This window comes from Dendrobates tinctorius, unplaced genomic scaffold (assembly GCF_039654945.1).
Source record: "Dendrobates tinctorius isolate UK_male_01 unplaced genomic scaffold, ASM3965494v1 ptg000180l, whole genome shotgun sequence".
Lineage (NCBI taxonomy): Eukaryota > Metazoa > Chordata > Amphibia > Anura > Dendrobatidae > Dendrobates > Dendrobates tinctorius.
This window is the reverse complement of record NW_027361847.1, coordinates 1,403,959-1,548,137: the sequence shown is the minus strand read 5'-3', so window position 1 is coordinate 1,548,137 and position 144,179 is coordinate 1,403,959. Positions and strand designations below refer to the sequence as shown.

Genomic DNA, 144,179 nt, shown 5'->3' with positions numbered 1-144,179 from the left:
TTGCAACAGAAAACATATCTTGCAGACATGGTACATCACACCTCCCCCCTTAAGAGGGCGCTAAGGAGGCATTACCTCTCGGTAATCGGCCATGCGCACCTCAGCGGGTTCGCCCCGGCGGGACAACCCATCGGCATTGCTGTTTTCACTGCCCTTCCTGTGTTTTACAGTAAAATCGTACTGTTGAAGGGCAAGGCTCCAGCGGAGCAATCTTCCATTGGTTCCCGACACGGTGTGCAACCAGCTCAGTGGGTTGTGGTCGGTTACCACCGTGAAGGCGCGCCCATACAGGTAGGGCTGCAAACGCTGCAGTGCCCACACCATGGCCAGACACTCCTTCTCGATGGTCGAGTATGCCACTTCCCTCGGCAAAAGTTTCCGGCTCAGGTACAACACGGGGTGCTCTTGGTCCCCCGAGTCGACCTGGCTAAGCACAGCACCGAGGCCAAACTCGCTGGCGTCGGTCTGTACCAGAAACGGGCGACTGCTGTCGACTGCTCTCAACACTGGAGAGTTGCACAGGGCTGCTTTCAAAGCTTGGAAAGCCGCCTCACAGTCATCTGTCCAGTTGACTGTTTGGGGTAGCCTCTGCTTGGTGAGGTCAGTCAAGGGTTTGGCAAGGGCGCTACAGTCCTGTACGAACCGCCTATAGTACCCTGCAGTGCCCAAGAAGGACTTCACCTGTTTCTTGGTCCTGGGGGTGGGCCAGGACACGATTGCGTCCACTTTTCCTGGCTCCGGACTCATGGAACCCCCGCCTACCCGGTGCCCCAGGTAGTGGACCTCGCGCATGCCTATCTGGCACTTCCCCGGCTTGATGGTCAGGCCTGCCTGGTGAAGACGCTTGAGCACCTCCTGGAGGTGCTGAAGGTGTTCCTCCCAGGTGGAACTGAAGACGGCAATATCGTCTAAGTACGCCACTGCGTACTCCTCCAGTCCCCGAAGCAGGTGGTTGACCATCCGCTGGAAAGTGGCAGGGGCATTCTTCATGCCGAAGGGCATGACCGTGGACTCGTACAGTCCAAAGGGGGTGATAAAGGCGGATTTCTCCTGCGCCTCAGGGCTCAGGGGAATCTGCCAGTATCCCCGACTCAAATCCATGATGGATATGTAGTTGGCGTTTGTCAACCGCTCGAGCAGATCCTCGAAGCGCGGCATCGGGTGGGCATCAGAGGTTGTGATGGCGTTGAGCCCCCTGTAGTCCACGCAGAACCGGGTGGTTCGATCCTTTTTAGGCACGAGGACTACAGGTGAAGCCCACGCATCTTTTGACCGTCGAATCACTCCCAGCCTTAACATCTCATCGACCTCTTGGCGCATGACTTGTTGCACCGTTTCAGAGATCCGATAAGGTGTTCGCCGTAATGGGGCATGATTCCCGGTGTCCACCTCATGAACCGCTAACTCCGTCCTCCCAGGACGGTTGGTGAACACGGGCCGGAAGAGTTCCAGGGTGGCCATCAACTGCAACCGCTGGGACACGGTGAGCGAACCACTTATCTCCATGTCCTCAATGGACCCATTGGCCTTGGCCTGGGCCAGCATGTCCAGGAGGGAATCTTCCTCCCCATCCTCTGGCAGATTGCAGACCGGTAGGATGCAAGCTTCACGTTCGTAGTGCGCCTTCAGCATGTTGACGTGAAAGGCCTTGCGCCTACCCCGAGCATGGTCAAGCGTGACCACGTAGGTGACCGGGTTGAGCTGTTGGTGGACGACGTACGGGCCTTCCCAGGCTGCCTGAAGCTTATCCGTTGGTACCGGGACCAACACCCACACCTTTTGACCCACCTGGTAGGTCCGCTCCCGGGCGTTCTGGTCGTACCAGCGCTTCTGGTCAGCCTGAGCCTGCGTCATGTTGTCATGCACCAACTGCATCAAGGTCTGCATCTTGTCACGGAAGCGCATGACATAATCCACGATGGACACTTCTGTGGGGTTTGGCTCATCTTCCCAGGATTCTCTTATCAACCCAAGGGGTCCCCGGACTCGCCTGCCATACAGGAGCTCGAAGGGGGAGAACCCGGTCGAAGCCTGCGGAACTTCTCTGTAAGCGAACAGCAGGTGTGGGAGGTACCGCTCCCAGTCGCGCCCTTGGGTCTCAACCAGTATGCGGAGCATCTGTTTGAGGGTACCGTTGAAACGTTCACCCAAACCGTTAGTCTGTGGGTGATACGGACTCGATACCAGCTGCGTCACCTGCATTTTCTCACAGAGAGCCTCCATTAGGCGAGACATGAATTGGGGCCCTTGATCGGTAAGCATCTCCCTGGGAAATCCTACTCTCGAAAAGATGGTCACCAGTGCGTCAGCCACCTTATCTGCCCTGGTTGAAGACAGAGCTACTGCCTCTGGGTACCGGGTAGCGTAGTCTACCACGGTGAGAATGTATCGCTTTCCGGAGCTGCTGGGGACGGACAGCGGTCCTACAATGTCCACCGCGATTCTCTGGAAAGGCTCCTCTATCACCGGCAAAGGAATAAGGGGAGCCTTAAGAGCAGGCCCCGCCTTACCCACTTTTTGACAGGTGGCACAGGAGCGGCAGTAGTGTGTTACATCTGTCCCCATCTTGGGCCAATAGAAGTGTTGAGACAGCCGTGCCTTTGTTTTGCTGATCCCCAAGTGTCCAGCGAGTGGAATCTCATGGGCAATCCGCAACAACTCAGTTCTGAACTGATAGGGGACGACCAGCTGTCTTTCCCTCAACCACTCCTTTTTAGGATCTCCGGGTACTGTCTCCCGGTACAACCTTCCTCGTTCCCAGAACACCCTCTCCTTATCAGACTTGGAGGTGGGCGTCTCGGCGAGACCTCTCAATTTCTCCAGGCTGGCATCTGAGTGCAGAGCAGCCTGGAACTCCATGCTGGAGGCTGCCAGAAGTGACGTCAGGGTACCTCCTTTACTGGGACCCTCTGGAACCGGCTCTGGGTTCACCTCTGGTTCAGTCTCTCCTGTAGCAGCAGAGGGTCCAGAAGACAGTGCGTTACCTGCGATCTGGGCACTCTGACTGCGTGTGACAGCTGCTATGTATGCTGTCTCCCTGGGGATTTCTACAGACCCACCAGCCGGTGCTGCCCTGGGCTCTCCCTCCCCATCCACCCCCAACACTTTAGGAGCAGTGCTACTTATGGGCCAGTTACCTTCCTCGGTGGCACTGGTCAGCTGCATGGCATTACCTTCCTCATGGTCCCCATGCACCTCCCCATTCTCTTGAGCACCGTTGCTTGCTCCTGCCAGGGGTTCCTCAGCCGTCTCACTCCGCAGAGTGACGGGGCTGAGCACCTCGGTACCTGTGGACACATCTACCGTTTCAAAGAAAGGGTTAACGTGTTCAGTCGGCACAGATACATCAACATCATCATTCCTAGGAAAAGAATGGTTATCAGTTTGCTTTGGTACATTCACATCAGCATCAGCATCATACCTTGGGAAAGAATGGTTGTTAGTTGCATCATTACTCATCAAGGCATTAGCAGGTAACACATTCAGTTTCCCATCATCAACATCATCAGGGTTAACGTTACCCTTATTATCAGTTTGGGGAAGGGTGTCAGGGACATAGTATGCAACCATCCTCCCCAAGTCAGTCCCCAATAAAACATCAGTGGGCAAATTTTCAGACACTCCCACCTCCCTCAACCCGCTCCCGGCACCCCAGTCAAGAAAAACTCGTGCCACTGGCAAGGGACAACGGGTGCCTCCAATCCCGGTGACAGTCAGGGTTTTCCCCTCAACAAACTCTTCAGGGGCCGCCAGTCCAGGACGGATGAGGGTTCGTTCAGCCCCGGTGTCCTTGAGGCCTGTAGCAAGACGGGCCCCCACCTGAACAGGTTGAACGTTGTCGTCAGCCCTCCCAACCACACCTCCCACCAAAAGAACAGAGGCATTGGGCCCGGGGGCCTTGGCTGGGGGGTTCTTCGGCCTGTTCGGACAGGTGTAAAAGAAGTGACCAGGCCGCTGGCAGTGGTGACACAGGCGACTGTCAGTAGCCGGCCTGTTGTTGGCAACAGGGACAGGGCCTCCGGAGGGACGGCTAGCTGGGGCATTGGGGTTGGTTGCTGGCTTACCCCCTTTCCAGCTGGTGGCGACTGGCCTCCGCGTCTCGGGCTTCCGGTTGGCCTCGTGGTTGTCGGCGATCCGCTTTGTCCGCGTTCGTTGGTTCGCGGTCCAGGATGAACTGTCGGACCTCAGCTGGGCAGAGATGCAGGAACTGGTCTTTGATCATCAGGTCCCGTAGCTGCTCAAAGGTTTCAACGGACAGTCCATGGATCCACTGGTCAAAGTGGGTCCTGAGTCCTTGCACCACATCACTGTAGCTATCGTGTGGGCCACGTTGGAGGTGTCGGAACTTCTTTCGGTATACCTCAGGTGTCAGCCGGTATTTGGCGATCAGCGCCTGCTTTATGGCGTCATAGTCATCATCGGCTTCTGGCGGAAGAGAAGCAAATGCCTCCAGGGCTTTGCCTTTTAGCCCTGGGGTCAAGTACCTTGCCCATTGGTCTCTAGGCAGCTGGTACTGTCTGCAGGCTTTCTCAAAGGCTCGCAGAAATGTGTCCAAGTCCCCGTCCTTTTCCATCACGGGAAAATGCTCTGGCCGGGGTTTAGGAGTCTGGACGCTGCTGGGCTCACGGCTTCGGGCTGTGAGGGCATTCCCACCCCGCTGGAGTACCTCCAGTTCATGGGCCCTCTGCGCCTGGCGCTCGGCTCTCTCAGCCTCAGCTTGGCGCTCAGCTCTCTCCGCCTGGCGCTCGGCTCGCTGCTCTGCTCTCTCTCGAGCTTGCTGGATCAGCCTCACCCGCCCATCACTGTCTTCGGCGGGGAGTTCGTCCAAGGCCATTTGCAGATAGGGGTCCACCCCGTTCTGGTTGAATGTGGGGACAGCGCTCAGGAGTGGAGCCTCTGCTGCAGCCCCATTGCAACTTGGGCCAACTTCTGCGCTCGCTGGATTCTGGTCGTTGTCCAGCTGCACTAGAGCCGCGATCATTTGAGCTCTGTTTTTGTTCGTGGCGTCAAGGCCTTGGTACGTGCATAACGCAGCAAGAACTTCCTTTGTCTGCCGGTTGTACCAAGGTTCTCCTTTTGCCGCCATGGTTGCCAAATAAAAGATAGAAAAAGAAAAACGAAGAAACGGGAGGGGGATACTTGCAAGTACACACTAATGTCTCAGGACTAGTAACCACTGAGTCTGTTCTCCAAAACCTATGATGCAGGATTCCCGCAGGAACCGTGCAGGTTTTTAGTGAGAGGAATGATTGCTCAAACCAAATCACTAATGCTCTAGGATTATCCCACCGCGCTGCCACCAATATGTGACGAACAGCCCACCGCCGTTCGTCCACTTACGGGCGACACTAACGGGAGTCCCGCTGCCACCAAAACGCGACGGACAGCGGACCCTGTGTCACCACTATGTCACAGTCCCACCACTGACACGGGTGTATCAGCGGACGGAGGGGCGTGACACAATGCCGGCACACGGCTATCACAGGCGCAGTGGGGCTATTCTTAGTTATCCCAACACTGGCACCATGTGACCAAAAATATCCAGCAAGCTAATCTCGCTCTACAATTTGCCGCAGGGGGAGTTTAATTTGGATGCCCCACCACTGCTATCAATCTTCCAAGTACTGCGGGGATTTATGTATATCCCACTTTCTCAGTTCCACTTTGGAACTCGCAGCTCTCCGGCGCCCCCCTTACCCTCAGGTCAGTCAGGGAACTGCACCTAGGATAATTAGTCGCCGGACGGGCTGCCTGTTGTGAACCGGCAATTAGGCTTCTGCAGTAAGGGAATTATCAATGCTGTGGCTGAAGCCCCTTACTCAGCAATATAAGACCCTTCTAGACTGCCAGCAAGCCGTAATAGCCGTACACAACGCGCTGCCACCAGTCACGGTTACTTAATTCACAGTGTTAAATTAAGAGGGTCCGTGGCAAACCCCTTGAATTAGTAGCGATTATCTATCAAAGGCGTATAGTTCGATTCTTAGAGCATGGAGACAGATCTAAATAATTTCATTTATTTTCCGAAAGAGGACAGTGATTACAGATAAAAGTTGCTATAAAATTGAGACATAAAATATGTACAGTACAGGTATAAAATAAAAGTGGAGAAAACAAAGAGATTACACTCACAGTTCCATATTGTTCCTTAGGCAGACCATGCGGCTAAGGTGGGTGCACTTCTCCGCTCATTGGGGTCCTTCTAGCACGACGACTTGAGCTGTTCTGAGCTGGTTTGCCCAGGAAATGCCTTATAGACTTTCCTATGTGACATCACAGAGAGGTGCATTCTGGGTTGATCCCACCTCTCTTATCCAAGTTATGTTTTGGCTACAAAACTTAGATTAGCTATAACTTTATGGGAGAAGCTGGTATGGACTCATCAGTGGTATCATGTTTCCCAGCGTAATGAGCCCATCAAGAAAACATCAAACATCTATGCGATATGACCGTCCATTTGGGCGCAAATCCTATCTCATGTTCTGGACAGGGTAGAACTTCGAAACATACGCGGTCTCGAAGCTGGGACCGCTCAGGTTACAAAAATATGATTTTCATATCTCTAGGGTATTTGGTTCTTATGGTATAGTCTCTCATAGTTTTATTCGTTTCAAACAAAGAAGTTTTTCCCGCTCTGAAGAGGAGAGAAGGCAAATGGTGTGAGGAAGATGGTCTAGCTAATTAACATTCCTGCTCTTCCAGAGGAAGTGGCAGGGTTGATAAAACCTGGGGGGAAGGAATTCCTACTACTGAGAGTTTACAATGTCCTAGGATGGAGGATTTGTTAGCACATTGCAACAGAAAACATATCTTGCAGACATGGTACATCACACCACTGTGCTCCTAGTTCTCAGCACACACTAGTGTCCGATGGTGTCACCCTCTGTGGGTTATTATCGTACCGTGGCAAGTAACAGCCACTGCCTGTGCAGCTCCATGCGCAACCTGTGTGCTTATCTGCCCGATCCGGGGCGAGTGGCGATGTCCATCTGAGCGGCTCTGTGCACACTTGCACGCTTGTTATAATATATCTGTTTTGCTGGCAACGAAGTTGCGGTGCCGCATGCTAGTGAGTCAAGAGGGACTCTATCCCTGAGTACTGGGGGCAGAGTCCTGAGACTCTACACTTGCGTTCCATTTGCCGAGTCCTGTGGAGTTAACAGGCTCCGGCTTTTCTTTCAGCGGCTCTGTGAACTAACAGAGTTCGCCCCTGTGCACACCAGGTCAGTGGTTAACCCGCCGGTGTTCACTTAGTACTCCGCCATTACTAAGCAGCAGTTTTCCATCTCTGCACGGTGGACCCCGGGTTGCGATCGCACTTCCTTATATTTTATATTTAGTGCGATCCGCAACCCTAACAGGGTCAGTACAGGAAAAGGAAGATGTGGCGTCTGATTGCCTGGGCCAATGCTTTTAGGGCAGAAGTTGGCTGGAATAAGGAAATGAAGGGAGTTGAAGCTTCGACGAGGTTGGTACAGACGGACCGGATGTTTCACCAGGGGCCACCAAACGTAGTGACTGATGAATTCGTGTCTGGGGTGAAACAGGCTGAAGGAAATGTCATTATAGCGAGGTCAGGCCAGGAAGGAACTGGGAAGCAGTCTAGGACGGTCCGGGCGTGTACTGCACAGAAGTGACAGCAAGCAAGGGAAAGATGAGGAAGCAAGCAAATGTTATAATGTACCAACTGTGGATGTAACATGCAAAATCCTAAGTAAAGAAAGTGTTAAAGTTGACTCCGACTGTGTCGCCATTGATGGGGGTCACCTAGAAGAGGGACTGTTATTGCCTGGGAAGTGCCCGGGTGAAGCTGAATCTGGAGATGCAGGTATGCCGAGGGGAAGAGTATTGTTTCATGTAGGGGAAGGTTTGGACACAGCTGCTACAGTTATACAGGTCATGACTACAGTCCTGGACCTCCCTTGCAAATGAACAATATACCGATACATTTTGAACAAGTTTTTTTGAGGGTTGCATACCAAGGAAATTTACTCCATATCATATAATAGTCTATGGGTGAGCCATATAATAATACAATTTTTAAACATTTTTGAGGCTTGTATACCAAGGAAATGTACCCAAGAATACATAATACTGTATGGCTGAGAAATGTAACCCAGCAAAATTTTTAAACATTTTTTTGAGTCGTATATATCACAAAAATGTAGCCCAGAACACAGAATAGTGTATGGGTAAGTGATGTGAAGAAACAAGCAAAAGTTTCAAACACTTTTTTCTACTGTTATATACCACCAAAATGTAAAATAAAGCACGTAATACTGTATGAATGAGTAATCTATTCCTGAACTATTTTTCTACACTTTTTGTATGTTTACATACCACCCTATTGCAGCAATAACTATGTTAAACTGAATGGATGAGTCATTGAATCCATAACATTTTGAATGAAAATATTTTGAAAATGTAATTGATGTACTTATACAGTCATAAAGACAGAAATTATGAAGGTCATCCATAGACTCCTGAAAAGCAACAACTGGCATGCCTCAATAAATTTTTATGAGAGTGAGCCTGCCTGCATTCTCTGTTGACAGGCAAAAGCGTTTGTTTGTTATGATCCATCCAGCGGCACTAATAACCCAGCCAGACAAGACGATGGTGGCAGAATTAGGGAGTATGCTGGTTTGGTTAGCCAGGTATTGCTTGACCATCTTTAAAAACTTTTCCCTCCTTGTCAAAAATACCCTGTCATCAGGCCCTGGGTGCTGGACTGGTGTCATGAAATTGGCCCACGCCTTTGACCCCTGGCCCTGCTATGTGTCTTCCTGGCCTCATCTCCTTGTTTGGGCAAGGAAGCTTGCCCCCTGTCACTAGTGTGGTCTGCTGGGAATTTTTTCAACATATTTTCCACAATTGCCTTCTGGTATAGCACCATTTTAGTAGACCTCTCCGCTTCAGGAAGAAGAGATGCAAAGTTCTCCTTGTAGCGAAGGTCTGGCAGGGTGAACAACCTGTACTCTTGTTTTGGCCAAGATAAATTTTAGCGCAAGGAGTAGCATCAATACCCCTCAAAGGAATAGGCGTCCGCAGAGGTATCATGGGAAAACCACAACGTTTAGCAAAATCCAAATCCATCAGATTCAAAGCCGCTCCTGAATCCACAAAAAATGGTGGAAAATGTGGACAAGGAGCAGATCAGAGTAACTGCCAAAAGAAACTTAGGTTGCACACCACCCACAGCAAATGTGTGTGCAAAACATTTCTCTCGTTTAGGGCAGACAGAAATAATATGAGAGGCATCTCCACAGAAAAAACACAGCTTATTACGCCTTCTATACTCCTGACGTTGCACCCTAGACAAAACTCTATCACATTGCATAGGTTCAGACATTTGTTCAAAAGGTGGCAACACCTCTCGTGTAGTTTTATGTTCACGTAAACGCTGATCAACTTGAATGGCTAATGACATAGAATCATCAAGACCAGAGGGAACAGGAAATCCCACCATAATATCTTTTACGGTTTCTGATAAACCTTTGCGAAAGAGAGCTGCCAAGGCATCATCATTCCAAGTAGTAAGGACTGCCCACTTTCGGAATTTTTGACAGTATAACTCTGCAGGATCCTGACCCTGGTTCAATGCCAATAGGGCTTTCTCAGCTAGATCAATAACATTAGGCTCATCATACAACAACCCCAAGGCTTGAAAAAATGCATCCACATTAGTCAGAATAGGATTTTCAGGTGTCAAAGAAAACGCCCAATCCTGGGGATCGCCGCGCAGCAAGGAGATGACAATTTTAACCTGCTGCGCAGAGCTCCCCGATGAGTTAGGCTTCAAGGCAAAAAATAATTTACAATTATTTTTGAAATTCAAAAATTCTGACCGATTCCCAGAAAACACATCAGGAGTAGGGATTTTTGGTTCAACAGCATGTGAATGAGCGAGATAGGTGGAAATTCCCCGCACTTCAGCAGCGAGCTGCTCCACACGATCAGACAATTGCTTAATCTCCATTAAGGAAAAAATCCTCCTACGGCCCCAGAGAAAGAGAGGAAAAAATACATATATAAAAAAAAAAATTCTGACACTTTTTTTTTTTTTTACAATTTTATTTCCTGCTTTTGAGTACCATAGTATCTGCGGTATGGCTGGTGATTCTATTATGAATGAGTCACCGAGGAGGAAAAGCAAAAACAAGCTAAGCCACAGAAAACCAGAGAGGTTGGTAACTAAGCAGATTGCAGACCCCTGATCCTATCCACACAACTAGCAGTTGCCATGGAGCGTACCTACGATGATCCTAGACGCCTCGTCACAGCCGGAGAACTCAATAAGCCTAAAGCAAGAAAAGGGGAAATCTAAACTGCCCCAGAGCAGACCCCAAAGCAATAGACAGCCCCCAAACATATACTGTCGGTGAGACAAGATGAAAACACAAACACAGATAGAAAACGATGGGGCCCACACTAACTAGAAAGGACAGGAAAGGAAAGATGCTGTCTGCAATCACGCACAAAAACCCTGCCAAAAAATGTCCAACACTTTCTGATAACAAAAACCCTGAAGTCGCTAGACTTCAATTCCCTATATCAGCACTCTGGTATATTCTGAAAACAGAGCAAAAAAGAGACCAATCTGATCAGGGACAAAAAGCAAACTGGCATAAACAGAGACATAAGAATGGAAATTCAGCACAGCCCCAGCGGGGGCTGGCTGACCACAAAAACCGAGTAAACCAGACCAAATCTCAAGTGAAAAATAGCAGAGCACACTTAGCTTGAGAAGGCAGGAACAGAACTGGAAACTAGAACCTCAGAGAAGGAAAATCACCAGCACAGAATTAGGGAGTCGGCTGTCTTAAATCCAGTCGGAGACTCCTGATGTCCAATCACAGTTCTCCTCCTCAGGTGGCAGGTCTCTGCCATTTAGATCGACTTCATTACCTACTGTCACCACCAGAGGGAGCCCAGATGGAGAACTCACAACTCCTCTGTCAACACAGCCAGCTCCACCACCCTCACTAGATGCCAGAGGTAAATGTTACCTATCACTAACCTATCACTAACAACTGGTGTTTTCCCCTCAAGCTTTAAACATGCCTCCATCACACCTATCCTCAAAAAGCCCTCTCTTGACCCATCCTCTGTATCTAGCTATCGCCCTATATCACTTCTCCCATACGCCTCCAAGCTACTGGAACAACACGTCTACCTTGAACTGTCCTCCCATCTCTCTTCTTGCTCCCTCTTCGACCGCTTACAATCTGGCTTCCGGTCACACCACTCCACTGAAACTGCCCTTACTAAGGTCACCAATGACCTCTTAACTGCCAAGAGCAAGCGACACTACTCTGTCCTCCTCCTCCTGGACCTGTCGGCTGCCTTTGACACAGTGGACCATTCCCTATTATTACAGACCCTCTCATCCCTCGGCATCACAGACTTGGCCCTCTCCTGGATCTCATCATACCTAACAGACCGGACATTCAGCGTCTCCCACTCACACACCACCTCCTCACCTCGCCCCCTATCTGTCGGAGTCCCACAAGGTTCAGTCCTTGGGCCCCTGCTGTTCTCTATTTACACCTTTGGCCTGGGACAGCTCATAGAATCTCATGGCTTTCAGTATCATCTTTATGCTGATGACACACAGATCTACATCTCTGGACCAGATATCACCTCCCTACTAACCAGAATCCCTCAATGTCTGTCCACTATTTCATCCTTCTTCTCCACTAGATATCTGAAACTCAACATGGACAAAACAGAATTCATCATTTTTCCCCCATCTCACGTGACCCCCCCTACGAACCTATCAATTACAGTAAATGACTGCCCACTCTCCCCAGTCCCACAAGCTCGCTGCCTCGGAGTAATCCTTGACGCTGATCTCTCCTTCAAACCACATATCCAAACCCTTTCCACTTCCTGCCGACTTCAACTCAAAAATATTTCACGCATCCGTTCATTCCTCACCCAAGAATCTGCAAAAACCCTAGTCCATGCCCTCATCATCTCTCGCCTTGACTACTGCAACCTCGTGCTCTGTGGCCTCCCCTCAAACACTCTCGCACCCCTCCAATCTATTCTAAACTCTGCTGCCCGACTAATCCACCTGTCCCCCCGCTATTCCCCAGCTTCTCCCCTCTGTCAATCCCTTCACTGGCTCCCAATTGCCCAGAGACTCCATTACAAAACCCTAACCATGACATACAAAGCCATCCACAACTTGTCTCCTCCATACATCTGTGACCTCGTCTCCCGGTACTTTCCTGCACGCAACCTCCGATCCTCACAAGATCTCCTTCTCTACTCCCGTCTTATCTCCTCTTCCCACAATCGCATACAAGATTTCTCTCGCGCATCACCCCTACTCTGGAACTCTCTACCACAACATATCAGACTCTCACCTACCATCGAAACCTTCAAAAAGAGCCTGAAGACCCACCTCTTCCGACAAGCCTATAACATGCAGTAACCACCGATCGACCAAACCGCTGCACGACCAGCTCTACCCTCGCCTACTGTATTATCACCCATCCCTTGAAGATTGTGAGCCCTCGCGGGCAGGGTCCTCTCTCCTCCTGTACCAGTTATGACTTGTATTGTTTAAGATTATTGTACTTGTTTTTATGTATACCGCTCCTCACATGTAAAGCGCCATGGAATAAATGGCGCTAGAACAATAAATAATAATAATAATAATAATGTTATGAATGAGTCACCGAGAAGGAAAAAACAAAAAGCAAGCTAAGCCCAGAAAAACCGGAGAGGTTGGTAACTAGCAGATTGCAGACACCTGATCCTATCCACAACAACTAGCAGCAGCTGTGGCGCGTGCCTACGGTGGTCCTAGACGCCTCGTCACGGCCGGAAAACTAAATAAGCCTACAGAAAGAAAGGGAAAATCTAAACTGCCCCAGAGCAGACCCCAAAGCAATAGACAGCCCCCAACATGTATTGTCGGTGAAACAAGATGAAAACACTGACACAGGTAGAAAGATAGGCTGAGCAAACGATGGGGCCCTCGCTAACTAGAAAGGACAGGAAAGAAAAACTGCTGTCTGCAATCACGCAAAAAACCCTGCCAAAAAGAATGTCCAACATGTCTGATAGAAAAAGGCCCTGAAGTCGCTAGACTTCAAATCACTATATCAGCACTCAGGTATATTCTGAAGACAGAGCAAAAGAGATCAACTGATCAGAGACAAAATGGGGATTCAGCCCAGTCCCAGCCAGGGCTGGCTGAACACAAAAACTAAGTAAACCAGACAAAAAGTCATATGAACAATAGCAGAGAAAACTTAGCTTTAGGAAGGCAGGAACCAAACTGGAAACCAGGAGCCACAGTCAGGAAAAATCACCAGCAAGAGCGTGCCTACGGTGGTCCTAGACGCCTCGTCACGGCCAGAAAACTAAATAAGCCTAAAGAAAGAAAGGGAAAATTTAAACTGCCCCAGAGCAGACCCCAAAGCAATAGACAGCCCCCAACATGTATTGTCGGTGAAAACAGATGAAAACACAAACACAGACAGAAAGACAGGCAGAGCAAACGATGGGGCCCAACTAACTAGATAGGAAAGGACAGAAAAGATGCTGGCTGTAATCCGCAAAAACCCTACCAAAAATGTCCCAACACGTCTGATAGGAAAAACGGCCCTGAAGTCACTAGACTTCAAAATCCCTATATCAGCACTCCGATATATTCTGAAGACAGAGCAAAAGAGATTTAACCGATCAGGGACAAAAATGGAAATTCAGCAGAGCCCCAGCCGGGGCTGGCAGAACACAAAACTATGCAAATCAGAAAAAATCTCATGGAACAATAACAGAGCAAAACTTAGCTTTAGAAGACAGGAACTGAACTGGAGGCCAGAGCTCAAAGCAGAGAAATCACCAGCAACCCTACAAGGCGTCGGCTGCCTTATATCCACTCAGAGATTCCGGATGTCCAATCGCAATCCACCTGTTTAGGTGACAGGTGTCTCCCATCCAAATCAGTTTCACCACCTCCTTTCACCAGCAGAGGGAGTTCATCGGACATCAAAGGTGAACAAGAAAATGAGCTCACAACAGTACCTCCCCCTTGAGGAGGGGTCACCAACCCTTATCCACGCCACCAGGAAGATCAGGATGGGCCTGATGAAAAGCACAAACCAATCTTTCGGCATGAATATCAGATGCAGAGACCCAAGAATTATCCTCCTGGCCATAACCCTTCCACTTAACCACACACTGGAGTCTCCGTCTAGCCAGACGAGAATCCAGTATCTTCTCAACCTCATATTCCACATTACCTTCAACCAATACAGAGTCAGGAGGTGCCACCACAGGAACTACTGGCTCAACAAACCTCTTTAACAGAGACTTATGAAACACGTTATAGATCTTAAATGTAACAGGAAGAGCCAATCGAAAAGAGACCGGATTAAGAATCTCCAAAATCTTGTAAGGTCCAATAAATCTAGGTTTAAACTTTGGAGAAGCCACCTTCATAGAGATATTCTTTGATGACAACCAAACCATATCACCCACCTTAAACCGGGGACCAATGGTCCTATGCCGGTTGGAAAACCACTGGGCCTTTTCCTGGGAGAGAGACAACTTATCCACCACTTGGTCCCAAATCTGGTGCATTCTCTCCACCACAGTGTCAACACCTGGGCAGGCAGAAGACTCCACCTGCCCTGAAGAGAATTGAGGATGAAATCCAAAGTTACAAAAAAAAGGTGACATCAAAGTGGCAGAACTAGCTCTATTATTTAAAGCAAATTCGGCCAAGGGCAAAAATGAGACCCAATCATCCTGATCAGCAGAGATAAAACATCTCAAATAAGACTCCAAAGTCAGGTTTGTTCTCTCCGTCTGCCCATTGGTCTGAGGGTGAAACGCAGAGGAGAAGGACAACTGAATTCCCAGCTTGGAACAAGTCCTCCAAAATCTAGAGACAAACTGAACTCCTCTGTCAGATACAATGCTCTCAGGAATCCCATGCAAGCGAACCACCTGTTGCAAAAACAAGGGCACCAACTCTGAGGAAGATGGCAACTTAGGGAGTGGTACAAGATGGACCATCTTAGAGAATCTATCACAAATCATCCAGATAACAGTCATTCTCTGAGAGACAGGCAGATCAGAAATAAAATCCATTGAAATATGGGTCCATGGCCTCCTGGGCAACGGCAAAGAGATCAACAACCCACTAGAGCAAGAACAAGGTTTAGACCGGGAGCAAGTCCCACAGGACTGCACAAAATTCCTGACATCACGAGATAAGGCGGGCCACCAAAAAGACCGACTCACCAAATCTCTAGTACCAAAAGTACCTGGATGGCTAGCCAATGCGGAGCAATGAACTTCAGACATTACTCTCTTCCTCCACTGGTCAGGAACATACAATTTTCCAATGGGACAAGATGGTAGCAGGCTTGGTCACAATAGGAGAATCAGCAAAGAAACTCCTAGAGAGGGCGTCTGCCTTGACATTCTTAGTGCCCGGAAGAAAAGAGACCACAAAATCAAATCAGGTGAAAAACAAGGCCCACCTAGCCTGTCTAGGATTCAAGCGTTTGGCCGACTCAAGGTAAATCAAATTCTTGTGGTCAGTGAGGACCACGACTTGATATCTAGCTCCCTCCAACCAATGTCTCCACTCCTCAAATGCCCATTTCATGGCTAACAGTTCCCGATTCCCCACATCATAGTTACGTTCAGATGGGGAGAACTTTCGGGAAAAGAAAGCACAGGGATTCGTTTTAGATGTTACCGGATCTTTTTGGGACAAAATAGCTCCTGCACCAATCTCAGAAGCGTCCACCTCTACCTGAAACAGGAGTGAGACATCAGATTGTCGCAAAACCAGAGCAGAAGTGAACCTCCGCTTCAGCTCCTGAAAGGAAGAAACAGCCTCTGGAGACCAATTCAGCACATCAGCACCCTTCTTAGTCAAATCAGTCAATGGTTTGGCAATACCAGAAAAATTAGCTATACATTTACAATAAAAATTAGCAAAACCCAAAAACTTCTAGTGGGCCTTCAAAGAAGTGGTCTGAACCCAATCATAAATGGCCTGTACCTTGGCCGGGTCCATTTCAATAGTTGATGGAGACAAAATAAATCCCAAAAATGAAATCCTCTGTACACCAAAAAGGCATTTCGACCCCTTAACATACAGGGAATTCTCCCTCAAAATCCGGAACACAGTCCGAACATGTTCCACATGAGAGTCCCAATCCCTGGAAAAGATCAAAATATCATCCAGATAGATGATAAAAAATTTATCCACAAAGTCCGGAAAATATCATTCATGAAGCACTGGAAGATAGAAGGGGCATTAGTGAGCCCAAAAGGCATCACCAGGTACTCAAAATGTCCCTCCGGAGTATTAAACGCCGTCTTCCATTCATCCCCATGCTTAATGCGAATAAGATTATATGCCCCCCTGAAGGCCAAGCTTGGTAAACCAGAAAGCACCTTTAACTCTGGAGAATAGATCAGAAATCAGGGGTAACGGATACTGATATTTAACAGTAATTTTGTTGAGGGAACGATAGTCAATACAAGGCCTTAATGAACCATCTTTCTTGGCCACGAAAGAAACCCAGCACCCAAGGGTGAAGAGGATGGTCTAATATGACCCTTCTCCAACGACTCCTTAATATAAGATCGCATAGCCTCGTGCTCGGGTATAGATAAATTGAAAAGTCGACCCTTGGGAAATTTACACCCAGGGCTCAGCTCAATTGCACAGTCATAACTCCTATGAGGAGGCAAAGACGCAGACTTACTCTCACTAAAAACATCATAAAAGTCAGCCAAATAGTCAGGAACATCATGCGACTGGGGATAGGTGGAGAAAACAGGAGTGTCACTAAGAGCACACTGACAACCCCAACTCACCACAGACACAGATTTCCAATCCAAAACTGGATTATGGATTTGCAACCAGGGAAACCCCAGAACAATGGTATCATGCAAATTATGCAACACCAAAAATCTGCAATTTTCTTGATGGTCTGGGGCGACCCGCATCACCACCTGGGTCCAAAACTGAGGTTTATTCTTCGCCAAAGGAGTAGCATCAATACCCCTCAAAGGGATAGGCGTCTGCAGAGGTGTCATAACTGCCAGAAGAAACTTAGGGTGTACACCACCCACAGCAAATGTTTGTGCAAAACGTTTCTCGTTTAAGGAAGACAGAAATATTATGAGACGCATCTCCACAGAAAAAACACAGCTTATTACGCCTTCTAAAACTGATGTTGCGCCCTAGAAAAAACTCTATCACATTGCATAGGTTCAGACATTTGTTCAACAGGTGGCAACATTTCTCGTGTAATTTTACGTTCACGTAAACGCCGATCAACCTGAACGGCTAATGACAGAGAATCGTCAAGACCAGAGGGAACAGGAAATCCCACCATAGTATCTTTTACGGTTCCTGACAAACCCTTCCGAAAGAGAGCTGCCAAGGCACCATCATTCCAGGTAGTAAAGACAGCCCACTTTTGGAATTTTTGACAGTACAACTCTGCAGAATCCTGACCCTGGCTCAATGACAACAGGGCTTTTTCAGCTTGATCAATAGCATTACGTTCATCATACGACAACCCCAAGGCTTGAAAAAAATGCGTCCACATTAGTTAGAATAGGATTCTCAGGTGTCAAAGAAAACGCCCATTCCTGGGGATCGCCGCGCAGCAAAGAGATGACAATTTTAACCTGCTGCGCAGAGCTCCCTGATGAGCTAGGCTTCAAGGCAAGAAGTAATTTACAATTATTCTTAAAATTCAAAAATTTAGACCGATCCCCAAAAAACACATCAGGAGTAGGGATCTTTGGTTCAGCAGCATGTGAATGAGCAAGATAGGCGGAATTCCCCGCACTTCAGCAGCGAGCTGCTCCACACGATCAGACAATTGCTTAATCTCCATTAAGAAAAAATTCCTCCTACGGCCCCAGAGAAAAAGAGGAAAAAATATACATTAAAAAAAAACAAAATTCTGACTTTTTTTTTTTTTTTTACAATTCCTACCTGCTATTGAGTGTACCCTAGAATCTGCGGTATGGCTGGTGATTCTGTTATGAATGAGTCACCGGAGGAGGAAAAAACAAAAATGCAAGCTAAGTCCAGAAAACCGGAGAGGTTGGTAGCTAGCGGATTGCAGACCCCTGATCCTATTCACAACAACTAACAGTAGCCACGAAGCGCTCCTACGGTGGTCCTAGACGCCGCTTCACAGCCGGAGAACTAAATACGCCTAAAGAAAGGGGAAATCTAAACTGCCCCAGAGCAGACCCCAAAGCAATAGACAGCCCCCAACATGTATTGTCGGTGAAAACAGATGAAAACACAAACACAGACAGAAAGACAGGCAGAGCAAACGATGGGGCCCAACTAACTAGATAGGAAAGGACAGAAAAGATGCTGGCTGCAATCCGCAAAAACCCTACCAAAAATGTCCCAACACGTCTGATAGGAAAAACGGCCCTGAAGTCACTAGACTTCAAAACCCCTATATCAGCACTCCGATATATTCTGAAGACAGAGCAAAAGAGATTTAACCGATCAGGGACAAAAATGGAAATTCAGCAGAGCCCAAGCCGGGGCTGTCAGAACACAAAACTAAGCAAATCAGACAACATCTCATGGAACAATAACAGAGCAAAACTTAGCTTTAGAAGACAGGAACTGAGCTGGAGGCCAGAGATCAGAGCAGAGAAATCACCAGCAACCCTACAGGGCGTCGGCTGCCTTATATCCACTCAGAGATTCCGGATGTCCAATCGCAATCCACCTGTTCAGGTGACAGGTTTCTCCCATCCAAATCAGTTTCACCACCTCCTTTCACCAGCAGAGGGAGTTCATCGGACATCAAAGGTGAACGAGAAAATGAGCTCACAACAGTATTGTCGGTGAAACAAGATGAAAACACAGGTAGAAAGATAGGCTGAGCAAACGATGGGGCCCTCGCTAACTAGAAAGGACAGGAAAGAAAAGCTGCTGTCTGCAATCACGCAAAAAACCCTGCCAAAAAGAATGTCCAACACGTCTGATAGAAAAAGGCCCTGAAGTCGCTAGACTTCAAATCACTATATCAGCACTCAGGTATATTCTGAAGACAGAGCAAAAGAGATCAACTGATCAGAGACAAAATGGAGATTCAGCCCAGTCCCAGCCAGGGCTGGCTGAACACAAAAACTAAGTAAACCAGACAAAAACTCATATGAACAATAGCAGAGAAAACTTAGCTTTAGGAAGGCAGGAACCAAACTGGAAACCAGGAGCCACAGACAGGAAAAATCACCAGCAAGAAACTAGGGAGTCGGCTGCCTTAAATCCAATCAGAAATTCCTGATGTCCAATCGCAGTCCTCTTCCTCAGGTGGCCGGTCTCTGCCATTTAGATCAGCTTCATTATCTCCCTTCACCAACAGAGGGAGTCCAGATAGAGAACTCACTACTCCTCTGTCAGCACAGCCAGCTCCATAACCCTCACCAGAAGCCAGAGGCAAACCCGCAAATGAGCTCACAACAGGTAAACCAGAAAATGAGTTCACAACACCCTGGCCTTGCGCTGACGTCAGAAAGGTGATGCGAGTTCATTGACTGTGAACTCGCAGGACCTTTCTGACGGCACTGTGAGAACTTTTTCACACTCGCGGTGCCATCATACAGATAATAGGTGTTCACAGGGAGACACGGAGCAGATGCTGCTCAATGTCTCTGCTGGATGGCAGGCTGTATGGTCACATCATGCAATCAAGCAGCCTGCCATATAGATGTAGCAGAGCTAGAGCCGTCATGGGACAAATGGATTATCATCTCTGCGGAAAGGTAAGGAATATTGTTCTTTTAACTCTTTTGCAGGAGACAATGGCATCTGTGGAATGAGTGTTGCAGTGAGTATGGTTTAATTAAGATTTAATGAAGGAGTCTGGTCATTCTTTCAATTAAAGGACATTATTCAGGATGTCTGTGTTTTTATACTATATGACTATGGGGTTAGTAATGGGGGTGTCTTATTGACGCCTCTCCATTAGTAACCTCTGGGCTTGATGTCACCTGACAATACAAAGGTGACATCAACCCACCAACTATCAACCCACTTGCCGCTACAAAGCAAGTGGGAAGAGCGAGGCTAAGTGCCAGAATTGGTGCATCTTATAGATGCGCCTTTTCTGGGGCAGCTGAGAGCTGCTGTTTTTAGCGTGGGGTGGGGGGCAGTATCGATGTCCCCTTCCTAGGCTATTAACATTAGCCCAAAGCTGTCTGCCTAGCCTTTGCTGGTTATTAATCACAGGGGGACCCATCTTCATTTTTTTTGTGGTGTCCTCCATTTTAATAGCCACTGTGAGCTGATGTTAATAGCCTGGGAAACTCCAAGGGTATTACCCACTTCGCTGGCTATAAACATCGTCCCCCAGCCGACTTTCCCTCTGCAGGTTAAGAAAACTGCGTCGTAGCTCAAGTCATTTTTTTTTCCAGAAAAGTAATCTTTTAATAATTAAATACATGTACAGTAAGCTGGACACGCACTGTACTAAGTGTATATGTCCCTGATTATCTATATATCTACCTATTCTATTTATATTTACTGTATGTAACCCATCTATTCTATGCTGTCTGCTCCTATTGTGATATTACGGTACATGGCTGCTGAATTGACGGCTATTCTTCTATCTATGTAATATATATACAGTTGTGTCCAAAAGTATTGACACCCCTGCAATTCTGTCAGATAATCCCCAGTTTCTTCCTGAAAATGATTGCAAACACAAATTCTTTGGTATTATTATCTTCATTGAATTTGTCTTAAATGAAAAAACACAAAAGAGAATGAAGCAAAAAGCAAAACATTGATCATTTCACACAAAACTCCAAAAATGGGCCAGACAAAAGTATTGGCACCCTCAGCCTAATACTTGGTTGCACAACCTTTAGCCAAAATAACTGCGACCAACCGCTTCCGGTAACCATCAATGAGTTTCTTACAAAGCTCTGCTGGAATTTTAGACAATTCTTCTTTGGTAAACTGCTCCAGGTCCCTGATATTTGAAGGGTGCCTTCTCCAAACTGCCATTTTTAGATCTCTCCACAGGTGCACTATGGGATTCAGGTCTGGACTCATTGCTGGCCACCTTAGAAGTCTCCAGTGCTTTCTCTCAAACCATTTTTTAGAGCTTTTTGAAGTGTGTTTTGGGTCATTGTCCTGCTGGAAGACCCATGACCTCTGAGGGAGACCCAGCTTTCTCACACTGGGCCCTACATTATGCTGCAAAATTTGTTGGTAGTCTTCAGACTTCATAATGCCATGCACACGGTCAATCAGTCCAGTGCCAGAGGCAGCAAAGCAACCCCAAAACATCAGGGAACCTCCGCCATGTTTGACTGTAGGGACCGTCTTCTTTTCTTTGAATGCCTCTTTTTTTTCTCCTGTAAACTCTATGTTGATGCCTTTGCCCAAAAAGCTCTACTTTTGTCTCATCTGACCAGAGAACATTCTTCCAAAACGTTTTAGGCTTTTTCAGGTAAGTTTTGGCAAACTCCAGCCTGGCTTTTTATGTCTCGGGGTAAGAAGTGGGGTCTTCCTGGGTCTCCTACCATACAGTCCCTTATCATTTAGACGCCGACGGATAGTACGGGTTGACACTGTTGTACCCTCGGACTGCAGGGTAGCTTGAACTTGTTTGGATGTTACTCGAGGTTCTTTATCCAACATCCGCACAATCTTGTGTTGAAATCTCTTGTCAATTTTTCTTTTCCGTCCACATCTAGGGAGGTTAGCCACAGTGCCATGGGCTTTACACTTATTGATGACACTGCGCACGGTAGACGCAGGAACATTCAGGTCTTTGGAGATGGACTTGTAGCCTTGAGATTGCTCATGCTTCCTCACAATTTGGTTTCTCAAGTCCTCAGACAGTTCTTTGGTCTTCTTTCTTTTCTCCATGCTCAATGTGGTACACACAAGGACACGGGGCAGAGGTGGAGTCAACTTTAGTCCATGTCAACTGGCTGCAAGTGTGATTTAGTTATTGCCAACACCTGTTAGGTGCCACAGGTAAGTTACAGGTGCTGTTAATTACACAAATTAGAGAAGCATCACATGATTTTTCGAACAGTGCCAATACTTTTGTCCACCCTCTTTTTTATGTTTGGTGTGGAATTATATCCAATTTTGCTTTAGGACAATGTTTTGGTTTTTTTTTGTGTTTTTTCATTTAAGACAAATTAAATGAAGATAATAATAACAAAGAATTTGTGTTTGCAATCATTTTCAGGAAGAAACTGAGTATTATCTGACAGAATTGCAGGGGTGTCAATACTTTTGACCACAACTGTACATATATGTGTGTTTGTCACTGACATCTATATTTCTATCTATTCTATGTGTATATATCTATTCTATTCTAACCTGTCACGCTGTGATTTTACTGTACAAAGTTGCTGAATTGCATGCTTTTCATTTACAGTATATCTAATATATATATCGTATATACTCGAGTATAAGCCGATCCGAGTATAAGCCGACCCCCCCTATTTTTGCCACAAAAAACTGGGAAAACTTATTGACTCGAGTATAAGCCGAGGGTGCACAGTGAGTGGCCTGTTATCTGCAGTGTGTGGCCCCAGTTATGATGCACAGTGAGTGGCCCCAGCTTTTCTGCACAGTGAGTGGCCCCAGTTATCTGCACAGTGAGTGGCCCCAGTTATCTGCACAGTGAGTGGCCCCAGTTATGCACAGTGAGTGGCCCCAGCTTTGCTGCACAGTGAGTGGCCCCAGCTTTTCTGCACAGTGAGTGGCCCCAGTTAGGATGCACAGTGAGTGGCCCCAGTTATCTGCACAGTGAGTGGCCCCAGTTATCTGCACAGTGAGTGGCCCCAGCTTTTCTGCACAGTGAGTGGCCCCAGCTTTTCTGCACAGTGAGTGGCCCCAGCTTTTCTGCACAGTGAGTGGCCCCATCATGTTGCTGCTGCCGCTGCCTCCCTTACAAAAAAAACCCCAAAAACCTGTATAGTCACCTCAGTCGCTGCCCCCTGTTCATCAGCGTTGCGCTCTGCAGTGACTGTGCAGGCAGAGAGCGATAGCGCCCTCTGACCTGATTGTCACTGCAGAAGACGCAAGACAGCAGAGCGCAGGGACAGGTGAATATGCCTCCCAACCCCCCGCGTTCATACTCACCGGGTCCTGGCGCTTGTCTCTGCAGCTCCCCTGCTTGTTGTTCCATGTTGCCGGCGCTGCTCTCTTCCTGGTTCAGCGGTCACGTGGTACCCGCTCATTAAATATGCGCATATTTAATGAGCGGGTACCATTTGACAGCTGAAGCAGGAAGAGAGCAGCGCTGACAACATAGAACAAGCAGGGGAGCTGCAGAGAAGGGTGAGTATGATCTGACACCCCCCGCTCCCCCGCCGATCCCCCCGGTATATGAATCGTGTATAAGCCGAGAGGGGGACACACGAGTATATACGGTATGTGTTTTGAAGAATAATTCCTTTGAAAACGATGTGTAAAAGACTTAGAAAATTTCTCTATTTAAAAGCTCATGTTAAAATCGCACTGCAATCGGATGTAAATCAGATGCTAGGTGGGAAAAATCGGATTGTACCCACATGACACTCATCTGTTTTTTTTGTCCTGATATTGGAACTTTTTTTCACACATATGGATATGAGCTCTAAGGCTGTGTATTTATCCTCAGGACTCCTCACTCTACAGCTGTTCAATCAACCTAGCACTGAACATGGCCGATTAACCACTTCTTGTTCTGGGGCATTTTCCTAGGTTGATATCACTGAAGCTAATACACACATGGCTCCTCTCCATCATATACCTCTGATATAGAAGGGTTAATGATTTGCCTTTAAATGCCCTAACTGCCTTTAATTCTCCATTTGCCTTTCATTTATTCTTATGACACTGCAGTTTTGCCTGTCTCCTCTTCAAGGGAAAAATGCTTCTTATAATATATGTTCTCAATAGTCAGCCACAACGTGTTCTGGATACATTGTAAACATGGTATGTCCCTGAAGGTGATGTTGGAGGCCACATGAGCTCCGTAGAATTTCATATTGTTGTAAATGGTATAAAAGATTGCCTTGTATTTCATTACGTCAGATAAAGTGATTTGACCACGGCCCGTGTGTGTTCAGTCTCTTTGTCTCCAAGCTCTTGTAAATTAAGGGCGAAAACTCCTAATCTGGACTCACTGGTGATCTGGCATATCTGACTCTGGGTCAGAATCAAAAGCAGCTACAACACCCCCACAAAGCTCCTGTTATATTACCCCCCACACACAGCTCCTCTTTGTTATATCCCCCACACAGCTCCTCTCCGTCATACTCCCCCCACAGCTCCTCCCAATACCCCACACACAGCTCCTCTGTTACACTTTCCCCACACTTGCAACTCCTCTGCATCATATTCCACCCACATACAGCTCCTCTCTGTCATATTCCGCCCAAACAGCTCCTCTTCATCATATTCTCCCACACAGCTTCTCTCTAGCATATTCTCCCCACACACAGTTCCTCTGTTATATTCCCCCCACACACAGCTCCTCTCTATTATATTGCCCCCCAACACACAAACAGCTCCTATCCATAATATTACCCACACACAGCTCCGCTCCATTATATTCCCCCCAACAAAATGTTCTATGAAACTTAGTGTTGGCAAAATGGTTCTGAAGTTCAGTGAGATATTAATTAAATCTTATCAAAGGGGGTGTACTCATTTATACTGAGCAATGTTTATTAAAATTTATAAAACACAGAACATAATTATAGTTTTTTCCCAGCATGTCTTCTCTCATGTTTTACAAGATTTGATTTATTTCTAAAATATTTCCCACATTCTGAACATGAATACGGCTTCTCTCCTGTGTGAATTCTCTGATGTGTAATAAGACTCCGTTTATCTAAGAAGGACTTTCCACATTCTGAACATGAATATGGCTTCTCTCCTGTGTGAATTCTCTGATGTATAGTAAGATTCCCTTTAATTGTGAAGGCCTTCCCACATTCCAAACATGAAAATGGCTTCTCTCCTGTATGAATTCTCTGATGTCTAATGAAATTCACTTTATCTGTGAAGGCCTTCCCACATTCCAAACATGAAACTGGCCTTTCTCCTGTGTGACTTCTCTGATGTCTAATAAGACTCCCTTTATCTGTGTAGGATTTCCCACATTCTGAACATGAATATGGAGTCTCACCTGTATGAATTCTCTGATGTTTATTAAGATTCCCTTTTTCTGTGAAAGACTTCCCACATTCCGAACATGAAAATGGCTTTTCTCCTGTATGAATTCTCTCATGTGTAACAAATTTGGTTTTAGTTGTAAAGCATTTCCCACATTCTGAACAGGAGTATGGCTTCTCTCCTTTGTGTTTTCCTTGTGTTAAAAAATCTGAACGTCTAGTAAGTTGCTTGTCACACTGAAATCTTGTATCCACGTTGTCACCTGGAATTGTGGTAACAATGTGAGATTGCTCAGGAGAGGGTTCCTCATGATTAGGAGGATTATAAGAAAGTGAAGGGATGTGAAGTCCAGGAGCTCCATGAAGGGTAATGAGGTTTTCTCCATTAGACTGCTTCCCGATATCTTCATTCTTACAGTTTATTGACAAACCGTTATTCTCACAAGGATTTCCTATAAGGAAGAAAGACAGACTGGATGTGAATTTTTTCTAACTACACTAAAGGGATTTCTAAATATATTTTATGGAGCGCACAATGAAGACCCTCGTCAGTGAAAGTATCAGTAATAAGGAAGACAACGACATGCCATAACAATAACAGGTAAAGTGAATAAACACTTAGAAACTGGTGACACTGGCACAAGCCAGGCACCATAATCATGTCCCCAGTATGCCCCAGGGCATCATAGGAAACCTTAGAAGACTGCAATAGCTCTGAAGGCACATTAACTCCTTAGGACCAAGCCACTTTGTAAGTTATGTACGTTAATGACCGAGCCTCCTTCTGACCCCTGTCACTTTATATGGTAATAACGCTGGAGACTCCACACATTCCACTGATTCTGAGATAGTGTTTTAGTGACATACTGTACTTCAAGTTTGTTGTAAATTTTGGTTGTCATTTTTTGAGTTAATTTTCTGTAAAATTTTTGATATTTTCAAAAATAACGAGCATTTTGGAGTTTACAAATTTTAAATTTTTAATCCCCTTAACCCATTTCCAATGTTGGGCATAATAATATGCCCATGTCCGAATCTTTCCAGCATATGTCAGCTCTTTTAAGCCGCTGACATGTGCCTCTAACAGCCGCAGGTGGAATCGTGATCCACCAGCGGCTGTTAACTAGTTAATCTCTGACATTGGCATTTAACTTGCGCTTTCCGGAAGTGCGCCAGAAATCCTGCCCATCAGTTACCCCGTCACATTATCGCGGGTCACCGATGGATTGGCAGGACAAGCAGAGGTCTCCAGCAGACCCCTATGGTTGCCATAACCGAACTGTGATCTGATCATCACCTGTATGTAGCAGAGTCAATCAAAGAAGTGCAGCTTGGAGACTACTAAAGCATGCAAAAGGTAAAAAAAAAATTTTTTTTAAAGTATTTAAAAAATATAAAAGTTCAAATCACCCCCTTTCACCCCATTCAAAATAAAACAATAAAAAAACAAATATACACATATTTGGTGTTGCTGAGTTCAAAATAGCCCAATCTATCAATATAAAAAAGAATTAACCCAATCGCTAAACGTCGTAACAGGAAAAAAAACTAAAAACATCAGAATTATGTTTTCTTGATCGCCGCTACATTGCAATAAAATGCAATAATGGGCGATCAAAAGTTCGTAGCTACACCAAAATGGTATCAATAAAAACTTCAGCTCAGCACACAAAAAATAAGCCCCCACCCAGCCCCAGATCACAAAAAATTGAGACGCTACAGGTCTCGGAAAATGGCGCTTTTTTTTTTTTTCTCAACAAAGTTTGGATTTTTTTTTTCACCACTTAAATAAAAAAGAACCTAGACATGTTTGGTGTCTATGATCTCGTAATGACCTGGAGAATCATAATGGCAGGGCAGTTTTAGCATTTAGTGAACATGGCTTAAAAAAATAAAACAACTGTGGAATTACACTTTTTTGCAATTTCACCGCACTCTGATTTTTTTTCCCGTTTTCCAGTATTTGATATGTTAAAACCAATGGTGGTGTTCAAAAGTACAACTCGTCCCACAAAAAGCAAGCCCTCACATGGCCATTTTGACTTAAAAATAAAAACATTATGGATCTGGGAAGAAGGGGAGCGAAAAACAGAAACGCAAATCAAACATACCTCTGGTCGTTAAAGGATTAAACAACATAGTTACCGTATAAGTCGACCAGAGTATAAGCCGAGGCACCTAATTTTGCCTCAAAAAAATGGGTAAACATATTGACTCGAGTGTAAGCCGGGTATGCATTTTCTCATTATCCCTGTCTTGGTATGCATGGCTCCCCCATCCCTGTCCTTGAATACATGGCTCATTATCCCCTATCCTTGAATACATGGTTCCTATTAGAAAGAAAACAAAAACACATCCTACTTACCTTCCTGCGCGTCCTCGCCGCATCTCGTTCTGGCGCCAGCAGCTCTTTCTGCCGAGCGATCACGTGGCCCACTCATTAAGGTAAAGAATATTCACTCCACGCCTATGGGAGTGGAGAGGCATGAATATTAATTACCTTAATGAGTGGAGCAACGTGATTGCTCGGCTGGAAGAGCAACTGGTGCCGGAACGAACGAGATGCAGCGAGGGCGCGCAGGAAGGTAAGTAGGATGTGTGCTAAAAGACGGCCGCTGTGACTGTAACTGTGCACGATATTAGAGAAATTATTATTTACTGCCAGCGAAGTGAATATTCACTTCTCCTTAGCAGCGGGCACAGGATTTGGCTGCCGTCTCCTGCCTCTGTGACCCGCTGCTCCGCCACTCCCCCTCCCCTGCTGTATTTCTGGAACAATGACTCATGTATAAGCCGAGGGGGGTGATTTCAGCCCTAAAAATGTGCTGAAAAGCTCAGCTTATACACGAGTATATAGGTAAATAACCAAAAATAGTTAATAAATAACATCTCCCACATGTCTACTATACATCAGAATCATTTTTGAAACATATTTTTTGGTTAGGAAATTTATCAGCAATTTCTCTTTTTTCCCCAACAAAAGTTACAAAACTTTATTTAGAGACCACTTCACGTTTGAAGTGACTTTGAGGGGCTTATGTGACAGAAAACACCAAAATTGACACCAGTCGAAAAACTGCACCCCTCAAGGTGCTCAAATCCACATTCAAGAAGTTTAATAACCCTTCCGCTGCTTCACAGGAATTAATGGAATGTGGAAGGAAAAAATACATTTTAATTCTACCACCACAAAAATGTTGCTTTAGCTCCAAATTTTTAATTTTCACAAAAGAAAAAGCATAAAATGCACCATACAATTTGTTGTGCAATTTCACCTGCGTACCCCATATGTTTGGGAATACTGCTGCATGGGTGCATGGCAGAGCTCGGAAGAGAAGGAGAACCATTTGAATTTTGGAGCAAAATCAGATGACATAGATAGAGGATGCCACGTCGCCTTTTGCAGAGCCTCTACTGTGTCTAAGCAGTGGAAACCCCCCACAACTGACCCTATTTTGGATACTAGACCCCTCAAGGAATATGTCTTGAGGTATGGTTTCACAAAATGCTATACCATTGAACTGTGAGGGAAAAAAAATTACATTTTTACCACTACAAAGTTGTCTTAGCCCCAGATTTCACTCTTTCACAAGGTGAAATGGGTAAAAATGACTTCATAATTTGTTACACAATTTCTGCTGGACGTGGAAATACGACATATGATGCTGTGCAGTACTGCGAATCCGCACGGCGAGACTTCGGAGCGCTATTTGACTCTTGGGGAACAAATTTTCGTAGAATAATTTGAGGACTCCATATACAGAACTCCTAAGTGTTAGAAAAGCAGAATCCCCCACAAGAAACCCTATTTTTGAAATTACACCCCTCTAGGAATTTATTCACAGGTTCACTGATGTATTTGACTCCATGGGTGTTCTCTACAAACAAGCAGTGTGGATATTGATAAGTGAAAATACAAATATGCCATTGTAGTGCCTGTACATTGTAGTGCCCAGTACATAGTAGTGCCCATAAATTATAGTGCCCAGTACATTGCAGTGCCCAGTACATTGCAGTGCCAGTCATTGTAGTGTCCGGTACATTGTAGTGCCCATTGTGGTAGATCGGCTCACATGGCTGCACACGCAGGTAGACACGGGTACACTGCGGCTTTAAGAACTTCCTTGGGTTTATTGTAGGCAGCATAAACTCAGGTGTGGTAAAGAAAATACAGCCCTCTGGGCAAAACAGGAAAACAAAACAAAATGGCGGCAGAACAAACACAGTCCTTCCGTGAGTGGCTAACAGAACAACCACGGTTCAGGTTCTGTAGTCCATGCAGCACTCTCGTGCAGTGCTCCTTCTCCAGGCAAACACACTGAACACTGAGAGTTTTTCACTTCAGCCATTATTTAATCCCAGACATGTGACGCCTCCACCACGCGACTGATCATATGACTGTGACCTCACCAAGGTCCTGTCAGCACACAGTGGTGCTAGCTCTGTAGGGGGAGATAGGCGGGGACATTCTCCCACCCACTCTATGAATGTTCCCCTAAAAACAAGCCAACAGCTTAACTCTGGCAACACTTACTGTGCTGGAGGAAATACAACTCTGGATTTTATATCACTGACGCCATTAGGTGTAGTGAAACATTTCTTTTTCGTCTCATTGGGGGACACAGTAACCGTGGGTGTGTGCTGCTGCCTCTAGGAGGCTGACACTATGCCATGAAAAAATGTTAACTCCGCCTCCGCAGTATACACCCTTCCGACCGGCTGTAGGACAATCAGTTTTGCTTAGTGTCAGATAGGAGATGGACAGGGGTCTCTCGCAGACCCATGCCTACCTCAATGTGCGTCGTTCCTTTTCAGGTAACCATGGAGGGATACAGAGTAATGTAGATCGGCTACATCTGTATTCCCACACCGGGATCATGAGTTTGGGGTGTACTGCCACCCCATATCCTCATAGATCCCATTGGCAGGACCCTAGCCCCTAACACGGACTCGTGTTCAGGTGATCGTACCTGGTCCTGACCTTCGTCTCCCATCACTCGCCCTCCAGAGCCTGATGATTGAGTGAGATGCCCTACAGAAAAGATTTGGGACAGCAATCTTTTCGTCAGGTAACTGCTCCCTGTCACGGGGGAGCTGGAGGTAAGAGGCTGCAGCATTTTTTTATTGAAAAAAAAAAAAAAGAGAGAGAAGCTCTTTTCCTTGCATACAGCCCATGGCTCTAACTTATGTCAAGAGCCTGTACCTGCTTCCAAGCACTGCAGGAATGCAGATTGCGGGGTGTCTCCAATCCTTCCTCCCGCGGCGGCGTTATGCTCCTGGGCTCCAGCGGCTCCCCACCGGCTTCAGAGTCCAGATCCCGGCTTCCAAGGTAGGTCCAGCCCTCCGGGGTCCTATTCCGGGACCAGCGCCATCTTGGTGCTCCAGGGAGTGCGGGGCTGGGACCTGGCCTCCGGCTCCGGGCGGGGGCGGCAGGGCTGTTCACCTCTCTCTCCTCTGCCTTCGGGCAGCAGCTGCGGTGGGGACACAGGACGTGGGATGTGAGTACTGCACTACAGTTGTTGCTCCCTCACTCCACTTTTTACCCCCGATGGTCAGCCAGTTAGAAGGGCCTATCAGTATACCCAAAGGAGAGCAGTCCCGCTTCCTCCTCATCCTCTCCAGCTACCATCGTTAAACATTTTGTACGTACCTCATGCAATAACAAGCTTCCTTCGGGTCAGTCCTCCCCACTCTGCTCAGAGCGCAGCAGACTCACTGTATTTCCTATGCTAGAGAGCAGGTGCAGCCCTCCCCCACCTTTCCTGCCAGAACTCCCGCATTACCCAGGAGCTGGATGAGGCCATCCTGCCTGCCGCCCAGGGGTCAGCCGTTGCCGCGGGAGACAGTGAGTGTCCGGGATGGGCCTCTTCCTTAGGTTAAATCAGTGGCTAACCTTACCAAGGTATCACAGAACCTGGTAACGGTGCCACTTCAGACTCCAGTGGACACAGGTGCATCGAAGGAGTCACTTTTTAGACCTTCTAGAGGCCGTAAAAGGTTGAGACAGGACCACCAACCCAGGTCCCCTTCTTACTCCATCTCACCGCCAGAGTTTCTCTGGCTGTCTGCCCAGAATCAGGAGGCAGTTTTAGAGACCCGCTCGGAGGAGGGTTCTGAGTACGGGTTGGAACAGTCCCAGGGCATCAAGGATATGGTCCAGGACCTCATTGCTGCAGTCAATAAGACCTTAACATTAAGGACGCCACATTGAAGCCTGATGATCAGGCTCTCTCATTTAAACGGCATAGGTCCCCCTCCAGGGTCTTCGCCTCCCACAGGGATTTTGAGGAGGTGTTGGCCAGGGAAAGGAAAAACCCAACCAGGCAGTTTCAGAGGGGAAGCCATTTTGGGATCTCATATCCAGATCTCACTGCCAACTGGACCGCCTCCCCTTCGGTGGATCCACCAGTGTCCAGACTCTCTACCAAAACAGTCCTTCCACTCGCCAGTGGGGCACCCCTGGAGTATCCCAATGATAGAAGGATAGAATCCCTGGCAAGATCCACCTTTAGAGGCAGCAGCTGCTATATTGTGTCCGGCCTCCGCCTCAGCTTGGGTAGATGAGTCTGTTTCAGAATGGGTCAAACAGCTTAGACAGGACATATTGGCCGGGGCCCCACCAGCAGAACTAACGGAGTTCGCAGACCAAATCTCTGATCAGGAAGTGTATGGTATCAGCAGCCTTAGACGCCGCATCCTGCGCAGCCCAAGCATCCAGCATCAGCCTGGCAGGCTGATTTGTCCTCAAAGAGATCCCTGACCAATCTGCCTTTTCAGGATTCGCGACTCCTTGGTCCAATGTTAGATCAAATCATTAAAGATGCAACTGGGGGCATAAGCTTCCTTCTCCCTCAGGCCAGGTCTCGTCAATAGGTTTTCAAACGAAAGACCCAATCCTTTTGTCCCTTTCGTCGGGCCCACAGCGGCAGACGCTTATGCTCAGGGCCCACAGAGGTCGCAGGCGCCCAAGGACAGGGAGAAGGTGTCCTTTCAGGCCTTCCCATCATGGCACCTTGCAGTTCCCACAACAGAGCTACCAGGTCAGGGCCAGGCAGATCCTCTTCAGCCTGAAGGGATTACAGCTCCCTTCCCAGTCCCTCTCCCAGACTAGGGGGCCGCCTTCACTTCTGCAGAGATGTCTGGCAGAGTTCAGTAGAGGATACCTGGGTAAGGGAGGTGGTATCTACAGGATGCAAGATAGACTTCAACGCGCTTCTGCGACACCGTTTTTTTCTATCCCAACCACCAAGAGACGCTGCCATGGCCTCAGGTTTTGGTGCGGCAATCGACTCTCTCCTCAGCACAGGAGTAATCATGCCTGCTCCCGAGCAGGAGCGTTCTACAAGCTTTTACTCAAACCTGTTTGCAATACCAAAAAAGGATGGCTCGGTTCGTCCCATACTAGACCTCAAGAGGTCAAATGGGTCCGCCTACGCCACTTCAGGATGGAGTCGATCCAGCCGGTGATTGCCTCTATGGAGGATCAGGAATTCCTATGCTCCATAGACATTCGGGACGCCTACCTGCACGGCCCCATTTTTCAGGGACAGCAAAGATTTTTGTGCTTCGCTGTCCAGCTGCAGCATTCCCAGTTTTCAGCCCTACCATTTGGGCTGGCAACAGCCCCCAAAATTTCTACGAAGATTATGGCAGTAATGGTAGCTACAGTATATTAAGGGTCAGAGGTATAGTATTAGTCCCATATCTCGACGATATTCTCATCAAAGCACCCTCCTTCGATCAGGCTCAGGAAAACCTATCTGCGGTTCTAATCATGCTGTCCCGGTTTGGTTGGCTCTTCCAACAGGGAAAAAATACCGCCTTATGCCAACACAACACCTAGAGTTCTTATGGATGCTAATCGACACCCGCCGCTCGAAGGTCTTTCTTCCCAAAAGGAAGTAGATTACTCTCCGGTAGGGAATCTCCTCTCTGCTAGAATCCCGACTCCTATCTTTTCACGCTGCCATGAGGGTCCTGGGGAGGATGGTGGCAGCTTCAGAGGCGATGTCCTTTGCCCTGTTCCATTCCAGGATACTTCAGAAGGACACCCTCCTTCAGTGGTACAGGGCCATCTCTTCACTGGATCTCCCCTTCCAGTCAGGCCAAGCAGTCCCTCAAGTGGTGACTGACCTCCCCCCTTGTTTATCTGGGAGGGTCCTTTCCCCCTGTCCACTGGCAGGTGATAACTACGGATGCCAGTCTCCTGGGCTGGGGTGCAGTATTCAGTCACCTAGCGGTCCAGGGGCGATGGTCGAGGCGAGAATCTTCCCTGTCGATCAACATTCTAGAACCAAGGGTGGTCTTTTCAGCACTTCTACATTGGGAAGGATGCCTCAAGGATCAGTCAGTCCGGATTCAGACGGTCAGTGCCACAGCGGTGGCATACATCAATCACCAGGGGGGAACCAGGAGTCCCCGGGCATCAGCCGAGGTATCCAGAATCATCGGCCGGGCGGAAGCCGCGTTTCCGGCAATATCAGCAGTTTACATCCCCGGCACAGACAACACGGGCACCGACTTCCTCAGTCGGGAGGGGCTCGCAGCAGGAGAATAGTCCTTACATCAGGACGTGTTCCATCAAATCTGCCGGGTATGGAGAACTCCGGATGTGGACCTTCTGGCATCTCGACAGAATAGAAAGGTCCAATAGTTTTTCTCCAGGTGCCGCGATCCTCTGGCAATAGGGGTCGACGTGCTGGTTATTCCCTGGTCACAGTTCAGACTCCCTTACCTGTTCCCTCCCCTTCCTCTCCTACCCAGGTTGCTAAAGAGGATCAGGCCAGTCATATTGATCGCCCCGTACTGGCCCAGGAGGGCCTGGTTTGCAGAAATTATCAATCTTCTTGCAAGATGGAGACCCCCCCGACAGACCAGCGCTCCTGGCACAGGGACTGTTTTACCACCCGAATTCTTGGTTGCTCAATTTGATGGCTTGGCCATTGAAACCATAATACTGAGAGCAGTGGGGGGTTTTTCGGACCGAGTCATTAATACAATGATCCAGGCTAAGAAGCCATTTTCTTCAGGGTCTATTATAAAGTCTGGAAGGCTTATTTTTGCTGGTGTGAGTCTAATCACATCTCACCTATAACCTGTTAACTACCATCTGTCCTAACCTTCCTCCAGGCAGGATTAGATGCCGGTCTTGCCCTAAGTTCCCTGAAAGGCCAAGTATCTGCTGTCTCTATTCTTTTCCAATGGAATTTGGCCTCTAGCCTGCAGGTTAAGACCTTTCTTCAAAGGGTGGCACATACAGCTCCTCCTTACAGATCCCTAGTCCCTAGCGGATCCATGGGATCTTAACCTGGTCTTGGAAGCCTTGACAGATTCACCCTTGGAGCCCCTCCGGGAAGCTCCCATATCGTTTGTGTCCTGGAAGGTGGTATTTCTCGTAGCCATCACCTTTATTAGGCGGATTTCAGAGTTGGCGGCCCTGTCCTGTCGCCTTCCATTTTTAATTATGCACCAAGACAAGGTTGTTTTGCGCCACCCCCCCCTTCCATCCTTCCCAAGGTGGTATCTGCCTTCCACCTGAGCGAGAATATAATCTTTCCGTCATTTTGCCCCCCCCCCCCACCAACTCATCCTCTGGAGCGTTCTTTCAATAAGCTGGACCTGGTCAGGGCAATAAGGGTCTACCTGGCTAGGACTGCTCCTTTCAGGGAAACAGACTCACTCTTTGTCATTCCCAATGGGGTGAGGCGACAATCGCCTGCTGGATCAGAATTGCAATTCTGGAAGCCTACCGGGTGAAGAACAGGGTGTCCCCTGATGGGGTCAAGGCTCACTCAAAGAGGGCGGTGGGCGCCTCCTGGGCGGCACACCATAGGGCAGCAGCCATGCAATTGTGCAAGGCAGCTATCTGGTCATCCGTTCATACCTTTTCAAGGTTCTATAAGGTCCATACCTATACTTCAGCAGACGCCAGCCTAGGCAGAAGAATTTTTCAGGCGGCAGTGGTGAGTTCTCTGACCTGAAGGAAGTTTCTGTCTTCTCCCTCCCCAGGGACTGCTTTTGGACATCCCACGGTTTCTGTGTCCCCCAATGAGATGAAAGAGAAAACAGGATTTTGGTTGCTTACCATAAAAACTGTTTCTCAGAGTCTTCATTGGGGGACACAGCGCCCTCCCATGATTATGTTACTTACAATGATTATATGATTGGCTTACATGACAATGTCTCCTACTGCTTTTTCACTAACTGATTGTCCTACAGCCTGTCGGAGGGGTGTATACTGTGGAGGTGGAGTTAACATTTTTTTCATGGCATAGTGTCAACCTCCTAAAGGCAGCAGCACACACCCACGGTTTCTGTGTCCCCCAATGAAGACTCTGAGAAACAGATTTTACGGTAAGCAACCAAAATCCTGTTATCTCCCCTCTATTACATTACCAGTGACTCTGTCACACCATATAATGTAATGCCCACACATTGTAGTGTCCGGAATATCGCAGTGCCTATATATTGTAGTGCCCAGTGCATTATGCCCAGTAGACTGCCCGTACATTATAGCACCCAGTACATTGTAGTGCCAATACCTTGTAGTGCCTGTACATTATAGTGCCCATACATTATAACCAGCTTGTGTTTCAGGAGATGCCCACCCTGTAAATTAAGGGGTCTCTACTTGCAAAAGAAATGCCAAACATATGGACGCTAACTGCAGTTTAGGCACACTGTGGGGCTCATGAGGAGGGGGTATTTGGATTCGAGAGTGCCGATTTTGCTGGATTTCTTTTGGTGGGAGCCATATAGCTTTTTCCAGATCCTTTGTGCTACCAGTAATGTGGAAGCCTCTATATTTCCATTAAAAGATGATGGACCTGATTGGGAACTTGCTTTTTTTGTGAATTGAGATGAAGCTTTCATTGGGAACATTTTACAGAACATTTTGATTCACATTTATCCTGCGCTCTACGCTGAGCACTTACATTGGGGTTTCCATCTAAATATACAAAATACGTGATCCAGATGAATCCTCAAGGAATTCAATCACTAATGGGGCAGCACAGTTACTGTCTAGCCTTTATTCAGCGTTGTCTGTCTTTTCAGAGATGCACAAAACTGTGGCCGACCGCACTTTCATGAACGCTTGAAAAGATGGACACTGACGGACCACCGGTTCTATGGCGTCCACAGTGTCTCCATCTGCCTCATTATAGGGAATCATCTGCCAGAGGTTCCATCTAAATCGCAAGCTCAGTCATTTATATGGCAACTTGGGATGAAAAATATGGACAGAAAGGATGGAAGGAATATTAACAAAGGTAAAGGAAAACTAAATTTGTGCTTTCTAAATCATTAAGAAGAGGTGTGACGGCGGCCCTGTTATGCATTGGTGCTCCGCCAGACTCTACAGGAGCAGCTGTGCCATCACCAGACACTTCTGCTGTCATGTGGACAGCAGATAAAACTTCACTGCTCCAGAGACTCCACACGATACCACACACCGGTCATCATCATCACACCCCAGACATCATCATCAAATGCTGCTCATCATCATCATCACGCTCTGCTCATCATCATCACGCTCTGGCCATTATCAAATACCTGTGAAAACATCTCCTGTAATCTCCTCCTTCCCGCCACTCACACACGGCTGATCCCCCCTCGTTATCACTTCTTCTGTCTCATCCTTCACTTTATTCTTAGTTGGATCTTCCTCCTGATATATCAGATATAACAATCAGCACAATACAAGAAACCACCAAAATCTGTGACACCTATGACCTCGATCAGAAATGTCCCTCCATATACAGATCCTCTACAGGGCTCTGCGCCGTCTACCTGATGATCCTCCGGGATGTTGTGATTCTCCTCTGGACAGTCCGGGGGACACAGAGGACGGGGACATCTATCTGGTGGATTTCTCCTCCTGGATCCATCTGTAGGAAACACACAGTGATGGAATAGATTGTGTCATGTGATGATGAGATCATGGAAGCAGTAGTAGGTGATCGCAGAACAGACATGACAGTCTCCCCTCCTCACCCTGCTGATCGGCCCATATTGCGATCGCCTCTTGTGCTCCATGTATAACCTCAACCTTAATATCAATCAGATCTTCACCCTAAAAAGAAAAATGTAAGATGAGCTCAGGTCCCATCACTTCATGGTCAGTGTCATGACTCAGGATGGGGTGTTTCTGTCTCCGTCCTGGTCAGGTTGTTAGAATCTGTTTAGTTTTTGACTATCCGCTATTTTCTTGTGGTGTTCTGGCTGCTGGTCTTTTTCCTCAGGTGCAGGGTTTGTCTTGGGTCAGGTGTTTGCATCACTCTTTATTAACCAGCACCTGCCTCCCAGTCCTTGCTGGACAACAGTGTTAATCCGCTTGAGTTCTGCCTTGGTGCTTTGCTTTGCCTACTGTGTGTGTAATTTGTGCAGTGCTGGGACCTCTGGTTCTGCTAGTCTTAGTTTCTGTTTTCAGTTGGTTTCTGCAGCCTTCTCTATGCTTTCTATTAGGTGACCCATTTTTGTACCCAGTCCTTAGATCTTTCAGGGACCCCCCTCCCCCTATCTATAGGTCTTCGCTTGAGATTAACCTAGAATCGTCGGTGGGTCAATTCGCAAGGAATGGGTCACCTACTCCATCGTAGGGTATCAGCCTAGTCATAGTGCAGGGTCAGTTTTCCATCTTCTACCCTAGTCCTGTGTTGCAGATCCATAACACAGGTCAGGGTTAATTTAGTTCACCTCTCTTTGGTTCTGGGGCTCCTATTTAATTCTGGTGTTTTCTGGGTCCAGTATCGGTGGTACTTCTGTTTACTCGGCTAGAGGAGCTGACCCAGGTTATCTGTAATCGTTGTGCCTCTGTTTGACTGAGCTCTGCTGTGTATGACGCGGTTTGTCCCCTGACTATTGCTTGTCTTACGCTTCTGTACTGTTCCGTCTTTCCTGGTTCCTTGACCCCTTGGCTCACCCCTGACTACTCTCCCGTCTAGCCCTTTGGTTCACACATGCTTTATGCATCCATTAGCCCTCTGTGTCTGTACTGTTACACACTTAACATTATGGCTGGTCCATACAATCAGAGCAACTGTTACCACCCACCTTTCGTGTCTCCCTCTTTCCTCATAGAGTGTAAGCTTGCGAGCAGGGCCCTCACTCCTCTTGGTATTTGTTATAATCTACTGTATGTGATTATTGTTATGCTGTAATGTCTATTGTCTGTACAAATCCCCTCTGAAATGTAAAGTGCTGCGGAATATGTCGGCGCTATAAAAATAAAATTTATTATTATTATTATTCACACCCTCCCGTCTGGCTTCCGACCCTCGGCTCACCTCTGACTACGCTATGGTCTCGTGCTTCGGATCCCGCACTCCCGTCGGTTTGTTAGCTCCGTCTCCCTCGGCTCTCCATGCTTCGCGCACATAGCCTTGAGCCCTCAGCTCACCCCTGACTACTCTCCTGTCTGGTTTCCACCCCTCGGCTCACCTCCGACTACGCTATCGTCTCGTGGTTCGGATCCCACGCTCCCGTCCTACCAGCAGGTGGTTAGCTCCGCCCCCCTTGGCTCTCCGTGCTTCACGCACCCAGCTTGTTTCAGGCTTCCGCTCTCCCCGCTGGTAGTGGTGTGAGTGCACTGCTGTCCACTCTGCATCCCTGTTAACCCTGCAGTGCCCCCTATGCATAATCCCCTGTGACACCAGCCCTGTGTCATTACAGTCAGATGTTGTGGGGGCTTCAGTGTCATCTACCTGATGATCCTCCGGGATGTTGTGATTCTCCTCTGGACAGTCCTGGGGATACAGAGGACGGGGACATCTCTCTGGTGGATTTCTCCTCCTGGATGCATCTGTGGAGACACACAGACTGAATACATGACCTGCCGTGTATCTGTCTATATATGAGACACGTCTCTCAGAACCAGTGATTCTAGGTTTATGTATCAGGGACTAAATTACATTGTTGTGGTCCTCACCACCGGTACCGAGGTCCCAGCACATTGTGGGCCCCAAGTATGAAGTGATAATCAGCGAGACCAAAGCCTAATACTCTCTGCTCTGCACTCGGAGGATGAGGACCCTGAGGAGAGGGACAGAGAAGATCCTCGTCAGTCAGATGGAGGAGCCGCACTAAGAAACACAACTTCTCCAAGTTTCCCTCCACCAGGGATGGAACCACAGAGAAGCTGGAGAAAGCTCCACATTTCTATCCAGAGGTTTCTTCTCTCCTAATTCACCGTTATAGAGACTGGGGGAAGGACGGTTACCATTTACCAGGGATTGTTTTTTGAGAGCTCATGATGTCACCATGAGGACACGGCCTCCCTCCTGGACAGGATCCTCTGGTATCACTCTAAGAGGAGAGAAACTGCTGTGCTCCTATTAAAAGACGAGTTACTGTGTTTTATTCTTTTTTAAAGAGAGATAAATCCCAACATCCGCGTTGATATAAACACAAAAATAGTCAGCAAGTTCACAGGATGACGGTGTTGTCGGGAGCACCCAGTACACAGCGGTTAGTGCCTATCAATGTGTAATATAGGAGGACACTAGAGAGCAGGCACCGGGGTCATGGGCGCTGACTGAGGGACACGGGGAGCCAAGGAGAGATTGTCTGGTCAGATTCCACAGAAAAGCCCCATAATACATATTCTACTGAACGAACAACCCTTTACTGGAGACTTACACTGATTATTACCATCATTGTGTGGCCCGATGTCCCTGCAGGGCCAACACCTGCGTCACCATCCCACTTACATTGTTCTGATCAGACCCCATGAAGAGGAAGAGCGGACCCCCTGACATTTTGTGGTCATTAAGCCTTTGAGGCTAGGACCCCAGTCCCGTGTCCCGTGCATTCTGACATCATGTGATAAGGCTCATTAACCCTTTCCTGATATCTAGTGTTCAATCATGGAGCATACCATGAGCAGATCTGTGGCTCAAACTCTGATTCCTACTGTTTAACCAGTTCATTGCCTCTGACAGCCTGAAAGTGCCATTTAAAGGGGACCTGTCATGTAAAACAATGCTTATAACCTGCAGACATTGGGTTAACCTGCAGATTAATAACATATTGAACCTGCCCGGTGTCAGCTCTGAGAGCCCCGCTGCCAGGAGGAAATGAACTTTAGTCACACTCGGCAGCTTTCGACTTCCGGTCATGGCGTTTCGGCCGGAGCAGCTGCAGTCACCAGTCAGTGTACAGAGAGCGGCGGCTGTTACCACGCCGCCGGCACTGACTGACAGCCAGCTCAGCATTAGAGCCGGCTATGACCGCCTGTGGCCTCCAGAACACCCCTGTCTCTGCCACCAAGGTTTTACTATAAAGCTCGGTATGAAAAGGATCTCAGGTGTAATCCTCATTAGTTTTGCTTTGTCTCCAAAAATGAGAACAAAAAAAAGTATAAATAAACATATTTGTCATTGTCACGTCAAGTTTAATCTCACACGGTAAACGCCATAAGGAAAAAAAAACATCAAAACATAAAGAACACAAAAATGTAATAAAAACACAACGTTCAAAAGATCACAAAAAAGGTACCAATAAAAGGTCAGCGCGCCATTCAAGAGGAGAAGCCGTCACACAGCGCCGATAACGGCAGATAAAGTGATCGGTCTCAGGGAAAGGGCTGATATTATAATCCAGAAATATATTATAAAAAAACCTCACAAAATTGGTTTCACCGTAACTGACCTGGAAAGTTGCAGCGACGTCATTCTTACCGCCCAAAAAATGTCAAGAAACAAAACCCAAAATATAAATCTGGAAATTATTTTTTTTTATTACTCGTTTCACCTCATCTGGAATTGTTTTTCCTGTTTTTCAGCACATTATACGGAAAAATAAAAATTCATGAAGCAAAAAAAACACAAGATCTCAAACGTCTGTGGATGGAAAATAAAATTGTTATGTCTTAAGGTAGAAGGGAAGAAAACAATGCAAAAATGGAAATTTGCCCCATCAGGAAGAGGTTGAAACATTGATATTGATTTCCAGAATTGCTGCGTCCTATAGGAGGCGCTAGAGACCCCGTCCTCTGTATCTGGGGAGAGGAAATTTACATATGTTATTTCACATGGGGCACACAAGTGTCAGCCAAGAGGGAGGAGCCGGACGCCGACCACGACTGATGACGACATTGACCCTGCACCGATTCTGAGGGCTGGACGAGCAACAGCGAATTAGGGGGAAAAATCACCAATAAATTAACCCCGACTCTGCTGAGTAACAATCCACAACAGACTTAGAGACTGAAAGAACTCACAGGAGAGAACGGACAGAAGGACGAGACATCTGCAGAGAAAATGTGACCGATGCTCTAAGGAAGGAGAAAGATTCTGAAACAAGCCGCCGAGAACGAAGACTCAAGACTGATGAAGACGAGACGACAGCAGAGAAACCGCGACTCACAGATCAGAAGAAAATAATCAGGAAATGAAAGCTGTTGTCAGACGGAGAAAATGTAGAGAAAACCAGAGGAAGTCTGGAGAAAACTCATCTGTTATAGGAGGACGCCGGAGAGACGTCATCACATCCACCGGAGCCAACAAGGAGCCTCGCTGCTCACCTCGTGGTGTAAGAGGCCGGCGCTCCTCCATCATCACGGCCTGGTACCGATCCTGGTGTCCTTCTAGATACTCCCACTCCTCCATGGAGAGATAGACAGCGACGTCCTGACACCTTATAGGAACCTGACAACAACGACACCGTCATCACCCAGAATCCTCCAGTGCTGTATAATGTCCCAGCAGTCACCTCTCCGCTCATCACCCAGAATCCTCCAGTGCCGTCCTGTATAATGTACCAGCAGTCACCTCTCCGCTCATCACCCAGAATCCTCCAGTGCCGTCCTGTATAATGTCCCAGCAGTCTCCTCTCCGCTCATCACCCAGAATCCTCCAGTGCCGTCCTGTATAATGTCCCAGCAGTCACCTCTCCGCTCATCACCCAGAATCCTCCAGTGCCGTCCTGTATAATGTCCCAGCAGTCACCTCTCCGCCCATCACCCAGAATCCTCCAGTGCCGTCCTGTATAATATACCAGCAGTCACCTCTCCACTCATCACCCAGAATCCTAGAGTGCCGTCCTGTATAATGTCCCAGCAGTCTCCTCTCCGCTCATCACCCAGAATCCTCCAGTGCCGTCCTGTATAATGTCCCAGCAGTCACCTCTCCGCTCATCACCCAGAATCCTCCAGTGCCGTCCTGTATAATGTCCCAGCAGTCACCTCTCCGCTCATCACCCAGAATCCTCCAGTGCCGTCCTGTATAATGTCCCAGCAGTCACCTCTCCGCTCATCACCCAGAATCCTCCAGTGCCGTCCTGTATAATGTCCCAGCAGTCACCTCTCCGCTCATCACCCAGAATCCTCCAGTGCCGTCCTGTATAATGTCCCAGCAGTCACCTCTCCACTCATCACCCAGAATCCTAGAGTGCCGTCCTGTATAATGTCCCAGCAGTCACCTCTCCTCTCATCACCCAGAATCCTCCAGTGCCGTCCTGTATAATGTCCCAGCAGCCACCTCTCCGCTCATCACCCAGAATCCTAGAGTGCCGTCCTGTATAATGTCCCAGCAGTCACCTCTCCGCTCATCACCCAGAATCCTCCAGTTCCGTCCTGTATAATATACCAGCAGTCACCTCTCCGGTCATCACCCAGAATCCTCCAGTGCCGTCCTGTATAATGTCCCAGCAGTCACCTCTCCGCTCATCACCCAGAATCCTAGAGTGCCGTCCTGTATAATGTCCCAGCAGTCACCTCTCCGCTCATCACCCAGAATCCTCCAGTTCCGTCCTGTATAATATACCAGCAGTCACCTCTCCTCTCATCACCCAGAATCCTCCAGTGCCGTCCTGTATAATGTCCCAGCAGTCACCTCTCCGCTCATCACCCAGAATCCTAGAGTGCCGTCCTGTATAATGTCCCAGCAGTCACCTCTCCGCTCATCACCCAGAATCCTCCAGTTCCGTCCTGTATAATATACCAGCAGTCACCTCTCCGGTCATCACCCAGAATCCTCCAGTGCCGTCCTGTATAATGTCCCAGCAGTCTCCTCTCCGCTCATCACCCAGAATCCTCCAGTGCCGTCCTGTATAATATACCAGCAGTCACCTCTCCGGTCATCACCCAGAATCCCCCAGTGCCGTCCTGTATAATGTCCCAGCAGTCACCTCTCCTCTCATCACCCAGAATCCTCCAGTGCCGTCCTGTATAATGTCCCAGCAGTCACCTCTCCGCTCATCACCCAGAATCCTAGAGTGCCGTCCTGTATAATGTCCCAGCAGTCACCTCTCCGCTCATCACCCAGAATCCTCCAGTTCCGTCCTGTATAATATACCAGCAGTCACCTCTCCGGTCATCACCCAGAATCCTCCAGTGCCGTCCTGTATAATGTCCCAGCAGTCTCCTCTCCGCTCATCACCCAGAATCCTCCAGTGCCGTCCTGCATAATGTCCCAGCAGTCTCCTCTCCGCTCATCACCCAGAATCCTAGAGTGCCGTCCTGTATAATGTCCAAGCAGTCACCTCTCCTCTCATCATCCAGAATCCTCCAGTGTCGTCCTGTATAATGTCCCAGCAGTCACCTCTCCGCTCATCACCCAGAATCCTCCAGTGCCGTCCTGTATAATGTCCCAGCAGTGACCTCTTCGCTCATCACCCAGAATCCTCCAGTGCTGTATAATGTCCCAGCAGTCTCCTCTCCGCTCATCACCCAGAATCCTCCAGTGCCGTCCTGTATAATGTCCCAGCAGTGACCTCTCCGCTCATCACCCAGAATCCTCCAGTGCTGTATAATGTCCCAGCAGTCACCTCTCCGCTCATCACCCAGAATCCTCCAGTGCCGTCCTGTATAATGTCCCAGCAGTTACCTCTCCGCTCATCACCCAGAATCCTCCAGTGTCGTCCTGCATAATGTCCCAGCAGTCACCTCTCCTCTCATCACCCAGAATCCTCCAGTGTCGGCCTGTATAATGTCCCAGCAGTCACCTCTCCTCTCATCACCCAGAATCCTCCAGTGTCGTCCTGTATAATGTCCCAGCAGTCACCTCTCCGCTCATCACCCAGAATCCTCCAGTGTCGTCCTGTATAATGTCCCAGCAGTCACCTCTCCTCTCATCACCCAGAATCCTCCAGTGCCGTCCTGTATAATGACCCAGCAGTCACCTCTCCGCTCATCACCCAGAATCCTCCAGTGTCGTCCTGCATAATGTCCCAGCAGTCACCTCTCCTCTCATCACCCAGAATCCTCCAGTGCCGTCCTGTATAATGACCCAGCAGTCACCTCTCCGCTCATCACCCAGAATCCTCCAGTGTTGTCCTGTATAATGTCCCAGCAGTCACCTCTCCTCTCATCACCCAGAATCCTCCAGTGTCGTCCTGTATAATGTCCCAGCAGTCACCTCTCCGCTCATCACCCAGAATCCTCCAGTGTCGTCCTGTATAATGTCCCAGCAGTCACCTCTCCTCTCAACACCCAGAATCCTCCAGTGTCGTCCAGTATAATGTCCCAGCAGTCACCTCTCCGCTCATCACCCAGAATCCTCCAGTGCCGTCCTGTATAATGTCCCAGCAGTCACCTCTCCGCTCATCACCCAGAATCCTCCAGTGCCATCCTGTATAATGTCCCAGCAGTCACCTCTCCGCTCATCACCCAGAATCCTCCAGTGTCGTCCTGTATAATGTCCCAGCAGTCACCTCTCCGCTCATCACCCAGAATCCTCCAGTGCCCTCCTGTATAATGTCCCAGCAGTCACCTCTCCGCTCATCACCTAGAATCCTCCAGTGTCGTCCTGTATAATGTCCCAGCAGTCACCTCTCCGCTCATCACCCAGAATCCTCCAGTGCCGTCCTGTATAATGTCCCAGCAGTCACCTCTCCGCTCATCACCCAGAATCCTCCAGTGCCCTCCTGTATAATGTCCCAGCAGTCACCTCTCCTCTCATCACCCAGAATCCTCCAGTGTCGTCCTGTATAATGTCCCAGCAGTCTCCTCTCCGCTCATCACCCAGAATCCTCCAGTGCCGTCCTGTATAATGTCCCAACAGTCACCTCTCCTCTCATCACCCAGAATCCTCCAGTGTCGTCCTGTATAATGTCCCAGCAGTCACCTCTCCGCTCATCACCCAGAATCCTCCAGTGCCCTCCTGTATAATGTCCCAGCAGTCACCTCTCCTCTCATCACCCAGAATCCTCCAGTGTCGTCCTGTATAATGTCCCAGCAGTCACCTCTCCGCACATCACCCAGAATCCTCCAGTGTCGTCCTGTATAATGTCCCAGCAGTCACCTCTCCGCTCATCACCCAGAATCCTCCAGTGCCCTCCTGTATAATGTCCCAGCAGTCACCTCTCCGCTCATCACCCAGAATCCTCCAGTGCTGTCCTGTATAATGTCCCAGCAGTCACCTCTCCGCTCATCACCCAGAATCCTGCAGTGCCGTCCTGTATAATGTCCCAGCAGTCACCTCTCCGCTCATCACCCAGAATCCTCCAGTGCCGTCCTGTATAATGTCCCAGCAGTCACCTCTCCGCTCATCACCCAGAATCCTGCAGTGCCGTCCTGTATAATGTCCCAGCAGTCACCTCTCCGCTCATCACCCAGAATCCTCCAGTGCCGTCCTGTATAATGTCCCAGCAGTCACCTCTCCGCTCATCACCCAGAATCCTCCAGTGTCGTCCTGCATAATGTCCCAGCAGTCACCTCTCCGCTCATCACCCAGAATCCTCCAGTGCTGTCCTGTATAATGTCCCAGCAGTCACCTCTCCACTCAGCACCCAGAATCCTCCAGTGCCATCCTGTATAATGTCCCAGCAGTCACCTCTCCGCTCATCACCCAGAATCCTCCAGTGCCGTCCTGTATAATGTCCCAGCAGTCACCTCTCTGCTATTCACCCAGAATCCTCCAGTGCCGTCCTGTATAATGTCTCAGCAGTCACCTCTCTGCTCTTCACCCAGAATCCTCCAGTGCCGTCCTGTATAATGTCCCAGCAGTCACCTCTCCGCTCATCACCCAGAATCCTCCAGTGTCGTCCTGTATAATATCCCAGCAGTCACCTCTCTGCTCTTCACCCAGAATCCTCCAGTGCCGTCCTGTATAATATCCCAGCAGTCATCTCTCCGCTCATCACCCAGAATCCTCCAGTGTCGTCCTGTATAATGTCCCAGCAGTCTCCTCTCCGCTCATCACCCAGAATCCTCCAGTGTCGTCCTGTATAATGTCCCAGCAGTCACCTCTCCTCTCATCACCCAGAATCCTCCAGTGTCGTCCTGTATAATGTCCCAGCAGTCACCTCTCCGCTCATCACCCAGAATCCTCCAGTGCCGTCCTGTATAATGTCCCAGCAGTCACCTCTCCTCTCATCACCCAGAATCCTCCAGTGTCGTCCTGTATAATGTCCCAGCAGTCACCTCTCCGCTCATCACCCAGAATCCTCCAGTGTCGTCCTGCATAATGTCCCAGCAGTCACCTCTCCGCTCATCACCCAGAATCCTCCAGTGTCGTCCTGTATAATGTCCCAGCAGTCACCTCTCCTCTCATCACCCAGAATCCTCCAGTGTCGTCCTGCATAATGTCCCAGCAGTCACCTCTCCGCTCATCACCCAGAATCCTCCAGTGTCGTCCTGTATAATGTCCCAGCAGTGACCTCTCCGCTCATCACCCAGAATCCTCCAGTGCTGTATAATGTCCCAGCAGTCTCCTCTCCGCTCATCACCCAGAATCCTCCAGTGCCGTCCTGTATAATGTCCCAGCAGTGACCTCTCCGCTCATCACCCAGAATCCTCCAGTGCTGTATAATGTCCCAGCAGTCACCTCTCCGCTCATCACCCAGAATCCTCCAGTGCCGTCCTGTATAATGTCCCAGCAGTTACCTCTCCGCTCATCACCCAGAATCCTCCAGTGTCGTCCTGCATAATGTCCCAGCAGTCACCTCTCCTCTCATAACCCAGAATCCTCCAGTGTCGGCCTGTATAATGTCCCAGCAGTCACCTCTCCTCTCATCACCCAGAATCCTCCAGTGTCGTCCTGTATAATGTCCCAGCAGTCACCTCTCCGCTCATCACCCAGAATCCTCCAGTGTCGTCCTGTATAATGTCCCAGCAGTCACCTCTCCTCTCATCACCCAGAATCCTCCAGTGCCGTCCTGTATAATGACCCAGCAGTCACCTCTCCGCTCATCACCCAGAATCCTCCAGTGTCGTCCTGCATAATGTCCCAGCAGTCACCTCTCCGCTCATCACCCAGAATCCTCCAGTGTTGTCCTGTATAATGTCCCAGCAGTCACCTCTCCTCTCATCACCCAGAATCCTCCAGTGTCGTCCTGTATAATGTCCCAGCAGTCACCTCTCCGCTCATCACCCAGAATCCTCCAGTGTCGTCCTGTATAATGTCCCAGCAGTCACCTCTCCTCTCAACACCCAGAATCCTCCAGTGTCGTCCAGTATAATGTCCCAGCAGTCACCTCTCCGCTCATCACCCAGAATCCTCCAGTGCCGTCCTGTATAATGTCCCAGCAGTCACCTCTCCGCTCATCACCCAGAATCCTCCAGTGCCGTCCTGTATAATGTCCCAGCAGTCACCTCTCCGCTCATCACCCAGAATCCTCCAGTGTCGTCCTGTATAATGTCCCAGCAGTCACCTCTCCGCTCATCACCCAGAATCCTCCAGTGCCCTCCTGTATAATGTCCCAGCAGTCACCTCTCCGCTCATCACCTAGAATCCTCCAGTGTCGTCCTGTATAATGTCCCAGCAGTCACCTCTCCGCTCATCACCCAGAATCCTCCAGTGCCGTCCTGTATAATGTCCCAGCAGTCACCTCTCCGCTCATCACCCAGAATCCTCCAGTGCCCTCCTGTATAATGTCCCAGCAGTCACCTCTCCTCTCATCACCCAGAATCCTCCAGTGTCGTCCTGTATAATGTCCCAGCAGTCACCTCTCCGCTCATCACCCAGAATCCTCCAGTGCCCTCCTGTATAATGTCCCAGCAGTCACCTCTCCTCTCATCACCCAGAATCCTCCAGTGTCGTCCTGTATAATGTCCCAGCAGTCACCTCTCCGCTCATCACCCAGAATCCTCCAGTACCGTCCTGTATAATGTCCCAGCAGTCACCTCTCCGCTCATCACCCAGAATCCTCCAGTACCGTCCTGTATAATGTCCCAGCAGTCACCTCTCCGCTCATCACCCAGAATCCTCCAGTGTCGTCCTGTATAATGTCCCAGCAGTCACCTCTCCGCTCATCACCCAGAATCCTCCAGTGCCGTCCTGTATAATGTCCCAGCAGTCACCTCTCCGCTCATCATCCAGAATCCTCCAGTGCTGTCCTGTATAATGTCCCAGCAGTCACCTCTCCGCTCATCACCCAGAATCCTGCAGTGCCGTCCTGTATAATGTCCCAGCAGTCACCTCTCCGCTCATCACCCAGAATCCTCCAGTGCCGTCCTGTATAATGTCCCAGCAGTCACCTCTCCGCTCATCACCCAGAATCCTCCAGTGCTGTCCTGTATAATGTCCCAGCAGTCACCTCTCCACTCAGCACCCAGAATCCTCCAGTGCCATCCTGTATAATGTCCCAGCAGTCACCTCTCCGCTCATCACCCAGAATCCTCCAGTGCCGTCCTGTATAATGTCCCAGCAGTCACCTCTCTGCTATTCACCCAGAATCCTCCAGTGCCGTCCTGTATAATGTCTCAGCAGTCACCTCTCTGCTCTTCACCCAGAATCCTCCAGTGCCGTCCTGTATAATGTCCCAGCAGTCACCTCTCCGCTCATCACCCAGAATCCTCCAGTGTCGTCCTGTATAATATCCCAGCAGTCACCTCTCTGCTCTTCACCCAGAATCCTCCAGTGCCGTCCTGTATAATGTCCCAGCAGTCACCTCTCCGCTCATCACCCAGAATCCTCCAGTGTCGTCCTGTATAATATCCCAGCAGTCACCTCTCTGCTCTTCACCCAGAATCCTCCAGTGCCGTCCTGTATAATATCCCAGCAGTCACCTCTCCGCTCATCACCCAGAATCCTCCAGTGTCGTCCTGTATAATGTCCCAGCAGTCTCCTCTCCGCTCATCACCCAGAATCCTCCAGTGTCGTCCTGTATAATGTCCCAGCAGTCACCTCTCCTCTCATCACCCAGAATCCTCCAGTGTCGTCCTGTATAATGTCCCAGCAGTCACCTCTCCGCTCATCACCCAGAATCCTCCAGTGCCGTCCTGTATAATGTCCCAGCAGTCACCTCTCCTCTCATCACCCAGAATCCTCCAGTGTTGTCCTGTATAATGTCCCAGCAGTCACCTCTCCGCTCATCACCCAGAATCCTCCAGTGTCGTCCTGCATAATGTCCCAGCAGTCACCTCTCCGCTCATCACCCAGAATCCTCCAGTGTCGTCCTGTATAATGTCCCAGCAGTCACCTCTCCTCTCATCACCCAGAATCCTCCAGTGTCGTCCTGCATAATGTCCCAGCAGTCACCTCTCCGCTCATCACCCAGAATCCTCCAGTGTCGTCCTGTATAATGTCCCAGCAGTCACCTCTCCGCTCATCACCCAGAATCCTCCAGTGTCGTCCTGCATAATGTCCCAGCAGTCACCTCTCCTCTCATCACCCAGAATCCTCCAGTGCCGTCCTGTATAATGTCCCAGCAGTCACCTCTCCGCTCATCACCCAGAATCCTCCAGTGCCGTCCTGCATAATGTCCCAGCAGTCACCTCTTCGCTCATCACCCAGAATCCTCCAGTGCCGTCCTGTATAATGTCCCAGCAGTCTCCTCTCCGCTTATCACCCAGAATCCTCCAGTGCCGTCCTGTATAATGTCCCAGCAGTCACCTCTCCGCTCATCACCCAGAATCCTCCAGTGCCGTCCTGTATAATGTCCCAGCAGTCACCTCTCCGCTCATCACCCAGAATCCTCCAGTGCCGTCCTGTATAATGTCCCAGCAGTCACCTCTCCGCTCATCACCCAGAATCCTCCAGTGTCGTCCTGTATAATGTCCCAGCAGTCACCTCTCCGCTCATCACCCAGAATCCTCCAGTGCCTTCCTGTATAATGTCCCAGCAGTCACCTCTCCGCTCATCACTCAGAATCCTCCAGTGCCGTCCTGTATAATGTCCCAGCAGTCACCTCTCCGCTCATCACCCAGAATCCTCCAGTGCCGTCCTGTATAATGTCCCAGCAGTCACCTCTCCGCTCAACACCCAGAATCCTTCAATGTCGTCCTGTATAATGTCCCAGCAGTCAGCTCTCCGCTCATCACCAAGAATCCTTCAGTGTCGTCCTGTATAATGTCCCAGCAGTCACCTCTCCGCTCATCACCCAGAATCCTCCAGTGTCGTCCTGTATAATGTCCCAGCAGTCACCTCTCCGCTCATCACCCAGAATCCTCCAGTGTCGTCCTGTATAATGTCCCAGCAGTCACCTCTCCGCTCATCACCCAGAATCCTCCAGTGTCGTCCTGTATAATGTCCCAGCAGTCACCTATCCGCTCATCACCCAGAATCCTCCAGTGCCGTCCTGTATAATGTCCCAGCAGTCACCTCTCCCCTCATCACCCAGAATCCTCCAGTGCCGTCCTGTATAATGTCCCAGCAGTCACCTCTCCGCTCATCACCCAGAATCCTCCAGTGCCGTCCTGTATAATGTCCCAGCAGTCACCTCTCCTCTCATCACCCAGAATCCTCCAGTGTCGTCCTGTATAATGTCCCAGCAGTCTCCTCTCCGCTCATCACCCAGAATCCTCCAGTGCCGTCCTGTATAGTGTCCCAGCAGTCACCTCTCCGCTCATCACCCAGAATCCTCCAGTGCCGTCCTGTATAATGTCCCAGCAGTCACCTCTCCTCTCATCACCCAGAATCCTCCAGTGTCGTCCTGTATAATGTCCCAGCAGTCTCCTCTCCGCTCATCACCCAGAATCCTCCAGTGTCGTCCTGTATAATGTCCCAGCAGTCACCTCTCCGCTCATCACCCAGAATCCTCCAGTGTCGTCCTGCATAATGTCCCAGCAGTCACCTCTCCGCTCATCACCCAGAATCCTCCAGAGCCGTCCTGTATAATGTCCCAACAGTCACCTCTCCTCTCATCACCCAGAATCCTCCAGAGCCGTCCTGTATAATGTCCCAACAGTCACCTCTCCGCTCATCACCCAGAATCCTCCAGTGCCGTCCTGTATAATGTCCCAGCAGTCACCTCTCCTCTCATCACCCAGAATCCTCCTGTGTCGTCCTGCATAATGTCCCAGCAGTCACCTCTCCGCTCATCACCCAGAATCCTCCAGTGCCGTCCTGTATAATGTCCCAGCAGTCACCTCTCCGCTCATCACCCAGAATCCTCCAGTGCCGTCCTGTATAATGTCCCAGCAGTCACCTCTCCTCTCATCACCCAGAATCCTCCAGTGCCGTCCTGTATAATGTCCCAGCAGTCACCTCTCTGCTCATCACCCAGAATCCTCCAGTGCCGTCCTGTATAATGTCCCAAGTCACCTCTCCTCTCATCACCCAGAATCCTCCAGTGCCATCCTGTATAAAGTCCCAGCAGTCACCTCTCCGCTCATCACTCAGAATCCTCCAGTGCCGTCCTGTATAATGTCCCAGCAGTCACCTCTCCTCTCATCACCCAGAATCCTCCAGAGCCGTCCTGTATAATGTCCCAACAGTCACCTCTCCGCTCATCACCCAGAATCCTCCAGTGCCGTCCTGTATAATGTCCCAGCAGTCACCTCTCCTCTCATCACCCAGAATCCTCCTGTGTCGTCCTGCATAATGTCCCAGCAGTCACCTCTCCGCTCATCACCCAGAATCCTCCAGTGCCGTCCTGTATAATGTCCCAGCAGTCACCTCTCCGCTCATCACCCAGAATCCTCCAGAGCCGTCCTGTATAATGTCCCAGCAGTCACCTCTCCTCTCATCACCCAGAATCCTCCAGTGCCGTCCTGTATAATGTTCCAGCAGTCATCTCTCTGCTCATCACCCAGAATCCTCCAGAGCCGTCCTGTATAATGTCCCAGCAGTCACCTCTCTGCTCATCACCCAGAATCCTCCAGTGCCGTCCTGTATAATGTCCCAGCAGTCACCTCTCCGCTCATCACCCAGAATCCTCCAGTGCCGTCCTGTATAATGTCCCAGCAGTCACCTCTCCCCTCATGACCCAGAATCCTCCAGAGCCGTCCTGTATAATGTCCCAGCAGTCACCTCTCCGCTCATCACCCAGAATCCTCCAGTGCCGTCCTGTATAATGTCCCAGCAGTCACCTCTCCGCTCATCACCCAGAATCCTCCAGTGCCGTCCTGTATAATGTCCCAGCAGTCACCTCTCCGCTCATCACCCAGAATCCTTCAGTGCCGTCCTGAATAATGTCCCAGCAGTCACCTCTCCGCTCATCACCCAGAATCCTCCAGTGCCGTCCTGTATAATGTCCCAGCAGTCACCTCTCCGCTCATCACCCAGAATCCTCCAGTGTCGTCCTGCATAATGTCCCAGCAGTCACCTCTCCGCTCATCACCCAGAATCCTCCAGAGCCGTCCTGTATAATGTCCCAGCAGTCACCTCTCCGCTCATCACCCAGAATCCTCCAGTGCTGTCCTGTATAATGTCCCAGCAGTCACCTCTCCGCTCATCACCCAGAATCCTCCAGTGCCGTCCTGTATAATGTCCCAGCAGTCACCTCTCCGCTCATCACCCAGAATCCTCCAGTGCCGTCCTGTATAATGTCCCAGCAATCACCTCTCCGCTCATCACCCAGAATCCTCCAGTGCCGTCCTGTATAATGTCCCAGCAGTCACCTCTCCGCTCATCACCCAGAATCCTCCAGTGCCGTCCTGTATAATGTCCCAGCAGTCACCTCTCCGCTCATCACCCAGAATCCTGCAGTGCCGTCCTGTATAATGTCCCAGCAGTCACCTCTCCGCTCATCACCCAGAATCCTCCAGTGCCGTCCTGTATAATGTCCCAGCAGTCACCTCTCCGCTCATCACCTAGAATCCTCCAGTGTCGTCCTGCATAATGTCCCAGCAGTCACCTCTCCGCTCATCACCCAGAATCCTCCAGAGCCGTCCTGTATAATGTCCCAGCAGTCACCTCTCCGCTCATCACCCAGAATCCTCCAGTGCTGTCCTGTATAATGTCCCAGCAGTCACCTCTCCACTCAGCACCCAGAATCCTCCAGTGCCGTCCTGTATAATGTCCCAGCAGTCACCTCTCCGCTCATCACCCAGAATCCTCCAGTGCCTTCCTGTATAATGTCCCAGCAGTCACCTCTCTGCTATTCACCCAGAATCCTCCAGTGCCGTCCTGTATAATGTCTCAGCAGTCACCTCTCTGCTCTTCACCCAGAATCCTCCAGTGCCGTCCTGTATAATGTCCCAGCAGTCACCTCTCCTCTCATCACCCAGAATCCTCCAGTGCCGTCCTGTATAATGTCCCAGCAGTCACCTCTCCGCTCATCACCCAGAATCCTCCAGTGTCGTCCTGTATAATATCCCAGCAGTCACCTCTCTGCTCTTCACCCAGAATCCTCCAGTGCCGTCCTGTATAATATCCCAGCAGTCATCTCTCCACTCATCACCCAGAATCCTCCAGTGTCGTCCTGTATAATGTCCCAGCAGTCTCCTCTCCGCTCATCACCCAGAATCCTCCAGTGTCGTCCTGTATAATGTCCCAGCAGTCACCTCTCCTCTCATCGCCCAGAATCCTCCAGTGTCGTCCTGTATAATGTCCCAGCAGTCACCTCTCCGCTCATCACCCAGAATCCTCCAGTGCCGTCCTGTATAATGTCCCAGCAGTCACCTCTCCTCTCATCACCCAGAATCCTCCAGTGTCGTCCTGTATAATGTCCCAGCAGTCACCTCTCCGCTCATCATCCAGAATCCTCCAGTGTCGTCCTGTATAATGTCCCAGCAGTCTCCTCTCCGCTCATCATCCAGAATCCTCCAGTTTCGTCCTGTATAATGTCCCAGCAGTCACCTCTCCGCTCATCACCCAGAATCCTCCAGTGTCGTCCTGTATAATGTCCCAGCAGTCACCTCTCCTCTCATCACCCAGAATCCTCCAGTGTCGTCCTGCATAATGTCCCAGCAGTCACCTCTCCGCTCATCACCCAGAATCCTCCAGTGTCGTCCTGTATAATGTCCCAGCAGTCACCTCTCCGCTCATCACCCAGAATCCTCCAGTGTCGTCCTGCATAATGTCCCAGCAGTCACCTCTCCTCTCATCACCCAGAATCCTCCAGTGCCGTCCTGTATAATGTCCCAGCAGTCACCTCTCCGCTCATCACCCAGAATCCTCCAGTGCCGTCCTGCATAATGTCCCAGCAGTCACCTCTTCGCTCATCACCCAGAATCCTCCAGTGCCGTCCTGTATAATGTCCCAGCAGTCTCCTCTCCGCTTATCACCCAGAATCCTCCAGTGTCGTCCTGTATAATGTCCCAGCAGTCACCTCTCCGCTCATCACCCAGAATCCTCCAGTGCCGTCCTGTATAATGTCCCAGCAGTCACCTCTCCGCTCATCACCCAGAATCCTCCAGTGCCGTCCTGTATAATGTCCCAGCAGTCACCTCTCCGCTCATCACCCAGAATCCTCCAGTGTCGTCCTGTATAATGTCCCAGCAGTCTTGTCTCCGCTCAACACCCAGAATCCTCCAGTGCCGTCCTGTATAATGTCCCAGCAGTCACCTCTCCGCTCATCACCCAGAATCCTTCAGTGTCGTCCTGTATAATGTCCCAGCAGTCACCTCTCCGCTCATCACCCAGAATCCTCCAGTGCCGTCCTGTATAATGTCCCAGCAGTCTCCTCTCCGCTCATCACCCAGAATCCTCCAGTGCCGTCCTGTATAATGTCCCAGCAGTCACCTCTCCGCTCATCACCCAGAATCCTTCAGTGTCGTCCTGTATAATGTCCCAGCAGTCACCTCTCCGCTCATCACCCAGAATCCTCCGGTGCCCTCCTGTATAATGTCCCAGCAGTCTCCTCTCCGCTCATCACCCAGAATCCTCCAGTGCCGTCCTGTATAATGTCCCAGCAGTCACCTCTCCGCTCATCAACCAGAATCCTCCAGTGCCATTCTGTATAATGTCCCAGCAGTCATCTCTCCGCTCATCACCCAGAATCCTCCAGTGCCGTCCTGTATAATGTCCCATCAGTCACCTCTCCGCTCATCACCCAGAATCCTCCAGTGTCGTCCTGTATAATGTCCCATCAGTCTCCTCTCCGCTCATCACCCAGAATCCTCCAGTGCCATCCTGTATAATGTCCCAGCAGTCATCTCTCCGCTCATCACCCAGAATCCTCCAGTGCCGTCCTGTATAATGTCCCATCAGTCACCTCTCCGCTCATCACCCAGAATCCTCCAGTGTCATCCTGTATAATGTCCCATCAGTATCCTCTCCGCTCATCACCCAGAATCCTCCAGTGCCATCCTGTATAATGTCCCAGCAGTCATCTCTCCGCTCATCACCCAGAATCCTCCAGTGACGTCCTGTATAATGTCCCAGCAGTCACCTCTCCGCTCATCACCCAGAATCCTCCAGTGTCGTCCTGTATAATGTCCCAGCAGTCACCTCTCCACTCATCACCCAGAATCCTCCAGTGTCGTTCTGTATGTCCCAGCAGTCACCTCTCCGCTCATCACCCAGAATCCTTCAGAGTCGTCCTGTATAACGTCCCAGCAGTCACCTCTCCGCTCATCACCCAGAATCCTTCAGTGTCGTCCTGTATAATGTCCCAGCAGTCACCTCTCCGCTCATCACCCAGAATCCTCCAGTCCTGTATAATGTCCCAGCAGTCACCTCTCCACTCATCACCCAGAATCCTCCAGTCCTGTATAATGTCCCAGCAGTCACCTCTCCGCTCATCACCCAGAATCCTTCAGTGCCATCCTGTATAATGTCCCAGCAGTCACCTCTCCGCTCATCACCCAGAATCCTCCAGTGTCGTTCTGTATAATGTCCCAGCAGTCACCTCTCCGCTCACCACCCAGAATCCTTCAGAGTCGTCCTGTATAATGTCCCAGCAGTCACCTCTCCGCTCATCACCCAGAATCCTTCAGTGTCGTCCTGTATAATGTCCCAGCAGTCACCTCTCCGCTCATCACCCAGAATCCTCCAGTCCTGTATAATGTCCCAGCAGTCACCTCTCCGCTCATCACCCAGAATCCTCCAGTGCTCTCCTGTATAATGTCCCAGCAGTCACCTCTCCGCTCATCACCCAGAATCCTCCAGTGCTCTCCTGTATAATGTCCCAGCAGTCACCTCTCCGCTCATCACCCAGAATCCTCCAGTGCCGTCCTGTATAATGTCCCAGCAGTCACCTCTCCGCTCATCTCCCAGAATCCTCCAGTCCTGTATAATGTCCCAGCAGTCACCTCTCCGCTCATCACCCAGAATCCTCCAGTACCGTCCTGTATAATGTCCCAGCAGTCACCTCTCCGCTCATCACCCAGAATCCTCCAGAGCCGTCCTGTATAATGTCCCAGCAGTCACCTCTCCGCTCATCACCCAGAATCCTCCAGTCCTGTATAATGTCCCAGCAGTCACCTCTCCGCTCATCACCCAGAATCCTCCAGTACCGTCCTGTATAATGTCCCAGCAGTCACCTCTCTGCTCATCACCCAGAATCCTCCAGTGCCGTCCTGTATAATGTCCCAGCAGTCACCTCTCCGCTCATCACCCAGAATCCTCCAGTCCTGTATAATGTCCCAGCAGTCACCTCTCCGCTCATCACCCAGAATCCTCCAGTACCGTCCTGTATAATGTCCCAGCAGTCACCTCTCTGCTCATCACCCAGAATCCTCCAGTACCGTCCTGTATAATGTCCCAGCAGTCACCTCTCCGCTCATCACCCAGAATCCTCCAGAGCCGTCCTGTATAATGTCCCAGCAGTCACCTCTCCGCTCATCACCCAGAATCCTCCAGTCCTGTATAATGTCCCAGCAGTCACCTCTCCGCTCATCACCCAGAATCCTCCAGTACCGTCCTGTATAATGTCCCAGCAGTCACCTCTCCGCTCATCACCCAGAATCCTCCAGAGCCGTCCTGTATAATGTCCCAGCAGTCACCTCTCCGCTCATCACCCAGAATCCTCCAGTCCTGTATAATGTCCCAGCAGTCACCTCTCCGCTCATCACCCAGAATCCTCCAGTACCGTCCTGTATAATGTCCCAGCAGTCACCTCTCTGCTCATCACCCAGAATCCTCCAGTGCCGTCCTGTATAATGTCCCAGCAGTCACCTCTCCGCTCATCACCCAGAATCCGCCAGTGCCGTCCTGTATAATGTCCCAGCAGTCACCTCTCCGCTCATCCCCCAGAATCCTCCAGTGCCGTCCTGTATAATGTCCCAGCAGTCACCTCTCTGCTCATCACCCAGAATCCGCCAGTGCCGTCATGTATAATGTCCCAGCAGTCACCTCTCCGCTCATCCCCCAGAATCCTCCAGTACCGTCCTGTATAATGTCCCAGCAGTCACCTCTCTGCTCATCACCCAGAATCCTCCAGTGCCGTCCTGTATAATGTCCCAGCAGTCACCTCTCCGCTCATCACCCAGAATCCTCCAGTGCAGTCCTGTATAATGTCCCAGCAGTCTCCTCTCCGCTCATCACCCAGAATCCTCCAGTGCCGTCCTGTATAATGTCCCAGCAGTCACCTCTCCGCTCATCACCCAGAATCCTCCAGTGCCGTCCTGTATAATGTCCCAGCAGTCACCTCTCCGCTCATCCCCCAGAATCCGCCAGTGCCGTCCTGTATAATGTCCCAGGAGTCACCTCTCCGCTCATCACCCAGAATCCTCCAGTGCAGTCCTGTATAATGTCCCAGCAGTCTCCTCTCCGCTCATCACCCAGAATCCTCCAGTGCCGTCCTCTATAATGTCCCAGCAGTCACCTCTCCGCTCATCACCCAGAATCCTCCAGTGCAGTCCTGTATAATGTCCCAGCAGTCTCCTCTCCGCTCATCACCCAGAATCCGCCAGTGCCGTCCTCTATACTGTCCCAGCAGTCACCTCTCCGCTCATCACTCAGAATCCTCCAGTGCCGTCCTGTATAATGTCCCAGGAGTCACCTCTCCGCTCATCACCCAGAATCCTCCAGTGCAGTCCTGTATAATGTCGCAGCAGTCACCTCTCCGCTCATCCCCCAGAATCCGCCAGTGCCGTCCTCTATAATGTCCCAGCAGTCACCTCTCCGCTCATCACCCAGAATCCTCCAGTGCAGTCCTGTATAATGTCCCAGCAGTCTCCTCTCCGCTCATCACCCAGAATCCTCCAGTGCCGTCCTGTATAATGTCCCAGCAGTCACCTCTCCGCTCATCACCCAGAATCCTCCAGTGCCGTCCTGTATAATGTCCCATCAGTCTCCTCTCCGCTCATCACACAGAATCCTCCAGTGCCATCCTGTATAATGTACCAGCAGTCACCTCTCCTCTCATCACCCAGAATCCTCCAGTGCCGTCCTGTATAATGTCCCAGCAGTCACCTCTCTGCTCATCACCCAGAATCCTCCAGTGCCGTCCTGTATAATGTCCCAGCAGTCACCTCTCCGCTCATCACCCAGAATCCTCCAGTGCCGTCCTGTATAATGTCCCAGCAGTCACCTCTCCGCTCATCCCCCAGAATCCTCCAGTGCCGTCCTGTATAATGTCCCAGCAGTCACCTCTCCGCTCATCACCCAGAATCCTCCAGTGCAGTCCTGTATAATGTCCCAGCAGTCTCCTCTCCGCTCATCACCCAGAATCCTCCAGTGCCGTCCTGTATAATGTCCCAGCAGTCACCTCTCCGCTCATCACCCAGAATCCTCCAGTGCCGTCCTGTACAATGTCCCATCAGTCTCCTCTCCGCTCATCACCCAGAATCCTCCAGTGCCATCCTGTATAATGTACCAGCAGTCACCTCTCCTCTCATCACCCAGAATCCTCCAGTGCCGTCCTGTATAATGTCCCAGCAGTCACCTCTCCGCTCATCACCCAGAATCCTCCAGTGCCGTCCTGTATAATGTCCCATCAGTCTCCTCTCCGCTCATCACCCAGAATCCTCCAGTGCCGTCCTGTATAATGTCCCATCAGTCTCCTCTCCGCTCATCACCCAGAATCCTCCAGTGCCATCCTGTATAATGTACCAGCAGTCACCTCTCCTCTCATCACCCAGAATCCTCCAGAGCTGTCCTGTATAATGTCCCAGCAGTCACCTCTCCGCTCATCACCCAGAATCCTCCAGTGCCGTCCTGTATAATGTCCCAGCAGTCACCTCTCCGCTCATCACCCAGAATCCTCCAGTGCCATCCCGTATAATGTACCAGCAGTCACCTCTCCGCTCATCACCCAGAATCCTCCAGTGCCGTCCTGTATGTCCCAGCAGTCACCTCTCCGCCCATCACCCAGAATCCTCCAGTGCCGTCCTGTATAATGTCCCAGCAGTCACCTCTCCGCTCATCACCCAGAATCCTCCAGTGCCGTCCTGTATAATGTCCCAGCAGTCACCTCTCCGCCCATCACCCAGAATCCTCCAGTGCCGTCCTGTATGTCCCAGCAGTCACCTCTCCGCCCATCACCCAGAATCCTCCAGAGCAGTCCTGTATAATGTCCCAGCAGTCACCTCTCCGCTCATCACCCAGAATCCTCCAGTGCCGTCCTGTATAATGTCCCAGCAGTCACCTCTCCGCCCATCACCCAGAATCCTCCAGTGCCGTCCTGTATAATGTCCCAGCAGTCACCTCTCCGCTCATCACCCAGAATCCCCCAGTGCCGTCCTGTATAATGTCCCAGCAGTCTCCTCTCCGCTCATCACCCAGAATCCTCCAGTGCCGTCCTGTATAATGTCCCAGCAGTCACCTCTCCGCTCATCACCCAGAATCCTCCAGTGCCGTCCTGTATAATGTCCCAGCAGTCACCTATCCGCACATCACCCAGAATCCTCCAGTGCCGTCCTGTATAATGTCCCAGCAGTCACCTCTCCGCCCATCACCCAGAATTCTCCAGTGCCGTCCTGTATAATGTCCCAGCAGTCACCTCTCTGCCCATCACCCAGAATCCTCCAGGGCCGTCCTGTATAATGTCTCAGCAGTCACCTCTCCGCTCATCACACAGAATCCTCCAGGGCTGTCCTGTATAATGTCCCAGCAGTCACCTCTCCGCTCATCACCCAGAATCCTCCAGGGCCGTCCTGTATAATGTCCCAGCAGTCTCCTCTCCACTCATCACCCAGAATCCTCCAGTGCTGTCCTGTATAATGTCCCAGCAGTCACCTCTCCGCCCATCACCCAGAATTCTCCAGTGCCGTCCTGTATAATGTCCCAGCAGTCACCTCTCCACCCATCACCAAGAATCCTCCAGGGCCGTCCTGTATAATGTCCTAGCAGTCACCTCTCCCCTCATCACCCAGAATCCTCCAGTGCCCTCCTGTATAATGTCCCAGCAGTCACCTCTCCGCCCATCACCAAGAATCCTCCAGTGCCCTCCTGTATAATGTCCCAGCAGTCACCTCTCCGCTCATCACCCAGAATCCTCCAGGGCCGTCCTGTATAATGTCCCAGCAGTCTCCTCTCCACTCATCACCCAGAATCCTCCAGTGCTGTCCTGTATAATGTCCCAGCAGTCACCTCTCCGCCCATCACCCAGAATTCTCCAGTGCCGTCCTGTATAATGTCCCAGCAGTCACCTCTCCACCCATCACCCAGAATCCTCCAGTGCCGTCCTGTATAATGTCCCAGCAGTCACCTCTCCCCTCATCACCCAGAATCCTCCAGTGCCCTCCTGTATAATGTCCCAGCAGTCACCTCTCCGCCCATCACCAAGAATCCTCCAGTGCCCTCCTGTATAATGTCCCAGCAGTCACCTCTCCACTCATCACCCAGAATCCTCCAGTGCCGTCCTGTATAATGTCCCAGCAGTCACCTCTCCCCTCATCACCCAGAATCCTCCAGTGCCGTCCTGTATAATGTCCCAGCAGTCACCTCTCCGCCCATCACCAAGAATCCTCCAGGGCCGTCCTGTATAATGTCCCAGCAGTCACCTCTCCGCTCATCACCCAGAATCCTCCAGTGCTGTCCTGTATAATGTCCCAGCAGTCACCTCTCCGCCCATCACCCAGAATCCTCCAGTGCCGTCCTGTATAATGTCCCAGCACTCACCTCTCCGCCCATCACCCAGAATCCTCCAGGGCCGTCCTGTATAATGTCCCAGCAGTCACCTCTCCGCTCATCACCCAGAATCCTCCAGTGCCGTCCAGTATAATGTCCCAGCAGTCACCTCTCCGCTCATCACCCAGAATCCTCCAGTGCCGTCCTGTATAATGTCCCAGCAGTCACCTCTCCGCTCATCACCCAGAATCCTCCAGTGCCGTCCTGTATAATGTCCCAGCAGTCACCTCTCCTCTCATCACCCAGAATCCTCCAGTGCCGTCCTGTATAATGTCCCAGCAGTCACCTCTCCGCTCATCACACAGAATCCTCCAGTGCCGTCCTGTATAATGTCCCAGCAGTCACCTCTCCGCTCATCACCCAGAATCCTCCAGTGCCATCCTGTATAATGTCCCAGCAGTCACCTCTCCACTCATCACCCAGAATCCTCCAGTGTCGTCCTGTATAATGTCCCAGCAGTCACCTCTCCACTCATCACCCAGAATCCTCCAGTGCCTTCCTGTATAATGTCCCAGCAGTCACCTCTCCGCTCATCACCCAGAATCCTCCAGTGCCGTCCTGTATAATGTCCCAGCAGTCACCTCTCCGCTCATCACCCAGAATCCTCCAGTGCCGTCCTGTATAATGTCCCAGCAGTCACCTCTCCGCGCATCACCCAGAATCCTCCAGTGTCGTCCTGCATAATGTCCCAGCAGTCACCTCTCCGCTCATCCCCCAGAATCCTCCAGTGTCGTCCTGTATAATGTCCCAGCAGTCACCTCTCCGCTCATCTCCGAGAATCCTCCAGTGCCGTCCTGTATAATGTCCCAGCAGTCACCTCTCCGCTCATCACTCAGAATCCTCCAGTGTCGTCCTGTATAATGTCCCAGCAGTCACCTCTCCGCTCATCACCCAGAATCCTCCAGTGCCGTCCTGTATAATGTCCCAGCAGTCACCTCTCCGCTCATCACCCAGAATCCTCCAGTGCCATCCTGTATAATGTCCCAGCAGTCACCTCTCCTCTCATCACCCAGAATCCTCCAGTGTCGTCCTGTATAATGTCCCAGCAGTCACCTCTCCGCTCATCACCCAGAATCCTCCAGTGCCGTCCTGTATAATGTCCCAGCAGTCACCTCTCCTCTCATCACCCAGAATCCTCCAGTGTCGTCCTGTATAATGTCCCAGCAGTCACCTCTCCGCTCATCACCCAGAATCCTCCAGAGTCGTCCTGCATAATGTCCCAGCAGTCACCTCTCCGCTCATCACCCAGAATCCTCCAGTGTCGTCCTGTATAATGTCCCAGCAGTCACCTCTCCGGTCATCACCCAGAATCCTCCAGTGTCGTCCTGTATAATGTCCCAGCAGTCACCTCTCCGCTCATCACCCAGAATCCTCCAGTGCCCTCCTGCATAATGTCCCAGCAGTCACCTCTCCGGTCATCACCCAGAATCCTCCAGTGTCGTCCTGTATAATGTCCCAGCAGTCACCTCTCCTCTCATCACCCAGAATCCTCCAGTGTCGTCCTGCATAATGTCCCAGCAGTCACCTCTCCGCTCATCACCCAGAATCCTCCAGTGTCGTCCTGTATAATGTCCCAGCAGTCACCTCTCCGCTCATCACCCAGAATCCTCCAGTGCCCTCCTGTATAATGTCCCAGCAGTCACCTCTCCGCTCATCACCCAGAATCCTCCAGTGTCGTCCTGCATAATGTCCCAGCAGTCACCTCTCCTCTCATCACCCAGAATCCTCCAGTGCCGTCCTGTATAATGTCCCAGCAGTCACCTCTCCGCTCATCACCCAGAATCCTCCAGTGCCGTCCTGCATAATGTCCCAGCAGTCACCTCTTCGCTCATCACCCAGAATCCTCCAGTGCCGTCCTGTATAATGTCCCAGCAGTCTCCTCTCCGCTTATCACCCAGAATCCTCCAGTGTTGTCCTGTATAATGTCCCAGCAGTCACCTCTCCGCTCATCACCCAGAATCCTCCAGTGCCGTCCTGTATAATGTCCCAGCAGTCACCTCTCCGCTCATCACCCAGAATCCTCCAGTGCCGTCCTGTATAATGTCCCAGCAGTCACCTCTCCGCTCATCACCCAGAATCCTCCAGTGCCGTCCTGTATAATGTCCCAGCAGTCACCTCTCCGCTCATCACCCAGAATCCTCCAGTGTCGTCCTGTATAATGTCCCAGCAGTCTCCTCTCCGCTCAACACCCAGAATCCTTCAATGTCGTCCTGTATAATGTCCCAGCAGTCACCTCTCCGCTCATCACCCAGAATCCTTCAGTGTCGTCCTGTATAATGTCCCAGCAGTCACCTCTCCGCTCATCACCCAGAATCCTCCAGTGCCGTCCTGTATAAAGTCCCAGCAGTCTCCTCTCCGCTCATCACCCAGAATCCTCCAGTGCCGTCCTGTATAATGTCCCAGCAGTCACCTCTCCGCTCATCACCCAGAATCCTCCAGTGCCGTCCTGTATAATGTCCCATCAGTCTCCTCTCCGCTCATCACCCAGAATCCTCCAGTGCCATTCTGTATAATGTCCCAGCAGTCATCTCTCCGCTCATCACCCAGAATCCTCCAGTGCCGTCCTGTATAATGTCCCATCAGTCACCTCTCCGCTCATCACCCAGAATCCTCCAGTGTCGTCCTGTATAATGTCCCATCAGTCTCCTCTCCGCTCATCACCCAGAATCCTCCAGTGCCATCCTGTATAATGTCCCAGCAGTCATCTCTCCGCTCATCACCCAGAATCCTCCAGTGCCGTCCTGTATAATGTCCCATCAGTCACCTCTCCGCTCATCACCCAGAATCCTCCAGTGTCGTCCTGTATAATGTCCCATCAGTATCCTCTCCGCTCATCACCCAGAATCCTCCAGTGCCATCCTGTATAATGTCCCAGCAGTCATCTCTCCGCTCATCACCCAGAATCCTCCAGTGCCGTCCTGTATAATGTCCCAGCAGTCACCTCTCCGCTCATCACCCAGAATCCTCCAGTGTCGTCCTGTATAATGTCCCAGCAGTCACCTCTCCACTCATCACCCAGAATCCTCCAGTGTCGTTCTGTATGTCCCAGCAGTCACCTCTCCGCTCATCACCCAGAATCCTTCAGAGTCGTCCTGTATAATGTCCCAGCAGTCACCTCTCCGCTCATCACCCAGAATCCTTCAGTGTCGTCCTGTATAATGTCCCAGCAGTCACCTCTCCGCTCATCACCCAGAATCCTCCAGTCCTGTATAATGTCCCAGCAGTCACCTCTCCACTCATCACCCAGAATCCTCCAGTGTCGTTCTGTATAATGTCCCAGCAGTCACCTCTCCGCTCATCACCCAGAATCCTTCAGAGTCGTCCTGTATAATGTCCCAGCAGTCACCTCTCCGCTCATCACCCAGAATCCTTCAGTGCCTTCCTGTATAATGTCCCAGCAGTCTCCTCTCCGCTCATCACCCAGAATCCTCCAGTGCAGTCCTGTATAACGTCCCAGCAGTCACCTCTCCGCTCATCACCCAGAATCCTCCAGTGCCATCCTGTATAATGTCCCAGCAGTCACCTCTCCGCTCATCACCCAGAATCCTCCAGTGCCGTCCTGTATAATGTCCCAGCAGTCACCTCTCCGCTCATCACCCAGAATCCTCCAGTCCTGTATAATGTCCCAGCAGTCACCTCTCCGCTCATCACCCAGAATCCTCCAGTGCTCTCCTGTATAATGTCCCAGCAGTCACCTCTCCGCCCATCACCCAGAATCCTCCAGTGCCGTCCTGTATAATGTCCCAGCAGTCACCTCTCCGCTCATCACCCAGAATCCTCCAGTGTCGTTCTGTATAATGTCCCAGCAGTCATCTCTCCGCTCATCACCCAGAATCCTCCAGTGCCGTCCTGTATAATGTCCCATCAGTCACCTCTCCGCTCATCACCCAGAATCCTCCAGTGTCGTCCTGTATAATGTCCCATCAGTATCCTCTCCGCTCATCACCCAGAATCCTCCAGTGCCATCCTGTATAATGTCCCAGCAGTCATCTCTCCGCTCATCACCCAGAATCCTCCAGTCCTGTATAATGTCCCAGCAGTCACCTCTCCGCTCATCACCCAGAATCCTCCAGTGCTCTCCTGTATAATGTCCCAGCAGTCACCTCTCCGCCCATCACCCAGAATCCTCCAGTGCCGTCCTGTATAATGTCCCAGCAGTCACCTCTCCGCTCATCACCCAGAATCCTCCAGTGTCGTTCTGTATAATGTCCCAGCAGTCACCTCTCCGCTCATCACCCAGAATCCTTCAGAGTCGTCCTGTATAATGTCCCAGCAGTCAACTCTCCGCTCATCACCCAGAATCCTTCAGTGTCGTCCTGTATAATGTCCCAGCAGTCACCTCTCCGCTCATCACCCAGAATCCTCCAGTCCTGTATAATGTCCCAGCAGTCACCTCTCAGCTCATCACCCAGAATCCTCCAGTGCTCTCCTGTATAATGTCCCAGCAGTCACCTCTCCGCTCATCACCCAGAATCCTCCAGTGCCGTCCTGTATAATGTCCCAGCAGTCACCTCTCCGCTCATCTCCCAGAATCCTCCAGTCCTGTATAATGTCCCAGCAGTCACCTCACCGCTCATCACCCAGAATCCTCCAGTACCGTCCTGTATAATGTCCCAGCAGTCACCTCTCCGCTCATCACCCAGAATCCTCCAGAGCCGTCCTGTATAATGTCCCAGCAGTCACCTCTCCGCTCATCACCCAGAATCCTCCAGTCCTGTATAATGTCCCAGCAGTCACCTCTCCGCTCATCACCCAGAATCCTCCAGTGCCGTCCTGTATAATGTCCCAGCAGTCACCTCTCCGCTCATCACCCAGAATCCTCCAGTCCTGTATAATGTCCCAGCAGTCACCTCTCCGCTCATCACCCAGAATCCTCCAGTGCCGTCCTGTATAATGTCCCAGCAGTCACCTCTCCGCTCATCACCCAGAATCCTCCAGTGCCGTCCTGTATAATGTCCCAGCAGTCACCTCTCTGCTCATCACCCAGAATCCTCCAGTGCCGTCCTGTATAATGTCCCAGCAGTCACCTCTCCGCTCATCACCCAGAATCCTCCAGTCCTGTATAATGTCCCAGCAGTCACCTCTCCGCTCATCACCCAGAATCCTCCAGTACCGTCCTGTATAATGTCCCAGCAGTCACCTCTCCGCTCATTACCTAGAATCCTCCAGAGCCGTCCTGTATAATGTCCCAGCAGTCACCTCTCCGCTCATCACCCAGAATCCTCCAGTCCTGTATAATGTCCCAGCAGTCACCTCTCCGCTCATCACCCAGAATCCTCCAGTACCGTCCTGTATAATGTCCCAGCAGTCACCTCTCTGCTCATCACCCAGAATCCTCCAGTGCCGTCCTGTATAATGTCCCAGCAGTCACCTCTCCGCTCATCACCCAGAATCCGCCAGTGACGTCCTGTATAATGTCCCAGCAGTCACCTCTCCGCTCATCCCCCAGAATCCGCCAGTGCCGTCCTGTATAATGTCCCAGCAGTCACCTCTCCGCTCATCACCCAGAATCCTCCAGTGCAGTCCTGTATAATGTCCCAGCAGTCACCTCTCCGCTCATCACCCAGAATCCTCCAGTGCCGTCCTGTATAATGTCCCAGCAGTCACCTCTCCGCTCATCCCCCAGAATCCGCCAGTGCCGTCCTGTATAATGTCCCAGGAGTCACCTCTCCGCTCATCACCCAGAATCCTCCAGTGTAGTCCTGTATAATGTCCCAGCAGTCTCCTCTCCGCTCATCACCCAGAATCCTCCAGTGCCGTCCTGTATAATGTCCCAGCAGTCACCTCTCCGCTCATCACCCAGAATCCTCCAGTGCCGTCCTGTATAATGTCCCATCAGTCTCCTCTCCGCTCATCACCCAGAATCCTCCAGTGCCATCCTGTATAATGTACCAGCAGTCACCTCTCCTCTCATCACCCAGAATCCTCCAGTGCGGTCCTGTATAATGTCCCAGCAGTCACCTCTCTGCTCATCACCCAGAATCCTCCAGTGCCGTCCTGTATAATGTCCCAGCAGTCACCTCTCCGCTCATCACCCAGAATCCTCCAGTGCCGTCCTGTATAATGTCCCAGCAGTCACCTCTCCGCTCATCCCCCAGAATCCGCCAGTGCCGTCCTGTATAATGTCCCAGCAGTCACCTCTCCGCTCATCACCCAGAATCCTCCAGTGCAGTCCTGTATAATGTCCCAGCAGTCTCCTCTCCGCTCATCACCCAGAATCCTCCAGTGCCGTCCTGTATAATGTCCCAGCAGTCACCTCTCCGCTCATCACCCAGAATCCTCCAGTGCCGTCCTGTATAATGTCCCATCAGTCTCCTCTCCGCTCATCACCCAGAATCCTCCAGTGCCATCCTGTATAATGTACCAGCAGTCACCTCTCCTCTCATCACCCAGAATCCTCCAGAGCTGTCCTGTATAATGTCCCAGCAGTCACCTCTCCGCTCATCACCCAGAATCCTCCAGTGCCGTCCTGTATAATGTCCCAGCAGTCACCTCTCCGCTCATCACCCAGAATCCTCCAGTGCCATCCCGTATAATGTACCAGCAGTCACCTCTCCGCTCATTACCCAGAATCCTCCAGTGCCGTCCTGTATGTCCCAGCAGTCACCTCTCCGCCCATCACCCAGAATCCTCCAGTGCCGTCCTGTATAATGTCCCAGCAGTCACCTCTCCGCTCATCACCCAGAATCCTCCAGTGCCGTCCTGTATAATGTCCCAGCAGTCACCTCTCCGCCCATCACCCAGAATCCTCCAGTGCCGTCCTGTATAATGTCCCAGCAGTCACCTCTCCGCTCATCACCCAGAATCCCCCAGTGCCGTCCTGTATAATGTCACAGCAGTCTTTTCTCCGCTCATCACCCAGAATCCTCCAGTGCCGTCCTGTATAATGTCCCAGCAGTCACCTCTCCGCTCATCACCCAGAATCCTCCAGTGCCGTCCTGTATAATGTCCCAGCAGTCACCTCTCCGCACATCACCCAGAATCCTCCAGTGCTGTCCTGTATAATGTCCCAGCAGTCACCTCTCCGCCCATCACCCAGAATTCTCCAGTGCCGTCCTGTATAATATCCCAGCAGTCACCTCTCTGCCCATCACCCAGAATCCTCCAGGGCCGTCCTGTATAATGTCTCAGCAGTCACCTCTCCGCTCATCACCCAGAATCCTCCAGGGCCGTCCTGTATAATGTCCCAGCAGTCTCCTCTCCGCTCATCACCCAGAATCCTCCAGTGCTGTCCTGTATAATGTCCCAGCAGTCACCTCTCCGCCCATCACCCAGAATTCTCCAGTGCCGTCCTGTATAATGTCCCAGCAGTCACCTCTCCGCCCATCACCAAGAATCCTCCAGTGCCGTCCTGTATAATGTCCCAGCAGTCACCTCTCCGCCCATCACCCAGAATTCTCCAGTGCCGTCCTGTATAATGTCCCAGCAGTCACCTCTCTGCCCATCACCCAGAATCCTCCAGGGCCGTCCTGTATAATGTCTCAGCAGTCACCTCTCCGCTCATCACCCAGAATCCTCCAGGGCCGTCCTGTATAATGTCCCAGCAGTCTCCTCTCCGCTCATCACCCAGAATCCTCCAGTGCTGTCCTGTATAATGTCCCAGCAGTCACCTCTCCGCCCATCACCCAGAATTCTCCAGTGCCGTCCTGTATAATGTCCCAGCAGTCACCTCTCCGCACATCACCCAGAATCCTCCAGTGCCGTCCTGTATAATGTCCCAGCAGTCACCTCTCCGCACATCACCCAGAATCCTCCAGTGCCGTCCTGTATAATGTCCCAGCAGTCACCTCTCCGCTCATCACTCAGAATCCTCCAGTGCCGTCCTGTATAATGTCCCAGCAGTCACCTCTCTCCCCATCACCCAGAATCCTCCAGTGCTGTCCTGTATAATGTCCCAGCAGTCACCTCTCCGCCCATCACCCAGAATTCTCCAGTGCCGTCCTGTATAATGTCCCAGCAGTCACCTCTCTGCCCATCACCCAGAATCCTCCAGGGCCGTCCTGTATAATGTCTCAGCAGTCACCTCTCCGCTCATCACCCAGAATCCTCCAGGGCCGTCCTGTATAATGTCCCAGCAGTCTCCTCTCCGCTCATCACCCAGAATCCTCCAGTGCTGTCCTGTATAATGTCCCAGCAGTCACCTCTCCGCCCATCACCCAGAATTCTCCAGTGCCGTCCTGTATAATGTCCCAGCAGTCACCTCTCCGCCCATCACCAAGAATCCTCCAGTGCCGTCCTGTATAATGTCCCAGCAGTCACCTCTCCGCCCATCACCCAGAATTCTCCAGTGCCGTCCTGTATAATGTCCCAGCAGTCACCTCTCTGCCCATCACCCAGAATCCTCCAGGGCCGTCCTGTATAATGTCTCAGCAGTCACCTCTCCGCTCATCACCCAGAATCCTCCAGGGCCGTCCTGTATAATGTCCCAGCAGTCTCCTCTCCGCTCATCACCCAGAATCCTCCAGTGCTGTCCTGTATAATGTCCCAGCAGTCACCTCTCCGCCCATCACCCAGAATTCTCCAGTGCCGTCCTGTATAATGTCCCAGCAGTCACCTCTCCGCACATCACCCAGAATCCTCCAGTGCCGTCCTGTATAATGTCCCAGCAGTCACCTCTCCGCACATCACCCAGAATCCTCCAGTGCCGTCCTGTATAATGTCCCAGCAGTCACCTCTCCGCCCATCACCCAGAATTCTCCAGTGCCGTCCTGTATAATGTCCCAGCAGTCACCTCTCTGCCCATCACCCAGAATCCTCCAGGGCCGTCCTGTATAATGTCTCAGCAGTCACCTCTCCGCTCATCACCCAGAATCCTCCAGGGCCGTCCTGTATAATGTCCCAGCAGTCTCCTCTCCGCTCATCACCCAGAATCCTCCAGTGCTGTCCTGTATAATGTCCCAGCAGTCACCTCTCCGCCCATCACCCAGGATTCTCCAGTGCCGTCCTGTATAATGTCCCAGCAGTCACCTCTCCGCTCATCACACAGAATCCTCCAGTGCCGTCCTGTATAATGTCCCAGCAGTCACCTCTCCGCTCATCACCCAGAATCCTCCAGGGCCGTCCTGTATAATGTCCCAGCAGTCTCCTCTCCGCTCATCACCCAGAATCCTCCAGTGCTGTCCTGTATAATGTCCCAGCAGTCACCTCTCCGCCCATCACCCAGAATTCTCCAGTGCCGTCCTGTATAATGTCCCAGCAGTCACCTCTCCGCCCATCACCAAGAATCCTCCAGGGCCGTCCTGTATAATGTCCCAGCAGTCACCTCTCCGCTCATCACTCAGAATCCTCCAGTGTCGTCCTGTATAATGTCCCAGCAGTCACCTCTCCCCTCATCACCCAGAATCCTCCAGGGCCCTCCTGTATAATGTCCCAGCAGTCACCTCTCCGCCCATCACCAAGAATCCTCCAGTGCCCTCCTGTATAATGTCCCAGCAGTCACCTCTCCCCTCATCACCCAGAATCCTCCAGTGCCGTCCTGTATAATGTCCCAGCAGTCACCTCTCCGCCCATCACCAAGAATCCTCCAGGGCCGTCCTGTATAATGTCCCAGCAGTCACCTCTCCGCTCATCACCCAGAATCCTCCAGTGCTGTCCTGTATAATGTCCCAGCAGTCACTTCTCCGCCCATCACCCAGAATCCTCCAGTGCCGTCCTGTATAATGTCCCAGCACTCACCTCTCCGCCCATCACCCAGAATCCTCCAGGGCCGTCCTGTATAATGTCCCAGCAGTCACCTCTCCGCTCATCACCCAGAATCCTCCAGTGCCGTCCAGTATAATGTCCCAGCAGTCACCTCTCCGCTCATCACCCAGAATCCTCCAGTGCCGTCCTGTATAATGTCCCAGCAGTCACCTCTCCTCTCATCACCCAGAATCCTCCAGTGCCGTCCTGTATAATGTCCCAGCAGTCACCTCTCCGCTCATCACACAGAATCCTCCAGTGCCGTCCTGTATAATGTCCCAGCAGTCACCTCTCCGCTCATCACCCTGAATCCTCCAGTGCCATCCTGTATAATGTCCCAGCAGTCACCTCTCCACTCATCACCCAGAATCCTCCAGTGTCGTCCTGTATAATGTCCCAGCAGTCACCTCTCCACTCATCACCCAGAATCCTCCAGTGCCATCCTGTATAATGTCCCAGCAGTCACCTCTCCGCTCATCACCCAGAATCCTCCAGTGCCGTCCTGTATAATGTCCCAGCAGTCACCTCTCCGCTCATCACCCAGAATCCTCCAGTGCCATCCTGTATAATGTCCCAGCAGTCACCTCTCCGCGCATCACCCAGAATCCTCCAGTGTCGTTCTGCATAATGTCCCAGCAGTCACCTCTCCGCTCATCTCCCAGAATCCTCCAGTGTCGTCCTGTATAATGTCCCAGCAGTCACCTCTCCGCTCATCTCCGAGAATCCTCCAGTGCCGTCCTGTATAATGTCCCAGCAGTCACCTCTCCGCTCATCCCCCAGAATCCTCCAGTGTCGTCCTGTATAATGTCCCAGCAGTCACCTCTTCGCTCATCCCCCAGAATCCTCCAGTGTCGTCCTGTATAATGTCCCAGCAGTCACCTCTCCGCTCATCACCCAGAATCCTCCAGTGCCGTCCTGTATAATGTCCCAGCAGTCACCTCTCCGCTCATCACCCAGAATCCTCCAGTGCCATCCTGTATAATGTACCAGCAGTCACCTCTCCTCTCATCACCCAGAATCCTCCAGAGCTGTCCTGTAAAATGTCCCAGCAGTCACCTCTCCTCTCATCACCCAGAATCCTCCAGTGCCGTCCTGTATAATGTCCCAGCAGTCACCTCTCCGCTCATCACCCAGAATCCTCCAGTGCCGTCCTGTATAATGTCCCAGCAGTCACCTCTCCGCTCATCACCCAGAATCCTCCAGTGCCATCCCGTATAATGTACCAGCAGTCACCTCTCCGCTCATCACCCAGAATCCTCCAGTGCCGTCCTGTATGTCCCAGCAGTCACCTCTCCGCCTATCACCCAGAATCCTCCAGTGCCGTCCTGTATAATGTCCCAGCAGTCACCTCTCCGCTCATCACCCAGAATCCTCCAGTGCCGTCCTGTATAATGTCCCAGCAGTCACCTCTCCGCCCATCACCCAGAATCCTCCAGTGCCGTCCTGTATAATGTCCCAGCAGTCACCTCTCCGCTCATCACCCAGAATCCCCCAGTGCCGTCCTGTATAATGTCCCAGCAGTCTCCTCTCCGCTCATCACACAGAATCCTTCAGTGCCGTCCTGTATAATGTCCCAGCAGTCACCTCTCCGCTCATCACCCAGAATCCTCCAATGCCGTCCTGTATAATGTCCCAGCAGTCACCTCTCCGCACATCACCCAGAATCCTCCAGTGCCGTCCTGTATAATATCCCAGCAGTCACCTCTCCGCCCATCACCCAGAATTCTCCAGTGCCGTCCTGTATAATGTCCCAGCAGTCACCTCTCTGCCCATCACCCAGAATCCTCCAGGGCCGTCCTGTATAATGTCTCAGCAGTCACCTCTCCGCCCATCACCAAGAATCCTCCAGGGCCGTCCTGTATAATGTCCCAGCAGTCACCTCTCCGCCCATCACCAAGAATCCTCCAGGGCCGTCCTGTATAATGTCCCAGCAGTCACCTCTCCGCTCATCACCCAGAATCCTCCAGTGCCCTCCTGTATAATGTCCCAGCAGTCACCTCTCCGCTCATCACCCAGAATCCTCCAGTGCTGTCCTGTATAATGTCCCAGCAGTCACCTCTCCGCCCATCACCCAGAATCCTCCAGTGCCGTCCTGTATAATGTCCCAGCACTCACCTCTCCGCCCATCACCCAGAATCCTCCAAGCCGTCCTGTATAATGTCCCAGCAGTCACCTCTCCGCTCATCACCCAGAATCCTCCAGTGCCGTCCTGTATAATGTCCCAGCAGTCACCTCTCCGCTCATCACCCAGAATCCTCCAGTGCCGTCCTGTATAATGTCCCAGCAGTCACCTCTCCGCTCATCACCCAGAAACCTCCAGTGTCGTCCTGTATAATGTCCCAGCAGTCACCTCTCCACTCATCACCCAGAATCCTCCAGTGCCATCCTGTATAATGTCCCAGCAGTCACCTCTCCGCTCATCACCCAGAATCCTCCAGTGCCGTCCTGTATAATGTCCCAGCAGTCACCTCTCCGCTCATCAACCAGAATCCTCCAGTGCCGTCCTGTATAATGTCCCAGCAGTCACCTCTCCGCTCATCCCCCAGAATCCTCCAGTGTCGTCCTGCATAATGTCCTAGCAGTCACATCTCCGCTCATCCCCCAGAATCCTCCAGTGTCGTCCTGCATAATGTCCCAGCAGTCACCTCTCCGCTCATCCCCCAGAATCCTCCAGTGTCGTCCTGCATAATGTCCCAGCAGTCACCTCTCCGCTCATCCCCCAGAATCCTCCAGTGTCGTCCTGTATAATGTCCCAGCAGTCACCTCTCCGCTTATCTCCGAGAATCCTCCAGTGCCGTCCTGTATAATGTCCCAGCAGTCACCTCTCCGCTCATCACCCAGAATCCTCCAGTGTCGTCCTGTATAATGTCCCAGCAGTCACCTCTCCGCTCATCACCCAGAATCCTCCAGTGCCGTCCTGTATAATGTCCCAGCAGTCACCTCTCCGCTCATCACCCAGAATCCACCAGTGTCGTCCTGTATAATGTCCCAGCAGTCACCTCTCCTCTCATCACCCAGAATCCTCCAGTGCCGTCCTGTATAATGTCCCAGCAGTAACCTCCCCGCTCATCACCCAGAATCCTCCAGTGTCGTCCTGTATAATGTCCCAGCAGTTACCTCTCCTCTCATCACCCAGAATCCTCCAGTGCCGTCCTGTATAATGTCCCAGCAGTCACCTCTCCGCTCATCACCCAGAATCCACCAGTGTCGTCCTGTATAAAGTCCCAGCAGTCACCTCTCCGCTCATCACCCAGAATCCCCCAGTGTCGTTCTGTATAATGTCCCAGCAGTCACCTCTCCGCTCATCACCCAGAATCCACCAGTGTCGTCCTGTATAATGTCCCAGCAGTCACCTCTCCTCTCATCACCCAGAATCCTCCAGTGCCGTCCTGTATAATGTCCCAGCAGTCACCTCCCCGCTCATCACCCAGAATCCTCCAGTGTCGTCCTGTATAATGTCCCAGCAGTCACCTCTCCTCTCATCACCCAGAATCCTCCAGTGCCGTCCTGTATAATGTCCCAGCAGTCACCTCTCCGCTCATCACCCAGAATCCACCAGTGTCGTCCTGTATAAAGTCCCAGCAGTCACCTCTCCGCTCATCACCCAGAATCCCCCAGTGTCGTCCTGTATAATGTCCCAGCAGTCAACTCTCGGCTCATCACCCAGAATCCTCCAGTGCCGTCCTGTATAATGTCCCAGCAGTCACCTCTCGGCTCATCACCCAGAATCCTCCAGTGCCGTCCTGTATAATGTCCCAGCAGTCACCTCCCCGCTCATCACCCAGAATCCTCCAGTGTCGTCCTGTATAATGTCCCAGCAGTCACCTCTCCTCTCATCACCCAGAATCCTCCAGTGCCGTCCTGTATAATGTCCCAGCAGTCACCTCTCCGCTCATCACCCAGAATCCACCAGTGTCGTCCTGTATAAAGTCCCAGCAGTCACCTCTCCTCTCATCACCAAGAATCCTCCAGTGTCGTCCTGTATAATGTCCCAGCAGTCACCTCTCCTCTCATCACTCAGAATCCTCCAGTGCCGTCCTGTATAATGTCCCAGCAGTCACCTCTCCGCTCATCACCCAGAATCCTCCAGTGTCGTCCTGTATAATGTCCCAGCAGTCACCTCTCCGCTCATCACCCAGAATCCTCCAGTGTCGTCCTGTATAATGTCCCAGCAGTCACCTCTCAGCTCATCACCCAGAATCCTCCAGTGTCGTCCTGTATAATGTCCCAGCAGTCACCTCTCCGCTCATCACCCAGAATCCTCCAGTGCCGTCCTGTATAATGTCCCAGCAGTCTCCTCTCCGCTCATCACCCAGAATCCTCCAGTGTCGTCCTGTATAATGTCCCAGAAGTCACCTCTCCGCTCATCACCCAGAATCCTCCAGTGTCGTCCTGCATAATGTCCCAGCAGTCACCTCTCCGCTCATCACCCAGAATCCTCCAGTGCCGTCCTGTATAATGTCCCAGCAGTCACCTCTCCGCTCATCACCCAGAATCCTCCAGTGCCGTCCTGTATAATGTCCCAGCAGTGACCTCTCCGCTCATCACCCAGAATCCTCCAGTGCTGTCCTGTATAATGTCCCAGCAGTCACCTCTCCCCTCATCACCCAGAATCCTCCAGTGTCGTCCTGTATAATGTCCCAGAAGTCACCTCTCCGCTCATCACCCAGAATCCTCCAGTGCCATCCTGTATAATGTCCCAGAAGTCACCTCTCCGCTCATCACCCAGAATCCTCCAGTGTCGTCCTGTATAATGTCCCAGCAGTCACCTCTCCGCTCATCACCCAGAATCCTCCAGTGTCGTCCTGTATAATGTCCCAGCAGTCACCTCTCCGCTCATCACCCAGAATCCTCCAGTGTCGTCCTGTATAATGTCCCAGCAGTCACCTCTCCGCTCATCACCCAGAATCCTCCAGTGCCGTGCTGTATAATGTCCCAGCAGTCACCTCTCCGCTCATCACCCAGAATCCTCCAGTGCCGTCCTGTATAATGTCCCAGCAGTCACCTCTCCTCTCATCACCCAGAATCCTCCAGTGTCGTCCTGTATAATGTCCCAGCAGTCACCTCTCCTCTCATCACCCAGAATCCTCCAGTGCCGTCCTGTATAATGTCCCAGCAGTCACCTCTCCGCTCATCACCCAGAATCCTCCAGTGTCGTCCTGTATAATGTCCCAGCAGTCACCTCTCCGCTCATCACCCAGAATCCTCCAGTGTCGTCCTGCATAATGTCCCAGCAGTCACCTCTCCGCTCATCACCCAGAATCCTCCAGTGCCGTCCTGTATAATGTCCCAACAGTCACCTCTCCTCTCATCACCCAGAATCCTCCAGTGCCGTCCTGTATAATGTCCCAGCAGTCACCTCTCCGCTCATCACCCAGAATCCTCCAGTGTCGTCCTGTATAATGTCCCAGCAGTCACCTCTCCTCTCATCACCCAGAATCCTCCAGTGTCGTCCTGTATAATGTCCCAGCAGTCACCTCTCCGCTCATCACCCAGAATCCTCCAGTGCCGTCCTGTATAATGTCCCAGCAGTCTCCTCTCCGCTCATCACCCAGAATCCTCCAGTGCCGTCCTGTATAATGTCCCAACAGTCACCTCTCCGCTCATCACCCAGAATCCTCCAGTGTCGTCCTGTATAATGTCCCAGCAGTCACCTCTCCGCTCATCACACAGAATCCTCCAGAGCCGTCCTGTATAATGTCCCAGCAGTCACCTCTCCGCTCAACACCCAGAATCCTCCAGTGCCGTCCTGTATAATGTCCCAGCAGTCTCCTCTCCGCTCATCACCCAGAATCCTCCAGTGCCGTCCTGTATAATGTCCCAACAGTCACCTCTCCGCTCATCACCCAGAATCCTCCAGTGTCGTCCTGTATAATGTCCCAGCAGTCACCTCTCCGCTCAACACCCAGAATCCTCCAGTGCCGTCCTGTATAATGTCCCAGCAGTCACCTCTCCGCTCAACACCCAGAATCCTCCAGTGCCGTCCTGTATAATGTCCCAACAGTCACCTCTCCGCTCATCACCCAGAATCCTCCAGTGTCGTCCTGTATAATGTCCCAGCAGTCACCTCTCCGCTCATCACCCAGAATCCTCCAGTGCCGTCCTGTATAATGTCCCAGCAGTCTCCTCTCCGCTCATCACCCAGAATCCTCCAGTGCCGTCCTGTATAATGTCCCAGCAGTCTCCTCTCCGCTCATCACCCAGAATCCTCCAGTGTCGTCCTGTATAATGTCCCAGCAGTCACCTCTCCGCTCATCACACAGAATCCTCCAGAGCCGTCCTGTATAATGTCCCAGCAGTCACCTCTCCGCTCAACACCCAGAATCCTCCAGTGCCGTCCTGTATAATGTCCCAGCAGTCACCTCTCCCCTCATCACCCAGAATCCTCCAGAGCCGTCCTGTATAATGTCCCAGCAGTCACCTCTCCGCTCATCACCCAGAATCCTCCAGTGCCGTCCTGTATAATGTCCCAGCAGTCACCTCTCCGCTCATCACCCAGAATCCTCCAGTGCCGTCCTGTATAATGTCCCAGCAGTCACCTCTCCGCTCATCACCCAGAATCCTCCAGTGCGGTCCTGTATAATGTCCCAGCAGTCACCTCTCCGCTCATCACCCAGAATCCTCCAGTGCCGTCCTGTATAATGTCCCAGCAGTCACCTCTCCGCTCATCACCCAGAATCCTCCAGTGTCGTCCTGCATAATGTCCCAGCAGTCACCTCTCCGCTCATCACCCAGAATCCTCCAGTGCCGTCCTGTATAATGTCCCAGCAGTCACCTCTCCGCTCATCACCCACAATCCTCCAGAGCCGTCCTGTATAATGTCCCAGCAGTCACCTCTCCGCTCATCACCCAGAATCCTCCAGTGCCGTCCTGTATAATGTCCCAGCAGTCACCTCTCCGCTCATCACCCAGAATCCTCCAGTGCCGTCCTGTATAATGTCCCAGCAGTCACCTCTCCGCTCATCACCCACAATCCTCCAGAGCCGTCCTGTATAATGTCCCAGCAGTCACCTCTCCGCTCATCACCCAGAATCCTCCAGTGCCGTCCTGTATAATGTCCCAGCAGTCACCTCTCCGCTCATCACCCAGAATCCTCCAGTGCCGTCCTGTATAATGTCCCAGCAGTCACCTCTCCGCTCATCACCCAGAATCCTCCAGTGCCGTCCTGTATAATGTCCCAGCAGTCACCTCTCCGCTCATCACCCAGAATCCTCCAGTGCCGTCCTGTATAATGTCCCAGCAGTCAACTCTCCGCTCATCACCCAGAATCCTCCAGTGTCGTCCTGCATAATGTCCCAGCAGTCACCTCTCCGCTCATCACCCAGAATCCTCCAGAGCCGTCCTGTATAATGTCCCAGCAGTCACCTCTCCGCTCATCACCCAGAATCCTCCAGTGCCGTCCTGTATAATGTCCCAGCAGTCACCTCTCCGCCCATCACCCAGAATCCTCCAGTGTCGTCCTGTATAATGTCCCAGCAGTCACCTCTCCGCCCATCACCCAGAATCCTCCAGTGTCGTCCTGTATAATGTCCCAGCAGTCACCTCTCCGCTCATCACCCAGAATCCTCCAGTGCCGTCCTGTATAATGTCCCAGCAGTCACCTCTCCGCTCATCACCCAGAATCCTCCAGTGCCGTCCTGTATAATGTCCCAGCAGTCACCTCTCCGCTCATCACCCAGAATCCTCCAGTGCCGTCCTGTATAATGTCCCAGCAGTCACCTCTCCGCTCATCACCCAGAATCCTCCAGTGCCGTCCTGTATAATGTCCCAGCAGTCACCTCTCCGCTCATCACCCAGAATCCTCCAGTGCCGTCCTGTATAATGTCCCAGCAGTCAACTCTCCGCTCATCACCCAGAATCCTCCAGTGTCGTCCTGCATAATGTCCCAGCAGTCACCTCTCCGCTCATCACCCAGAATCCTCCAGTGCCGTCCTGTATAATGTCCCAGCAGTCAACTCTCCGCTCATCACCCAGAATCCTCCAGTGTCGTCCTGCATAATGTCCCAGCAGTCAACTCTCCGCTCATCACCCAGAATCCTCCAGTGTCGTCCTGCATAATGTCCCAGCAGTCAACTCTCCGCTCAACACCCAGAATCCTCCAGTGTCGTCCTGCATAATGTCCCAGCAGTCACCTCTCCGCTCATCACCCAGAATCCTCCAGTGCCGTCCTGTATAATGTCCCAGCAGTCACCTCTCCGCTCATCACCCAGAATCCTCCAGTGCCGTTCTGTATAATGTCCCAGCAGTCACCTCTCAGCTCATCACCCAGAATCCTCCAGTGCCGTCCTGTATAATGTCCCAGCAGTCACCTCTCCGCTCATCACCCAGAATCCGCCAGTGCAGTCCTGTATAATGTCCCAGCAGTCACCTCTCCGCTCATCACCCAGAATCCTCCAGTGCAATCCTGTATAATGTCCCAGCAGTCACCTCTCCGCTCATCACCCAGAATCCTCCAGTGCCGTCCTGTATAATGTCCCAGCAGTCACCTCTCCGCTCATCACCCAGAATCCTCCAGTGCCGTCCTGTATAATGTCCCAGCAGTCACCTCTTCGCTCATCACCCAGAATCCTCCAGAGCCGTCCTGTATAATGTCCCAGCAGTCACCTCTCCGCTCATCACCCAGAATCCACCAGTGCCGTCCTGTATAATGTCCCAGCAGTCACCTCTCCGCTCATCACCCAGAATCCTCCAGTGTCGTCCTGTATAATGTCCCAGCAGTCTCCTCTCCGCTCATTACCCAGAATCCTCCAGTGCCGTCCTGTATAATGTCCCAGCAGTCACCTCTCCGCTCATCACCCAGAATCCTCCAGTGTCGTCCTGTATAATGTCCCAGCAGTCACCTCTCCGCTCATCAGCCAGAATCCTCTAGTGTCGTCCTGTATAATGTCTCAGCAGTCACCTCTCCGCTCATCACCCAGAATCCTCCAGTGCCGTCCTGTATAATGTCCCAGCAGTCACCTCTCCGCTAATCACCCAGAATCCTCCAGTGCCGTCCTGTATAATGTCCCAGCAGTCACCTCTCCACTCATCACCCAGAATCCTCAAGTGCCGTCCTGTATAATGTCCCAGCAGTCTCCTCTCCGCTCATCACCCAGAATCCTCCAGTGCCGTCCTGTATAATGTCCCAGCAGTCACTTCTCCATTCATCACCTAGAATCCTCCAGTGCCGTCCTGTATAATGTCCCAGCAGTCACCTCTCCGCTCATCACCCAGAATCCTCCAGAGCCGTCATGTATAATGTCCCAGCAGTCACTTCTCCACTCATCACCTAGAATCCTCCAGTGCCGTCCTGTATAATGTCCCAGCAGTCACCTCTCCACTCATCACCCAGAATCCTCCAGAGCCGTCATGTATAATGTCCCAGCAGTCACCTCTCCTCTCATCACCTAGAATCCTCCAGTGCCGTCCTGTATAATGTCCCAGCAGTCACCTCTCCACTCATCACCCAGAATCCTCCAGAGCCGTCATGTATAATGTCCCAGCAGTCACTTCTCCACTCATCACCTAGAATCCTCCAGTGCCGTCCTGTATAATGTCCCAGCAGTCACCTCTCCGCTCATCACCCAGAATCCTCCAGTGCCGTCCTGTATAATGTCCCAGCAGTCACCTCTCTGCTCTTCACCCAGAATCCTCCAGTGCCGTCCTGTATAATGTCCCAGCAGTCACCTCTCCGCTCATCACCCAGAATCCTCCAGTGCCGTCCTGTATAATGTCCCAGCAGTCACGTCTCCGCTCATCACCCAGAATCCTCCAGTGCCGTCCTGTATAATGTCCCAGCAGTCACGTCTCCGCTCATCACCCAGAATCCTCCAGTGCCGTCCTGTATAATGTCCCAGCAGTCACCTCTCCACTCATCACCTAGAATCCTCCAGTGCCGTCCTGTATAATGTCCCAGCAGTCACCTCTCCGCTCATCACCCAGAATCCTCCAGTGCCGTCCTGTATAATGTCCCAGCAGTCACCTCTCTGCTCTTCACCCAGAATCCTCCAGTGCCGTCCTGTATAATGTCCCAGCAGTCACCTCTCCACTCATCACCTAGAATCCTCCAGTGCCGTCCTGTATAATGTCCCAGCAGTCACCTCTCCACTCATCACCCAGAATCCTCCAGTGCCGTCCTGTATAATGTCCCAGCAGTCACCTCTCCGCTCATCACCTAGAATCCTCCAGTGCCGTCCTGTATAATGTCCCAGCAGTCACCTCTCCTCTCATCACCCAGAATCCTCCAGTGTCGTCCTGTATAATGTCCCAGCAGTCACCTCTCCACTCATCACCCAGAATCCTCCAGTGCCGTCCTGTATAATGTCCCAGCAGTCACCTCTCCCCTCATCACCCAGAATCCTCCAGTGTCGTCCTGTATAATGTCCCAGCAGTCACCTCTCCACTCATCACCCAGAATCCTCCAGTGTCGTCCTGTATAATGTCCCAGCAGTCACCTCTCCTCTCATCACCCAGAATCCTCCAGTGTCGTCCTGTATAATGTCCCAGCAGTCACCTCTCCACTCATCACCTAGAATCCTCCAGTGCCGTCCTGTATAATGTCCCAGCAGTCACCTCTCCCCTCATCACCCAGAATCCTCCAGTGTCGTCCTGTATAATGTCCCAGCAGTCACCTCTCCACTCATCACCCAGAATCCTCCAGTGCCGTCCTGTATAATGTCCCAGCAGTCACCTCTCCGCTCATCACCCAGAATCCTCCAGTGCCGTCCTGTATAATGTCCCAGCAGTCACCTCTCCACTCATCACCTAGAATCCTCCAGTGCCGTCCTGTATAATGTCCCAGCAGTCTCCTCTCCGCTCATCACCCAGAATCCTCCAGTGCCGTCCTGTATAATGTCCCAGCAGTCACCTCTCCGCTCATCACCCAGAATCCTCCAGTGCCGTCCTGTATAATGTCCCAGCAGTCACCTCTCCGCTCATCACCCAGAATCCTCCAGTGCCGTCCTGTATAATGTCCCAGCAGTCACCTCTCTGCTCTTCACCCAGAATCCTCCAGTGCCGTCCTGTATAATATCCCAGCAGTCATCTCTCCGCTCATCACCCAGAATCCTCCAGTGTCGTCCTGTATAATGTCCCAGCAGTCACCTCTCCGCTCATCACCCAGAATCCTCCAGTGTCGTCCTGTATAATATCCCAGCAGTCTCCTCTCCGCTCATCACCCAGAATCCTCCAGTCCTGTATAATGTCCCAGCAGTCACCTCTCCTCTCATCACCCAGAATCCTCCAGTGCCGTCCTGTATAATGTCCCAGCAGTCACCTCTCCGCTCATCACCCAGAATCCTCCAGTGCCGTCCTGTATAATGTCCCAGCAGTCACCTCTCAGCTCATCACCCAGAATCCTCCAGTGTCGTCCTGTATAATGTCCCAGCAGTCACCTCTCCGCTCATCACCCAGAATCCTCCAGTGTCGTCCTGCATAATGTCCCAGCAGTCACCTCTCCGCTCATCACCCAGAATCCTCCAGTGCCGTCCTGTATAATATCCCAGCAGTCACCTCTCAGCTCATCACCCAGAATCCTCCAGTGCCGTCCTGTATAATGTCCCAGCAGTCACCTCTCCGCTCATCACCCAGAATCCTCCAGTGCCGTCCTGTATAATGTCCCAGCAGTCACCTCTCCGCTCATCACCCAGAATCCTCCAGTGCCGTCCTGTATAATATCCCAGCAGTCACCTCTCCGCTCATCACCCAGAATCCTCCAGTGCCGTCCTGTATAATGTCCCAGCAGTCACCTCTCCGCTCATCACCCAGAATCCTCCAGTGCCATCCTGTATAATGTCCCAGCAGTCACCTCTCAGCTCATCACCCAGAATCCTCCAGTGTCGTCCTGCATAATGTCCCAGCAGTCACCTCTCCGCTCATCACCCAGAATCCTCCAGTGCCGTCCTGTATAATGTCCCAGCAGTCACCTCTCAGCTCATCACCCAGAATCCTCCAGTGTCGTCCTGTATAATGTCCCAGCAGTCACCTCTCCGCTCATCACCCAGAATCCTCCAGTGTCGTCCTGCATAATGTCCCAGCAGTCACCTCTCCACTCATCACCTAGAATCCTCCAGTGCCTTCCTGTATAATGTCCCAGCAGTCTCCTCTCCGCTCATCACCCAGAATCCTCCAGTGCCGTCCTGTATAATGTCCCAGCAGTCACCTCTCCGCTCATCACCCAGAATCCTCCAGTGCCGTCCTGTATAATGTCCCAGCAGTCACCTCTCCGCTCATCACCCAGAATCCTCCAGTGCCGTCCTGTATAATGTCCCAGCAGTCACCTCTCTGCTCTTCACCCAGAATCCTCCAGTGCCGTCCTGTATAATATCCCAGCAGTCACCTCTCCTCTCATCACCCAGAATCCTCCAGTGCCGTCCTGTATAATGTCCCAGCAGTCACCTCTCCGCTCATCACCCAGAATCCTCCAGTGCCATCCTGTATAATGTCCCAGCAGTCACCTCTCAGCTCATCACCCAGAATCCTCCAGTGTCGTCCTGCATAATGTCCCAGCAGTCACCTCTCCGCTCATCACCCAGAATCCTCCAGTGCCGTCCTGTATAATGTCCCAGCAGTCACCTCTCAGCTCATCACCCAGAATCCTCCAGTGTCGTCCTGTATAATGTCCCAGCAGTCACCTCTCCGCTCATCACCCAGAATCCTCCAGTGTCGTCCTGCATAATGTCCCAGCAGTCACCTCTCCACTCATCACCTAGAATCCTCCAGTGCCTTCCTGTATAATGTCCCAGCAGTCTCCTCTCCGCTCATCACCCAGAATCCTCCAGTGCCGTCCTGTATAATGTCCCAGCAGTCACCTCTCCGCTCATCACCCAGAATCCTCCAGTGCCGTCCTGTATAATGTCCCAGCAGTCACCTCTCCGCTCATCACCCAGAATCCTCCAGTGCCGTCCTGTATAATGTCCCAGCAGTCACCTCTCTGCTCTTCACCCAGAATCCTCCAGTGCCGTCCTGTATAATATCCCAGCAGTCATCTCTCCGCTCATCACCCAGAATCCTCCAGTGTCGTCCTGTATAATGTCCCAGCAGTCACCTCTCCGCTCATCACCCAGAATCCTCCAGTGTCGTCCTGTATAATATCCCAGCAGTCTCCTCTCCGCTCATCACCCAGAATCCTCCAGTCCTGTATAATGTCCCAGCAGTCACCTCTCCTCTCATCACCCAGAATCCTCCAGTGCCGTCCTGTATAATGTCCCAGCAGTCACCTCTCCGCTCATCACCCAGAATCCTCCAGTGCCGTCCTGTATAATGTCCCAGCAGTCACCTCTCAGCTCATCACCCAGAATCCTCCAGTGTCGTCCTGTATAATGTCCCAGCAGTCACCTCTCCGCTCATCACCCAGAATCCTCCAGTGTCGTCCTGCATAATGTCCCAGCAGTCACCTCTCCGCTCATCACCCAGAATCCTCCAGTGTCGTTCTGTATGTCCCAGCAGTCACCTCTCCGCTCATCACCCAGAATCCTTCAGAGTCGTCCTGTATAATGTCCCAGCAGTCACCTATCCGCTCATCACCCAGAATCCTCCAGTGCCGTCCTGTATAATGTCCCAGCAGTCACCTCTCCGCTCATCACCCAGAATCCTCCAGTGTCGTCCTGCATAATGTCCCAGCAGTCACCTCTCCGCTCATCACCCAGAATCCTCCAGAGCCGTCCTGTATAATGTCCCAGCAGTCACCTCTCCGCTCATCACCCAGAATCCTCCAGTGCTGTCCTGTATAATGTTCCAGCAGTCACCTCTCCACTCTTCACCCAGAATCCTCCAGTGCCGTCCTGTATAATGTCCCAGCAGTCACCTCTCCGCTCATAACCCAGAATCCTCCAGTGCCGTCCTGTATAATGTCCCAGCAGTCACCTCTCCGCTCATCACCCAGAATCCTCCAGAGCCGTCATGTATAATGTCCCAGCAGTCACCTCCCCGCTCATCACCCAGAATCCTCCAGTGCCGTCCTGTATAATGTCCCAGCAGTCACCTCTCCGCTCATCACCCAGAATCCTCCAGAGCCGTCATGTATAATGTCCGAGCAGTCACCTCTCTGCTCTTCACCCAGAATCCTCCAGTGCCGTCCTGTATAATGTCCCAGCAGTCACCTCTCTGCTCTTCACCCAGAATCCTCCAGAGCCGTCCTGTATAATGTCCCAGCAGTCACCTCTCCGCTCATCACCCAGAATCCTCCAGTGCCGTCCTGTATAATGTCCCAGCAGTCACCTCTCCGCTCATCACCCAGAATCCTCCAGTGCCGTCCTGTATAATGTCCCAGCAGTAACCTCTCCGCTCATCACTCGGAATCCTCCAGTGCCGCCCTGTATAATGTCCCAGCAGTCACCTCTCCGCCCATCACCCAGAATCCTCCAGTGTCGTCCTGTATAATGTCCCAGCAGTCACCTCTCCGCTCATCACCCAGAATCCTCCAGTGCCGTCCTGTATAATGTCCCAGCAGTCACCTCTCCGCTCATCACCCAGAATCCACCAGTGCCGTCCTGTATAATGTCCCAGCAGTCACCTCTCCGCTCATCACCCAGAATCCTCCAGTGCCGTCCTGTATAATGTCCCAGCAGTCAACTCTCCGCTCATCACCCAGAATCCTCCAGTGCCGTCCTGTATAATGTCCCAGCAGTCAACTCTCCGCTCATCACCCAGAATCCTCCAGTGTCGTCCTGCATAATGTCCCAGCAGTCACCTCTCCGCTCATCACCCAGAATCCTCCAGTGTCGTCCTGTATAATGTCCCAGCAGTCTCCTCTCCGCTCATCACCCAGAATCCTCCAGTGCCGTCCTGTATAATGTCCCAGCAGTCACCTCTCCGCTCATCACCCAGAATCCTCCAGTGTCGTCCTGTATAATGTCCCAGCAGTCACCTCTCCGCTCATCACCCAGAATCCTCTAGTGTCGTCCTGTATAATGTCCCAGCAGTCACCTCTCCGCTCATCACCCAGAATCCTCCAGTGCCGTCCTGTATAATGTCCCATCAGTCACCTCTCCACTCATCACCCAGAATCCTCCAGTGCCGTCCTGTATAATGTCCCAGCAGTCACCTCTCCTCTCATCACCCAGAATCCTCCAGTGCCGTCCTGTATAATGTCCCAGCAGTCACCTCTCCGCTCATCCCCCAGAATCCTCCAGTGCCGTCCTGTATAATGTCCCAGCAGTCACCTCTCCTCTCATCACCCAGAATCCTCCAGTTCCGTCCTGTATAATGTCCCAGCAGTCACCTCTCCTCTCATCACCCAGAATCCTCAGTGCCGTCCTGTATAATGTCCCAGCAGTCACCTCTCCGCTCATCACCCAGAATCCTCCAGTGCCGTCCTGTATAATGTCCCAGCAGTCACCTCTCCTCTCATCACCCAGAATCCTCCAGTGCCGTCCTGTATAATGTCCCAGCAGTCACCTCTCCTCTCATCACCCAGAATCCTCCAGTCCCGTCCTATATAATGTCCCAGCAGTCATCTCTCCGGTCATCAACCAGAATCCTCCAGTGCCGTCCTCTATAATGTCCCAGCAGTCACCTCTCCTCTCATCACCCAGAATCCTCCAGTGTCGTTCTGTATAATGTCCCAGCAGTCACCTCTCCGCTCATCACCCAGAATCCTCCAGTGCCGTCCTGTATAATGTCCCAGCAGTCACCTCTCCGCTCATCACCCAGAATCCTCCAGTGCCGTCATGTATAATGTCCCAGCAGTCACCTCTCCGCTCATCACCCAGAATCCCCAAGTGCCGTCCTGTATAACATCCCAGCAGTCACCTGTCCGCTCATCACCCAGAATCCTCCAGTGCCGTCCTGTATAATGTCCCAGGAGTCACCTCTCCTCTCATCACCCAGAATCCTCCAGTGCCGTCCTGTATAATGTCCCAGCAGTCACCTCTCCGCTCATCACCCAGAATCCTAAAGTGCCGTCCTGTATAATGTCCCAGCAGTCACCTTTCCGCTCATCACCCAGAATCCTCCAGTGCCGTCCTGTATAATGTCCCAGCAGTCACCTCTCCGCTCATCACCCAGAATCCTAAAGTGCCGTCCTGTATAATGTCCCAGCAGTCACCTCTCCGCTCATCACCCAGAATCCTCCAGTGCCGTCCTGTATAATGTCCCAGCAGTCACCTCTCCGCTCATCACCCAGAATCCTCCAGTGCCGTCCTGTATAATGTCCCAGCAGTCACCTCTCCTCTCATCACCCAGAATCCTCCAGTGCCGTCCTGTATAATGTCCCAGCAGTCACTTCTCCGCTCATCACCCAGAATCCTCCAGTGCCGTCCTGTATAATGTCCCAGCAGTCACCTCTCCGCTCATCACCCAGAATCCTCCAGTGCCGTCCTGTATAATGTCCCAGCAGTCACCTCTTCGCTCATCACCCAGAATCCCCCAGTGCCGTCCTGTATAATGTCCCAGCAGTCACCTCTCCCCTCATCACCCAGAATCCTCCAGTGCCGTCCTGTATAATGTCCCAGCAGCCACCTCTCCGCTCATCACCCAGAATCCTCCAGTGCCGTCCTGTATAATGTCCCAGCAGTCACCTCTCCACTCATCACCCAGAATCCTAACGTGCCATCCTGTATAATGTCCCAGCAGTCACCTCTCCGCTCATCACCCAGAATCCTCCAGTGCCGTCCTGTATAATGTCCCAGCAGTCACCTCTCCGCTCATCACCCAGAATCCCCCAGTGCCGTCCTGTATAATGTCCCAGCAGTCACCTCTCCCCTCATCACCCAGAATCCTCCAGTGCCGTCCTGTATAATGTCCCAGCAGCCACCTCTCTGCTCATCACCCAGAATCCTCCAGTGCCGTCCTGTATAATGTCCCAGCAGTCACCTCTCCGCTCATCACCCAGAATCCTCCAGTGCCGTCCTGTATAATGTCCCAGCAGTCACCTCTCCGCTCATCACCCAGAATCCTCCAGTGCCGTCCTGTATAATGTCCCAGCAGTCACCTCTCCGCTCATCACCCAGAATCCTAAAGTGCCGTCCTGTATAATGTCCCAGCAGTCACCTCTCCGCTCATCACCCAGAATCCTCCAGTGCCGTCCTGTATAATGTCCCAGCAGTCACCTCTCTGCTCATCACCCAGAATCCTAAAGTGCCGTCCTGTATAATGTCCCAGCAGTCACCTCTCCGCTCATCACCCAGAATCCTCCAGTGCCGTCCTGTATAATGTCCCAGCAGTCACCTCTCCACTCATCACCCAGAATCCTAACGTGCCATCCTGTATAATGTCCCAGCAGTCACCTCTCCGCTCATCACCCAGAATCCTCCAGTGCCGTCCTGTATAATGTCCCAGCAGTCACCTCTCCGCTCATCACCCAGAATCCCCCAGTGCCGTCCTGTATAATGTCCCAGCAGTCACCTCTCCCCTCATCACCCAGAATCCTCCAGTGCCGTCCTGTATAATGTCCCAGCAGTCACCTTTCCGCTCATCACCCAGAATCCTCCAGTGCCGTCCTGTATAATGTCCCAGCAGTCACCTCTCCGCTCATCACCCAGAATCCTAAAGTGCCGTCATGTATAATGTCCCAGCAGTCACCTGTCCGCTCATCACCCAGAATCCTCCAGTACCGTCCTGTATAATGTCCCAGCAGTCACCTCTCTGCTCATCACCCAGAATCCTAAAGTGCCGTCCTGTATAATGTCCCAGCAGTCACCTCTCCGCTCATCACCCAGAATCCTCCAGTGCCGTCCTGTATAATGTCCCAGCAGTCACCTCTCTGCTCATCACCCAGAATCCTAAAGTGCCGTCCTGTATAATGTCCCAGCAGTCACCTCTCCGCTCATCACCCAGAATCCTCCAGTGCCGTCCTGTATAATGTCCTAGCAGTCACCTCTCCGCTCATCACCCAGAATCCTAAAGTGCCGTCCTGTATAATGTCCCAGCAGTCACCTCTCCGCTCATCACCCAGAATCCTCCAGTGCCGTCCTGTATAATGTCCCAGCAGTCACCTCTCCGCTCATCACCCAGAATCCCCCAGTGCCGTCCTGTATAATGTCCCAGCAGTCACCTCTCCCCTCATCACCCAGAATCCTCCAGTGCCGTCCTGTATAATGTCCCAGCAGTCACCTCTCCGCCCATCACCCAGAATCCTCCAGTGCCGTCCTGTATAATGTCCCAGCAATCACCTCTCCGCTCATCACCCAGAATCCTAAAGTGCTGTCCTGTATAATGTCCCAGCAGTCACCTCTCCGCTCATCACCCAGAATCCTAAAGTGCCGTCCTGTATAATGTCCCAGCAGTCACCTCTCCGCTCATCACCCAGAATCCTCCAGAGCCGTCCTGTATAATGTCCCAGCAGTCACCTCTCCGCTCATCACCCAGAATCCTCCAGTGCCGTCCTGTATAATGTCCCAGCAGTCACCTCTCTGCTCATCACCCAGAATCCTCCAGAGCCGTCCTGTATAATGTCCCAGCAGTCACCTCTCCGCTCATCACCCAGAATCCTCCAGTGCCGTCCTGTATAATGTCCCAGCAGTCACCTCTCCGCTCATCACCCAGAATCCTCCAGTGCCATCCTGTATAATGTCCCAGCAGTCACCTCTCCGCTCATCCCCCAGAATCCTCCAGTGTCATCCTGTATAATGTCCCAGCAGTCACCTCTCCGCTCATCACCCAGAATCCTCCTGTGCCGTCCTGTATAATGTCCCAGCAGTCACCTCTCCGCTCATCACCCAGAATCCTCCTGTGCCGTCCTGTATAATGTCCCAGCAGTCACCTCTCCACTCATCACCCAGAATCCTCCAGTGCCGTCCTGTATAATGTCCCAGCAGTCACCTCTCCGCTCATCACCCAGAATCCTCCAGTGCCGTCCTGTATAATGTCCCAGCAGTCACCTCTCCCCTCATCACTCAGAATCCTCCAGTGCCGTCCTGTATAATGTCCCAGCAGTCACCTCTCCCCTCATCACCCAGAATCCTCCAGTGCCGTCCTGTATAATGTCCCAGCAGTCACCTCTCCGCTCATCACCCAGAATCCTAAAGTGCCGTCCTGTATAATGTCCCAGCAGTCACCTCTCCGCTCATCACCCAGAATCCTCCAGTGCCGTCCTGTATAATGTCCCAGCAGTCACCTCTCCGCTCATCACCCAGAATCCACCAGAGCCGTCCTGTATAATGTCCCAGCAGTCACCTCTCCGCTCATCACCCAGAATCCTCCAGAGCCGTCCTGTATAATGTCCCAGCAGTCACCTCTCCGCTCATCACCCAGAATCCTCCAGTGCCGTCCTGTATAATGTCCCAGCAGTCACCTCTCCGCTCATCACCCAGAATCCTCCAGAGCCGTCCTGTATAATGTCCCAGCAGTCACCTCTCCGCTCATCACCCAGAATCCTCCAGTGCCGTCCTGTATAATGTCCCAGCAGTCACCTCTCTGCTCATCACCCAGAATCCTCCAGTGCCGTCCTGTATAATGTCCCAGCAGTCACCTCTCCGCTCATCACCCAGAATCCTCCAGAGCCGTCCTGTATAATGTCCCAGCAGTCACCTCTCCGCTCATCACCCAGAATCCTCCAGTGCCGTCCTGTATAATGTCCCAGCAGTCACCTCTCTGCTCATCACCCAGAATCCTAAAGTGCCGTCCTGTATAATGTCCCAGCAGTCACCTCTCCGCTCATCACCCAGAATCCTCCAGAGCCGTCCTGTATAATGTCCCAGCAGTCACCTCTCCGCACATCACCCAGAATCCTCCAGTGCCGTCCTGTATAATGTCCCAGCAGTCACCTCTCTGCTCATCACCCAGAATCCTAAAGTGCCGTCCTGTATAATGTCCCAGCAGTCACCTCTCCGCTCATCACCCAGAATCCTCCAGTGCCGTCCTGTATAATGTCCCAGCAGTCACCTCTCCTCTCATCACCCAGAATCCTCCAGTGTCCTCCTGTATAATGTCCCAGCAGTCACCTCTCCCCTCATCACCCAGAATCCTCCAGTGCCATCCTGTATAATGTCCCAGCAGTCACCTCTCCTCTCATCACCCAGAATCCTCCAGTGCCATCCTGAATAATGTCCCAGCAGTCACCTCTCCCCTCATCACCCAGAATCCTCCAGTGCCATCCTGTATAATGTCCCAGCAGTCACCTCTCCTCTCATCACCCAGAATCCTCCAGTGCCGTCCTGTATAATGTCCCAGCAGTCACCTCTCCCCTCATCACCCAGAATCCTCCAGTGCCGTCCTGTATAATGTCCCAGCAGTCACCTCTCCCCTCATCACCCAGAATCCTCCAGTGCCGTCCGGTATAATGTCCCAGCAGTCACCTCTCCCCTCATCACCCAGAATCCTCCAGTGCCGTCCTGTATAATGTCCCAGCAGTCACCTCTCCCCTCATCACCCAGAATCCTCCAGTGCCGTCCGGTATAATGTCCCAGCAGTCACCTCTCCCCTCATCACCCAGAATCCTCCAGTGCCATCCTGTATAATGTCCCAGCAGTCACCTCTCCTCTCATCACCCAGAATCCTCCAGTGCCATCCTGTATAATGTCCCAACAGTCACCTCTCCCCTCATCACCCAGAATCCTCCAGTGCCGTCCTGTATAATGTCCCAGCAGTCACCTCTCCCCTCATCACCCAGAATCCTCCAGTGCCGTCCGGTATAATGTCCCAGCAGTCACCTCTCCCCTCATCACCCAGAATCCTCCAGTGCCGTCCTGTATAATGTCCCAGCAGTCACCTCTCCCCTCATCACCCAGAATCCTCCAGTGCCGTCCGGTATAATGTCCCAGCAGTCACCTCTCCCCTCATCACCCAGAATCCTCCAGTGCCGTCCTGTATAATGTCCCAGCAGTCACCTCTCCCCTCATCACCCAGAATCCTCCAGTGCCGTCCGGTATAATGTCCCAGCAGTCACCTCTCCCCTCATCACCCAGAATCCTCCAGTGCCATCCTGTATAATGTCCCAGCAGTCACCTCTCCTCTCATCACCCAGAATCCTCCAGTGCCATCCTGTATAATGTCCCAACAGTCACCTCTCCCCTCATCACCCAGAATCCTCCAGTGCCGTCCTGTATAATGTCCCAGCAGTCACCTCTCCCCTCATCACCCAGAATCCTCCAGTGCCGTCCGGTATAATGTCCCAGCAGTCACCTCTCCCCTCATCACCCAGAATCCTCCAGTGCCGTCCTGTATAATGTCCCAGCAGTCACCTCTCCGCTCATCACTCAGAATCCTCCAGTGCCGTCCTGTATAATGTCCCAGCAGTCACCTCTCCGCTCATCACCCAGAATCCTCCAGTGCCGTCCTGTATAATGTCCCAGCAGTCACCTCTCCCCTCATCACCCAGAATCCTCCAGTGCCGTCCTGTATAATGTCCCAGCAGTCACCTCTCCGCTCATCACTCAGAATCCTCCAGTGCTATCCTGTATAATGTCCCAGCAGTCATCTCTCCCCTCATCACCCAGAATCCTCCAGTGCCGTCCTGTATAATGTCCCAGCAGTCACCTCTCCCCTCATCACCCAGAATCCTCCAGTGCCGTCCTGTATAATGTCCCAGCAGTCACCTCTCCGCTCATCACTCAGAATCCTCCAGTGCCGTCCTGTATAATGTCCCAGCAGTCACCTCTCCGCTCATCACTCAGAATCCTCCAGTGCCGTCCTGTATAATGTCCCAGCAGTCACCTCTCCGCTCATCACCCAGAATCCTCCAGTGCCATCCTGTATAATGTCCCAGCAGTCACCTCTCCGCTCATCACCCAGAATCCTCCAGTGCCGTCCTGAATAATGTCCCAGCAGTCACCTCTCCACTCATCACCCAGAATCCTCCAGTGCCGTCCTGTATAATGTCCCAGCAGTCACCTCTCCGCTCATCACCCAGAATCCTCCAGTGCCGTCATGTATAATGTCCCAGCAGTCACCTCTCCGCTCATCACCCAGAATCCTCCAGTGCCGTCCTGTATAATGTCCCAGCAGTCACCTCTCCGCTCATCACCCAGAATCCTCCAGTGCCATCCTGTATAATGTCCCAGCAGTCACCTCTCTGCTCATCACCCAGAATCCTCCAGTGCCGTCATGTATAATGTCCCAGCAGTCACCTCTCCACTCATCACCCAGAATCCTCCAGTGCCGTCCTGTATAATGTCCCAGCAGTCACCTCTCTGCTCATCACCCAGAATCCTCCAGTGCCGTCATGTATAATGTCCCAGCAGTCACCTCTCCGCTCATCACCCAGAATCCTCCAGTGCCGTCCTGTATAATGTCCCAGCAGTCACCACTCCGCTCATCACACAGAATCCTCCAGTGCCGTCCTGTATAATGTCCCAGCAGTCACCTCTCCGCTCATCACCCAGAATCCTCCAGTGCCGTCCTGTATAATGTCCCAGCAGTCACCTCTCCGCTCATCACCCAGAATCCTCCAGTGCCGTCCTGTATAATGTCCCAGCAGTCACCTCTCCGCTCATCACCCAGAATCCTCCAGTGCCGTCCTGTATAATGTCCCAGCAGTCACCTCTCCGCTCATCACCCAGAATCCTCCAGTGCTGTCCTGTATAATGTCCCAGCAGTCACCTCTCCCCTCATCACCCAGAATCCTCCAGTGCCGTCCTGTATAATGTCCCAGCAGTCACCTCTCCGCTCATCACCCAGAATCCTCCAGTGCTGTCCTGTATAATGTCCCAGCAGTCACCTCTCCCCTCATCACCCAGAATCCTCCAGTGCCGTCCTGTATAATGTCCCAGCAGTCACCTCTCCGCTCATCACCCAGAATCCTCCAGTGCTGTCCTGTATAATGTCCCAGCAGTCACCTCTCCCCTCATCACCCAGAATCCTCCAGTGCCGTCCTGTATAATGTCCCAGCAGTCACCTCTCCGCTCATCACCCAGAATCCTACAGTGCTGTCCTGTATAATGTCCCAGCAGTCACCTCTCCCCTCATCACCCAGAATCCTCCAGTGCCGTCCTGTATAATGTCCCAGCAGTCACCTCTCCTCTCATCATCCAGAATCCTCCAGTGCCGTCCTGTATAATGTCCCAGCAGTCATCTCTCCGCTCATCACCCAGAATCCTCCAGTGCCGTCCTGTCTAATGTCCCAGCAGTCTCCTCTCCGCTCATCACCCAGAATCCTCCAGTGCCATCCTGTATAATGTCCCAGCAGTCACCTCTCCGCTCATCACCCAGAATCCTCCAGTGCCGTCCTGTATAATGTCCCAGCAGTCACCTCTCCGCTCATCACCCAGAATCCTCCAGTGCCGTCCTGTATAATGTCCCAGCAGTCACCTCTCCTCTCATCACCCAGAATCCTCCAGTGTTGTCCTGTATAATGTCCCAGCAGTCACCTCTCCTCTCATCACCCAGAATCCTCCAGTGCCGTCCTGTATAATGTCCCAGCAGTCACTTCTCCACTCATCCCCCAGAATCCTCCAGTGTTGTCCTGTATAATGTCCCAGCAGTCACCTCTCCGCTCATCACCCAGAATCCTCCAGTGCCGTCCTGTATAATGTCCCAGCAGTCACCTCTCCGCTCATCACCTAGAATCCTCCAGTGCCATCCTGTATGTCCCAGCAGTCACCTCTCCGCTCATCACCCAGAATCCTCCAGTGCCGTCCTGTATAATGTCCCAGTAGTCACCTCTCCGCTCATCACCCAGAATCCTCCAGTGCCATCCTGTATAATGTCCCAGCAGTCACCTCTCCTCTCATCACCCAGAATCCTCCAGTACCCTCCTGTATAATGTCCCAGCAGTCACCTCTCCGCTCATCACCTAGAATCCTCCAGTGCCGTCCTGTATAATGTCCCAGTAGTCCCCTCTCCGCTCATCACCCAGAATCCTCCAGTGCCGTCCTGTATAATGTCCCAGCAGTCACCTCTCCGCTCATCACCCAGAATCCTCCAGTGCCATCCTGTATAATGTCCCAGCAGTCACCTCTCCGCTCATCACCCAGAATCCTCCAGTGCCGTCCTGTATAATGTCCCAGCAGTCACCTCTCCTCTCATCACCCAGAATCCTCCAGTGCCATCCTGTATAATGTCCCAGCAGTCACCTCTCCGCTCATCACCCAGAATCCTCCAGTGCCGTCCTGTATAATGTCCCAGCAGTCACCTCTCCTCTCATCACCCAGAATCCTCCAGTGCCATCCTGTATAATGTCCCAGCAGTCACCTCTCCTCTCATCACCCAGAATCCTCCAGTGCCGTCCTGTGTAATGTCCCAGCAGTCACCTCTCCGCTCATCACCCAGAATCTTCCAGTGCCGTCCTGTATAATGTCCCAGCAGTCACCTCTCCTCTCATCACCCAGAATCCTCCAGTGCCATCCTGTATAATGTCCCAGCAGTCACCTCTCCTCTCATCACCCAGAATCCTCCAGTGCCGTCCTGTGTAATGTCCCAGCAGTCACCTCTCCGCTCATCACCCAGAATCTTCCAGTGTCGTCCTGTATAATGTCCCAGCAGTCACCTCTCCGCTCATCACCCAGAATCCTCCAGTGCTGTCCTGTATAATGTCCCAGCAGTCACCTCTCCGCTCATCACCCAGAATCCTCCAGTGCCGTCCTGTATAATGTCCCAGCAGTCACCTCTCCGCTCATCACCCAGAATCCTCCAGTGCCGTCCTGTATAAAGTCCCAGCAGTCACCTCTCCGCTCATCACCCAGAATCCTCCAGTGCGATCCTGTATAATGTCCCAGCAGTCACCTCTCCGCTCATCACCCAGAATCCTCCAGTGCCGTCCTGTATAATGTCCCAGCAGTCACCTCTCCGCTCATCACCCAGAATCCTCCAGTGCCGTCCTGTATAATGTCCCAGCAGTCACCTCTCCGCTCATCACCCAGAATCCTCCAGTGTCGTCCTGTATAATGTCCCAGCAGTCACCTCTCCGCTCATCACCCAGAATCCTCCAGTGTCGTCCTGTTTAACGTCCCAGCAGTCACCTCTCCGCTCATCACCCAGAATCCTCCAGTGCTATCCTGTATAACGTCCCAGCAGTCACCTCTCCGCTCATCACCCAGAATCCTCCAGTGCCGTCCTGTATAATGTCCCAGCAGTCACCTCTCCGCTCATCACCCAGAATACTCCAGTGCCGTCCTGTATAATGTCCCAGCAGTCACCTCTCCGCTCATCACCCAGAATCCTCCAGTGCCGTCCTGTATAATGTCCCAGCAGTCACCTCTCTGCTCATCACCCAGAATCCTCCAGTGCCGTCCTGTAAAATGCCCCAGCAGTCACCTCTCCGCTCATCACCCAGAATCCTCCAGTGCCGTCTTGTATAATGTCCCAGCAGTCACCTCACCGCTCATCACCCAGAATCCTCCACTTCCGTCCTGTATAATGTCCCAGCAGTCACCTCTCCGCTCATCACCCAGAATCCTCCAGTGCCGTCCTGTATAATGTCCCAGCAGTCACCTCTCCGCTCATCACCCAGAATCCTCCAGTGCCGTCCTGTATAATGTCCCAGCAGTCACCTCTCCGCTCATCACCCAGAATCCTCCAGTGCCGTCCTGTATAATGTCCCAGCAGTCACCTCTCCGCTCATCACCCAGAATCCTCCAGTGCGATCCTGTATAATGTCCCAGCAGTCACCTCTCCGCTCATCACCCAGAATCCTCCAGTGCCGTCCTGTATAATGTCCCAGCAGTCACCTCTCCGCTCATCACCCAGAATCCTCCAGTGCCGTCCTGTATAATGTCCCAGCAGTCACCTCTCCGCTCATCACCCAGAATCCTCCAGTGTCGTCCTGTATAATGTCCCAGCAGTCACCTCTCCGCTCATCACCCAGAATCCTCCAGTGTCGTCCTGTTTAACGTCCCAGCAGTCACCTCTCCACTCATCACCCAGAATCCTCCAGTGCTATCCTGTATAACGTCCCAGCAGTCACCTCTCCGCTCATCACCCAGAATCCTCCAGTGCCGTCCTGTATAATGTCCCAGCAGTCACCTCTCCGCTCATCACCCAGAATACTCCAGTGCCGTCCTGTATAATGTCCCAGCAGTCACCTCTCCGCTCATCACCCAGAATCCTCCAGTGCCGTCCTGTATAATGTCCCAGCAGTCACCTCTCTGCTCATCACCCAGAATCCTCCAGTGCCGTCCTGTAAAATGCCCCAGCAGTCACCTCTCCGCTCATCACCCAGAATCCTCCAGTGCCGTCTTGTATAATGTCCCAGCAGTCACCTCACCGCTCATCACCCAGAATCCTCCACTTCCGTCCTGTATAATGTCCCAGCAGTCACCTCTCCGCTCATCACCCAGAATCCTCCAGTGCCGTCCTGTATAATGTCCCAGCAGTCACCTCTCCGCTCATCACCCAGAATCCTCCAGTGCCGTCCTGTATAATGTCCCAGCAGTCACCTCTCCGCTCATCACCCAGAATCCTCCAGTGCCGTCCTGTATAATGTCCCAGCAGTCACCTCTCCGCTCATCACCCAGAATCCTCCAGTGCCGTCCTGTATAATGTCCCAGCAGTCACCTCTCCGCTCATCACCCAGAATCCTCCACTGCCGTCCTGTATAATGTCCCAGCAGTCATCTCTCCGCTCATCACCCAGAATCCTCCAGTGCCGTCCTGTATAATTTCCCAGCAGTCACCTCTCCGCTCATCACCCAGAATCCTCCAGTGCTGTATAATGTCCCAGCAGTCACCTCTCCACTCATCACCCAGAATCCTCCAGTGCCGTCCTGTATAATGTCCCAGCAGTCACCACTCCGCTCATCACCCAGAATCCTCCAGTGCCGTCCTGTATAATGTCCCAGCAGTCACCTCTCCGGTCATCACCCAGAATCCTACAGTGCCATCCTGTATAATGTCCCAGCAGTCACCTCTCCACTCATCACCCAGAATCCTCCAGTGCCATCCTGTATAATGTCCCAGCAGTCACCTCTCTGCTCATCACCCAGAATCCTCCAGTGCCGTCCTGTATAATGTCCCAGCAGTCATCTCTCCGCTCATCACCCAGAATCCTCCAGTGCCATCCTGTATAATGTCCCAGCAGTCACCTCTCTGCTCATCACCCAGAATCCTCCAGTGCCGTCCTGTATAATGTCCCAGCAGTCACCTCTCCGCTCATCACCCAGAATCCTCCAGTGCCATCCTGTATAATGTCCCAGCAGTCACCTCTCCGCTCATCACCCAGAATCCTCCAGTGCCGTCCTGAATAATGTCCCAGCAGTCACCTCTCCACTCATCACCCAGAATCCTCCAGTGCCGTCCTGTATAATGTCCCAGCAGTCACCTCTCCGCTCATCACCCAGAATCCTCCAGTGCCGTCATGTATAATGTCCCAGCAGTCACCTCTCCGCTCATCACCCAGAATCCTCCAGTGCCGTCCTGTATAATGTCCCAGCAGTCACCTCTCCGCTCATCACCCAGAATCCTCCAGTGCCATCCTGTATAATGTCCCAGCAGTCACCTCTCTGCTCATCACCCAGAATCCTCCAGTGCCGTCATGTATAATGTCCCAGCAGTCACCTCTCCACTCATCACCCAGAATCCTCCAGTGCCGTCCTGTATAATGTCCCAGCAGTCACCTCTCTGCTCATCACCCAGAATCCTCCAGTGCCGTCATGTATAATGTCCCAGCAGTCACCTCTCCGCTCATCACCCAGAATCCTCCAGTGCCGTCCTGTATAATGTCCCAGCAGTCACCACTCCGCTCATCACACAGAATCCTCCAGTGCCGTCCTGTATAATGTCCCAGCAGTCACCTCTCCGCTAATCACCCAGAATCCTCCAGTGCCGTCCTGTATAATGTCCCAGCAGTCACCTCTCCGCTCATCACCCAGAATCCTCCAGTGCAGTCTTGTATAATGTCCCAGCAGTCACCTCTCCAGTCATCACCCAGAATCCTCCAGTGCCGTCCTGTATAATGTCCCAGCAGTCACCTCTCCGCTCATCACCCAGAATCCTCCAGTGCCGTCCTGTATAATGTCCCAGCAGTCACCTCTCCGCTCATCACCCAGAATCCTCCAGTGCCATCCTGTATAATGTCCCAGCAGTCACCTCTCCACTCATCACCCAGAATCCTCCAGTGCCGTCCTGTATAATGTCCCAGCAGTCACCTCTCCGCTCATCACCCAGAATCCTCCAGTGCCGTCCTTTATAATGTCCCAGCAGTCACCTCTCCGCTCATCACCCAGAATCCTCCAGTGCCATCCTGTATAATGTCCCAGCAGTCACCTCTCCACTCATCACCCAGAATCCTCCAGTGCCGTCCTGTATAATGTCCCAGCAGTCACCTCTCCGCTCATCCCCCAGAATCCTCCAGTGCCGTCCTGTATAATGTCCCAGCAGTCATCTCTCCGCTCATCACCCAGAATCCTCCAGTGCCCTCCTGTATAATGTCCCAGCAGTCACCTCTCCGCTCATCACCCAGAATCCTCCAGTGCTGTCCTGTATAATGTCCCAGCAGTCAGCTGTCCTCTCATCACCCAGAATCCTCCAGTGCCGTCCTGTATAATGTCCCAGCAGTCTCCTCTCCGCTCATCACCCAGAATCCCCTAGTGCCGTCCTGTATAATGTCCCAGCAGTCACCTCTCCGCTCATCACCCAGAATCCTCCAGTGCCCTCCTGTATAATGTCCCAGCAGTCACCTCTCCGCTAAGCAGCTCGATCATCTTGTTGCTGAGCTCCAGGATCTTCTTGTTCCTCTCATGTATCGGGGAGTGCGGGGGAGGCTCTGTGATGGGGCCCGGGCTCCGCCCTCCTGACTCCTGGAGATGGATGATGGGAGTCACACAGTTCCCCGGTGTCTTCCTCACTATTGTGTAATCCTGTGGAAGGAGAGAGACACTTAGGGAGAAGAATTCCTTCCCGACTCCAGATCTGACAATCAGAAGAAATCCCGGGATCAATAACCGTCTCCAGTAATCTGGGGCCATAACCGGGAACATTATTACACTCTGGACAGACATCCCGGCCTCTCTACAGCTCTTACAGGGAATCCCCATGACAACTCCTCCGGGCAGAGAGCTCCACAGAATCCCTGCTCTTACAGTAAAGAATCCTTCTCCTCCTATTCTGGATTTCCTCTTCCCGGTGTCGGACTCGTCACATCACACAATAAAGCTGATAGAAATGTAGAGGAGTTACCTCTCCGCTCAGCAGGGAGATGATCTCCAGGGCGCAGTGGAATAAACTCCTGTTGGTCTCATCCCTGTCCTCGTCCATCCTCGGGGGTCATTCAGGAGAAGGATGGATGAAAACTGGATCACATGGAGGGATCTCGTCCTGCCGGCGTCTTCATGATGAAGAAGATGGACAATATAATGTGAGATCCAGAACCGCAATTCTCTAGCTATATGGGTTGATAAAGGCATTGTGAGGCCAAACCGTACTAATTTTTTGGACTAATAAAGTAACCAAAAAGGAGGCTGTCTGCTGCTCTGGTTTCCGGTTTTCTGTCACTCATTCTGAAGTGAATATGACAATGTAACCTAAAAACTGATCACATCTACAAGACGTCACCGACAACGACCGATGGATCCTGTAACTAAGGCTCCGATCACATCTACAAGACGTCACCGACCACAACCAATGGATCCTGTAACTAAGGATCCAATCACATCTACAAGACGTCACCGACCACGACCAATGGATCCTGTAACTAAGGATCCAATCACATCTACAAGACGTCACCGACCACGACCAATGGATCCTGTAACTAAGGATCCAATCACATCTACAAGACGTCACCGACCACGACCAATGGATCCTGTAACTAAGGCTCCGATCACATCTACAAGACGACACCGACCACGACCGATGGATCCTGTAACTAAGGCTCCGATCACATCTACAAGACGTCACCGACCACGACCGATGGATCCTGTAACTAAGGCTCCGATCACATCTACAAGACGTCACCGACCACGACCGATGGATCCTGTAACTAAGGCTCCGATCACATCTACAAGGCGTCACCGACCACGACCGATGGATCCTGTAACTAAGGCTCCGATCACATCTACAAGACTTCACCGACCACGACCGATGGATCCTGTAACTAAGGCTCCGATCACATCTACAAGACGTCACCGACCACGACCGATGGATCCTGTAACTAAGGCTCCGATCACATCTACAAGACGTCACCGACCGCGACCGATGGATCCTGTAACTAAGGCTCCGATCACATCTACAAGACGTCACCGACCGCGACCGATGGATCCTGTCACTAAGGCTCCGATCACATCTACAAGACGACACCGACAACGACCGATGGATCCTGTAACTAAGGCTCCGATCACATCTACAAGACGTCACCGACCACGACCGATGGATCCTGTAACTAAGGCTCCGATCACATCTACAAGACGACACCGACCACGACCGATGGATCCTGTAACTAAGGCTCCGATCACATCTACAAGACGACACCGACCACGACCGATGGATCCTGTAACTAAGGCTCCGATCACATCTACAAGACGTCACCGACTACGACCGATGTATCCTGTAACTAAGGCTCCGATCACATCTACAAGACATCACCGACCACGACCGATGGATCCTGTAACTAAGGCTCCGATCACATCTACAAGACGTCACCGACCACGACCGATGGATCCTGTAACTGAGGCTCCGATCACATCTACAAGGCGTCACCGACCACGACCGATGGATCCTGTAACTAAGGCTCCGATCACATCTACAAGGCGTCACCGACCACGACCGATGGATCCTGTAACTAAGGCTCCGATCACATCTACAAGACGACACCGACCACGACCGATGGATCCTGTAACTAAGGCTCCGATCACATCTACAAGGCGTCACCGACCACGACCGATGGATCCTGTAACTAAGGCTCCGATCACATCTACAAGACGTCACCGACCACGACCGATGGATCCTGTAACTAAGGCTCCGATCACATCTACAAGACGTCACCGACCACGACCGATGGATCCTGTAACTAAGGCTCCGATCACATCTACAAGACGACACCGACCACGACCGATGGATCCTGTCACTAAGGCTCCGATCACATCTACAAGACGTCACCGACCACGACCGATGGATCCTGTAACTAAGGCTCCGATCACATCTACAAGACGTCACCAATCACGACCGATGGATCCTGTAACTGAGGCTCCGATCACATCTACAAGACGTCACCGACCACGACCGATGGATCCTGTAACTAAGGCTCCGATCACATCTACAAGACGTCACCGACCACGACCGATGGATCCTGTACCTAAGGCCCCGATCACATCTATAAGACGTCACCGACCACGACCGATGGATCCTGTAACTAAGGCTCCGATCACATCTACAAGACGTCACCGACCACGACCGATCGATCCTGTAACTAAGGCTCCGATCACATCTACAAGACATCACCGACCACGACCGATGGATCCTGTAACTAAGGCCCCGATCACATCTACAAGACGTCACCGACCACGACCGATGGATCCTGTAACTAAGGCTCCGATCACATCCACAAGACGTCACCGACCACGACCGATGGATCCTGTCACTAAGGCTCCGATCACATCTACAAGACGTCACCGACCACGACCGATGGATCCTGTCACTAAGGCTCCGATCACATCTACAAGACGTCACCGACCACGACCGATGGATCCTGTAACTGAGGCTCCGATCACATCTACAAGACGTCACCGATCACGACCGATGGATCCTGTAACTGAGGCTCCGATCACATCTACAAGACGTCACCGACCACGACCGATGGATCCTGTAACTAAGGCTCCGATCACATCTACAAGACGTCACCGACCACGACCGATGGATCCTGTCACTAAGGCTCCGATCACATCTACAAGACGTCACCGACCACGACCGATGGATCCTGTAACTAAGGCTCCGATCACATCTACAAGACGTCACCGACCACGACCGATGGATCCTGTAACTAAGGCTCCGATCACATCTACAAGACGTCACCGACCACGACCGATGGATCCTGTAACTAAGGCTCCGATCACATCTACAAGACGTCACCGACCACGACCGATGGATCCTGTCACTAAGGCTCCGATCACATCTACAAGACGTCACCGACCACGACCGATGGATCCTGTAACTGAGGCTCCGATCACATCTACAAGACGTCACCGACCACGACCGATGGATCCTGTAACTAAGGCTCCGATCACATCCACAAGACGTCACCGACCACGACCGATGGATCCTGTAACTAAGGCTCCGATCACATCCACAAGACGTCACCGACCACGACCGATGGATCCTGTAACTAAGGCTCCGATCACACCTACAAGACGTCACCGACCACGACCGATGGATCCTGTAACTAAGGCTCCGATCACACCTACAAGACGTCACCGACCACGACCGATGGATCCTGTAACTAAGGCTCCGATCACATCTACAAGACGACACCGACCACGACCGATGGATCCTGTAACTAAGGCTCCGATCACATCTACAAGACGTCACCGACCACGACCGATGGATCCTGTAACTAAGGCTCCGATCACATCTACAAGACGTCACCGACCACGACCGGTGGATCCTGTCACTAAGGCTCCGATCACATCTACAAGACGACACCGACCACGACCGATGGATCCTGTAACTAAGGCTCCGATCACATCTACAAGACGACACCGACCACGACCGATGGATCCTGTAACTAAGGCTCCGATCACATCTACAAGACTTCACCGACCACGACCGATGGATCCTGTAACTAAGGCTCCGATCACATCTACAAGACGTCACCGACCACGACCGATGGATCCTGTAACTAAGGCTCCGATCACATCTACAAGACGTCACCGACCGCGACCGATGGATCCTGTAACTAAGCCTCCGATCACATCTACAAGACGTCACCGACCGCGACCGATGGATCCTGTCACTAAGGCTCCGATCACATCTACAAGACGACACCGACAACGACCGATGGATCCTGTAACTAAGGCTCCGATCACATCTACAAGACGTCACCGACCACGACCGATGGATCCTGTAACTAAGGCTCCGATCACATCTACAAGACGACACCGACCACGACCGATGGATCCTGTAACTAAGGCTCCGATCACATCTACAAGACGACACCGACCACGACCGATGGATCCTGTAACTAAGGCTCCGATCACATCTACAAGACGTCACCGAGTACGACCGATGTATCCTGTAACTAAGGCTCCGATCACATCTACAAGACATCACCGACCACGACCGATGGATCCTGTAACTAAGGCTCCGATCACATCTACAAGACGTCACCGACCACGACCGATGGATCCTGTAACTGAGGCTCCGATCACATCTACAAGGCGTCACCGACCACGACCGATGGATCCTGTAACTAAGGCTCCGATCACATCTACAAGACGTCACCGACCACGACCGATGGATCCTGTCACTAAGGCTCCGATCACATCTACAAGACGACACCGACCACGACCGATGGATCCTGTCACTAAGGCTCCGATCACATCTACAAGACGTCACCGACCACGACCGATGGATCCTGTAACTAAGGCTCCGATCACATCTACAAGACGTCACCGACCACGACCGATGGATCCTGTAACTAAGGCTCCGATCACATCTACAAGACGTCACCGACCACGACCGATGGATCCTGTAACTAAGGCTCCGATCATATCTACAAGACGTCACCGACCACGACCGATGGATCCTGTAACTGAGGCTCCGATCACATCTACAAGACGTCACCGACCACGACCGATGGATCCTGTAACTAAGGCTCCGATCACATCCACAAGACGTCACCGACCACGACCGATGGATCCTGTAACTAAGGCTCCGATCACATCCACAAGACGTCACCGACCACGACCGATGGATCCTGTAACTAAGGCTCCGATCACACCTACAAGACGTCACCGACCACGACCGATGGATCGTGTAACTAAGGCTCCGATCACACCTACAAGACGTCACCGACCACGACCGATGGATCCTGTAACTAAGGCTCCGATCACATCTACAAGACGACACCGACCACGACCGATGGATCCTGTAACTAAGGCTTCGATCACATCTACAAGACGTCACCGACCACGACCGATGGATCCTGTAACTAAGGCTCCGATCACATCTACAAGACGACACCGACCACGACCGATGGATCCTGTAACTAAGGCTCCGATCACATCTACAAGACGACACCGACCACGACCGATGGATCCTGTAACTAAGGCTCCGATCACATCTACAAGACGTCACCGACCACGACCGATGTATCCTGTAACTAAGGCTCCGATCACATCTACAAGACATCACCGACCACGACCGATGGATCCTGTAACTAAGGCTCCGATCACATCTACAAGACGTCACCGACCACGACCGATGGATCCTGTAACTGAGGCTCCGATCACATCTACAAGGCGTCACCGACCACGACCGATGGATCCTGTAACTAAGGCTCCGATCACATCCACAAGACGTCACCGACCACGACCGATGGATCCTGTCACTAAGGCTCCGATCACATCTACAAGACGTCACCGACCACGACCGATGGATCCTGTAACTAAGGCTCCGATCACATCTACAAGACGTCACCGACCACGACCGATGGATCCTGTAACTAAGGCTCCGATCTCATCTACAAGACGTCACCGACCGCGACCGATGGATCCTGTAACTAAGGCTCCGATCACATCTACAAGACGTCACCGACCACGACCGATGGATCCTGTAACTAAGGATCCAATCACATCTACAAGACGTCACCGACCACGAGCAATGGATCCTGTAACTAAGGCTCCGATCACATCTACAAGACGACACCGACCACGACCGATGGATCCTGTAACTAAGGCTCCGATCACATCTACAAGACGTCACCGACCACGACCGATGGATCCTGTAACTAAGGCTCCGATCACATCTACAAGACGTCACCGACCACGACCGATGGATCCTGTAACTAAGGCTCCGATCACATCTACAAGGCGTCACCGACCACGACCGATGGATCCTGTAACTAAGGCTCCGATCACATCTACAAGACTTCACCGACCACGACCGATGGATCCTGTAACTAAGGCTCCGATCACATCTACAAGACGTCACCGACCACGACCGATGGATCCTGTAACTAAGGCTCCGATCACATCTACAAGACGTCACCGACCGCGACCGATGGATCCTGTAACTAAGGCTCCGATCACATCTACAAGACGTCACCGACCACGACCGATGGATCCTGTCACTAAGGCTCCGATCACATCTACAAGACGACACCGACCACGACCGATGGATCCTGTAACTAAGGCTCCGATCACATCTACAAGACGTCACCGACCACGACCGATGGATCCTGTAACTAAGGCTCCGATCACATCTACAAGACGACACCGACCACGACCGATGGATCCTGTAACTAAGGCTCCGATCACATCTACAAGACGACACCGACCACGACCGATGGATCCTGTAACTAAGGCTCCGATCACATCTACAAGACGTCACCGACCACGACCGATGTATCCTGTAACTAAGGCTCCGATCACATCTACAAGACATCACCGACCACGACCGATGGATCCTGTAACTAAGGCTCCGATCACATCTACAAGACGTCACCGACCACGACCGATGGATCCTGTAACTGAGGCTCCGATCACATCTACAAGGCGTCACCGACCACGACCGATGGATCCTGTAACTAAGGCTCCGATCACATCTACAAGGCGTCACCGACCACGACCGATGGATCCTGTAACTAAGGCTCCGATCACATCTACAAGACGACACCGACCACGACCGATGGATCCTGTCACTAAGGCTCCGATCACATCTACAAGACGTCACCGACCACGACCGATGGATCCTGTAACTAAGGCTCCGATCACATCTACAAGACGTCACCAATCACGACCGATGGATCCTGTAACTGAGGCTCCGATCACATCTACAAGACGTCACCGACCACGACCGATGGATCCTGTAACTAAGGCTCCGATCACATCTACAAGACGTCACCGACCACGACCGATGGATCCTGTACCTAAGGCCCCGATCACATCTATAAGACGTCACCGACCACGACCGATGGATCCTGTAACTAAGGCTCCGATTACATCTACAAGACGTCACCGACCACGACCGATGGATCCTGTCACTAAGGCTCCGATCACATCTACAAGACGTCACCGACCACGACCGATGGATCCTGTAACTGAGGCTCCGATCACATCTACAAGACGTCACCGATCACGACCGATGGATCCTGTAACTGAGGCTCCGATCACATCTACAAGACGTCACCGACCACGACCGATGGATCCTGTAACTAAGGCTCCGATCACATCTACAAGACGTCACCGACCACGACCGATGGATCCTGTCACTAAGGCTCCGATCACATCTACAAGACGTCACCGACCACGACCGATGGATCCTGTAACTAAGGCTCCGATCACATCTACAAGACGTCACCGACCACGACCGATGGATCCTGTAACTAAGGCTCCGATCACATCTACAAGACGTCACCGACCACGACCGATGGATCCTGTAACTAAGGCTCCGATCACATCTACAAGACGTCACCGACCACGACCGATGGATCCTGTCACTAAGGCTCCGATCACATCTACAAGACGTCACCGACCACGACCGATGGATCCTGTAACTGAGGCTCCGATCACATCTACAAGACGTCACCGACCACGACCGATGGATCCTGTAACTAAGGCTCCGATCACATCCACAAGACGTCACCGACCACGACCGATGGATCCTGTAACTAAGGCTCCGATCACATCCACAAGACGTCACCGACCACGACCGATGGATCCTGTAACTAAGGCTCCGATCACACCTACAAGACGTCACCGACCACGATCGATGGATCCTGTCACTAAGGCTCCGATCACATCTACAAGACGTCACCGACCACGACCGATGGATCCTGTAACTAAGGCTCCGATCACATCTACAAGACGACACCGACCACGACCGATGGATCCTGTAACTAAGGCTCCGATCACATCTACAAGACGACACCGACCACGACCGATGGATCCTGTAACTAAGGCTCCGATCACATCTACAAGACGACACCGATCACGACCGATGGATCCTGTAACTAAAGCTCCGATCACATCTACAAGACGACACCGACCACGACCGATGGATCCTGTAACTAAGGCTCCGATCACATCTACAAGACGTCACCGACCACGACCGATGGATCCTGTAACTGAGGCTCCGATCACATCTACAAGACGACACCGACCACGACCGATGGATCCTGTAACTAAGGCTCCGATCACATCTACAAGACGACACCGACCACGACCGATGGATCCTGTAAATGAGGCTCCGATCACATCTACAAGACGTCACCGACCACGACCGATGGATCCTGTAACTAAGGCTCCGATCACATCTACAAGACGTCACCGACCACGACCGATGGATCCTGTAACTAAGGCTCCGATCACATCTACAAGACGTCACCGACCACGACCGATGGATCCTGTAACTGAGGCTCCGATCACATCTACAAGACGTCACCGACCACGACCGATGGATCCTGTAACTAAGGCTCCGATCACATCTACAAGACGACACCGACCACGACCGATGGATCCTGTAACTGAGGCTCCGATCACATCTACAAGACGTCACCGACCACGACCGATGGATCCTGTAACTAAGGCTCCGATCACATCTACAAGAAGTCACCGACCACGACCGATGGATCCTGTAACTAAGGCTCCGATCACATCTACAAGACGTCACCGACCACGACCGATGGATCCTGTAACTGAGGCTCCGATCACATCTACAAGACGACACCGACCACGACCGATGGATCCTGTAACTAAGGCTCCGATCACATCTACAAGACGACACCGACCACGACCGATGGATCCTGTAACTGAGGCTCCGATCACATCTACAAGACGTCACCGACCACGACCGATGTATCCTGTCACTAAGGCTCCGATCACATCTACAAGACGTCACCGACCACGACCGATGGATCCTGTAACTAAGGCTCCGATCACATCTACAAGACGTCACCGACCACGACCGATGGATCCTGTAACTAAGGCTCCGATCACATCTACAAGACGTCACCGACCACGACCGATGGATCCTGTAACTAAGGCTCCGATCACATCTACAAGACGTCACCGACCACGACCGATGGATCCTGTAACTAAGGCCCCGATCACATCTACAAGACGTCACCGACCACGACCGATGGATCCTGTAACTGAGGCTCCGATCACATCTACAAGACGACAACGACCACGACCGATGGATCCTGTAACTAAGGCTCCGATCACATCTACAAGACGTCACCGACCACGACCGATGGATCCTGTAACTAAGGCTCCGATCACATCTACAAGACGTCACCGACCACGACAGATGGATCCTGTAACTGAGGCTCCGATCACATCTACAAGACGACAACGACCACGACCGATGGATCCTGTAACTAAGGCTCCGATCACATCTACAAGACGTCACCGACCACGACCGATGGATCCTGTAACTGAGGCTCCGATCACATCTACAAGGCGTCACCGACCACGACCGATGGATCCTGTAACTAAGGCTCCGATCACATCTACAAGACGTCACCGACCACGACCGATGGATCCTGTAACTGAGGCTCCGATCACATCTACAAGACGACAACGACCACGACCGATGGATCCTGTAACTAAGGCTCCGATCACATCTACAAGACGTCACCGACCACGACCGATGGATCCTGTAACTGAGGCTCCGATCACATCTACAAGACGTCACCGACCACGACCGATGGATCCTGTAACTGAGGCTCCGATCACATCTACAAGACGTCACCGACCACGACCGATGGATCCTGTAACTGAGGCTCCGATCACATCTACAAGACGTCACCGACCACGACCGATGGATCCTGTAACTAAGGCTCCGATCACATCTACAAGACGTCACCGACCACGACCGATGGATCCTGTAACTAAGGCTCCGATCACATCTACAAGACGTCACCGACCACGACCGATGGATCCTGTAACTAAGGCTCCGATCACATCTACAAGACGTCACCGACCACGACCGATGGATCCTGTAACTAAGGCTCCGATCACATCTACAAGACGTCACCGACCACGACCGATGGATCCTGTCACTAAGGCTCCGATCACATCTACAAGACGTCACCGACCACGACCGATGGATCCTGTCACTAAGGCTCCGATCACATCTACAAGACGTCACCGACCACGACCGATGGATCCTGTAACTAAGGCTCCGATCACATCTACAAGACGTCACCGACCACGACCGATGGATCCTGTAACTAAGGCTCCGATCACATCTACAAGACGTCACCGACCACGACCGATGGATCCTGTAACTAAGGCTCCGATCACATCTACAAGACGTCACCGACCACGACCGATGGATCCTGTAACTGAGGCTCCGATCACATCTACAAGACGTCACCGACCACGACCGATGGATCCTGTAACTAAGGCTCCGATCACATCTACAAGACGTCACCGACCACGACCGATGGATCCTGTAACTAAGGCTCCGATCACATCTACAAGACGTCACCGACCACGACCGATGGATCCTGTAACTGAGGCTCCGATCACATCTACAAGACGTCACCGACCACGACCGATGGATCCTGTCACTAAGGCTCCGATCACATCTACAAGACGTCACCGACCACGACCGATGGATCCTGTCACTAAGGCTCCGATCACATCTACAAGACGTCACCGACCACGACCGATGGATCCTGTAACTAAGGCTCCGATCACATCTACAAGACGTCACCGACCACGACCGATGGATCCTGTAACTAAGGCTCCGATCACATCTACAAGACGTCACCGACCACGACCGATGGATCCTGTAACTAAGGCTCCGATCACATCTACAAGACGTCACCGACCACGACCGATGGATCCTGTCACTAAGGCTCCGATCACATCTACAAGACGTCACCGACCACGACCGATGGATCCTGTAACTAAGGCTCCGATCACATCTACAAGACGTCACCGACCACGACCGATGGATCCTGTAACTAAGGCTCCGATCACATCTACAAGACGTCACCGACCACGACCGATGGATCCTGTAACTAAGGCTCCGATCACATCTACAAGACGTCACCGACCACGACCGATGGATCCTGTAACTAAGGCTCCGATCACATCTACAAGACGTCACCGACCACGACCGATGGATCCTGTAACTAAGGCTCCGATCACATCTACAAGACGTCACCGACCACGACCGATGGATCCTGTCACTAAGGCTCCGATCACATCTACAAGACGTCACCGACCACGACCGATGGATCCTGTAACTAAGGCTCCGATCACATCTACAAGACGTCACCGACCACGACCGATGGATCCTGTAACTAAGGCTCCGATCACATCTACAAGACGTCACCGACCACGACCGATGGATCCTGTAACTAAGGCTCCGATCACATCTACAAGACGTCACCGACCACGACCGATGGATCCTGTTACTAAGGCTCCGATCACATCTACAAGACGTCACCGACCACGACCGATGGATCCTGTCACTAAGGCTCCGATCACATCTACAAGACGTCACCGACCACGACCGATGGATCCTGTAACTAAGGCTCCGATCACATCTACAAGACGTCACCGACCACGACCGATGGATCCTGTAACTAAGGCTCCGATCACATCTACAAGACGTCACCGACCACGACCGATGGATCCTGTAACTGAGGCTCCGATCACATCTACAAGACGTCACCGACCACGACCGATGGATCCTGTAACTAAGGCTCCGATCACATCTACAAGACGTCACCGACCACGACCGATGGATCCTGTTACTAAGGCTCCGATCACATCTACAAGACGTCACCGACCACGACCGATGGATCCTGTCACTAAGGCTCCGATCACATCTACAAGACGTCACCGACCACGACCGATGGATCCTGTAACTAAGGCTCCGATCACATCTACAAGACGTCACCGACCACGACCGATGGATCCTGTAACTAAGGCTCCGATCACATCTACAAGACGTCACCGACCACGACCGATGGATCCTGTAACTAAGGCTCCGATCTCATCTACAAGACGTCACCGACCGCGACCGATGGATCCTGTAACTAAGGCTCCGATCACATCTACAAGACGTCACCGACCACGACCGATGGATCCTGTAACTAAGGATCCAATCACATCTACAAGACGTCACCGACCACGAGCAATGGATCCTGTAACTAAGGCTCCGATCACATCTACAAGACGACACCGACCACGACCGATGGATCCTGTAACTAAGGCTCCGATCACATCTACAAGACGTCACCGACCACGACCGATGGATCCTGTAACTAAGGCTCCGATCACATCTACAAGACGTCACCGACCACGACCGATGGATCCTGTAACTAAGGCTCCGATCACATCTACAAGGCGTCACCGACCACGACCGATGGATCCTGTAACTAAGGCTCCGATCACATCTACAAGACTTCACCGACCACGACCGATGGATCCTGTAACTAAGGCTCCGATCACATCTACAAGACGTCACCGACCACGACCGATGGATCCTGTAACTAAGGCTCCGATCACATCTACAAGACGTCACCGACCGCGACCGATGGATCCTGTAACTAAGGCTCCGATCACATCTACAAGACGTCACCGACCACGACCGATGGATCCTGTCACTAAGGCTCCGATCACATCTACAAGACGACACCGACCACGACCGATGGATCCTGTAACTAAGGCTCCGATCACATCTACAAGACGTCACCGACCACGACCGATGGATCCTGTAACTAAGGCTCCGATCACATCTACAAGACGACACCGACCACGACCGATGGATCCTGTAACTAAGGCTCCGATCACATCTACAAGACGACACCGACCACGACCGATGGATCCTGTAACTAAGGCTCCGATCACATCTACAAGACGTCACCGACCACGACCGATGTATCCTGTAACTAAGGCTCCGATCACATCTACAAGACATCACCGACCACGACCGATGGATCCTGTAACTAAGGCTCCGATCACATCTACAAGACGTCACCGACCACGACCGATGGATCCTGTAACTGAGGCTCCGATCACATCTACAAGGCGTCACCGACCACGACCGATGGATCCTGTAACTAAGGCTCCGATCACATCTACAAGGCGTCACCGACCACGACCGATGGATCCTGTAACTAAGGCTCCGATCACATCTACAAGACGACACCGACCACGACCGATGGATCCTGTCACTAAGGCTCCGATCACATCTACAAGACGTCACCGACCACGACCGATGGATCCTGTAACTAAGGCTCCGATCACATCTACAAGACGTCACCAATCACGACCGATGGATCCTGTAACTGAGGCTCCGATCACATCTACAAGACGTCACCGACCACGACCGATGGATCCTGTAACTAAGGCTCCGATCACATCTACAAGACGTCACCGACCACGACCGATGGATCCTGTACCTAAGGCCCCGATCACATCTATAAGACGTCACCGACCACGACCGATGGATCCTGTAACTAAGGCTCCGATTACATCTACAAGACGTCACCGACCACGACCGATGGATCCTGTCACTAAGGCTCCGATCACATCTACAAGACGTCACCGACCACGACCGATGGATCCTGTAACTGAGGCTCCGATCACATCTACAAGACGTCACCGATCACGACCGATGGATCCTGTAACTGAGGCTCCGATCACATCTACAAGACGTCACCGACCACGACCGATGGATCCTGTAACTAAGGCTCCGATCACATCTACAAGACGTCACCGACCACGACCGATGGATCCTGTCACTAAGGCTCCGATCACATCTACAAGACGTCACCGACCACGACCGATGGATCCTGTAACTAAGGCTCCGATCACATCTACAAGACGTCACCGACCACGACCGATGGATCCTGTAACTAAGGCTCCGATCACATCTACAAGACGTCACCGACCACGACCGATGGATCCTGTAACTAAGGCTCCGATCACATCTACAAGACGTCACCGACCACGACCGATGGATCCTGTCACTAAGGCTCCGATCACATCTACAAGACGTCACCGACCACGACCGATGGATCCTGTAACTGAGGCTCCGATCACATCTACAAGACGTCACCGACCACGACCGATGGATCCTGTAACTAAGGCTCCGATCACATCCACAAGACGTCACCGACCACGACCGATGGATCCTGTAACTAAGGCTCCGATCACATCCACAAGACGTCACCGACCACGACCGATGGATCCTGTAACTAAGGCTCCGATCACACCTACAAGACGTCACCGACCACGATCGATGGATCCTGTCACTAAGGCTCCGATCACATCTACAAGACGTCACCGACCACGACCGATGGATCCTGTAACTAAGGCTCCGATCACATCTACAAGACGACACCGACCACGACCGATGGATCCTGTAACTAAGGCTCCGATCACATCTACAAGACGACACCGACCACGACCGATGGATCCTGTAACTAAGGCTCCGATCACATCTACAAGACGACACCGATCACGACCGATGGATCCTGTAACTAAAGCTCCGATCACATCTACAAGACGACACCGACCACGACCGATGGATCCTGTAACTAAGGCTCCGATCACATCTACAAGACGTCACCGACCACGACCGATGGATCCTGTAACTGAGGCTCCGATCACATCTACAAGACGACACCGACCACGACCGATGGATCCTGTAACTAAGGCTCCGATCACATCTACAAGACGACACCGACCACGACCGATGGATCCTGTAAATGAGGCTCCGATCACATCTACAAGACGTCACCGACCACGACCGATGGATCCTGTAACTAAGGCTCCGATCACATCTACAAGACGTCACCGACCACGACCGATGGATCCTGTAACTAAGGCTCCGATCACATCTACAAGACGTCACCGACCACGACCGATGGATCCTGTAACTGAGGCTCCGATCACATCTACAAGACGTCACCGACCACGACCGATGGATCCTGTAACTAAGGCTCCGATCACATCTACAAGACGACACCGACCACGACCGATGGATCCTGTAACTGAGGCTCCGATCACATCTACAAGACGTCACCGACCACGACCGATGGATCCTGTAACTAAGGCTCCGATCACATCTACAAGAAGTCACCGACCACGACCGATGGATCCTGTAACTAAGGCTCCGATCACATCTACAAGACGTCACCGACCACGACCGATGGATCCTGTAACTGAGGCTCCGATCACATCTACAAGACGACACCGACCACGACCGATGGATCCTGTAACTAAGGCTCCGATCACATCTACAAGACGACACCGACCACGACCGATGGATCCTGTAACTGAGGCTCCGATCACATCTACAAGACGTCACCGACCACGACCGATGTATCCTGTCACTAAGGCTCCGATCACATCTACAAGACGTCACCGACCACGACCGATGGATCCTGTAACTAAGGCTCCGATCACATCTACAAGACGTCACCGACCACGACCGATGGATCCTGTAACTAAGGCTCCGATCACATCTACAAGACGTCACCGACCACGACCGATGGATCCTGTAACTAAGGCTCCGATCACATCTACAAGACGTCACCGACCACGACCGATGGATCCTGTAACTAAGGCCCCGATCACATCTACAAGACGTCACCGACCACGACCGATGGATCCTGTAACTGAGGCTCCGATCACATCTACAAGACGACAACGACCACGACCGATGGATCCTGTAACTAAGGCTCCGATCACATCTACAAGACGTCACCGACCACGACCGATGGATCCTGTAACTAAGGCTCCGATCACATCTACAAGACGTCACCGACCACGACAGATGGATCCTGTAACTGAGGCTCCGATCACATCTACAAGACGACAACGACCACGACCGATGGATCCTGTAACTAAGGCTCCGATCACATCTACAAGACGTCACCGACCACGACCGATGGATCCTGTAACTGAGGCTCCGATCACATCTACAAGGCGTCACCGACCACGACCGATGGATCCTGTAACTAAGGCTCCGATCACATCTACAAGACGTCACCGACCACGACCGATGGATCCTGTAACTGAGGCTCCGATCACATCTACAAGACGACAACGACCACGACCGATGGATCCTGTAACTAAGGCTCCGATCACATCTACAAGACGTCACCGACCACGACCGATGGATCCTGTAACTGAGGCTCCGATCACATCTACAAGACGTCACCGACCACGACCGATGGATCCTGTAACTGAGGCTCCGATCACATCTACAAGACGTCACCGACCACGACCGATGGATCCTGTAACTGAGGCTCCGATCACATCTACAAGACGTCACCGACCACGACCGATGGATCCTGTAACTAAGGCTCCGATCACATCTACAAGACGTCACCGACCACGACCGATGGATCCTGTAACTAAGGCTCCGATCACATCTACAAGACGTCACCGACCACGACCGATGGATCCTGTAACTAAGGCTCCGATCACATCTACAAGACGTCACCGACCACGACCGATGGATCCTGTAACTAAGGCTCCGATCACATCTACAAGACGTCACCGACCACGACCGATGGATCCTGTCACTAAGGCTCCGATCACATCTACAAGACGTCACCGACCACGACCGATGGATCCTGTCACTAAGGCTCCGATCACATCTACAAGACGTCACCGACCACGACCGATGGATCCTGTAACTAAGGCTCCGATCACATCTACAAGACGTCACCGACCACGACCGATGGATCCTGTAACTAAGGCTCCGATCACATCTACAAGACGTCACCGACCACGACCGATGGATCCTGTAACTAAGGCTCCGATCACATCTACAAGACGTCACCGACCACGACCGATGGATCCTGTAACTGAGGCTCCGATCACATCTACAAGACGTCACCGACCACGACCGATGGATCCTGTAACTAAGGCTCCGATCACATCTACAAGACGTCACCGACCACGACCGATGGATCCTGTAACTAAGGCTCCGATCACATCTACAAGACGTCACCGACCACGACCGATGGATCCTGTAACTGAGGCTCCGATCACATCTACAAGACGTCACCGACCACGACCGATGGATCCTGTCACTAAGGCTCCGATCACATCTACAAGACGTCACCGACCACGACCGATGGATCCTGTCACTAAGGCTCCGATCACATCTACAAGACGTCACCGACCACGACCGATGGATCCTGTAACTAAGGCTCCGATCACATCTACAAGACGTCACCGACCACGACCGATGGATCCTGTAACTAAGGCTCCGATCACATCTACAAGACGTCACCGACCACGACCGATGGATCCTGTAACTAAGGCTCCGATCACATCTACAAGACGTCACCGACCACGACCGATGGATCCTGTCACTAAGGCTCCGATCACATCTACAAGACGTCACCGACCACGACCGATGGATCCTGTAACTAAGGCTCCGATCACATCTACAAGACGTCACCGACCACGACCGATGGATCCTGTAACTAAGGCTCCGATCACATCTACAAGACGTCACCGACCACGACCGATGGATCCTGTAACTAAGGCTCCGATCACATCTACAAGACGTCACCGACCACGACCGATGGATCCTGTAACTAAGGCTCCGATCACATCTACAAGACGTCACCGACCACGACCGATGGATCCTGTAACTAAGGCTCCGATCACATCTACAAGACGTCACCGACCACGACCGATGGATCCTGTCACTAAGGCTCCGATCACATCTACAAGACGTCACCGACCACGACCGATGGATCCTGTAACTAAGGCTCCGATCACATCTACAAGACGTCACCGACCACGACCGATGGATCCTGTAACTAAGGCTCCGATCACATCTACAAGACGTCACCGACCACGACCGATGGATCCTGTAACTAAGGCTCCGATCACATCTACAAGACGTCACCGACCACGACCGATGGATCCTGTTACTAAGGCTCCGATCACATCTACAAGACGTCACCGACCACGACCGATGGATCCTGTCACTAAGGCTCCGATCACATCTACAAGACGTCACCGACCACGACCGATGGATCCTGTAACTAAGGCTCCGATCACATCTACAAGACGTCACCGACCACGACCGATGGATCCTGTAACTAAGGCTCCGATCACATCTACAAGACGTCACCGACCACGACCGATGGATCCTGTAACTGAGGCTCCGATCACATCTACAAGACGTCACCGACCACGACCGATGGATCCTGTAACTAAGGCTCCGATCACATCTACAAGACGTCACCGACCACGACCGATGGATCCTGTCACTAAGGCTCCGATCACATCTACAAGACGTCACCGACCACGACCGATGGATCCTGTAACTAAGGCTCCGATCACATCTACAAGACGTCACCGACCACGACCGATGGATCCTGTAACTAAGGCTCCGATCACATCTACAAGACGTCACCGACCACGACCGATGGATCCTGTAACTAAGGCTCCGATCACATCTACAAGACGTCACCGACCACGACCGATGGATCCTGTCACTAAGGCTCCGATCACATCTACAAGACGTCACCGACCACGACCGATGGATCCTGTAACTAAGGCTCCGATCACATCTACAAGACGTCACCGACCACGACCGATGGATCCTGTAACTGAGGCTCCGATCACATCTACAAGACGTCACCGACCACGACCGATGGATCCTGTAACTAAGGCTCCGATCACATCTACAAGACGTCACCGACCACGACCGATGGATCCTGTCACTAAGGCTCCGATCACATTTACAAGACGTCACCGACCACGACCGATGGATCCTGTAACTAAGGCTCCGATCACATCTACAAGACGTCACCGACCACGACCGATGGATCCTGTAACTAAGGCTCCGATCACATCTACAAGACGTCACCGACCACGACCGATGGATCCTGTAACTAAGGCTCCGATCACATCTACAAGACGTCACCGACCACGACCGATGGATCCTGTAACTGAGGCTCCGATCACATCTACAAGACGTCACCGACCACGACCGATGGATCCTGTAACTAAGGCTCCGATCACATCTACAAGACGTCACCGACCACGACCGATGGATCCTGTCACTAAGGCTCCGATCACATCTACAAGACGTCACCGACCACGACCGATGGATCCTGTAACTAAGGCTCCGATCACATCTACAAGACGTCACCGACCACGACCGATGGATCCTGTCACTAAGGCTCCGATCACATCTACAAGACGTCACCGACCACGACCGATGGATCCTGTAACTAAGGCTCCGATCACATCTACAAGACGACACCGACCACGACCGATGGATCCTGTAACTAAGGCTCCGATCACATCTACAAGACGTCACCGACCACGACCGATGGATCCTGTAACTAAGGCTCCGATCACATCTACAACACGTCACCGACCACGACCGATGGATCCTGTAACTAAGGCTCCGATCACACCTACAAGACGTCACCGACCACGACCGATGGATCCTGTAACTAAGGCTCCGATCACATCTACAAGACGTCACCGACCACGACCGATGGATCCTGTAACTAAGGCTCCGATCACATCTACAACACGTCACCGACCACGACCGATGGATCCTGTAACTAAGGCTCCGATCACACCTACAAGACGTCACCGACCACGACCGATGGATCCTGTTACTAAGGCTCCGATCACATCTACAAGACGTCAGTGATGACGGATCCTGTCCCGCGGTCTCTGGCTCCTCACCTCGGTGCTGCCGTCGCTCAGGTGCTGGTACACGCTCAGTACTGTGCTGGCTCCCGCAGTTCTCTGTAGATTAGTTGATATTTAGGAGATGATGAGATTTTCTCTTTTCCAAGACTAATCTGTAGCGGTGGATGATGTGAAGGACCTGCGGTGACGTCACGGTCATGTGATCTGGGGGCGGAGCTCAGCAGCCTTGTGGGATGATGGACCTGTGGTGACGTCACGATCATGTGATCAGGGGCGGGGCTCAGTGGTGTAATGGGTTAAGGACCTGTGGTGACGTCACGATCATGTGATTAGGGGCGGGGCTCAGTGGTGTAATGGGTTAAGGACCTGCGGTGACGTCACGGTCATGTGATCTGGGGGCGGAGCTCAGCAGCCTTGTGGGATGATGGACCTATGATCATGTGATTAGGGGCGGGGCTCAGTGGTGTAATGGGTTAAGGACCTGTGGTGACGTCACGGTCATGTGATCAGGGGCGGGGCTCAGTGGTGTGGCGGGCTGTGTTGCTGCTGAGTTGGATCAGTGCCATGATGAGGGACTGTTACCCCCTGGTGAATTTGGGGAGGAGACATGAGGCCTCGCTGTGAGGTTGGTGTCTCCCCCGTTTCTCTGTGTGGGGTACCAGCCCGTGTTCTCACACTTTTGGGTCTGTCCCTCGTCCCTTATATTCCTTTCTCTATTATTGGCTCCTCCTCGTTGGCTTCTAGATACTTTTGAAAAGAATTCTTTGTGCCGAGTGTTGTTATATACACTACTGAGGCTGAAAACATTTTTTTGGATTTATTACATGGATTCTTGTTTCACGGCGCACTATTCTTATTCAGAAGCGTGGTAACATTTCTTTATTCATAGAATGGTAGAGTTGGAAGGGACCTCCTGGGCCATCTGGTCCAACCCCCTGCTCAACGCAGGATTCGCTAAATCATCCCAGACAGATGTCTGTCCAGCCTCTGTTTGAAGACTTCCATTGAAGGAGAACTCACCACTTCTCGTGGCAGCCTGTTCCACTCATTGATCACTCTAACTGTCATATTCATATTTTCACTGCGCAGGCGCCTGGTTCCTTCTGATCGTCCCTGCGCAGGCGCCTGGTTCCTTCTGATCGTCACTGCGCAGGCGCCTGGTTCCTTCTGATCGTCACTGCGCAGGCGCCTGGTTCCTTCTGATCTTCACTGCGCAGGCGCCTGGTTCCTTCTGATCGTCACCGCGCAGGCGCCTGGTTCCTTCTGATCGTCACTGCGCAGGCGCCTGGTTCCTTCTGATCGTCACTGCGCAGGCGCCTGGTTCCTTCTGATCGTCACCGCGCAGGCGCGGAGCAGCACTTTCGCTCTGTTTCCTGACCTGCGCAGGATGCTGGCACACACATGTATTTCATGTTATATGGGGTAAGCCATGGATTATGTTTTTAATCAAGTTGGATGCTTTGCACCTGCACTATTATTGTCAGTGCTTTAAGCACTTTATATTCCGCTTCGTATGGTTACATGATATGCCCCGCACTTCATATGATATATATTTGTATACATAATATCCTGCACTTTTTGTGCACTATGCATGGTAATAAGTCACGCTCATTTTTGTATTATTGTTGATACTTCAGTGCCATGCACCCTACATTATTAATGTTCAGCATTTGCACATACCCATTGCTTGAAAAATGTCTGCACTCAGGACCGGAACGTCGCCATTGTGGGCGAAAATAAAATTGCTCCATTTCACTCAATACGGTGTGCTGCTGCTATTTTTTTTTGGATCTATGGATACAAGGTTTGGTACTTGCCTGGGGGGGGCTTCTTTTTGCACCCGGACTCATTGTCTTTTTATAGTGCTGCTCTGTACTTTTTTTAAATAGATATATACAGTTGTGGCCAAAAGTATTGACACCCCTGCAATTCTGTCAGCTAATACTCAGTTTCTTCCTGAAAATGATTGCAAACACAAATTCTTTGTTATTATTATCTTCATTTAATTTTTCTTAAGTGAAAAAACACAAAAGAGAATGAAGCAAAAAGCAAAACATTGATCATTTCACACAAAACTCCAAAAATGGGCCAGACAAAAGTATTGGCACCCTCAGCCTAATACTTGGTTGCACAACCTTTAGCCACAATAACTGCGACCAACCGCTTCCGGTAACCATCAATGAGTTTCTTACAATGCTCTGCTGGAATTTTAGACCATTCTTCTTTGGCAAACTGCTCCAGGTCCCTGATATTAGAAGGGTGCCTTCTCCAAACTGCCATTTTTAGATCTCTCCACAGGTGTTCTATGGGATTCAGGTCTGGACTCATTGCTGGCCACCTTAGAAGTCTCCAGTGCTTTCTCTCAAACCATTTTCTAGCGCTTTTTGAAGTGTGCTTTGGGTCATTGTCCTGCTGGAAGACCCATGACCTCTGAGGGAGACCCAGCTTTCTCACACTCGGCCCTACATTATGCTGCAAAATTTGTTGGTAGTCTTCAGACTTCATAATTCCATGCACACGGTCAAGCAGTCCAGTGCCAGAGGCAGCAAAGCAACCCCAAAACATCAGGGAACCTCCGCCATGTTTGACTGTAGGGACCGTGTTTTTTTCTTTGAATGCCTCTTTTTTTCTCCTATAAACTCTATGTTGATGCCTTTGCCCAAAAAGCTCTACTTTTGTCTCATCTGACCAGAGAACATTCTTCCAAAACGTTTTAGGCTTTTTCAGGTAAGTTTTGGCAAACTCCAGCCTGGCTTTTTTATGTCTCGGGGTAAGAAGTGGGGTCTTCCTGGGTCTCCTACCATACAGTCCCTTTTCATTCAGACGCCGACGGATAGTACGGGTTGACACTGTTGTACCCTCGGACTGCAGGGCAGCTTGAACTTGTTTGGATGTTAGTCGAGGTTCTTTATCCAACATCCGCACAATCTTGCATTGAAATCTCTTGTCAATTTTTCTTTTCCGTCCACATCTAGGGAGGTTAGCCACAGTGCCATGGGCTTTACACTTCTTGATGACACTGTGCACAGTAGATACAGGAACATTCAGGTCTTTGGAGATGGACTTGTAGCCTTGAGATTGCTCATGCTTCCTCACAATTTGGTTTCTCAAGTCCTCAGACAGTTCTTTGGTCTTCTTTCTTTTCTCCATGCTCAGTGTGGTACACACAAGGACACAGGACAGAGGTGGAGTCAACTTTAATCCATGTCAACTGGCTGCAAGTGTGATTTAGTTATTGCCAACACCTGTTAGGTGCCACAGGTAAGTTACAGGTGCTGTTACTTACACAAATTAGAGAAGCATCACATGATTTTTCGAACAGTGCCAATACTTTTGTCCACCCTCTTTTTTATGTTTGCTGTGGAATTATATCCAATTTGGCTTTAGGACAATTATTTTTGTGTTTTTTCATTTAAGACAAATTAAATGAAGATAATAATACCAAAGAATTTGTGTTTGCAATCATTTTCAGGAAGAAACTGAGTATTATCTGACAGAATTGCAGGGGTGTCAATACTTTTGGCCACAACTGTGTATATATATATGTATATATTATATAAAGCTCAAGTGTGTGCATGTGAGTATGTCCGGGATTGGCATCCGCACCGTCGCAGCTACAGCCGCAAAATTTGGCACAGTCACACGTCTGGACCCCGAGAGCGTCATAGGCTATGTTGTGAGGCAAAATTTTAACCCCACGCGTTCCAATTCACCAAACAATTTTGCCCCTATCTACATACTGGGGAAAAAATGTGTGTATCAAGCCCCGCCCCTCATGATGTCATAATGGTTGACTATGGGATGGAGGATGTGTGATGGGTATATGGGCACTGGACTATGGGATGGAGGATATGTATGACAGGTATATGGCCACTGGACTATGGGATGGAGGATATGTATGACGGGTATATGGGCACGGGACTATGGGATGGCGAATATATATGACGGGTATATGGGCATGGGACTATGGGATGGATGATATGTATGATGGGTATATGGGCATGGGACTATGGGATGGATGATATGTATGATGGGTATATGGGCACGGGACTATGGGATGGAGGATGTGTGATGGGTATATGAGCACTCGACTATGGGATGGAGGATATGTATGATGGGTATATGGGCACGGGACTATGGGATGGAGGATGTGTGATGGGTATATGAGCACTCGACTATGGGATGGAGGATATGTATGATGGGTATATGGGCACGGGACTATGGGATGGAGGATAATTATAATTTGCTATAACTAACCACAGTTAGTTACTATGCCCGGGCAGCGCTGGGCTCTTCAGCTAATATATATATAATGTGTGTGTTTGTTTTGAAGAATATTTTCTTTGAAAACGATGTGTAATGACAGAGAAATTCTCTATGTAAAGGCTCATGTCAAAATCGTATTGAAAATGGATGTAAATCGGATTGTTCTCACATGACAATCGTCTGTTTTTTGGTCCTGATATCGGAACTTTTTTCACACATATGGGTATGAGCCCTGAGGCTGTGTATTTATCCTCTGGACTCCTCCCACTCTATAGCTGTTCAATCAACCTAGCACTAAACATGACTTATTAACCCCTCTCAATACTTGTGCTGGAGCATTTTCCTAGGTTGCTCTCAATGAAACTAACACGCACGGCTCCTCTCCGTCATATACCCCCCCACACACAGAGCTCATCGCTGATATATCTCTCCCACACACAGCTCCACTCCGTCACATTCCCACCCACACAGCTCCTCTCTGTTATATTTCCCCCACACAGCTCCTCTTCATCATATCCCTACACATACACAGTGTTAGGGTTGGCGGAACACACCAAATAAAATATAATAATAAGGTGCATTTGCAACCCGGAGTCCACAGTGCAGAGATGGTATACTGCTGCTCGGTAAGGGCGAGCCCAGACTGAACACCGGCGGGGTAACCGCTGACCCGGCGTGTACAGGAGTGAACTCTGTTACTGCACAGAGCCGCAGAACACAAGTGCCGGAGCCTGGTAACCTCACAGGGCTCGGCAAGGTGAACACTAGTTAAGAGACACAGGACTCTGCCCCAAGGACACAGGGTTAGAGCCCCTTTAGCGTTCGACACCGCAACTGCGATGCCTGAACTAAATAGTATAACCGCACCACGTGCACACTGCACCGGTTCAGCGGATGGCACTAACCACCCAGAGCGGGGAGGTAAGCGCTTGACTTGCGCACAGTGCCGCTGCAAGGAATGCTGCTGCACATGCAGTCCAGTGGTGCCTTGTGCTGACTGACGCTATCTGGGGCTAACTCTCGTGCGGAGAGTGGGATGCTCTGTGGCACATAGATTATGGCACTGCTGGCGCTGACTCTAGCTCCCTAAACCATAACTCATACATAAGTGAGGGTAGGGGTTTCATGAGTCAATCACCAGTCTCATACATCCGTCATCACACACACAACCATTAGAGTCTATATTAGCGCATGGCCGAGTGGCCATGCGAACCTTTTATAGCAGCGTCCTTCCAGGACCTTCCTGATGGTCCAATCCGAGCTGCTTGAGGACCTGAGCATGTAACCTCTGACCTCCAATGAAAGGTCGTCCCACGGGCATGCTCAGTAGGCTGCAAAAAGGACTTATCCTCTGGAGCTGCTTGCTGCTGGCTAGTGCGGATTGCTAAAGCGGCACCGAAGGTGGCAGCAGCAACCAACCTGACTGCACTAGCTTGAGCAAGACGCCGGAAACGACGCCTTTGCTGATCAGCCTCCTCTGTGGTCGGGACTGAATGGGAGACCACAGAAGGCAAAGCTGGGGGTTCCTCCTGTGCAGAGGTCGGAATCCAAAGCCTAACTTTACCCCCCATCCAACGGCCCCCTCCCTCCTGTCCTCGCTGCGCTCAAAGGCCGCAATGAGCAGGGGAACACGAATATTCTCCACAGGCTCCCAGGTCCTATCATCTGACCCGTCCAGTCAACCAGTTAATACCTTTTGCCATGTACCACCTTACACCCCCCCGATGGAATTCACCTCGTATTCGTCCAAGGACAAGCTTGATGTCCCGGTAGATGACTCAGAAAATCGGGACAAGTGAACGGGCTTAAGGAGAGACACGTGGAAGGTGTCCGTGATACCCAGGTGTGGAGGAAGGGCCAGACGGTACACCACAGGGTTAACTTGCTCAAGGACCTTTAAGAGACCTATAAAGCGAGGCGCGAACGTAGAGGGCTCAACCCGCAACCTGATGTTATAAGCGGAGAGCCACACCAAGTCGCCACGAGCAAAGGTGGGAGCGGGGCGCCAGTGTGCGTCAGCGTAAGACCTCATTCTCTCCTTGGAGGCCCATATGGCATCCTGAGTGCGGTCCCAAATGTCACGTGCCTCCACTGCCCAGTCTGCCACCCTGGAGTCGGTGGAAAACACAGGCATGGGCACAGGAATGCGCGGATGCTGGCCGTAATTAAGGAGGAATGGGGTCTGACCAGTGGAATCAGCCACAGCGTTGTTGAAAGCTAACTCCGCCCACGGCAGCAAGGATGCCCAGTCATCCTGTCTGGCTGAGACAAAATGTCGAAGATATGTGACCAGGGTCTGATTGGCCCTCTGTACCAACCCGTTCGTCTAGGGGTGATAGGCCGAGGAGATATTCAGCTAAATACTGAGCAGGTGTCATAACTCTCTCCAAAAATGAGACGCGAACTGGGGACCCCGGTCGCTGACAATCTTGTCTGGCATACCGTGCAGGCGGAAGACATGCTTAATGAACAACGCCGCCAGGCCCCGTGCAGAAGGTAACCAGTAAAGAGGCACCAGGTGCACCATCTTAGAGAAATGGTCGGTGACAACCCAAATGACCCATGCTGCCACTGGACTTGGGCAGTCCCACCATAAAATCCATACCGACCATCTCCCAGGGCCTGTTCGCTACCGGCAGAGGGTAAAGTAGCCCAGCGGGCCGTTGCCGAGGGGACGTATTCTAGGCGCAGGAGACACACCCGAATATAGTCCCTGACATCACGGGCCATATGCGGCCACCAGTACATCCTCGCCAGAAGCTCAGAGGTCCGTTTTGTCCCAAAATGTCCACCCACCCTGGAAGAGTGAGCCCAAGAGAGGACCTCCGGTCACAGGGACAAATGTCTTGCCCGGTGGTAGAGACTCAAGAGCAACTCGAGCCATGGTCCTCAGGCTCTCGGAAGGGACAATTAGCCGAGGCTCCTCCTCCGATGACACCACGGAGCGGGAGAGAGCAGCGGCTTGGACGTTCTCCCCGGAGAGAAAATGTAGGGTAAAGTGGAACCGGGAGAAGAATAGGGACCATCTGGCCTGGCGAGAGTTCAGCCACTGGGCCGTCTGCAAATATACCAAGTTCTTATGGTCAGTGAACACCTGGAAAGGGTGGCGAGCCCCCTCCAGGAGGTTTCTCCACTCCGAAAAGGCCAACTTCATCGCTAGCAACTCCCTGTCCCCGATGGAATAATTCCTCTCCACTAGTGTGAAGGTCTTGGGGAAAAATAAGCATGGGTGCTTCCGACCTTGTGTGTCCTTCTGGAACAGGACCACTCCAGTACCTCCAGAATGAAGGGTTTAAGGGTTTATCTACATCGGGGCGATGTAGAATGGGAGCGCTAGTGAAATGGGACTTAGAATCATAGAATCGTAGAGTTGGAAGGGACCTACTGGGCCATCTGGTCCAACCCCCTGCTCAAAGCAGGATTCGCTAAATCATCCCAGTCAGATGTCTGTCCAGCCTCTGTTTGAAGACTTCCATTGAAGGAGAACTCACCACTTCTCGTGGCAGCTTGTTCCACTCATTGATCACTCTAACTGTCAAAAAGCTTTTTCTAATATCTAATCTGTGTCTCCTCCCATTCAGTTTCATCCCATTGCTTCTAGTCTTTCCTTGTGCAAATGAGAATAAAGTTGATCCTTCTACAATGTGACAGCCCTTGAGATATTTGTAAACAGCTATTAAGTCTCCTCTCAGTCTTCTCTTTTGCAAACTAAACATTCCCAAATCCTGCAACCTTTCCTCATAAGACAGGGTTTGCAGACCGGTCACCATTCTGGTCGCTATTTTCTGAACTTGCTCCAGTTTGTTGATGTCTTTTTTAAAATGTGGTGCCCAAAACTGGACACAATATTCCAGATGAGGTCTGACCAAAGAGGAGTAGAGGGAAATAATGACTTCACGTGATCTAGACTGTATGCTTCTGTTAATACATCCTAGAATTGCATTTGCCTTTTTTGCTGCTGCATGACACTGTTGACTCATATTCAGTCTGTGATCTATTAGTATACCCAAGTCTTTTTCACATGTGCTGTTGCTTAGCCCTACTTCTCCCATTCTGTATATGCTTTTTTCATTTTTATTGCCCAGATGTAGTACTTTGCATTTTTCCCTGTTAAAAACCATTCTGTTAGTTGCTGCCCACTTCTCCAGTTTATTTATATCTTTTTGAATCCTCTCTCTCTCTTCTCTAGTATTAGCTATCCCTCCTAGCTTTGTGTCATCAGCAAATTTAATGAGTTTACCCTCAATTCCTTCATCTAAATCATTGATAAAGATGTTGAACAATACAGGGCCCAGGACAGAGCCCTGTGCTATCCCACTTGAGACATTCTTCCAACTGGATGTGCAGCCATTTACGACCACTCTTTGGGTCCGATCACTAAGCCAATTATGAATCCACCTAACAGTTGCCTTGTCCATTCCATACTTAGTCATTTTTTCAATAAGGATTGTATGAGATACTTTGTCAAAACCTTTGCTGAAGTCAAGATATACTATATCTACAGCATTTCCTTGATCCACCCAATCAGTGATTCCATCATAGAAGGAAATTAAGTTAGTCTGACATGACTTATTAGTTCCAAACCCATGCTGACTCTGTTTAATCACTTCATTCTTATCCAGGTACTGACATACATGTTGTTTAATAATTTGTTCAAAGATCTTTCCTGGTATAGAAGTCAGACTCACCGGCCTATAGTTGCCTGGGTCCACCTTCCTCCCCTTTTTGAAGATAGGAACAACATTTGCTCTTCTCCAGTCTTCTGGGACTTCTCCTGTTCTCCAAGAATTTTCAAAGATTATGGAGAGGGGTTCAAAAATTTCTTCTGCTATCTCCTTCAGTACTCTGGGGTGTAATTCATCTGGACCTGGAAACTTGAATTCATTTAGGTTAGCTAAGTGTTTCCTCACTATCTTTCTGTTTATAGATATCCTGGATTTTTCTATTCCCTTAATAGGACAGTGAAGAACAGTTGATGTTACATTTCCTTTCTTTGAAAAAACAGATGCAAAATAGGAATTTAAAAGTTCGGCCTTCTCAACATCCTATCTTACCATTTCATCATTTTCGTCCTGTAAAAATCCTATAGCATCTTTGACTTTCCTTTTACTTTTGACATATCCCCAAAATCCTTTATTATTGCTTTTGACATCTCTTGCAAGCCTCAATTCATTGTCCGCTTTAGATAATCTGATTTGTGCCCTGCAGGTTCTGCAGACAGCATTATATTCTTCTTTAGATATGCCTCCCTCTTTCCATTTTATAAACATTTTTTTCTTCCTTTTTAGCATGTGCTTAAGTTCTGTGTTCATCCATCCTGGTTTCCTTAAATGCTTCCTATTCTTCCCTCTTTTCGGAATTGTTAACAATTGTGCTTTGAGAATTTCATTTTTCAAGATTTCCCATCCTCCCTGGACATTTTTGTCTTTAAGGATATCCAGCCATTGGATCCCTCCAATTCTCTCTCTGAATCCCTTAAAATCTGCCTTTCTGAAATCTAACCTTGACGTCTGAGTCTTCACAGGTCTTCCTCCTCTAGTTATCCAAAATTCTAAAATAACATGGTCGCTACCTCCTAGGGTCCCAGCCACTTTTACCTCCTCAACCATTTCCTCCCTGTTTATAAGGATTAGATCCAAGGTAGCAGTTCCCCTTGTTTTCTCCCCTACCTTTTGGAAGATAAAGTTGTCAGCAAGAGAGGATAAGAATTTCCTTGACCTGTTAGTTTTGCCTGAGAGAGATTCCCAACAAATGTCTGGATAGTTGAAATCTCCCATCACAACTATGTCATATTTTTTGGAGAACTTGGCCATTTGATTCATAAAGAGTTCATCCATATCTTCAGCTTGCACAGGCGGCCTGTAGTAAATGCCTACAATGGTGTCCTTTCCATTGTTCTGTCCTTGTATTCTTACCCAAACAGTTTCCACAGAACTCCCAGTCTCTGAAGCTTCAATCTCTGTGCAGATATACGTGTTTCTAACATACAATGCGACACCTCCTCCTCGTTTATCAAGTCTGTTTCTTGCAGATAAGTTGTATCCTTCTAGTCTTGTATTCCAATCATGTGTATTGTCCCACCAAGTTTCAGTGATTCCAATGACATCATATTTCTTTTCCTGTGTTAGTAGTTCCAATTCTCCTTGTTTGTTGCCCATGCTTTGTGCATTAGTATAGAAACATTTTAGTTCGTGATTGGTTTCTCTTTCTCCAATATTTTTATTAATTAGATTCTTTTGTCTTTGTTCTTCCTTTCCACTTCTAATAGCAGAGTTCTCAATAGCATTTGTCAGGTGTATGGCTTTTTCTGGTCTTTTGCTTCCCTTCCCATGTTCTTCTAGTTTAAAGCTCTCCTTGCAAGTGTAGCAAGGCGACTTCCAAATACATGTTTTCCAGTCTTCGTAAGGTGCACCCCATCTCTAGCAAGTAGTCCATCGCAAAGGTAATTCACTCCGTGATCCATAAATCCAAATCGTTGCTGACGGCACCATCGACGTAGCCAGTTGTTCACCTGCAGAATCTTATTCCACCTCCTTGTTCCATGGCCATCCACTGGGAGGATGGAAGAGAAGACCACCTGGGCTCCCAGTTCTTTCACTTTCTTGCCTAAGTCTTCAAAGTCTCTGCAGATGGTTTCCAGGTCATTTCTTGTTTAATGGAGAAGGCCTTGGAGACAGGTTCTGACCATAACTTGGGATTTGCTCCTTTCTTGGTGAGGGCCACCAAGGGAGCTGTGAGACTGGAGTGCTCCGGGAGTTGAACCCTCAGGACCGCGACGACGAACCTCCCTCAGGCGAGCTGGCCAGGTGCACCACCCCCTATACAGGGAGCGTTAGTCTCCCCTGGGTCTGCCCCTATCGCCACGGAAGCTGATACCTGGGAACAGCCGGAGGGAAACACAGGCGGGGAATAGTACTGGCTGGCAGAGGGGAGATGGCGACGACCACAGGGGAGACTGCTGTAGCCGCAGGGACAGAGGTAGACGGCAAGGGAGGAGGCAGGAATGGGCTCTGGGAGAGACGCTGGAACAGGCGGACACAAGCTGGATCGGATCGGACCTTGAAGGGAACACAGGGAGGTCACAAGTGGAGAACAAGCGGAGGACCAGGAAAGGTACAAAGCGCAGACACAGAGGGGAACGCAGGAGAGCGTGGACCCGAGATCAAGCGTGAACCACAACTGATAGGCTCAGAGCATGGGGTGAGGCTGCCTGATATAGGGCACGCTGCGGGACTTCTGGGTCAGGGTGCACCAGCATCATGGAGGTCAAGGGATAGGGCGACTCTGGGAGAGGCGTGCCTTGATGTGCGCCTGCGTACCTGACAGGGTACAGAGACCGGCCGCAGGACTGGAAGGGAGGACGCTGATTGACAGGCGCCTGCAGTGGGGGCGGGCCGAGAGAGCTGGGGAGCCCTGGGCAGCACGGAGACACGGGAGGCGGCAGGCGCCGCCGGCGCTGTGACAGGAGTAGCTGCGGCAGAGGCAGCCAGAGCAGCGGCCGCAGGAGCAGGGACAGCGGGAGCTGTGGCAGAGGCGGCCAGAGCAGCGGCCGCAGAAGCCGCAGGGAGAGCGGGAGCCATGGAACAGGAGGTAGGCGTGACAGTACCCCCCTCCTTACGCCCCCTCTTCTTAAGACCGGAAAGGAATCTGGCTAGAATGCGAGGAGCCTGGATGTTTTCCCGGGGCTCCCAAGATCTCTCCTCCAGATTGAATCCCTTCCAATCGATTAGGAAGAGAGTCTTACCTCTTGATCTTTTAATAGCGAGAATGTCTTTAACTTCAAAGACATCCTGTGCAGGCACAGGCGGAGGCGAGCAACCAGTGGAAGGATGAAAGCGGTTAAGTATGACAGGCATTAAGAGGGAAGCATGGAAGGAATTAGGAATCCGTAGCGAGACGTGAAGTTTTTACTTGTAGGCCACATCATTGATACGAGCTAAGACCTCAAACGGACCTATGTACCGAGGACCTAGTTTATACGAGGGTTGCTTCAGACGGACAAATTTTGAAGACAGCCATACTTTATCTCCGGGTTGGTACAGTGGAGAATCCAGGCATTTTTTATCAGCATGTCTCTTGATCCTGCCTTGAGCTCGTTTTAAGCGCGGTTTTGGTCTCCTACCAGACCCTGGAGAACTCCTTGGTCAGAAGATCGACCACCGGCACACCCGAGACAGGAGGTACCGGCAGAGGAACACCAGGATATTGCCCGTAGACAATAAAGAAGGGTGACTTGGAGGAGGATTCACTTGTGTGGTTATTGTAGGTGAATTCGGCCCACGGGAGCAAGCTGGACCAGTCGTTATGGTGGGCGTTGGAAAAATGCCGGAGATAAGTTACAAGGATCTGATTTGTACGTTCTGCCTGGCCGTTGGTCTGGGGATGGTAGGAAGAGAAGTCCAACGTTACTTCCATCATTCTGCAAAGGGCTCTCCAAAACCGCGAGGTGAACTGAACCCCTCTGTCGGAAACGATGTGCTTGGGGAAGCCGTAAATCTGGAAAACATGGGTGACGAAGATCCTCGCCAACTCAGGAGCAGAGGGTAAACCTGGCAGTGCAATAAAATGGGCCACCTTGGAAAATCGATCCATCACGACCAAGATGACGGTGTGGCCTGAAGACCGAGGCAGAACAGTAATAAAGTCCATTGCGACATGCTGCCAGGGGGCCGAAGGAACCGGAAGCGGGAGTAAGAGTCCAGAGGGTAGGTACCGAGGGACTTTGCTTCTGGCACACGACGGGCAGGAGGCGATAAAACTTCAGACATCTTGAGGAAGAGATGGCCACCAATAGAAACGAGAGATGAGAAGGAGCGTTTTCTTGAGGCCCACATGGCCAGCTAGCTTGGAGGCATGACCCCAGCGTAACACTCGCTTCCTCTCGCTTTCTTGCACAAATGTCTTACCGGCTGCAACGAAGTCAAGCTATTGGGGGCGACTACGATGACTTTACTGGGGTCTATAATGTGTGATGGCTCTTCCTCATTATCAGAGACCAGAAAGGACCTTTATAAAGCATTTGCTTTGAGATTCATGTCACCGGGACGGAAATGAAGCTCAAAATCGAACCGGGCAAAGAATAACGACCACCTGGCTTGCCGGGGATTAAGTCTCTGTGCTGACTGGATGTATGCCAGGTTCTTGTGGTCGGTGAAATTTTAAATGGAAGCACAGCTCCCTCCAGAAGATACCGCCACTCTTCCAAGGCCAATTTGATGGCGAGCAGCTCCCTGTCACCAATGGCGTAGTTTCTCTCTGCGGTGGAGAACATCTTAGAAAAGAAACTGCAGGTGACCAGTCGACCGGAGGAAGATCTCTGGGAAAGAACCGCCCCGGGTCCAATGGCAGATGCATCTACCTCGAAGATAAAGGGTTTGTTAACTTCAGGACGATGGAGTACGGGCGCTGTAGGGAAAGCTTGTCTCAAGGTTTGAAAGGCATTTTCGGCTTCCGGGGACCAGAGGTGAGAGTTAGCTCCCTTACGGGTTAAGGCGGAGATAGGAGCGGTCAAAGTAGAAAAGTGTGGGATAAACTGCCGGTAGTAATTAGAATCATAGAATCGTAGAGTTGGAAGGGACCTCCTGGGCCATCTGGTCCAACCCCCTGCTCAAAGCAGGATTCGCTAAATCATCCCAGTCAGATGTCTGCCCAGCCTCTGTTTGAAGACTTCCATTGAAGGAGAACTCACCACTTCTCGTGGCAGCTTGTTCCACTCATTGATCACTCTAACTGTCAAAAAGTTTTTTCTAATATCTAATCTGTGTCTCCTCCCATTCAGTTTCATCCCATTGCTTCTAGTCTTTCCTTGTGCAAATGAGAATAAAGTTGATCCTTCTACAATGTGACAGCCCTTTAGATATTTGTAGGCAGCTATTAAGTCTCCTCTCAGTCTTCTCTTTTGCAAACTAAACAATCCCAAATCCTGCAACCTTTCCTTATAAGACAGGGTTTGCAGACCGGTCACCATTCTGGTTGCTCTTTTCTGAACTTGCTCCAGTTTGTTGATGTCTTTTTTAAAATGTGGTGCCCAAACCTGGACACAATATTCCAGATGAAGTCTGACCAAAGAGGAGTAGAGGGAAATAATGACTTCACGTGATCTAGACTGTATGCTTCTGTTAATACATCCTAGAATTGCATTTGCTTTTTTGCTGCTGCATCACACTGTTGACTCATATTCAGTCTGTGATCTATTAGTATACCCAAAACTTTTTCACATGTGCTGTTGCTTAGGCCTATTCCTCCCATTCTGTATATGCTTTTTTAATTGCCCAGATGTAGTACTTTGCATTTTTCCCTGTTAAAAACCATTCTGTTAGTTGCTGCCCACTTCTCCCATTTATTTATATCTTTTTGAATCCTCTCTCTCTCTTCTCTAGTATTAGCTATCCCTCCTAGCTTTGTGTCATCAGCAAATTTAATCAGTTTACCCTCAATTCCTTCATCTAAATCGTTGATAAAGATGTTGAACAATACAGAGCCCAGGACAGAGCCCTGTGGTACCCCACTTGAGACATTCTTCCAACTGGATGTGCAGCCATTTACGACCACTCTCTGGGTCCGATCACTAAGCCAGTTATGAATCCACCTAACAGTTGCCTTGTCCATTCCATACTTAGTCATTTTTTCAATAAGGATTGTATGAGATACTTTGTCAAATGCTTTGCTGAAGTCAAGATATACTATATCTACAGCATTTCCTTGATCCACCCAATCAGTGATTCCGTCATAGAAGGAAATTAAGTTAGCCTGACATGACTTATTAGTTACAAACCCATGCTGACTCTGTTTAATCACTTCATTCTTATCCAGGTACTGACATACATGTTGTTTAATAATTTGTTCAAAGATCTTTCCTGGTATAGAAGTCAGACTCACCGGCCTATAGTTGCCTGGGTCCACCTTCTTCCCCTTTTTGAATGAGCGAAACCAAGGAATCGCTGGATCGCCTTGATTCCCTGGGGACGCGGCCATTTGAGCATGGCGGATACTTTTTCAGGGTCCATACGTAGGCCAGAGTCAGAAATTATATAACCCGAGAACGGCAGGGAGGACTGCTCGAAGGCGCACTTCTCAAGTTTGGCATAGAGATGATGTTCTCTTAAACGTAGTAAGACTTGGCGGACATCTTTTCTCTGGGTAGCCAGGTCCGAGGAAAACACAAGGATGTCCAAATACAGCACTACACAGGAGTAGAGAAGATCTCGAAACACATCCTTGACGAACTCCTGGAACACTGCGGGTGCATTGCACAGGCAGAAGGGCATGACCAAATATTCATATCTCGGTTATTGAAAGCGGTCTTCCACTCGTCTCCGGAACGAATGCGGATTAGATTATAGGCCCCTCAGAGATCCATTAGCAGGTAACACATTCAGTTTCCCATCGTCATTATCATCATCAAGGTTAACGTAACCCTTATTATCAGATTGGGGAGGGGTGTCAGGGACGTAGTATGCAACCATCCTCCCCAAATCAGGACCCAATAAAACATCAGTGGGCAGGTTTTCAGACACTCCCACTTCCCTCACCCCGCTCCCAGCACCCCAATCAAGGAATACCCGAGCTACTGGCAAGGTACAGCGGGTACCCCGATCCTGTTGACAGTCAGGGTTTTCCCCTCAACATACTCTTCAGGGGCCGCCACTCCAGGACGGATGAGGGTTCGTTCAGCCCCGATGTCCTTGAGGCCTTTAGCAAGACGGGCTCCCACCTGGATGGGTTGAACGTTGTCGTCAATCCCCCCAACCACACCTCCCACCAAAAGAACAGAGGCGTTGGGCCCAGAGGCCTTGGCTGGGGGGGTTCTTCGGCCTTTCCGGACAGGTGAAACTGATGTGACCAGTCCGATCACAGTTGAAACACTTGCGACTGTCAGTAGTAGACCTGGTTTTGGCAACAGGGACAGGGCTACCGGAGGGATGGCTAGCTGGGGCACAGGGGTTGGTTGCAGGCTTACCCCCTCTCCAGCTGGTAGTGACTGGCCTCCACGTCTCTGGCTTCCGGTTGGCATTATAGATGTCGGCGATCTGCTCCGCTTTGTCCGCGTTCGTTGCTTCGCGTTCCAGGACGAACTGTCGATCCTCAGCTGGGCAGAGATGCAGGAACTGGTCTTTGATCATCAGGTCCCATAGCAGCTCAAAGGTGTTAACTGACAGTCCACGAATCCACTGGTCAAAGTGGGTCCTGTGTCCTTGCGCCACATCGCTATAGCTATCGTGTGGGCCACGTTGGAGGTTCCAGAACTTCTTTCGGTATACCTCGGGTGTCAGCCAGTATTTGGCAATCAGAGCCTGCTTTATGGAGTCATAGTTGTTGTCTTCTTCTGGCGGAAGAGAAGCAAACGCCTCCAGAGCTTTGCCTTTAAGCCCTGGGGTCAAGTACCTGGCCCATTGTTCACTAGGTAGCTGGTACTGTCTGCAGGCTTTCTCAAATGCTCGCAGAAACGTGTCCAAGTCCCCGTCCTTTTCCATCACGGGAAAATGCTCTGGCCGGGGTTTAGGACTCTGGGCGCTGCTGGGCTCACTGCTGCGGGCTATGGAGGATGTTCCCCTTGCCGGAGCATCTCAAGTTCATGGGCTCTCTGGGCTTGTGCTTGGCACTCAGCTCTCTCCGCCTCCCACTCGGCTCTCTCCGCCTCCCGCTCGGCTCGCTGCTCTGCTCTCTCCTGAGCTTGCTGGATCAGCTTCAGACGTCCATCACGGTCTTCGGCAGGGCCGCTTGCAGGCAGGGGTCCAGCCTGACCTGGTTGCATGTGGGGCCGGCGTACGGTGGTTGGACTTCAGCTGCAGCGCCACCTTGGCTGGGGCCGGCTTCCGCGCCCGCTGGGCTCTGAGTGTTGTCCAGCTGCACCAGAGCCGCGATCAGTTGGGCTCTGTTTTTGTTTGCGGCGTCAAGGCCTTGGTACGTGCATAACCCAGCAAGAACTTCCTTTGTCTGCTGTGTGTAGCTGCGTTCTCCTTTTGCCGCCTTGGTTGCCAAATAAAAGATAAGAAAGAAAAACAAAGAAGGAAGGGGATACTCGCAAGTACACAAAATTGTCTCAGGACTAGTAACCACAGAGTCTGTTCTCCAAAACCTATGACGCAGGATTCCCGCTGGAACCGTGCAGGTTTTTAGTGAGAGGGATGATTGCTCAAACCAGATCACTAATGCTCTATGATTATCCCACCGCTCTGCCACCAATATGTCACGATCCCACCGCTGACACCAGTATGTGACGGACAGGGGAATGCGACGCACTGCCGGCACACGGCTATCAGAGGCACAGTGGGGGCTTATCTTAGTTATCCCACCACTGGCATCATATGACAAAAATACAGCAAGCTAGTCTTGCCCTAACAATTTATCGCAGGGGGGTTATTTTGGATGCCCCACCACTGCTAACCACCTTCCAAGAACTGCGGGGATTTATGGATATCCCACTTTCTCAGTTCCACTTTGGAACTCGCAGCTCTCCGGCGCCCCGCCTTACCCTCAGTTCAGTCAGGGAACTACACCTAGGATAATTGGTCACCGGCCAGCTGCTTCAATGAGGTCTGGCCACCCGGCACGCTGCAGTGACGGAATTATAAACGCTCTGGCCACAGCCACCCAATTAGCTTATAAAGTCCCTTTCCATCACAGCCAGCAGTACCAGGGGTCCAAATCACACTTCGCTGCCACCAGCTACGATTCACTTAATCAATGAGTTAATTAAGAGGGTCTGTAGCAAACCCCCAAACTAGTAGCGATTATATTAAAGGTGCTAAAGTTCGTTTCTTAGAGCATGTTGACAGACTGATAACTTTACGATTTATTCCCCAAAGTCGGGCAGTGATTACATAGATAAAAAGTTATTACAAAGTTGAGACATTAAATATGTACCTTGCAAATATAAAATAACAAGGATTAAAAACAGAGATTAACACCTACATTTGCTCAATGCTCTCTAGGCAACTCATGTGGCTGGGGGGAGGGGCATCAACCATTCATCTCCAGACATCTGGTGATCCTTTCAGCATGGAATCTCCAGCACAATTGCCTGGTATGTACCTTGGCATGCCTTATGGCCTCTGCTGTGTGACATTACCGAAGGAGCTGGATGGGGAAGTTCAGCCCCCTTTTCTCTAAGTTGCAATTTAACTAAAAACTTATACTAACTATATCACGACGAGGAAAGCTCGTATAAACACGCAGATGGTATCATTTGTTGTAGTTCGTTGAAAACAATAAAACAAAACCAACCATGCAGTAATTAGGACTCTCCATTTGGGAATAATCCATATCTCCATTTCTGGGAGTGCGAGAACCGTGAAAATTAGGGATCAGAACATCGGTCTCGTGTCCTACGCAGGGATATGATTATTATATCTCTGTGGTGTATGGTTCTTGCCATAGAGCTTCTTTTAATATTACTCATACTGGTCCAAGCACATGTCTAGAGAACAAAAGAAATCCTTTTTCTGGCTGTGCAGGGAGGGGGGAAAAGAAGGCGGAGAGAAGATTCTTCACTGAAGTTTCAGGTTTCACAGAGCTGCAAGCCGGCAGATAGCTGTGACAGGCAGATTTTCTCATCAGTCGAGTAGCAATGGGAGATTCTAGAAGGTTCCAGCAAAATCATATATACTTTAGGATTACAATTACTGTATAGTAACTCTAAATAATATACACATTTTAGATGGCGCGCTCTTCATTCCTGTATAGTAATACTACATAATATACACATTATAGATGGCGCGCTCTTCATCCCTGTATAGTAATTCTACATAATATACACATTATAGATGACGCGCTCTTCATTCCTGTATAGTAATTCTATATAATATACACATTATAGATGGCGCGCTCTTCATCCCTGTACAGTAATTCTACATAATATACACATTATAGATGGCACGCTCTTCATTCCTGTATAGTAATTCTACATAATATACACATTATAGATGGCACGCTCTTCATTCCTGTATAGTAATACTACATAATATACACATTATAGATGGCGCGCTCTTCATCCCTGTATAGTAATTCTACATAATATACACATTATAGATGGCGCGCTCTTCATCCCTGTATAGTAATTCTGCATAATATACATATTATTGATGGCGCGCTCTTCATCCCTGTATAGTAATTCTACATAATATACACATTATAGATGGCGCTCTCTTCATCCCTGTATAGTAATTCTACATAATATACACATTATAGATGGCGCGCTCTTCATCCCTGTATAGTAATTCTACATAATATACATATTATTGATGGCGCGCTCTTCATCCCTGTATAGTAATTCTACATAATACACACATTATAGATGGCGCTCTCTTCATCCCTGTATAGTAATTCTACATAATATACACATTATAGATGGCGCGCTCTTCATCCCTGTATAGTAATTCTACATAATATACACATTATAGATGGCGCGCTCTTCATCCCTGTATAGTAATTCTACATAATATACATATTATTGATGGCGCGCTCTTCATCCCTGTATAGTAATTCTACATAATACACACATTATAGATGGCGCTCTCTTCATCCCTGTATAGTAATTCTACATAATATACACATTATAGATGGCGTGCTCTTCATCCCTGTATAGTAATTCTACATGATATACACATTATAGACGGCACGCTCTTCATTCCTGTATAGTAATTCTACATAATATACACATTATAGACGGCGCGCTCTTCATTCCTGTATAGTAATTCTACATAATATACACATTATAGATGGCGCGCTCTTCATCCCTGTATAGTAATTCTACATAATATACACATTATAGATGGCGCGCTCTTCATCCCTGTATAGTAATTCTACATAATATACATATTATTGATGGCGCGCTCTTCATCCCTGTATAGTAATTCTACATAATATACACATTATAGATGGCGCGCTCTTCATCCCTGTATAGTAATTCTACATGATATACACATTATAGACGGCGCGCTCTTCATCCCTGAATAGTAATTCTACATAATATACACATTATAGATGGCTCGCTCTTCATCCCTGTATAGTAATTCTACATAATATACACATTATAGATGGCGCGCTCTTCATTCCTGTATAGTAATCCTACACAATATACACATTATAGATGGCGCTCTCTTCATCCCTGTATAGTAATTCTACATAATATACACATTATAGATGGCGCGCTCTTCATCCCTGTATAGTAATTCCACATAATATACACATTATAGATAGCGCGCTCTTCATCCCTGTATAGTAATTCTACATAATATACACATTATAGATGGTGCGCTCTTCATCCCTGTATAGTAATTCTACATAATACACACATTATAGATGGCGCGCTCGTCATCCCTGTATAGTAATTCTACATAATATACACATTATAGATGGCGCGCTCTTCATCCCTGTATAGTAATTCTACATAATATACACATTATAGATGGCGCGCTCTTCATCCCTGTGATGTACAATGTCTGTGAGGTATGGGGTTTTGTCCACAAAATATGATGTTTTCTGTTGTAACTTTCCAGAAAGATCCGGCAGATATGACAATCCAGGCTGCTAGCTCTGCAGCTTCATTCCTCCTCCCTTCACACACACACAGAGCAGTGCCACCCCCTTGTGATGTACCATGTCTGCAAGATATGTTTTCTGTTGCAATGTGCTAACAAATCCTCCATCCTAGGACATTGTAAACTCTCAGTAGTAGGAATTCCTTCCCCCCAGGTTTTATCAACCCTGCCACTTCCTCTGGAAGAGCAGGAATGTTAATTAGCTAGACCATCTTCCTCACACCATTTGCCTTCTCTCCTCTTCAGAGCGGGAAAAACTTCTTTGTTTGAAACGAATAAAACTATGAGAGACTATACCATAAGAACCAAATACCCTAGAGATATGAAAATCATATTTTTGTAACCTGAGCGGTCCCAGCTTCGAGACCGCGTATGTTTCGAAGTTCTACCCTGTCCAGAACATGAGATAGGATTTGCGCCCAAATGGACGGTCATATCGCATAGATGTTTGATGTTTTCTTGATGGGCTCATTACGCTGGGAAACATGATACCACTGATGAGTCCATACCAGCTTCTCCCATAAAGTTATAGCTAATCTAAGTTTTTTAGCCAAAACATAACTTGGATAAGAGAGGTGGGATCAACCCAGAATGCACCTCTCTGTGATGTCACATAGGAAAGTCTATAAGGCATTTCCTGGGCAAACCAGCTCAGAACAGCTCAAGTCGTCGTGCTAGAAGGACCCCAATGAGCGGAGAAGTGCAGCTCCGCCTCCACCCACCTTAGCCGCATGGTCTGCCTAAGGAACAATATGGAACTGTGAGTGTAATCTCTTTGTTTTCTCCACTTTTATTTTATACCTGTACTGTACATATTTTATGTCTCAATTTTATAGCAACTTTTATCTGTAATCACTGTCCTCTTTCGGAAAATAAATGAAATTATTTAGATCTGTCTCCATGCTCTAAGAATCGAACTATACGCCTTTGATAGATAATCGCTACTAATTCAAGGGGTTTGCCACGGACCCTCTTAATTTAACACTGTGAATTAAGTAACCGTGACTGGTGGCAGCGCGTTGTGTACGGCTATTACGGCTTGCTGGCAGTCTAGAAGGGTCTTATATTGCTGAGTAAGGGGCTTCAGCCACAGCATTGATAATTCCCTTACTGCAGAAGCCTAATTGCCGGTTCACAACAGGCAGCCCGTCCGGCGACTAATTATCCTAGGTGCAGTTCCCTGACTGACCTGAGGGTAAGGGGGGCGCCGGAGAGCTGCGAGTTCCAAAGTGGAACTGAGAAAGTGGGATATACATAAATCCCCGCAGTACTTGGAAGATTGATAGCAGTGGTGGGGCATCCAAATTAAACTCCCCCTGCGGCAAATTGTAGAGCGAGATTAGCTTGCTGGATATTTTTGGTCACATGGTGCCAGTGTTGGGATAACTAAGATAAGCCCCACTGCGCCTGTGATAGCCGTGTGCCGGCATTGTGTCACGCCCCTCCGTTCGCTGATACACCCGTGTCAGTGGTGGGACTGTGACATAGTGGTGACACATGGTCCGCTGTCCGTCGCGTTTTGGTGGCAGCGGGACTCCCGTTAGTGTCGCCCGTAAGTGGACGAACGGCGGTGGGCTGTTCGTCACAATATACACATTATAGATGGCGCGCTCTTCATTCCTGTATAGTAATTCTACATAATATACACATTATAGATGGCGCGCTCTGCATTCCTGTATAGTAATCCTACATAATATACACATTATAGATGGCGCGTTCTTCATCCCTGTATAGTAATTCTACATAATATACACATTATAGATGGCGGGCTCTTCATCCCTGTATAGTAATCCTACATAATATACACATTATAGATGGCACGCTCTTCATCCCTGTATAGTAATCCTACATAATATACACATTATAGATGGCGCGCTCTTCATCCCTGTATAGTAATTCTACATAATATACACATTATAGATGGCGCACTCTTCATCCCTGTATAGTAATTCTACATGACATACACATTATAGATGGCACGCTCTTCATTCCTGTATAGTAATTCTACATAACATACACATTATAGATGGCGCGCTCTTCATTCCTGTATAGTAATCCTACATAATATACACATTATAGATGGCGCGCTCTTCATCCCTGTATAGTAATTCTACATAATATACACATTAGAGATGGCACGCTCTTCATCCCTGTATAGTAATCCTACATAATATACACATTATAGATGGCGCGCTCTTCATCCCTGTATAGTAATTCTACATAACATACACATTATAGATGGCACGCTCTTCATCCCTGTATAGTAATCCTACATAATATACACATTATAGATGGCGCGCTCTTCATTCCTGTATAGTAATTCTACATAATATACACATTATAGATGGCGCGCTCTTCATCCCTGTATAGTAATTCTACATAATATACACATTATAGATGGCGCGCTCTTCATCCCTGTATAGTAATTCTACATAATATACACATTATAGATGGCACGCTTTTCATCCCTGTATAGTAATTCTACATAATATACACATTATAGATGGCGGGCTCTTCATCCCTGTATAGTAATCCTACATAATATACACATTATAGATGGCACGCTCTTCATCCCTGTATAGTAATCCTACATAATATACACATTATAGATGGCGGGCTCTTCATTCCTGTATAGTAATTCTACATAATATACACATTATAGATGGCACGCTTTTCATCCCTGTATAGTAATTCTACATAATATACACATTATAGATGGCGGGCTCTTCATCCCTGTATAGTAATTCTACATAACATACACATTATAGATGGCACGCTCTTCATCCCTGTATAGTAATCCTACATAATATACACATTATAGATGGCGCGCTCTTCATTCCTGTATAGTAATTCTACGTAATATACACATTATAGATGGCGCGCTCTTCATCCCTGTATAGTAATCCTACATAATATACACATTATAGATGGCGCGCTCTTCATTGCTGTATAGTAATTCTACATAATATACACATTATAGATGGCGCGCTCTTCATCCCTGTATAGTAATTCTACATAATATACACATTATAGATGGCACGCTCTTCATCCCTGTATAGTAATTCTACATAATATATACATTATAGATGGCGCGCTCTTCATCCCTGTATAGTAATTCTACATAACATACACATTATAGATGGCACGCTCTTCATCCCTGTATAGTAATTCTACATAATATACACATTATAGATGGCGCGCTCTTCATCCCTGTATAGTAATTCTACATAATATACACATTATAGATGGCACGCTCTTCATCCCTGTATAGTAATTCTACATAATATATACATTATAGATGGCGCGCTCTTCATCCCTGTATAGTAATTCTACATAACATACACATTATAGATGGCACGCTCTTCATCCCTGTATAGTAATTCTACATAATATACACATTATAGATGGCGCGCTCTTCATCCCTGTATAGTAATTCTACATAATATACACATCATAGATGGCACGCTCTTCATCCCTGTATAGTAATTCTACATAATATACACATTATAGATGGCGCGCTCTTCATCCCTGTATAGTAATTCTACATAATATACACATTATAGATGGCGCGCTCTTCATTCCTGTATAGTAATTCTACATAATATACACATTATAGATGGCACGCTCTTCATCCCTGTATAGTAATTCTACATAAAATACACATTATAGATGGCGCGCTCTTCATCCCTGTATAGTAATTCTACATAATATACACATTATAGATGGCACGCTCTTCATCCCTGTATAGTAATTCTACATAATATACACATTATAGATGGCACGCTCTTCATTCCTGTATAGTAATTCTACATAATATACACATTATAGATGGCGCGCTCTTCATCCCTGTAT

General features: G+C 50.8%; 1 protein-coding gene across 2 annotated transcripts; it reads right to left on the bottom strand.

Moving 5' to 3' along the window:
- Nucleotides 1-24,700: 24,700 nt before the first annotated feature.
- Nucleotides 24,701-119,743, bottom strand: LOC141054901 (uncharacterized). Of its 2 annotated transcripts, XM_073551799.1 has the most exons (9): nucleotides 119,554-119,743; nucleotides 99,875-100,022; nucleotides 99,376-99,555; nucleotides 41,693-41,816; nucleotides 38,874-38,971; nucleotides 37,165-37,243; nucleotides 36,961-37,058; nucleotides 36,724-36,838; nucleotides 24,701-25,622 (listed from the first exon to the last, which is right to left on the bottom strand). In XM_073551799.1, exons 2-9 carry the CDS (start codon nucleotides 99,950-99,952, stop codon nucleotides 24,751-24,753), a joined length of 1,644 nt encoding a protein of 547 aa, XP_073407900.1. In that variant the 5' UTR covers nucleotides 99,953-100,022; nucleotides 119,554-119,743; the 3' UTR covers nucleotides 24,701-24,750. The 2 variants fall into 2 exon arrangements, with proteins under 2 accessions (XP_073407900.1, XP_073407901.1); XM_073551800.1 differs by lacking the exon at nucleotides 99,875-100,022 and having other exon boundaries at nucleotides 119,554-119,741.
- Nucleotides 119,744-144,179: the final 24,436 nt, after the last annotated feature.

Excerpts from the sequence above, each read along its gene's own strand:
- LOC141054901 (XM_073551799.1), bottom strand. The coding sequence starts at position 99,952 with ATGGACGAGGACAGGGATGAGACCAACAGGAGTTTATTCCACTGCGCC. Across the intron at positions 37,244-38,873 it reads ACATCCCGGAGGATCATCAG|GGTGAAGATCTGATTGATAT; the intron begins GTAGATGACACT and ends TTTTCTTTTTAG. Across the intron at positions 37,059-37,164 it reads AATATGGGCCGATCAGCAGG|ATGGATCCAGGAGGAGAAAT; the intron begins GTGAGGAGGGGA and ends TGTTTCCTACAG.